The 123,588-nt window shown below is 40.6% G+C and overlaps 5 protein-coding genes across 7 annotated transcripts; all 5 read right to left on the bottom strand.

The window, feature by feature from the left end:
• Positions 1-16,194: 16,194 nt before the first annotated feature.
• LOC115739415 (uncharacterized hydrolase YugF-like) lies at positions 16,195-65,302 on the bottom strand. 3 transcript variants are annotated; one of them, XR_007196827.1, is made up of 7 exons: positions 64,641-65,301; positions 64,378-64,547; positions 64,114-64,245; positions 63,128-63,220; positions 62,926-62,993; positions 62,418-62,657; positions 61,914-62,088 (listed from the first exon to the last, which is right to left on the bottom strand). XR_007196827.1 is itself a non-coding variant. In XM_030672491.2 (6 exons), exons 1-6 carry the CDS (start codon positions 64,960-64,962, stop codon positions 62,495-62,497), a joined length of 948 nt encoding a protein of 315 aa, XP_030528351.1. In that variant the 5' UTR covers positions 64,963-65,301; the 3' UTR covers positions 62,292-62,494. The 3 variants fall into 3 exon arrangements, 2 of the variants coding, with proteins under 2 accessions (XP_030528355.1, XP_030528351.1); XM_030672491.2 differs by lacking the exon at positions 61,914-62,088 and having other exon boundaries at positions 62,292-62,657; XM_030672495.2 differs by lacking the exons at positions 61,914-62,088; positions 62,418-62,657; positions 62,926-62,993 and adding an exon at positions 16,195-16,404 and having other exon boundaries at positions 64,641-65,302.
• A 14,941-nt stretch (positions 65,303-80,243) lies between these two features.
• Positions 80,244-83,197, bottom strand: LOC115739414 (uncharacterized hydrolase YugF-like). Its single transcript, XM_030672489.2, has 6 exons — positions 82,552-83,197; positions 82,293-82,462; positions 82,012-82,143; positions 80,966-81,058; positions 80,765-80,832; positions 80,244-80,498 (listed from the first exon to the last, which is right to left on the bottom strand). The coding sequence occupies exons 1-6, from the start codon at positions 82,871-82,873 to the stop codon at positions 80,336-80,338; spliced, it is 948 nt and encodes a 315-aa protein (XP_030528349.1). The 5' UTR covers positions 82,874-83,197; the 3' UTR covers positions 80,244-80,335.
• Positions 83,198-93,386: 10,189 nt separating this feature from the next.
• LOC115733275 (scopoletin glucosyltransferase-like) lies at positions 93,387-95,241 on the bottom strand. The gene has a single exon (XM_030663937.2). It carries the CDS (start codon positions 95,084-95,086, stop codon positions 93,629-93,631), a length of 1,458 nt encoding a protein of 485 aa, XP_030519797.2. The 5' UTR covers positions 95,087-95,241; the 3' UTR covers positions 93,387-93,628.
• A 6,144-nt stretch (positions 95,242-101,385) lies between these two features.
• LOC125312802 (scopoletin glucosyltransferase-like) lies at positions 101,386-103,076 on the bottom strand. Its single transcript, XM_048272356.1, has one exon. It carries the CDS (start codon positions 102,920-102,922, stop codon positions 101,468-101,470), a length of 1,455 nt encoding a protein of 484 aa, XP_048128313.1. The 5' UTR covers positions 102,923-103,076; the 3' UTR covers positions 101,386-101,467.
• Positions 103,077-118,227: 15,151 nt separating this feature from the next.
• LOC115732243 (scopoletin glucosyltransferase-like) lies at positions 118,228-119,998 on the bottom strand. Its single transcript, XM_030662897.2, has one exon. The coding sequence runs from the start codon at positions 119,937-119,939 to the stop codon at positions 118,401-118,403; it is 1,539 nt and encodes a 512-aa protein (XP_030518757.2). The 5' UTR covers positions 119,940-119,998; the 3' UTR covers positions 118,228-118,400.
• Positions 119,999-123,588: the final 3,590 nt, after the last annotated feature.

Here is a 123,588-nt window from a genome sequence, read left to right as displayed (position 1 = left end):
GTCACCAAAATCAAAGTGACACGAATGGTCCATGAACTTTGATCTAATGTGCAAGATCATCCTTAAATATTTAATTTGTTCAATGTGGTCCCTGAACTTTGGGGAAATATTCAATTTAGTCTCCGAACTATATAAAAATATTCAGTGTTATCAATGCAACCTAAATGGGTGAATATGTTATTTCGAAACTTTTTCAATTTATGTAAAGAACCAAAAGTGATATGAAAAAGATCGGGTGAGCAAATGTTTCAAGAAAAGATATCCGAGGGTGTGCAAAGCTAAGTAAGATTGAGTGAAAAATAAGCACACCAGATATATAGTGGTTCGACTTATATACCAAGCCTACGTTCACGCTACATAATTAATAGCCACAACTTGGGCTGAAATATACTAGTAAACTGGGCACAAGTTACAAATGGTAAGTGCTGATGATCTTTACAAAAGATAGATCACGCTATCTTGATCCAGCCACACTACTCGGGGTTGTACACTTGACTATTACTTGATTGCAAAGCTACAAATAATCACGAGATATTTCGTCAGTGTAAACTTTTCAACAAGAACACATCTTGACCGATTGTTTGATTGCGTAGGCCTTCATCGCCTTACTTCAGCAACATTGCCGTTGGAGTCTGTTTAGAGAAGCAAAAGAGGCGTTGGAGGTTGATTAAATTTGCTGATTCAGACTGGAGCTGCCCATACAACTGCTTTCTCTGCCCATAAAATTTGTCATTAAAGTGCAATTGAATCATAAAACTTACAAAAAGTGCAATCAAGTCCTAAATCTTGTCAAATGGATTTCATCGAGTCATCCCGTTAACTCCGTTCAACTTGGCTAATGAAAAATGAAGACATGGACTTTTCTAATATTTTCTTTCTCCTACGTGGCGATGACGTGGCTAAAAACGACGTCGTTTGGGTCATAATATGATTTTTAATATATTTTTATTTAAATTAATAAAAATTAAGTAAAAAAAAAAAAAAGAGAGAGAGAATGGATAACTATCGGTGCAAGGGCTTTGCAGCCCTCACCGCCGCTGCCCCACCACCGCCCGGAAGGGCCGGCGATGGTGGGGAACTTGTCGGCGAGTGGTCGTCGGCCCTTGCTGATGATTTTGTAAGCTTTAGCATTCGCGACTTGCCCTGAACAGAAATTTGTTGCTACTTGCATCGGATTTTGAGGACAAAATGGCTGAGCAAGTAAAACATCAATCGTCCTTCAGTATTCCTTTCTTTCCCAACTCCCTTACTTTTCAACAAGAAGGTTGGTTTCAGTTAATAACAAGGGAACAGCAACTTGAAACTGTCATTTAGTGGCCGCAAGATAACTCTGCAACTATTGTCATGGAAATGGAAACAAATTCACACACAACACAAGCAGACTCGGCTATTCACCTTTCCGCAGACCAGTCGATTTATGTCTACCTCCACCACGGCACCAGATTTTGCAAGTCCTATCATTTATTCGAGAATCTACATACCGTAATGCAGCTTGTGTGCTCCATGATAGACTTGCAGAAAAGCATGGGATCTCGGCGCATCTTCCAGACGAGTTGAAGAGCAAGTTTTACTTTCAGAATGGCACTCTCATCAACTACAAGAAGAACAGAAAAAATGGGGAAGAAGAAATGATAGTTATCTAGTTTGGTCTGGTCCTTCTTTGTCTGGATTCAGTAATGTTCTCCATGTAGCCACAACGCTTACATTCAGGATGGGGAAGATGAATCTGGAAAGAACAAAGGGAAGAAGAGAACCGAGAGGGAGAAATTTGGAGCTTCACAGATGGAGGAGAGAAGTGAGAAAAGGTAAATTTTGAGTACTGATGATTTACTTTTTGCTGATCATTTAGTATCATATTTCCCTCAACGTTCTATCTGAGTTTGCAGAAGACGAGACTAAAACAGTTAGAAGCCATCAAGTATCCCTTTGAAGACCTCTTAGTACAGCCTTGTCCAGACGATCCAGTATTTACTGAGGGACCTTCTCCATTAAGAGACTTTAAAGTTCCAATGGACTGTGTCGGGGAACTTCTGATGATTTGGGACTTTGTTCATCTTTTAGCTGGCTGTTGCATTTGTCGCCATTTTTTCTTGAAGATTTTGAAAATGCTGTATGTCATAAAGGGAGCAATTTGATTCTTATTGTCGAGTGTCATTCAGCTCTTCTTCGGGTTGCTTATAAAAGACAATGGTGAATATGCTTCAATGGTAGAAAAAAGAAAGCGCGAGTCTAAGGTCAGTTCTGTTTGTCACGACTATTCCTTGTTTTAAACAGAAAAATTTTAATTTGGTTGTATAGGAATTTTTCTGTTGCTTCCACGTTATCATTTTATTGATATAGATGCCCTTGTGCTTTTCTACTGCAGATAACATTAATCACTTGGGCAGAGTACTTGTGCAATTTCTTATACAGGAATAACAGTCCCAAAAATTTCACCCTTACATGCGATTTCTTACGCATGCTACATTGGAAATCTTAGGGGAATTGCTTCATTGTGCCCTTGAGACTGATTTGGTCAGAAAGCAGCTTGATGAGTATAATGAACAGTGGCAGAAAGTTGGATCAACGCAGACCGCTGTAATTGAAGTTCTCAAGTCTTGATCTTCAATATTTTGGTGTATTGTTTAGAGAAGGGTTAACTACTGTTCAAGACTGCATTATACTTGGCTATATGAGTTACTGTGATTAGTGACTGTTCCTTGATGTAGGATGCTCCTACCATTACTGAAGAAGTTTCCTAATGCCATTCTAGAAAAAGAGGAAAATCCTCCTTTTTCCTGCGAGTTTTCTCACATTCAAGGGCGGCTGTAGAGGTTAGGTTATTCTAAATTTCTAATATGACCTCTCTTTCAAAAGCAGCATCTGTTCTGCATCCAAGACTATAGAAGAGAGTATAGAATTGAAGTCATTCCCCGAACCTTTAGGGAAGAAAAGAAATGATAATTTTTTTGTTCAATCAATTCATCTCTAATTTTCTGAGTCTTGTACTTTAACTTTGCTCTTGTTTTTGGTCTAACTGACTGGAAAGCCATTACAGCATTACTTGGAACATGATGTGAATGGTTCACCGATTTCACTGCCTGACCGTTAAAGTTTAAATTTTCTTTTTTGTGGAATTTATTATCTTTAAGTGATCATTGTCGACTCATTTTTAGAGTTTTGTACTGTTGTTATATCACAGTCTGGAAATGGCAATGTCATTTTGTGGGAATTGTTTGTACCTGTGTCTGAAGTATAATGCAGACACATTTTGAAATGATGTCATGCGCCGAACCTATAGTGACAGCAACGCCCCCCCCTCCGCCCTCCCTTCTTTTAAATTCCAGTGCATCTTGGTTTTACATGGGAGTAGTGGTCAATATTTGGTAATTCTGCCAAAGAGGGATTAAAGAATGGTAGCACTATTCACTTAGCTGTGTATGTGGCATGTTCTCAGTATGTTAGTTGTCCTCTGTCTCTTGGTTGCAATGCAACATTAGAGTAGATTCTTTTTTGATTTAATCATGTTTGGTAAAGTAACTGTTTTCATTATGGATGTTTGTTTGTAATCTTCTCTACTGGAATTTATGACATTAGGATGCATATTTGTTGTATGTGTGAAGTGAGAAGATTGGAGGATGTTGCTCTAAAGAATCGCTTGAAGCTGTCCAAACAGAGATCCGACAACAAAAGAAAAAGGCGTCCTCTCTTTTCCGTAGCGAAGAAACAGCTAGATGAGCACTTCAGTTCTATATCTGGACGGGCTAAATCATTCTCATGCATGAGGATTTTGGTGTCAAACATGTAAGATTTCTTTCATCAAGCTCTGAAGATGAGGTTAGTGATGATTGTAAGGATGAAGACAAGAAAAATGAAGGCAAGTTGAGCAGCTATACGTATTGGTCATCACAGGCTACTAAAAGTGACCAAGTCAGTAGCTTTTATTATCCTTCGGCAATTGAAGAGATGGCGAGGCTTGGTTTAAAAGCTGAAACAGACACTGACCTTTCTGGTGGCGGAAGCTCAGACTGTAATGAGATTGTCGCTTTGAAAAAGAAAGGAAGTCTAAAGATGCTTTGCGTAGCATCTCCATTCCCAACAATTTGGAAAGAAGAGACGAGACAGACAAGGATGCCGGACAATGGTAGTGGGCAAAGGGATGATGCCAGCTTGAATGAAAATATTCTATGTCTTGCTTATAGTTCAATGAGAATGTTCATGACAACATGGATGGAGATTTGTCAAGAGCAAAATGTGGCTCAAGTATGTTTTTTCTTGGTTATTTAGAGAAAAATTGTCGTCTACTTAATGTTATATGTAATCTGTACCTTCATGTGATAATCTTTTCTTACTGTTAGATCACTTGTTCATAGGTAGTAGTCCTTGCAACTATTCATAGCACAACAAAGTGTGATTCTCAGCAAGTTGATAAGAGATACTACTAACATTTTTATGCTCCTTACTTCATGTTGGAACTCTGACATACCCTGGTCTTAGATTGAGTGCTTTTGTACTTGGGAGAAGAAATGTGCTTGGTGTTCACGATTGGCATGCTTGTCTGAGTCTCTAAGGACTTAGTTTTTGTGAGAAACTGGACTTAGTTTTTGTGAGAAACAACCGATGACAAGAGAAGAGACTCTATACCTTGGATGGAAAACCTTAGGTCCATGCCACACGCCTAGAGCATTGAGTCATGGTTATTGTTGTTCTTTGCCTTGTGTTGCTTGTCTCAAAACCAATTTTAACGACAAGCATTGTTGTCTGTTACTTATATGCTTTATCTTAACAGTTTCAGCTGCAGGAAAAACGGAACTACACTACGCGTTGAGGAATTTTTGGATCGTTGGGGATGTAGTATATGATAGAAATGAAATCTAAGACATATTGAACTGATCTAATTTTGTACTAAGTTGAATGAGAAATGCCACCAAAGAAATTTTCTTGACTTTTACTTCGATTGGAAAGAGGCTACAATTGGCACATTCTGGTAGGTCAAAGGAGGCTTAGCAACCTAGACCATTTTCAACTAGCTAATCTCTTGATCAATACCAACAAATAAGAGCAAGAGACAACGAATTAAGCAGTTAAAGATGGAAAGCATTTTGCAACTTATGTTAGTAAGATCTAAAAGAAGTTTCTAGCAGTAGAGTTTGCATTTGCCATCACCTTTTGTTCTAAGCAGGTTCTAAAAGGGATGCTTCAGTCATATAATATTACAGCTCAACAAAGGAGGAGGATAATATCTATGTTTTCAACATATCCTTGTCTTGGATTGCTCATTGTTGCTGTAAGCGGTTTAGACATTTTGTTGTCTTTCCTGTCAAATTTGATGACATCAGCATGAATTTCTTGGCGATCGTATACAAACTGGCTACTCATTGGAAATGGCATAGATATTCTCTGTGAAATCATCTTCTTTCGCTTATGTACTATGATTGTGATATCCCGTTGGCCATGATGACAATTTGCACTGGGGACTTCTTTTTCTGTTGCCCTTAAATCTTGATTTTCTATCCTAGTTCTATTCAAATGCTATGGAGAGGTTCAGATGCGAACTGGGATTGGGACGACTATGATCTAGGCATATCTCTGTTAAGAAATCATAGGACTTGGTACCATGCTTTCACTGGTGAAATAGCCATGCAGGAAGAATTAAAAGAGCATCTTACTAGCACCTACTGTCATACAAAATTGAATTGAAATACAAGTAGCCTATGATGTAGGGGGAATGTACGGTCAGTTAAGTCATGACATTCTGTACACAATTAATCAAGCAAGAGTTTTGCATGTGCAGCCAGGGAAACTATGACAATGGCGTTCTCCACTGCTAAGGGAGTTACTTGCTGGGACTGCAGTTACAAGCTAAGAAGTGAAATGAGAACTTTAAGCAACTTTGGCTGTAGAATGTAGCTTAAGCTTCGGTCTTTTCGTTTTTGTTGGATCATTAGATAACTAAGGTGTGAATCTTTGCTAAGCGAGATGAGATTGTTTGGCAGATTAGGGGACATAAAACTAAGGATTGAAATTATCAATCCCATTAATGTGTCTTTGAAATGAGGCTGCGAATCTTCCATCTTGCTTGCATTTTCTCTCCTTCTACCTACCTACAAAGATTTGCAAAGTTGAACCTAGGCCGTTTATTGGTGTTTCTACTGAATCCTAAAGTTCCTATAATTGATCCTGTGGCATACTTTCTTATGTAAACATATCAAAAGCCAAAATCTGACTTCAAGTTCTGGTCTATCTATCTTTCTATTTGGAGGAGTTGGAAAAATCTCCTTAAACAATTGATCCCAAACGAGATGGTCGTCGCAACAAAGCGGTTACCTTCAATCTTGACAATTCTGATCCATCTCCGATCTCAAATATGATAGTAACTTGGCAGCTAGGTTTTATATCTATGATCGTAGTTATGATGTTCCCGTTTTGGATCGCAAATTATCAAAATCGGATAAATTGACATGCTATGGTGGAATCTACTCAACGAAAGAAAAGGGAAGAAGATAATCGTCTGATAGAAAGTGTAATATGATCATGCTTTCAAACCTCGAGGATGATGCTGGATCGAATTAAATCAATTAGCACCAGTGAATTGATGACTATTATTTCAACGAAGAAATTGATTAGTGAGCATTATCCATTGTAGAAGTTTTTAATGTCGTGCAATCTCTGCCGCCGCACTTGGGGGTTGGATTGACATTGAAAAGATGAAGAGATTTGCAATACTGTTCTCTGTGAGAGTTAAATTTTACTTCCTCTGAACAGAAACTTGGTCCAAACTTTTGTAGTTTCACAGCAACTTCTCCATAATTAGATTCCAATGTGCTTCCTTCTGAATTTGGCTCCTCAGGGTAGCCCAAGATGCTAAGAAGCGAACAGTAAGCGATTTCGGTATTAATAACATTATGTCTACGCCATTTGCAGTAACCATTGAAGTGTATGCTAAGAAGTGAACAGTCCAGTTGTCCATGCGCATCCTGTACTCATTTTCTACATAGTTCAGCTTTCTTAGAAGGGACAGCTGATTTCTTGTGGAGTGAAAATTTTAAATGATAGGTCAATCCCACGATGTTCTGCTTAAAGTAACCAGAGCCAAATTTGATCTGCACTTTTCCTCACCCAAGCAGTTAGCAGGAGGCGACCAAGGATGCCATAAATACAAAGGATAACTGTAAGCTCAGGTTCCTGGGTTGTTTTTCTACTTTGGGTGTTCCATCTCTTGAAAATTAGCATCCAAAATCTCGGCCGATTCCATTGTTTTTTGTGCCATCCGGTAAAATATATCTAAAAACCGAGTCGTCGTCCTAAATAACATTACTTTGGCCCAATATACAGTGTTAGGATGTCCTCACGCAACAGATAATCGGCAAAAGATACTCTCCTAGAAGTCATCACAAGATCCATTACTCGTTGTTTTTGGAAAGGACACTGCTCCACGAGATCAAGTCTGAATTCATTTTTTGCAATCTATCAGGCCAATGATAAAATCCAGAGTTCAACTTCACCTTATCTCAGGATGTCGAGCATCAACAGCACCGAGTACGTCCTTCAGAACCTCTAATGCATTATGGGCCTTCTGAATAATACTGCACAATATTGATCGAGTGCTAAATACCCTTAGCTGCTAAATACCCTTATCAGCGAGCTAGAAAATCAAGATAAATCAAACTCGACAAGTATTGATCCTTAAATATCCAGGTAGCATCGATCTTAAGTAAAACTATCTTGATGACTGCGCTAGTTTCAAGTTTGGTGTACTACTGAAATGTGAAACTTCTTCAAAAAGTCCTAAACTTAATGTGCTTTTGTCACTTCAGTCCTAAATCTTTTCGCATTTTCTCAATTAAGTTCATCCAACCAATTTTGACCGAAAATCGCTAACATAAACACCAACCGTCCTACATGACATGTTCGACGCTGATGTGAACAATTTTAACTAATACTTTGGTATTTATCTATAGTTTTTATAGTCTTTTTCTTCTTTTTTTTCCATTGTTTTTCCTTTAGCCGGTGGCCGGCCACCGGCCACGGGCGAAGGCCAAGCGGACTAGACTCACCCGGGTGAGGGCCGCCCTCTGTTAGGCTAGGGCTAGCGCACCCCCGGCGGGGACGATGAGGCCGCCTTGGCTTAGGCGAGGGTCCGCCTAGCTTAAGCAAGATTTGGTTCAGGCGAGGCCGCCCTAGCCTGGGGCGATCAACTAGCAATGACCATGCTTCATCTCCATATGTGACTGAAGCTCCACCATAGCAGCAAGCAGCAACTAAGCTATATCAAGCTGTGAACCAAGCATGCAATCAAGCAAGAACCTAAACAGTTCTTTGGGCTTGGCCGACCCTCGTCGGGCCTTACTGTGAATATCAAGGATACACCCAAAAGCTGCAAATAGCAGGATTAAGCCTGAAGCTGAACTGAATATAACTCTTTGGTAGCCTCCAATTGCAAACTAAGACCAACTAATCGTCTTTCCCTTTGTTAACATATCGAAGGAAAGCATCAGCAGGATCATCCCTAGGAGGTTCCCGAACACGTGTTGATCTCCGAAGCACTACCCCCTCCAGTGCAATCTTGTTCGCTGATTGCTTCGATCTTTTTTTGCAGCCCCAAGCTGGTAAATCAAATACATGCAGAGTAGTTAAGCTGATTAGGCCTAGGCCTTCCTAGAAAGAGTCCATTCATGCGAGAAACCTGTCTGTATGCCATGTATGAATTAAGTATCCTATAGTCAACCTGATATTGACTCGACACTTATTTCCAATTCACCACGTTGAAAAGGAAATGCTTCTGATTGTCCTTCCAACAGGGAACTACAGCAAAGGAAAATGGCAAGGACATGTTGATTTTGTTATCCATTTTGAAACAGATCAACCATGCTGGCACAGAAGGCACACTGTGAAATTGTATGAGCCAGTCAAATCTTGATAAAAAAAACGAGTACCAGAGCATTCCAAAAATTAAGACAAGTCATGCCCATCAGTTGTCACACCTACATAGACAATGCAAATTTCCTGAACGCTATCAAGGGATGTACCACCTTAAGGCTTAAGGGTTCCCAGAGTCATTCATTCCTTAATACGGAAATAAGTTACCAGGTTTTACCATAAAATTTTTCTAGCTGCGTTTAAAGAGCCCTCTCCCTCTCATCCTTGCAATTCAGTGAACTCATCAATGCATCAAGCTGCTCAAGAAATTAACTGGGATCACAACCATGCCCACTTATGATTGTTACAAGAAGCATGATGACTCAAATACTATAGTAGGCCCACAGTTTGTGGTCCAAGCTCTGGATAAATATCCTCCCATCATGCCGAAACCACCAATATCTAGTATGATGCCTATAATTCCCCAAAGGATTTGTGCGTATAAATAAAGCTTTTCTCCATTTCAGTCTCATAATGTTGTTTCTGCAGGTGTCAAAAGGATCCTTTTATTGAGTCTCGTTATGAAACAACAGTATGAAACTGATGAACTGGTAGAAAGTTGTAGGATAAATCAAACCCTTCATTCTTTGCTGCTCTTTTCAATTTCTTCCCTTTCGACAGTTTCCGCATATTGTACATCCTCAAGCTCGAGTTCATCTTCCCCCTCATGCTACTTGGTTCTCTTTCTGAAAGCTCATCCATTTGGCTACTCTCTCTAATGGAAAGAACATAATAAGACCACATGTAACTGGGAAGAAATAAGATCTAAGCTTCTAGTGTCCTCAATCAAACCTTTTCTTTGAGACATGGTCTGTTTTCTCGGATTCTGCTTCACCATTCTGCTTATTGTTAGCACTATTCACCAGCCCACCTAGTTTGTTTCCTGAGCTGTTCAAGCCATTGCCATTTATGAATCCATTTACCTCGAACTCAGCTTCAACCGTTCCTTTTCTTCTCTCCTTCTCTTGGCTTCTTCCAGGTGCTTAAGGGCACAATTCAGCAATTTCCCTAAGATTTCCAATTTAGCATGCGCATCTAAAAGGCCATAGTGTCCTCGCTTAATCATAGTCATATAAGGGAGAAATTGGGGACTGTTAGTCCTGTCTAAGAAATCACACAAGTACTCTATCCATGTGATTAATGCTATCTGCAGTAGAAAAGCACAAGGACATCTATATCAATAAAAAGATAATATGTAAGCACACAGAAAAAAATCCCATACAACCAAATGAAAATATTTTCTGGTTAAAACAAAGAGTAAATGTGACAAATAGAACTGACCTTAGACTTGCGCTTTCCTTTCTCTATGGATAAAGCATATTCACCATTGCTCTTCAATTCGTCTGGATGATGGGTTGAGATCCCATGCTTTTCTGCCCAATCGACAGTTTGTAATAAGTAAAAACCAGATAAATATAAAGATATAGTTTCCTTCTGTGCAGTAGTGCTGAAGACACACAAGGCAACTCTTTTCAATTGTCTATATCCAAGTGAACATGCCAGGACAGTACAATACAGCGGACCCACCAAGCAGCAACATTATGCATGCCTATAGGAAAGTCATGTGAAAATTTCGAGGAATCAAACATTAACATTTCCATGCCCAGCACTCTAATTTTACAAATCTCAATGGTTTGCGATTCACAGTCATACTGCAGTTTCTTTTCTAGTTAATATCAGTAATTAGAAAACAATGACAATGGAGTGCAGCAGTTTGCCCGGTGCAAACACTTATCCCATCGCATGAAGGGCTAAAAAGTAAGTATAGCCTTATATCATCTTGAATTCGCTTCTAATGAGACCTGAAACTCGTATTAGATAGCAAGCAGAACAGGCTGAAACAAATGTCAAATTTGCAATGTCATCTAACAGATAATGTTATACTTTGATCCAGGTATGGGCACAAAACATGGTACATTCTTTTTGTTGAGCCCTGCCGTGTTCTCTTGTTTACTAGTGCATTGTCACTTAAATTTTAACCATTGACTGGCAGTTTCATTGTTTAATCATTGTGTGAGTTCCTTCATTATCAATGATCTTATGGAGTTCTTCAGGTGCAAGATGATGTGTCATAGCGACAACCAATAGAAATGTAATATTTAATGGGGCCACTATCCATTGTTACCAAAGTTTAAGCTACTAAACAAATGCATCTTTTGATATGCATCGGTTGGAATATCACTTACAACCGTCTTTTGATAGCTTCTACACCCTTTCCCTCCGGCCCGCAACATCCATCCATCCAATTTAGTAAATGTTCACCAAGAAAGAAGGAGGAAGAGGAGTCCGTCCAATTAGAAGATTAAAAGCTGTTCTGACGTTTAACCTTAATACGTTGACAAGATAGCATGCATCTTAGAGTAAAAAATCAAAGAGCAACCCATCGATATAACAGCAATGTATCAGTAAGTTGCAACTCCAAAATTTTGTTCATGGAGAAAATACACAGCTCCACTCTACTATCATCTTTGTTTCCCGGTGGGTAAAAATAAAACACAGAAGTTTACCAGGTCTCCAACATGAATAGTCGGATGCCAGTCCAAACTGGAAGACAGTTAGCCTAAAAACTGGATGCTGATCTAATACTTACTGTAGTGAACGATCCTCAGCATAGGCGCCATTAGCTCTTGCGGGAAGTGTTGAACCTTGTCAATTGCACGTTTCTCGGATACTGGAGCCGTCAAGTTAGATTTTCCACTGATATTACAGGTCCACAGTCTTTGGTGATGCAGAATGATGCGATTCAAATACTCTCCTACTCAGGTTAAGGAAAGAAGAAGATGACATTTTGATAACCTCGTCGATGGAATTTATAAACAATTTTCCCTATGTGCATGAAAAGCAAAGAGCAGGCACACAAACAGGTTCCTTTCATTGGCCACGTCAGAAACTAAAATCTCTGCCATGAGATATTAAGAAGACTGAGGACTCCTAACAATTTCCCAAGAAGAATACTGATGATCACAACATATCTCCTTTGTAAAACGGATTTGGAATACAAGTACCTGAGAATCCAGATCAGTTGGCATTAGGAAAGCTTGCTTTCGGCTCTTCCTTTATTTTGCCTGACATTTTTGGTCCACATAGTTTGGCCAGCCTATTTTGGTTCACATGTCCAAGGTCGATGGAACATTCAACTTCAGCCCTATCAGGGTTAACTTTTTTATGGAAGCTGCAAAACTCCTCTTTGCAGTTATTTTGACTTCAGTCTGTTCTGCATAGAATGTTATTGCTTTGAACTCTCCACTAGTAAAATTGGGTGTTGTCCGCCGAACAGAGATTATTCCACAATTGCCCTTGCAAATTGGGCACACTTGTGCTCTCATGGGTGTTTCTTTGGCAAGAGCTTGCTTGTAACCATAAAAGAAATAGCTAATAAACCCTAGAAACAGCTCTCTAATGTTTATGTCATTTCCCCTCTTCTCACGTAACTAAACGGTATTGAATATTGCAACAAATAGACGTGAGAAGAAAAACTAGCAGCCAATGTTGACAGAATTGGACAGATTTGATATTTAAGATGTTGAAAAAGGTGACAATACATTGTTGCAAAAAGAATTGCTTGTGGGGGATTTTTTTCTTTTTTACATTTCCACCGCAATTTGAATCAATAAAAATATATGCCCATACACCTAGAGTAGCGGGGAGTAGCTCTGACCAATTTGTTGCATGTGTCGTGAGAACAAAGAAATTCATGATGATTCCCCCTCGCGTTTCGGCAATTGCACCTTCAACATTACTTCCCTTTACATTTGATAGCTGCGTAAATCACCGGTATTATCATCACCGGTATTATCATCACCATGGTGCTTGCTCTCGAAAAATGCCCAACCTAATCCATCAAGACCCTAGAATTTTTTAAACCGCCTAACATTGCTAATGCCACTGCAGCTCCCAAGATAATCATGTACAAAAGACTAATCCAATCCAGACCTTCATCATTTTCCCCCTTAAAATAAGCCACTGCCGTAGCCCCCAAAGAAGTGGTGTTATATGTCGGTATGCCCAACTCCTCTTCCTCCTCCTCCAATGTTCTTCTTGAGCCTTTCTTGAAGAGGCCTATCTTAGCGGGGCGTTTCTTCAAGAGCCGTCTAAGGGCTACATCGCCGCCGCCACCTCCACTTATATTGCTGTCTAGTATATCGGTGTTTTCACCGCTTATCTCCCTATCCACGGTGTTAGTTTGCACCCAAGATTTGTTCATATGATTTCCTCCTCCTACACTCTTCTCGATCTCTACTTTGTTACACTCATTTGGCTTCAACTCTCCTATCTCGGTCCGGAGGATCCCAGTGCTGTCTACGGGATTCCCCCCGCAGCACTGCTTCTGTCGCTTTACACTATCCCCGAGTGGTTAGTGTTCAAGATGCCTCCTCCTTATTCTCCCTTGGACTTTGGAGACAAAAAAAAGGCATCTTCCTACCACACGCATCCGAGTTGCCACTATCTCAAGCCTGTTTGGAGTTTTCTTTTCCACCACCACAGGAATTTCTATAATGTGATGGCGCGACTCCAGCATAATTGGAGAGAATTGTGCACTGGAGTTTGGAGAAAGAGAAAAGCTCCTCCTCCGTTTCTGTTGCTATCGACACTCTCGGTGTTTTCGGCCTTGAAGCCATCCTTTACTATGTCGGGATTGTTGGACATCTTGTATCTTCACGGATGTAGCAAAACAATCAGCACCTAGGCTAGTACAGGGGAAAGAATGGTACCAAACTAAGCCCTCGAAATCCTATCGTCATATGGTCATTGAGCAAGCAAACCAAAGATAAACAAGTTCTTTGAAGCCGATGGTATGCCAATTAGTTCTTCTAGTGTTGGCAAGCCAACAAGAACAAACAACGGTAAGAATACAAACAAAAGTGGAATGTCAAGTTGAAGCAATGGCGGCCATAGTGTATAACGATAGAAGCGGAGGAGAAAAATCTTGTAGACAAGACTGGGATCCTCCAAACCGAGATAGAAGGAAGGTTGAAGCCAAACGAGTCCGACAAAGTAGAGATGGAGAAGAGTGCGGAAGGAGGGAATCCTGTGAACAAATCCCGAATGCGGACTAACAAGCAGTGAAAACAATGAGATACTAGATAGCAACACACGTGGAGGCGGCGGCGGCCCCTAGACGGCTCTCCAAGAAACACCCCGCCAAGATAGGCCTCCCAAGAAAGGCCCGAGAAGAACACTTGAGAAGGAGAAGGAGTTGGGCATGCTTACATATAACACCACTTCCTTAGGGGCTACGGCGGTGGCTTATTTTGAGGCAGAAAATGATGAAGGCTTGGATTGGATTAGTCTTTTGTACATGGTTTATCTTGAGAGCAAGAGTGGCATTAGCAATGTTAGGCAGCTTAAAAAATTCTAGGGCTCTAATGGATTGGGCTGGGCATTTTTCAAGAGCAAGTACTGTGGTGATGATGATATCGGTGATTTACGCAACTATCAAATGCAAAGGGAAGTGATATTCGAGGTGCAATTGCCGGAAGCACAAGGGGAATCATCATGAATTTCTTTATTCCCACGACACATGCAACAAATTGATCAAAGCTATTCCCTGGTACTCTAAGTGTATGAGCATACATTTTTGTTCATCCAAATTGTGGTGAAAATGTAAAAAAATCCCCACAAGCAATTCTTTTCACTACAATGTATGGATATTCACATTGTCACCTTTGTCAATGACATCTTAGACATCAAATATGTCCAATTTCGTCAACATTGGTTGCTAGTTTTCCTTCACACAGCTATTTGTTGCAATATCCAAGATTGTTTAGTTATGTGAGAAAAGGGGCGATGACATAAATGTCAGAAAGCAAAGGCTTACAAATGTCAAAGCTGGTCTTTAAATGCTAGCAACATATACCCGACTCGCCTAGGAAATTCCCGTGTGAGCATTTTCCCTCCTTTGCAAATTGTGGTAAAAAGCGGATAACGCAAATCACATAGGAGGCTCAAGCTGGCATATTCTCCCACAAGCAAGTCAATCAAAAAGCATAACCACTATGGTAATCCAAGCCAATCCCGTAGAACGGCAATGACTTAAATTGATAATACAATACGATGTTCCTCTGCAATCCAACTGCCCCTTCCTAAAAATGCATTACCTACACAAATGCAGAGACTGAGAATAATGGCTTCTCACCAATTTTTTGAAGTCTAGCCTGCAAAAAAACAGGAATCAAAGTTAATGGAGACCAAGTAGCCACAATCGAATTTGCCATCAAATCGACTTTCCTGTGTAAAAAAGGCAGCAGAGCTAATGATGGTTAGCAACTGGATGAGCTAATAAGTCATATTAAAGGCTATGCTGAATAGCGTTTATACAAGTAACTGCACACCAAGTAAATAGATTGCCCAGTTGCATTTTTAGCGTGCAAACAGGTTCAAAGAAATAAGTTGTATGAAAGCCAACTTCCCCATGTTATTGCATATAACCCTCTAGCCACATAGTTAGCTTTTCGCATGTCCAGATGGTCCCCTCCTCACATATTTAGATGAACCCATTGAAATGCATTTTCAGAGGCAAATTAGCTAGCTATTGGACTTGCCTAGAGTGGTTTTGACCAAAAAAAAAAAAAAAAGAACTTGCTTGTGTTAGTGTCTGTAAGTGTAAAATACCAACACAACAGATGCAATTCAATTTCTTCCATCATGCAATTGTTCGCCATACATTTAAGAGCAAAATAGGTAGAAGAACTAGCTTCAAGACTTCAGCGACGTTATGTAAAGAGATTCTAGACAGAAGTGAGGAGTTTGAGAATCGTCATTCAAGATTTCAACTACTAATTTAACAAACCATCGACTAATTTAAAAGTATTTAAATTTCATTAAGGAAGGTCAACACATGGTACTCCTTCGATGGCCAGAATTACACAACTGCACATCTTTCAGATCAAATCTAGCAGATCATGAGACTATAGCTGTATATGTTAGAAGAAAACCGAGTAGACACCACTCCGTGATGTCCTACTGTCTACCGTAGAGATGATATGGCCAATACTTAATTGTCTATGATGCCCACTGTCAATTGTGATGCTGGTTTGCACGAGTTTTTCACCTTTTCCCACTTTGTCGATATACTTTAATAAGGCGGACGAATACAGAGAAAGCAACAGACCTCCAACCATAAGATCAGGACAATTAGATTTTGCTGCAGAGGAACATTCCCTGATTGCTGATTTATGTTTGCCTGAAGACCCAGGAGAAGAAAACACATCTGCAACAAGAAAACTTCAAATTATTCAACTTACTCATACTACTAAACAGGCCAAAACAGAGAGCTTCTGAACAGTGAGTTTTTAACTGTATTGGTCAGATGATTAAGAACATATTGGCTCTGAAGATTTGTTTTCATCCCATGATGATGTTCATACAAGTTTTCTTGTTAGAGAATCAAGCTTCTGAAGATAGTAGAAAAACCAAAGCAAAGCGTAGAAGGGGGAACTTCTTTAATCTGTGATCCAATTCCAATGGAAAGACTTTATCATATTCCCCCCAGATTATCAGTGTCGGCTGCATCAGAAAATATCAGTGCTTGAGAGGATGCCAAGGAAGAGAGAAGATATCGCCAAAATCGATGTAAATATGTAATGAGTCAATTGTGCGAGTCCAATTGAGACGACAGAGATTTCGAGAGAAAAGAAACCTGGTTTATTTTGGGAAGATCAGACATCTTCCTATCTTTGTACAAGGCATAAACCAGCCCTGTCCTTTTTTGAAGGTGCTCCTTCCACATAACCTGCAGAAAAATCATGCGACCTTTCTTGAAATCCCACAGAAGAGTGATCGAGGTAAACTTTTCCTAGATTGTTGCCCGTGAGAAACATAATCCGGTAAAATCTAAATGTTTGGCATTCCATAAGTTAGTTGAAACAGCACAGCTAATGCAAGATCGATGACGGTGAGAGTTAGCACTTTGTATGACAAGCGGCAGTTAAATCTCTACGGTCTTCATAGCTAGATATCTTGTGTTAGTCTCAGTTCACAAGAAACAAGCTACTTATTCATTTTGTCTAGTGTCCGGAATGTTCCATACAGCCATGACTCATGGACTAAACGCACCAATGCCAGATTCCTCAGCGTCAAATATGGGTAAGAGGGAACAGAGCCACGACAGTCCGGGGCAGAATGCTGAATGGTGATGACCATATTCTCTAAAAGCAGAGGCATTTCTATTTACTGACATTCGTTTTGCTAAACATCCACATAAACATAACAAACACTGCAGAGCTGCTAAGACAAGGAAAGAAGCATTCTTCAGTTACAGAATGTAATCCGACCCATAAATTGGTAATCTTGAGCAATAAAAATGTCAGACAAGACTACTCTGAGTATGGACAAGAAGTGGCTTAGTCAATAGCATTGAAACACAGTAGAGCCATGTGGAGAATCAACTTCCCCATTCAATGTAGCTATTACAAAACTTCCAGCAAGAATCGGGACAAGGAAGTGCGCGAATTACGTCGGTAAAGTAAACGAAGACTGAACACTTCGGCATCAACTAAACTCTGATTCAGAGGCAATGTGCAGAGACACAGACGTGCAGCTGAGAGAATTGCAACTTTTCGTCTACTTACATCGATAAATTCCTGCACAATGCAAGTGGGCATTCTCCTCACCGGCTTGTGAAAGGCGACCTCAAACATCTCCTTCATCTTCTCTGGCGTCTGCGGTAACAGAAAACTAAGGGCCTCGTCCACGGTCTTCACCTGCCGACCTGCCGAGACGACATTGCGCCAAGACTCACTTAGTTCCACTTATCGCTAGTATGAAGAAACAGCAAGACAGGCACTGAATTCCAAAAGCAAATGCATATAAGTTCCAAAGCAGCTTTTGCAATGTGATTGTCATCCCAAACCGACGTTCCCGGTTGGGTCGCGAGCGATCTCGCGGAGACCAGGAGACTTGGATCTGTGGAGTTGGATGTTCAGTTCCTCGCTAAAGACGACGCGGACCGTGATACTTTTCCATGCAAGGGTTTGAGGCTAGGGTTTTCGAGGGCAGAAGAAGCTAAGCTGATTGGCGAGAAAGAAAGAAGTTTCTCTCGACGGCTAGATTTCATTCTATTTTCTTTATTCTTCTAGCTTTCAATGGGCTGGGTTGGGGGATGAAGTTCATTAATTTTTCTCTGATTAGTCAGAACTGTTCTTGATTCGTAGATTAGTTGAATATGAGCTACGTGATTTTTGCTTATGTTTTCAATTTTTTCCAGTAGTATCACGTGAAGATCCATGCAATCAAGCCGATTATTTCTACAAATATGCCTATAAGGGAAGATAATAAAAAATGTTCATAATGCTCAGGCTTGCTCAATATCGAACTAGATGGACAATGGCATGTTACTCTAAAAACACCTCGAAACTCTTTCATGACCTTATGATAAATGGTACATAAGGCTGCCACTGTAAAATATGGTTTTGACAAAGTCAAAAAAAAAAAAAAGAGAAAAGGAAAGGGTTGAAAAGTCAAAGAAGAAAAGGGGCTCATATTATAAAAGAAAAGAGGGGTAGCAACGGGGAGAGAGAAAACACTCGGCAGAGAAGAAGAAGAAGAAGAAAAAGAAGAAGAAGAAGAAAGAGATAGCGTACGAGAATCGGATGCCCTTCAAGACGATTCAACTTCGATTCACAAGGCTCGGTAAGTGCTTGCGCTCCTCGTTCGTATAATCGGGATGGTTTTCGTTTTTAGGGCTCAAATTCGGATTTATGGGAAAGTTGAGCCGCGAAGTCAGATTTTGGAGTCGTTAAGTTGAGATTCTTTAGGGTAACGATAGTTTAGGGTGTTGTGGTGCTGTGGGACTTTACGGAACTCGATTTGGACTTGTGGTTTGTCCGAAACAAAAATTGGAAGTTTGACACGTGCAATGAACAGTGTGCGACCAGAACATGTTGCGCCCGTTCTTGCCGATTTTTGGATAGATTCTGGATGAGCTGTGTTGGGGGTTTTGTTGTACATTAAAAGAGCTTTCTTTGGACTATAAGTTCGTTTAAATCGAAGCTCGGAGGAGGGAGTTATGGTTCGTTTAAGTTTAACGCGCAAGCTGCGTGTAGCGGACAACATGCGTGTTCCTCATGAGCAAGCGTTTTGTTGGTGCGTAGGTGTCGTCTTAGTGACAAATAGACATTTTTCAGTCAATTCATGTTGTAGAGTAGCTTGTTATTCAGTTTTTGATAATGGTTTTCATTATATCCGATAGGAACACGAGTGTGTCGGCTCGAGTAATAATCCTAAGTTAGTTTTTGGCTTTTCCAGGTGAGTGGTGCTATCTCTTCTTTGAATTAGTAAAAGCATATTTTGAAAAATAAAAAGTATGAGATGTATTATGTGAAAAGTGTGATTTCGCTAAAAGGGAAAAGTGATGTTTATAGCATATTTAATGCATAACTTCGGATCGGGCATTTGCTACCCCATTTGCTATTTGAAATGGTTTAAAAAGTCCGTATGACAGCCATTACGAAAGGTTATTTGTACTAATTTGTGAATAGTTTTATAAATGTGTTATGAAAGGTATGGTGAAAGTCATTTTCATTATATACTTGTTTATATATATGTGCATTAAGTTGCAAATTAGCTTGTGGAATGAGTTTCGAAAATGATTTGGGAAGTACTTTACAAAAGTATTTCTAGCGGTGAGTTTTTGCGAAAAGGCTATCGGTTTTAGTTGAGAAACCAACTTGTGATATTGATTCCGAATTGTTTTGTGAATTGTAAAAATACTACTATGAGTTGTGTTGATGCTCAATATCGCTATGAGCCCATTGAGGGACTTGTGGGTATGCGCATACTAATGTTAGGATATCCTTGTGGGCCGAGCCACCGGCATTATTGGTGGAGACCTTGCCAAGGAGGGAATCTTGGTCGCCTTGTCACGAGGCGTTATACGTGACCATAGTTAGATATTTGAGCATGAGTTTGGTCAATAGAATGGACTATTGACATGTGATTTGAGATTAGTCGATGGAATGGACCATCGTCATTGATTATGTATGAGATTAATCAATGGAATAGACCATTGATATTTGATTTGAAGTTTGTTGATTTAAATGAAGATTTTTTATATTTATAAAGTTATTGTAGAAAGATATAACTCACTTTTGGTTTTGTATATATATGAACTGTGATAGCTAAAAGTAACATGTATTTAAAGACTTTGTTATTCACGTGACCGCGTACTTTAGTGTGTATTATGACCGATGAAAGTAAATAATTTATATTTGTAGTTGTGCTCATATTATCAAGCGAGTTTGGGATTATTGAGTTCGGTTATGATTTTGTAAATATGCATAGTGGGTGCTCGATCCGCTTAGAAGAGGTACGCACTACTCACTGAGCCGTGGTTGCTCATCCCTTTCTTTCCCAATCTTTCAGGGTTGCCAATAGAGCCGAGCATTATCAATGGTGATTTTTGGAAGTTCGGTTTTGGGTGGCTTAAGGCTGCGTCCTTCGGAAGGGAGGACAGTTTGTGTCATTCCCTTTTTTGCTAGGAATTGGGGTGTTACTGCCACCCCAGCACCTATGCCTAAATCTGCCTCGAAAATCTCGTCATCTCGACGATGACCACCGTCCATTGGGTTTCCTGCAGACCTAGCGACATGAAAGTTGTCACTTGCAATCTCCGCTATGTTCAAGTTTTAATAGCATTGCTTTCGAATCGAGAGTATCGCTCGAATCTCTTTATACCGAAGCCATTAAATCTTGATTTTCTATCCCAATTCTGTTCAAATGCTATGGAGAGGTTTAGATGCCAACCGTGCCGAGTATGATCTAGGCGTATCTCCGTTGGACTAGGTATCGTGCTTTCCCAGGTGAAATAGCCATGCATGAGGAATTAAAAGTGCATGTTACTAGCACTTGCTATCGTACAAAATTGAACAGGAATACAAGTAGCCCGTGATGTAGGAGGAACGTACGGTCGGTTAAGTCATGCCATTGCGTACATAATTAATCAAGCAAGAGTTTTGCATGTGCAATCATGGAAACTGTGACAATAGTGTTCTCCTTTGCTAAGGTAGTTACTTGCTGGGATTCTAGTTACAAGCGAAGAAGTGAAATGACAACTTTAAGCATCTTTGGCTGCAGAATGTAGCTTAAGCTTTTGTTTTATTGTTTTTGTTGGAGCATTAGATTATTAAGGTGTGAATCTTTGCTCGGAGAGCTGAGATTGTTTGGCGGATTAGTGAACATGGAAGTAAGTATTGAAATTAGCAATCCCATTAATGTGTCTTTGAAATGAGGCTGCGATTCTTCTATCTTGCTTCCTAAAGTTCCCGTGATTGATCCTATGGCATACTTTCTCATGTAAACGCCAAAATCTGACTTCCAAGTTCCGGGCAATGAAGTAAAAAGGTGGTCTTGACATTTTGGATTGCAGATTATCCAAATCTGATAAATTGACATGCTATGGTGGAATCTACTCAAGGAAAGAAAAGGGAAGAAGATAATCATCTAATAGAAAGTGTAATTTGATCATGCTGTCAATCACTCTAGGAATTAGCATCGGTGAACCGATGACAAATGCATGGATCGTCGCCTAAAATCCCAAAAGGGTTTTTTTTAAAAAGAACAAAAAATTATAATAGCTTTTGCTAATAATTCTTTTAAAATACGCCTCACTTTGAGGAATTATGATCATGTTAGTCTTTAAAAGTTTCAATTAGTTTTCCATTTGCCAATGGCCGAGAGGCCGGCCTCGCCTAGGATATGGTCGGCTTCACCAAGACTAGCCCTCGCCCAGGTGAGGCCCCACGAGGGTCGGCCAAGCCCAAAGACCTAACTAGACAAATACCCATTGGCCGAGAGGCCGGCCTCGCCTAGGATATGGTCGGCCTCACCGGCACTAGCCCTCGCCCGTGCGAGGCCCCACGAGGGTCGGCTAAGCCCAAAGAACTAATTTTTCATGGACGTATGGTTGTGTCACGAGCCAGGAGATTGTGATCGACCCGTGCACGCGATTTAGATCTTGTCTCAATTTTTTGTGGACGTATGATTGTGTCACGGCCCGAGAGATTGTGATCGACCCGTGCGTTTTTGTGGACGTATGCTTGTGTCACGGGCCGATAGATTATGATCGACCCGTGCGGCGACTCAGGCTTCCTTTGGATCGTTGGAGCGCCCGAGCTAAGCCTTTTCTCTATATTTCTTCTTCTTTCTAACTCGGATTGCATAGAGAGAGAGGCTCTGGGGAAGAATGCTTTGTATTACTCCAGTGGATGATCAAATGAGAAAGAGGACTTCCCTTTATATAGGAGGGGGCCTTAGATTACAACCATAGATCAAACTCTCATCTAACGGCTAAAATCTCATCTACCAACTCTCCAACCACCGACATTAAATAGGAAGGTTCCAGAATTTTGCCTAATTACCGACTCGCCCGTTCTTGGAAACCTTCTAGAATATTACGGAAGATAGTAGAAAACTCTAGACAAACCTAAGGGACCTAGACGCAACAAGTCTTGGGTATCATCTCGGTCATCGACACGACCGGTCGGGACACGAAAACCTTGGCCCGTGTCACTTGCATGTTTGGTATCTCTCTAGAGGAGGCTTGCTGCGCCAAGGTTCTTGCTCAATTTGATGCCCGGTTCACAGCTTGATCTAGCTTAGTTGTCTTTTTTTCCTATGGTGGAGCCTCGATCACATATGGAGAGGAAGCATGGTCATTGCTGGTTTTCACATATATTTTATTGGATGCTGCAAAAAAAAAAAAAAAATAGTAATGCAAATCTCTTCATCTTTTAAATGTCAATCTGACCACAAGTGCGGTGGCAAAGATTGCACGGCATTAAAAACTTTTACAAGGAAGGAAAACGCTCACTAATCAATTTCTTCGTTGAAGTGTGGCACCATGTTTCTTTAAAAAAACATTTTTTACAAGAGAGAAAAAAAAAAAAAAAACCACCACCATCGCTCAAATTGGAGTAGCTCGGAGTTACTCGATTATACGAATTGAAATTTTTTTTAACTCGTGGACGTATTGAATCTTAATTGCATTTGCGTGGTAGGCTTTAGGAACTTGATTGTGTCTATCCCAACAAAATAGACATTCAGAAACTCAATCAGCAAAAACCATGACGGCCAAAACATTGCATAGATTTTTGTATCTAAATGTATTTCGATTGTGGAACAAGGCTTGTTCATTAAGAAGTTGGTGGGTGTTACTTCTTTTTGTGGCCTAAGGTTAGCAAATTGGACACCTTGCTGTAGACAAATTCAAAGTTGTGTGAGAGCCTTACTAAGTCCTGCAGAAAATCTAGACCAATAACTACTCCATCCATTAACTCGTGACACACTCCTCCGAGAAAGAATCCTAACACGAGGCATTGGGAAATCACCAATGAAAAGCCAACCATCCCTTAGTATTATGAATTTCTAGACCAATAACTACTCTATCCATTAACTCGTGACACGGTCCTCCGAGAAAGAATCCTAACGTGAGGCATTGGGAAATCCTAACACGAGGCATTGGGAAATCACCAATGAAAAGCCAACCACCCCTTAATCAAATTCATAATACGAGAGTTTCACATGAGAAAATTGGATTCGGCCAACTTTATGGAGACATTTGCTAGTATTCAAAAGGTTAGAAATAAACTTTCGGGAGTAGATTTATGGACCAATCTTGAACATAATTTCTTTGATTCATGAGCTTCCATCACCAAAAAGAAGAAGATATATAGCAATTTTTCTTTTGTCACTAACATAGGAAAGAATAAACGAAAACGATAAACCGGTAAGTAAAAGTGAGCCATGAGAGTGTTAAAAAATTGTCATCCCGGCCTGTGCCTTGTATAGGGCACACAGCTCAAACAAGTAATGAGAAATTCAATGGTTTCAGGAAACAAAGAAGAAGGAAAGGGTTGGGGGGATGTGCTATGCCCGTACAATTCCATCTATGAGTGATCTTCGCTGAATCGGAAGTAGAGCAAGAAGAAACAGATCAATGCATACACAATGACATGGACGACACCGCATGAGCCGTAGGGATCGATTCTCTTGTTCGGTGTCCCGACATTGTTCTTCACCCCCGCTCAAGCCTTGATCGTAGTTGAATGCTGTCAGGACATCAAATAATTTCAGTGAGGAAACTACGGGCCTGTTTAAAATCTCCTACCAAGTAACTATCAATCATTTATGCATGTATGCATTCTCACAAGATAACGTAATAAGGACGGCTACTCTATGTGATCACATCAATCATTGATAACAGATGGTAATGGCATAATAGCGAGGCCACTGCTGGTATGCTATCTGCAAGAAACCCTTTCCTTCCTCTAGCTTCTTCATTTGCTCACTTTCCGGGTAGTCAAGCCCAAGCGTGATGGGGATTTTAGGTGTTAGTGTGTATTACGGGGCACATGGTAACTGCACACAAGTGCGACTACGGGGTAATTACACAATGGTAACCTAGAGTGTCCTCCACCTATTTCTTTCTTGCCCACTATAAAAGAAGATAAGCACACAAAGAGACCGGCATGATACATCAATTTAAGGAATAAGTGTGATTTCTCGGGAAGAAGACAAAGAATAGCCCGACATAAAGATCTCAAGAAAGGAAACAACAACCAATGGGTATGGGTTCAAAGTAAAGTACAGACCAGGTGATTAGCCATAAAATTGTGGAACGTGGCCTCTTTGTCTATCTCTTGGGCTACCCGCACAAAAGCAATGGTACTTCTGAAAAACAGCACTCTCGGTTTTTAGGAGAAGTGATCAATATTAGTGATCTCATAAGAGGGAAAGACAGGGCCGGGTAACATGAGGAACTAGCATAAGAAGTGTTAACGAGACAGAAAAGTGAGGAATGTTAATAGACGGTTCTTTGGTGCTCGAACGGAAGCAAAGTTCTCGTCAACCCGAAGCCCTTGCTTATATGCTTTTCAGTGCTGCGAACCATGTTTTTCCCAAACAACCGTGAACGCCATAGCCAAGAATCGCAAACTCAATCATAGTAAGACAGCAATCCAATAGTTACCGATGAAAGAGGCACATTCCTTGATTTTAAGAGGGTAAGAAAACGAGATGATTGATCAAAATTTACGTTTCTTGAAAGGTGGACTTGCCTGCAGAGGAGACCACCGACATCATGATCCAAGTAACCATCCACTGGATCAATCTGCAAGCGGATTTCATCGCAGGCACCAAGCGCTCCCAGCATAAGCCCCTGGCTATCAAACCGCAATACAAAACTAGAATCGAAATCCAATCCATGTTTCAATCCGAGAAAACACTAAGCGTGGATAAACTAAGATGGTCATTCGAATGATATTTGCAGACACTACTCGGAGTAGGGACGGAGAGAGAATCGAGAGCAACACTCACTATGATTGATAGGGAACAGGCGCCCCGTCGAGCGAACCGCTTTCGTTGACAAGTCCCGCCATTGAAGTCGAAAACCGGAGCTAACTCCGAATTACAAGTAGAAAAACCGTAGAATGAAGTTCGCGGATTCGCAAAGGAATTGAGATACCACTTTCGGACACCCAGATTTTTTTTGGAAGGTTTTAAGGTTTTACCTTGACGCGGTGTCCGCGCAAGACATACGAGCTAGCGGACGGAGAAGTATTTCTTGCGGACGTGGCGGTTGTATTTTTATTTTTCTTTTCATCTCATTCTATTTTCTCGGTTGACCATCGTTCAAAGTCAAACCGTAGTCATCCTTTCAGGTACGCCGTTGGATTTGTGTGTTGTATTTCTTGCGTATCATATTACTTAGTACAGTTTTTTTTTTCGAAATTACTTAGTACATTTTATATACTATGATTACATTCCTACGAAACTGTTTTCATCGAAAACAAAAGAGAGAGAAAGAAAATGAAAAAGACAAAAATTCCAGTCACCACCACCACAACAATAAGAAGCTTTGTGGGACCGGTTCATAGCTTGCTGCAAAACAAATCACTAATTGCGTAAAGCTTGGTGGGATATGTTCCATAGACCCACCCAAGAATCGAGTTGGCGGTCCAATCCAATTCGCGGGTGGGTCCACGAAACCAACTCGCTATTCCCAGTTCCAATTTTTTAGAATCGATCTTAGGTAGGCGGTTCTCGATTTTATTATGGGTACTTCTCACCTTGTAATCTATTACCTCTAATTACCATCCCCGAATTCACTGAATACCCACTTGATTATTTCCTAATTTTTTAAAGAAGGAGAGGGCAAAATCGTAAAAAAAACAGGATTAAACAACTGAATGGACATATTCCCTAATTTTTTAGACTTTTCAAGATTTTCTTCAATTTTTTTAGACTTTTTCTATATTTTTTTATTTTTTGAATTTTTTAATCATTTTCTGATTTTTTTCTATTATTTTTCGGATTGTTTATTCGAAAATGTTATCCTGGCCGATCAACCCAACCCGTCGCCCTATGGGCGCCCGACCCGGATCGTATGGGTCTGGGTCGACCGAAGGCAAAACGACATAGCGTTAGCAATTTTGGGGGTTTTCTTTATTTTTCTATTTTTTATTCTATTTTCTGAATTTTTTAATTCGAATGATACTAGAGCTTGACACCTGTGCAGTCAACACTCCACTTAGTCAACGCACGGTGAGAAACCCATTTTTTATTTTCATTTTCTCATATTGTCATTTTTTAATTCTTTTTTCATTATTTAGCCTAACTAAGCTAACTAATCGGAATTAACACTAACTAAACTACTATTAACCAACTAACAAATCCTAGTAACCGTCTAACCTCCCCAAAATCGTCGAAGACGATCCTGCCACACTGTTCCGGCAAATATTCTAGCTTTTTTTGCAGGAAAATGCTAAAATAAAAAAGCCTAAACCACTTGATTTTCAACCGCACCCATCCTATCCCGCCTAAGCGTCAACCTAAAGCTAGATCGGACTCGAGCGGATCTATTTGAAACTTTCGGACTATAAGTGTCAATGGGCCGGATCGGGTCGAGTCTCATATAGGCCCGACCTGGCCCGAAATCAAACAATGCCAAGCTCAGCTCGGCCTGGGCCGACTCAATATCCAAATCTTATACGTCTAAGATATCCGGGTCGGATATTATTATTCTTCTTCTTCTTCTTGTTCTAGTTCTTGTTCTTGTTCTTATTCTTGTTCTTCGCCTTTTTTGGAATGAAGCTCCAAAATTCCATAGATTTTTTTACGAAGGATAGAATCAAAGTTACTTGAGACTTAAATTTAAAAAAGCACTTTCATGATAAGCTCACCTGCTTTTGTAAACCGTGACCAGCTGTGCCATCCAAAGCAATCAAGTCATGCTGGCAATCAATTCAAGCCAGCACGACGCAGAAAGAATGTCAGGAAGGGATCTTACCAATGATCAATTAGATTCCAACAAAGTCTTGGCATCTTACCGAAGCTCATTACTAAGAAATGCGACACAAGAAAAGCACGAAACCGAGCTCTTATGTAACCATTTCAGAGACGATTTGCGCTAGCCGCTGACAGAGACATGCCTGCAGTAATTCCACAATCATGGCTTGCCAAAGGTTTACTTCATGTGTTCAATCAAAAACCCTGTACTCACGTGCAATGCAAGTTCAGTACCAGTCGACCCCATCAACCTGGAGAGAAAATAGATTGTTTGGTCGACCAATCCAACTGAGAAAACATCAAGACCACTTGCTAAAGTGACTGTGCTAGTGAAAGAAAAAGGTTTGGCAAGGATTTGCATCATAAGAAGCAAATGCGGAAGTCGTAATTACAAGATTCACGATATATCCCACAAGTGAAGCACCGGAAAAAACAATAGACTAGACCTGAGGCGATCGGGCAAGCTACGTCTCGACAACTCTTCGATTCACCTCCATACGTCTCACATGGAAGGGCGCCGGTCAGGATACTGAGTCGCACAATCCATGGCCAGTTGCAGGAGCTCCACCATCTCCTCCTCCACGTTCTGGTACCTTAGGAGCTCGAGATCGAAAACTTCCAAGCTCCATTACTTCTCTATTTAATAGATGAATAGAATATTATAAAACCTGGTAATAAGTAAGAAGAGAAAATCTCAAATCGGCAATTTGCGTAAACTTACTGCTATTTTTTTTTATTCAATCGCTACAAGATCAACAATTCCATGAGCTTGGGCTTATGTTGCTGACATAAAAACATCTCTTTCCATATCATCGCATACAACCCATAAGGGTTTGCCTGTTCTTTGTACATAAACTCTTGTGATGGTTTCGCGCAATTTCAATAGTTCTTCTACTTCCAGGATAAATTCTCCCGTTTGTGCCTCATAAAAAGAACTTGCAAATTGATGTATCATTACCCTGATAATATAACAAATGGTTCCTCTATCTTGCATGATGAGGTGAGGAGAAGAGATAAAGAATAATAAAAAAAGAAAGATAGAATTGAGCAACCGTATAGGCATCCTTTGCGCATTGCATACGGCTATATAATGGAATTCACTTTACCTTCCATTTCGATCGAAGAAAGAGAAAAATAAATGCGGAGCCCATCCCGGAGGTCGATGCCTTCTTCGTTTAAGACAGAATTGGCCGGGGCTTTCCCATTTAAAAGCTCCAAGAGCAACACGCCGAAGCCACAGAAATCAGCCTTCTGGGGTACTGTGCGAGGGTTCCCTCTTGCTAACTACTTAGGTGAGGAAAAGTACAGATCAAATTTGGCTCCGGTTAAATTAAGCAGAACATCAAGGGATCGATGCATCTCGGACAGAAGCTTAAATTCGAAGTCACGTATCCCAAAAGGCTAAAACTCGTGCCTATTTAAGATCCGAAAAGGAGGATGGATCACAAGTTATGAATATCATTCACATGAAAACTTAATTTAAAAAAAAAAAAATTTCTGGGTGATGCCTATGTTTATAAATCGTCCACCGGACAGCTTTTCCTTCAAAATTTTTCCGTCAGATTGTGAAAAACAATTCAATCTTCGGTTGTATGACAATCAACAATAAATTTGACTATTAATAAGGTCCATACGTTTTCTTAGTTTACATCTTATATTATTTGGTGCGATTATCCAATTTAAAAATATGGATATCGTATTCTAATCCTCCCCCAAAAAAAAAAAAAAAAGCTGATGGTTCCATGTTCATCTTCAAATCGGTTTTTTTTTTCCACGTGTTGTCATTGTTTTGTTGCATCTATATTGTCGCGTTTGAGCATAAGATTTGATTTACACGCTAATACGAGAATCTTTATGGTGATATTTAGGTAATATATTATTTCCTTTTCAGAAATAAGTAAATCGTATCAAAACAATTCGAATTCCTTGCTCCCTATTACTTAAACTCTATCGGCCCACTCACCCGTACTCAAGCAAACGTCCTTTTCAATGTTTCCATCCAACCCTCACCCTGCCGGCTTGGCCTACGGCTTCCCGGTTCCCCCGCCACAGCCTGCCCCAGAAGCACCACCCGTGCTCAAGGACCGCTCCCCGACGGGCGGCAACAACCACTGCTGTCCGGTTTGGAAACGCCTGACGATGCCCAGGCCAGGATCATCATCCGAGCAGGCGAAGCGTACGGTTGACGCATGCTTAGCCGCGTTGGTAGTGGTTGTAGCCTTGGGATTAATTCTCTTCTTGGTGATCGCCGCTTTTACTGAGGACGGGTACCCGCGACTTCTTGTGTCCGGAATGTCCGTCTCTTCCTTCGACGTCTCGCCGCCGCAGTCTCATCAACTGAATGGGACTTGGCACATCGATTTCTCGCTGCGATACAAGAACCTAATCCGTGGCTCTATCTCATGGGACGGCACCACAGTCTCGGTGTACTACAAAGGCGTGTACCTGGCGGGGACTGATCTTCACGCCCTGAGCACAACTCGGAAGCCGATTCCGCTGGAGGCGAACTTTGACACATCCCAAACAGACGTTCCCGGTTGGGTCGCGAGCGATCTCACGGAAGCCAGGAGACTTGGATCTGTGGAGTTGGATGTTCAATTCCTCTTTAAAGACGACGCGTACCGTGATACTTTTCTGTGCAAGGGTTTGAGGCTAGGGTTTTCGAGGGCAGAAGAAGCTAAGCTGATTGGGGACAGTAAAGTAAAATGCCCGTTAATTGCTTAGAAGAAATCGATGAGAAAGAAGTTTCTCTCGACGGCTAGATTTCAATCTATTTTCTTTGTTTTTCTAGCTTTCAATAGGCTGGGCTGGGGGATGAAGTTCATTAATTTTCCTCTGATTAGTCAGAACTGTTCTTGATTCGTAGATTAGTTGAATATGAGCTATGTGATTTTTGCTTATGTTGTCAATTTTTTCCAGTTGGATCACGTGAAGATCCATGCAATCAAGGCGATTATTTCTACAAATATGTCTATGAGGGAAGATAATAAAAAATGTTCATAATGCTCGGACTTGCTCAATATCGAACTGGATGGACAATGGCATGTTACTCTAAAAACACCTCGTAACTCTTTCATGACCTTATGATAAGCGGTACAAAAGGTCGCAACCCCAACGCCCATGCCTAAATCTGCTTTGGAAGTATCGCCATCTCGACGATGACGACCATCCATTGGGTTTCCTGTAGACCTAGCGACATGAAAGTTGTTAGCCGCAATCTCCGCTATATTTGGGTTTTAATAACATTGCTTTCGATTCGAGAGCACCGGTCGAATCTCTTTATACCGAAGCCATTAAATCTTGATTTTTTCTATCCCAGCTTTGTTCAAATGCTATGGAGAGGGTCGGATGCCAACCGTGCCGACTATGATCTAGGCGTATCTCTGTTGAGGAATCATAGGACTAGGTATCGTGCTTTCCCAGGTGAAATAGCCATGCATGAGGAATTAAAAGTGCATGTTACTAGCACCTGCTATCGTACAAAATTGAACAGGAATACAAGCAGCCTATGATGTAGGAGGAACGTACGGTTAGTTAAGTTATGACATTGCATACATAATTAATCAAGCGGGAGTTTTGCATGTGCAATCATGGAAACCGTGGCAATGGTGTTCTCCTCTACTAATGTGACGCCTGGGAAATTCGAAGTTTGTAAATTTGCCCAAATTCAATAAGAATGAAGAAAATTGAATTTTAGTCGGTGCAAATTTTGGATCGAAAGGACGAAAGTGACGAATTTGGACTAATCCCGAAATGTCGTTCGATTTCGATTGGGTCTCGAAATTGTGGTCGCCGCGACTTAGGATTTTTAATCCTCGCGCCCAAAATTTTCTGGACCGAACCTAGCCTGTGAAATTTCAAATTTTTATTCCAAATCGGTTGAGCCAAAAATCCAATCAGTCCCGATTTGTCAAATTACGGAACCGCCCTTGGATATTATACGTATATGACGAAAACATTTATTTTTGAAGTGACCGTGGGCCCCACTTTCAGTCCAATCTTCTACCCACCTCGCCCAAAGCCCGGTCAAAGTTTTCTCTCTCTCTTCTCCTCTCCCTCCCCGTCCGCTCACTCTCCCTCACTGTTCTTCGCGCGATCACCCCCCCCCACCGAACGCCTTCCATCCTCCTTCCTCCAGCCTTTTGAGCGACACCACCACCCTCGACCACCACCTCACTCCCCCCTTGTTGCTCGGCCAGCTCGTCGCCACCTCCCCAACCACCGTGCGCCGCCTCGGAAGTTGTGAACAGCCGCCCGACGCTCCTACCCTGTTTCGGGTCTAGTGAGCTTGTGAGCTGCTCCGCCCGCCTCGCACCCATTTCGACCACCACCAGCCACCGCAAGATCTTCCCCACAACCCCCAGAAGCCGCCCTACCGCTGTGTGCCGCCATGGAGCCACCGATCAGCCCCGAAACATAACCGAAGCTCCTCTTCCCTTGTTTTCACGTCGCCGGTTCGCGCCGCTGTTTTGGCCTCCTTCGCTGTGACCCACTACCCGCCGACCACCCTAAATGGTCACCCTCGACATCTCACGGCTCCATGAAGTCGTTGGGAGCCGATCGCCGCCCGTAGAGCTCGGATTGAGCCCGATTTTGCCCTCCCCCGTTCTACCCGAAAATTGCCCCGTTTTACGCACGATTCCGGTCGCCGTTGTTCAGCCCGCCTTCGGCCGTCCGCCGTCGCTTCCGACGCCACCCACAGCTTCCCCGGAGACCCCCGACCAAGGTCCAACCTTTTCCCCGGCCTCACACCGCCCGAAACCCCGCGAAATTGCCCCCGACGCCCACTGTTCTGTTGTGATTTCCTCTGTCCGCGTCGCTTGCAGCTTCTGTTCATCGCTGCTCCACCCCTCTCCGACCACCACGAACCACCGGCGACATCCCTCGACACCCCCTCGGACCCCATCCAGCCTTCCCGGTCGACGCCTCCACCATTCACGCCCTAAGGAGCCAAGCACGGCCCCGGCCAGCCACCAATTTCCCCTGTTTTTGGGCCCGGGAAGCTTCAGTTGGGCCTAATCCGTGGGCCCGCAAGTTGGGCTGTGGCCCAAACCGATTTGGGGCGAAAAATATTGGGTTGGGCCAAGTGAATTAGGAGATTGGGCCGATTATTGGACTAATTTGGACTCGTGAACCGATCGGAACCACCGTTCACGCCGAAGATTTTCGAGGATCGTCGTCGTCGAGCCGGGCCGAGTTCTCGTCATCGCCACTCGAGCTGAGACCACCCAAGCAATTAAAATTTGTGAGTTAGCCCCTAACTCTTGGTTAGGACGCTAATTGCGTTCGGATTAGATTAATTAGATTATTAGGTATTTAGGTAGCTCGATTAGGGCCGGTTTAGGTTAGAAACTAGGTTTAGGTTCAATGGCCCTAATTGGTTAAGTTAGTCTAATTAGTTAGGATTTTATGCCTAATTAGAATTGATTCATTTGACTAATTGAATTGATTGTTCGCAAGTGAACAATAGGTTAGAGACGAGTGCGCAATTGGAATTGAAATTGGGATTAATGATTGACTGGGTGCAATTGATTAATTGAATTATTGAATTGTTGGCTGTGGATGCCGGATTTGAGTGCCGATTGCGTGGGGGTCCGATTAGAGCCGAATCGCCCCAAATTGCTTGATGTGTCGGTCAAAATAAATTGTGCATTCATGTGACCACGTATGAGATAAAATTATATGTTTTTGCACGAAAACGGCCTTGGGCCAAGTATTTGAACATGCGAGTATGAGCATTCGACCTAAATCCAAGAAATGAACTGGCTGGTTGTCGAAGTGCCCGAGTGGTCACATAATGCGATAATTCCGACGATCATTGTCTTCCGGTCGTTCGGTCCCGGCAATCATTATCTTCCGGTTGCTGGATGCACGTCGATCATTGTCTTCTAGCCGTACGTTTGCCGGTCGCAGATTGTGATGGGCCGAAGCCTTTTTAGGATTCCCGTTAGCTCCGTCTTGTGTCGACAATCATTGTCTTACGGTTGGTCGAGCGGAGTCACATGGATTATCAGACGCCGTCGTCGAAAGTAAGGGACGATGTCCGGGTCTGCCAGGAGAGCACCAACCGACTAGTGTGCTGGGCCTATGAGTCGAATATGATAATAAATGGACTACGTGCGATGTCCTGTGCATGCAAGTGCTGTGATGCTTTGCAGTGGGCTGAATTGATTTGGTTGATTGATTGTGGAGTTGAGTCCGCATTTCATTACGTGTGGCCCGGAGGGTAAGTTTGCTCGTGATTGAAATATCCGTTCCGTCTTGATGTGATTGCTTTTTAGGGTGTCCGAGCGAATCAACGTCCTAATCGGGCTTAGGCATTGGCTCACCGAGATTAATTTCTCACCCCATCGTGGTTAACAATTTTCAGGTAGTCTTGAAGGCCGTGGACGATGAACCGAGAGGATTGTGGTAGGATTTTTGAGAGTAGACGAGGGTTTAACCTTACCCGACCTTATGTCTTTTTGAGGTCCTAGTGAGCCGCCCCGAAGAATGGGGTTGTATATATTTTCCGTAGCTCAGTAGGGTTAAGATTTGTCTGCTTTGGTTGTTTAATGAAATTGTCTTTTGTCGAATTGACGAAGTTGAGTTTCTTACTATGCTTTCCCATTGTTATTGATTGTCCGGGAGAATTGCACGTTCTGCATGCGCCGTAATTTCGTAGGTCGATAGCTACCCGGGACTCTATCATTCATGACTTGAGGCGAGTAAGGTAGGGATGTTGCGAGCTCGAGAGTCGGGGCGTGACAACTAAGGTAGTTACTTGCTGGGATTCTAGTTACAAGCTAAAAAGTGAAATGAAAACTTTAGGCATCTTTGGCTGCAGAATGTAGCTAGCTTCTGTTTCATCGTTTTTGTTGGAGCATTAGATTATTAAGGTGTGAATCTTTGCTCGGCGAGATGAGATTGTTTGGTAGATTAGTGGACATGGAAGTAAGGATTGAAATTAGCAGTCCCATTAATGTGCCTTTGAAATGAGGCTGCGATTCTTCCATCTTGCTTCCTAAAGTTCCCGTGATTGATCCTGTGGCATACTTTCCCAAGTAAACATATCACAAGCCAAAATCTGACTTCCAAGTTCTGGGCAATGAAGTAAAAAGATGGTCTTGACATTTTGGATCGCAGATTATCAAAATTTGATAAATTGACATGATATGGTGGAATTTTCTCAAGGAAAGAAAAGGGAAGAAGATGTTCATCCGATAGAAAGTGTAATTTGATCATGCTTTCTGACACTCTAGGAATTAGCATCGGTGAACCGATGACAAATGCATGGATCGTCGGCTAAAATCCCAAAAAATTATGATAGCTTTTGCTAATAATTCTTTTAAAATTCGCCCCACTTTGAGGAATTATGATCATGTTAGTCTTTAAAAGTTTCAATCAGTTTTCCATTTGCCGGTGGCCGAGAGGCTAGCCTCGCCTAGGATATGGTCGGCCTCATCGGCACTAGCCCTCCCCCGGGCGAGGCCCCACGAGGGTCGGCCAAGCCCAAAGAACTAACTAGAAAAATACCCATTGCGGTTGGGAAGAGTGCCTTAGTAGCGATTTGGATCTTGTCTCGGTTTTTCGTGGACGTATGCTTGTGTCGCGGACCGGGAGATTGTGATCGACCCGTGCACGTGACTTAGATCTTGTCTCAATTTTTTGTGGACGTATGCTTGTGTCACGGGGCGAGAGATTATGATCGACCCGTGCGTTTTTGTGGACGTATGCTTGCGTCACGGGCTGAGAGATTGCGATTGACTCGTGCGGCGACTCGGGCTTCCTTTGGATCGCTGGAGCCCCCGAGCTAAGCCTTTTCTCTATATTTCTTCTTCTTTCTAACCCGGATTGCATAAAGAGAGAGAGGAGATGATCGAGAAAGGGAGAGGCTCTGGGGAGGAATGCTTCGTATTACTCCAGTGGATGATCAAATGAGTAAGAGGACTTCCCTTTATATAGGAGGGGGCTTTAGATTACAACCGTAGATCTAACTCTCATCTGACGGCTAAGATATCATCTACGAACTCCCCAACCACCAACATTAAATAGGAAGGTTCCAGAAGCTTGCCTAATTACCGACTCGCTCGTCCTTGGAAACCTTCTAGAATATTAGGGAAGATAGTAGAAAACTCTAGATAAACCCTAAGGGACCTAGACACAACAAGTCTTGGGTATCATCTCGGTCATCGATACGATCGGTTAGGGACGAAAACCTCGGCCCGTGTCACTTGCATGTTTGGTGTCTCAGTAGAGGAGGCTTGCTGCGCCAAGGTTCTTACTTGATTGCGCGCCCGGTTCACGACTTGATCTAACTTAGTTGTCGCTTGTTCCTATGGTGGAGCCTCAATCACATATGGAGAGGAAGCATGGTCATTGTTGGTTTTCACATATATTTTACTGGACACCGCATAAAAAAAAAAACAGTAATGCAAATCTCTTCATCTTTTGAATGTCAATCCGACCCCAAGTGCGGTAGCAAAGATTGCACGACATTAAAAACTTTTACAAGGAAGGAAAACGCTCACTAATCAATTTCTTCGTTGAAGTGTGGCACCAAGTTTCTTTAAAAAAAACATTTTCTATAAGAGAGAAAAAAAAAAAACCACCACCATCGCTCAAATTGGAGTAGCTCGAAGTTGCTCGATTATACGAATTGAAATTTTTTTTAACTCGTAGACGTATCGAATCTTAATTGCATTTGCGTGGTAGGCTTTAGGAACTTGATTTTGTCTATCCCAACAAAATATACGACATTCAGAACCTCAATCGGGAAAAACTATGACGGCCAAAACATGGCATAGATTTTTGTATCTAAATGTATTTTGATTGTGGAACAAGGCTCGTTCATTAAGAAGTTGGTGGGTGTTACTTCTTTTTGTGGCCTAAGGTTGGCAAATTGGACACCTTGCTGTAGACAAATTCAAAGTTGTGTGAGAGCCTTACTAAGTCCTGCAGAAAATCTAGACCAATAACTACTCCATCCATTAACTGGTGACACAATCCTCCAAGAAAGAATCCTAACACAAAGCATTGGAAAATCATCAATGAAAAGCCAACCATCCCTTAGTATTATGAATTTCAAGACCAATAACTACATCATCCATTAACTCGTGACACGGTCCTCCGAGAAAGAATCCTAACGTGAGGCATTGGGAAATCCTAACGCGAGGCATTGGGAAATCACCAATGAAAAGCCAACCACCCCTTAATCAAATTCATAATATGAGAGTTTCGCAAGAGAAAATTGGATTCGGCCAACTTTATGGGGACATTTGCTAGTATTCAAAAGGTTAGAAATAAACTTTCGGGAGTAGATTTAAGGACCAATCTTGAACATAATTTCTTCAATTCATGAGCTTCCATCACCAAAAAGAAGATATGCAGCAAGTTTTCTTTTGTCACTAACATAGGAAAGAATAAACGAAAACGATAAACCGGTAAGTAAAAGTGAGCCGTGAGAGTGTTAAAAAATTGTCATCCGGGCCTGTGCCCTGTACAGGGCGCACAACTCAAACTAATAATGAGAAATTCAATGGTTTCAGCAAGAAACAAAGAAGAAGGAAAGGGTTGGGGGGATGTGCTATGCCTGTACAATTCCATCTATGAGTGATCTTCGCTGAATCGGAGGTAGAGCAAGAAGAAACAGATCAATGTATACACAATGACATGGACGACACTGCATGAGCCGTAGGGATCGATTCTCTTGTTCGGTGTCCTGACATTGTTCTTCACCCCCGCTCAAGCCTTGATCAGAGTTGAATGCTATCGGGACATCAAATAGTTTCAGTGAGGAAACTACGGGCTGCTTAAAATCTCCTACCAAGTAACTATCAATCATTTATGCCTATATGCATTCTGACAAGAAAACGTAATAATGACGGCTACTCTATGTGAGCACATCAATCATTGATAACAGATGGCGATGGCATAATAGTGAGGCCACCGCTGGTATTCTATCCGCAAGAAACCCTTTCCTTCCTCTAGCTTATTCTGTTGCTCACTCTCTAAGGGGAGTCGGGTAGTCAAGCCCAAGTGTGATGGGGATTTTAGGCATTAGCATGTATTACGGGGCACATAGTGATCGCACACAAGTGTGACTACGGGGTAGTTACACAATGGTAACCTAGAGTGTCCTCCACATGTTTCTTTCTTGCCCACTATAAAAGAAGATAAGCACGCAAAGAGATTGGCATGATACAGCAATTTAAGGAATAAGTGTGATTTCTCGGGAAGAAGACAAAGAATAGCCCAACAAAAAGATCTCAAGAAAGGAAACAGCAACCGATGGGTATGGGTTCAAAGTAAAGTACGGACCCAGTGATTAGCCATAAAGCTGTGAAACTTGGCCTCTTTGTCTATCTCCTGGGCTACTTGCACAAAAGCAATGGTACTTCTGAAAAACAACACTCTCGAGTTTTAGGATAAGTGATCTCATAAGAGGGAAAGACAGGGCCACGTAACATGAGGAACTAGCATAAGAAGTGTTAACGAGATAGAAAAGTGAGGAATGTTAAAAGACAGTTCTTTGGTACTCCAACGGAAGCAAAGTTCTAGTCAACTTGAAGCCCTTGCTTACATGCTTTTCGGGCGGCGAAACCATGTTTTTCCCAAACAATCATCAACGCTGGAGCCAAGAATCGCAAATTCGATCATAGTAAGATCGCAGTCCAATAGGTACCGATGAAAGAGGCACATTCCTTGATTTTAAGAGGGTAAGAAAACAAGATGATTGATCAAAACTTACGTTTCTTGAAAGGTGGACTTGCCCGCAGAGGAGACCACCGACCTCATGATCCAAGTAACCATCCACCGAATCGATTTGCAAACGGATTTCATCACGGGGACCAAGCGCTCCCAGCATAAGCCCCTGGCTATCAAACCGCAAAACGAAAACCGAAATCAGAATCCAATCCATGTTTCAATTTGAGAAAACACTAAGCGTGGATAAACTAAGAGGGCTGTTTGAATGATATTTACAGAGACTACTAGGAGTAGGGACGAAGAGAGAATTGAGAGCAACACTCACTGTGATTGATAGGGAACAGCGTCCCCCGTCGAGCGGACCCCTTCCGTTGACAAGTCCCCCCATTGAAGTCAAAAACCGGAGCTAACTTCGAATGACAAATAGAAAAACCCTAGAATGAAGTCCGCGGATTCGACGAGGAATTGAGATACCGGTTTCGGACACCCAGATTTTTTTTTGGAAGGTTTTACCTTGACGCGGTGTCCGCGCAAGACGGATGAGCTGGCGGACAGAGAAGTATTTCTTGCGGACGTGGCGGTTGTATTTTTTTTTTTTATTTTCATCTCATTTTATTTGCTCGGTTGACCATCATTGAAAGTCAAACCGTAGTCATCCTTTCAGGTACGCTTTTGGATTTGTGTGTTGTAGTTCTTGCGTATCATATTACTCGGTGCATTTTTTTTTATCGAAATTACTTAGTACAATTTATATACTAGGATTACATTCCTACGAAACTATTTTCCTCGAAAACAAAAGAGAGAGAAAGAAAATAAAAAAGACAAAAATCCCAATCACCACCACCAGAACAACAACAAGAAGTTTCGTAAGACCGATTCACAGCTTGTTGCAAAACAAATCGCTAATTGCATAAAGCTTGGTGGGACTTGTTCCATAGACCCACCTAAGAATCGAGCCGGCGGTCCGGTCCGATTCGCGGGTGAGTCCATGAAACTAACTCATTGTTTCCAATTCCAATTTTTTAGAATCGATCTTCAATAGGTGGTTCCTGATGGTATGATGGGTACTTCTCACCTCGTAATCGATTACCCCTAATTACCATCCCCAAATTCCCTGAATACCCACTTGATTATTTCCTAATTTTTGGAAGAACGAGAGGACAAAATCGTAAAAAAAAAACAGGATTAAATAGTTGAATGGACATATTCCCTAATTTTTTAGATTTTTCAAGATTTTCTTCAATTTTTTTAGACTTTTTCTATGGTTTTTTTTATTTTTTTAATATTTTCTGATTTTTTTCTATTATTTTTCGGATTATTTATTCGAAAATGTTATCCTCGCCGGTCAACCCTACCAGTGCCCTATGGACGCCCGACCTAGACCGTATGGGTCTAGGTCAACCGAAGGCAAAACGACATAGCATTAACAATTTTAGGGGTTTTCTTTATTTTTCTATTTTTTATTCTATTTGCTGAATTTTTTAATTCGAATTAAACTAGAGCTTGACACCTGTCCAGTCAACACTCCACTTAGTCAACACACGGTGAGAAACCCATTTTTTATTTTCATTTTCTCATATTGTCATTTTTTAATTCTTTTTTCATTATTTAGCCTAACTAAGATAACTAATCGGAATTAACACTAACTAAACTACTATTAACCGACTAACAAATCCTAGTAACCGTCTAACCTCCACAAAATCGTCGGAAACGATCCTACGACACTGTTCCGGATAATATTCTACGTTTTTTTACAAGAAAATGCCAAAAAGAAAAGCCTAAACCACTCGATTTTCAACCGCACCCATCTTATCCCGCCTAAGCATCAACCTAAAGCTAGATCGGACTCGAACGGGGCCTATTTGAAACGTTCAATCTAGAAGTGTCAATGGGCCAAGTCGGGTCGGATCTCATATAGGCCTCGAGCTAGCCCGAAACCAAACAAGTGCCAAGCTCGGCTCGCACTGGTCGACCCAATATCCAAATCTTATATGTCCAAGATATTCGGGTCGGATATTCTTCTAGTTTTTGTTCCTTTTCTTTTTCTTCTTCATTTTTTAAATCAAGCTCTAAAATCCCATAGATTTTTTTACGAAGGATAGAATCGAAGTTACTTGAGACTTAAATTTAAAAAAACACTTTCATGATAAGCTCACTTGCTTTTGTAAACCGTGATCAGCTGTGCCATCCAAAGCAATCAATTCAAGCCAGACGCAGAAAGAATGTCACGAAGGGATCTTACCGATGATCAATCAGATTCCAACAAAGTCTTGGCATCTTTCTGAAGCTCATTACTAAGAAATGCGACAAATGAAATGCACGAAACCGAGCTCTCGTGTAACCATTTCAGAGACGATTTACGCTAGCCGCTGACAGTAACTCCACAATCATGGCTTGCCAAAGGTTTACTTCATGTGTTCAATCAAAAACCCTGTACTCACGTGCAATGCAAGTTCAGTACCAGTCGAGCCCACCAACTTGGAAAGAAAATAGATTATTTGGTTGACCAATCCATCTGAGAAAACACCAAGACCACTTGCTAAAGTGACTGTGCTAGTGAAAGAAAAAGGTTTGGCAAGGATTTGCATCATCAGAAGCAAATGCGGAAGTCGTAATTACAAGATTCACGATATATCCCACAAGTGAAGCACCGGAAAAAACAATAGACTAGACCTGAGGCGATCGGTCAAGCTCCGCCTCGACAACTCTTCGGTTCACCTCCTCACATCTCACATGGAAGGGCGCCGGTCAGGATACTGAGTCGCACAATCCATGGCCAGTTGCAGGAGCTCCACCATCTCCTCCTCAGGAGCTTGAGATCGAAAACCTCCGAGCTCCATCCCTTGCGATCCACCGACCGAACCCATCCCGGAGGTCGATGCCTTCTTTGTTTAAGACAGAATTGGCCGGGGCTTTCCCAGTTAAAAGCTCCAAGAGCAACACGCCGAAGCCATAGAAATCAGCCTTCTGGGATACTGTGCGAGCGTCTCCTCTTGCTAACTACTTAGGTGAGAAAAGGTACAGATCAAATTTTGCTCTGGCTACTTTAAGCAGAACATCAAGGGATCGATGCATCCCGGACAGAAGCTTAAATTCGAAGTCCCGTATCCCAAAAGGCTAAAACTCGTGCCTATTTAAGATCCGAAAAGGAGGATGGATCACAAGTTATGAATATCATTCACATGAAAACTTAATTTAAAAAAAAAAAATTCTGGATGATGCCAATGTTTATAAATCGTCCACCGGACAGTTTTTCCTTCAAAAATTTTCAGTCAGATTGTGAAAAACAATTCAATCTTCGGTTTTATGACAATCAAAAATAAATTTGACTATTAATAAGGTCCATACGTTTTCTTAGTTTACATCTTATATTATTTGGTGCGATTATCCAATTTAAAAATACGGATATCGTATTCTAATCCTCCCCCAAAAAAAAAAAAAAAAAGCTGATGGTTCCATGTTTATCTTCAAATCGGTTTTTTTTTTCCACGTGTTGTCATTGTTTTGTTGCATCTATATTGTCGCGTTTGAGCATAAGATTTGATTTACACGCTAATACGAGAATCTTTACGGTGATATTTAGGTAATATATTATTTCCTTTTTAGAAATAAGTAAATCGTATCAAAACAATTCGAATTCCTTGCTCCCTATTACTTAAACTCTATCGGCCCACTCACCCGTACTCAAGCAAACATCCTTTCCAATGTCTCCATCCAAGTCCAACCCTGACCCTGCCGGCTTGGCCTACGGCTTCCCGGTTCCCCCGCCACAGCCTGCCCCAGAAGCACCACCCGTGCTCAAGGACCGCTCCCCAACGGGCGGCAACAACCACTGCTGTCCGGTTTGGAAACGCCTGACGATGCCCAGGCCAGGATCATCATCCGAGCAGGCGAAGCGTACGGTTGACGCTTGCTTAGCTGCGTTGGTAGTGGTTGTAGTCTTGGGATTAATTCTCTTCTTGGTGATTGCCGCTTTTACTGAGGACGGGTACCCGCGACTTCTTGTGTCCGGCATGTCCGTCTCTTCCTTGGACGTCTCGCCACCGCAGTCTCATCAACTGAATGGGACTTGGCACATCGATTTCTCGCTGCGATACAAGAACCTAATCCGTGGCTCTATCTCATGGGACGGCACCACAGTCTCGGTGTACTACAAAGGTGTGTACCTGGCGGGGACTGATCTTCACGCCCTGAGCACAACTCGGAAGCCGATTCCGCTGGAGGCGAACTTTGACACACCCCAAACAGACGTTCGTGGTTGGGTGGCGAGCGATCTCACGGAAGCCAGGAGACTTGGATCTGTGGAGTTGGATGTTCAATTCCTCTTTAAAGACGACGCGCACCGTGATACTTTTCTGTGCAAGGGTTTGAGGCTAGGGTTTTCGAGAGCAGAAGAAGCTAAGCTGATTGGGGACAGTAAAGTAAAATGCCCGTTAATTGCTTAGAAGAAATCGATGAGAAAGAAGTTCCTCTCGACGGCTAGATTTCATTCTATTTTCTTTGTTTTTCTAGCTTTCAATAGGCTGGGCTGGGGGATGAAGTTCATTAATTTTTCTCTGATTAGTCAGAACTGTTCTTGATTCGTAGATTAGTTGAATATGAGCTATGTGATTTTTGCTTATGTTTTCAATTTTTCCCAGCTGTATCACGTGAAGATCCATGCAATCAAGCCGATTATTTCTACAAATATGTCTATAAGGGAAGATAAAAAAATGTTCATAATGCTCAGACTTGCTCAATATCGAACTGGATGGACAATGGTACATAAGGTCGCAATCCCAACGTCTATGCCTAAATCCGCCCCGGAAGTATTGCCATCTCGACGATGACGACCGTCCATCGGGTTCCCGCCAACCTAGCGACATTAAATTTGTTAGCCGCAATCTCCACTATTTTAATAACATTGCTTTCGAATCAAGAGTACCGGTCGAATCTCTTTATACCGAAGCCATTAAATCTTGATTTTTTCTATCCCATTTTTGTTCAAATGCTATGGAGAGGGTCAGATGCCAACCGTGCCGACTATGATCTAGGCGTATCTCCGTTGAGGAATCATAGGACTAGGTATCGTGCTTTCCCAGGTGAAATAGCCATGCATGAGGAATTAAAAGTGCATGTTACTAGCACCTGCTATCGTACAAAATTGAACAGGAATACAAGCAGCCTATGATGTAGGAGGAACGTACGGTTAGTTAAGTTATGACATTGCATACATAATTAATCAAGCAAGAGTTTTGCATGTGCAGTCATGGAAACTGTGACAATGGTGTTCTCCTCTACTAATGTGACGCCTGGAAAATTCGAAATTTGTAAATTTGCCCGAATTCATTAAGAAGGAAGAAAATTGAATTTTAGTAGGTGCAAATTTTGGATCGAAAGTGACGAATTTAGACTAATCCCGAAATGTCGTTCGATTTCGATTGGGTCTCGAAATCGTGGTCGCCGCGACTTAGGATTTTTAATCTTCGCACCCAAAATTTTCCGGACCGAACCTAGCCCGTGATATTCCAAATTTTTATTCCCAATCGGTTGAGCCAAAAATCCAATCAATCTCAATTTGTCAAATTACGGAACCGCCCTTGGATATTATACGTATACGACGAAAACATTTATTTTTGAAGTGACCGTGGGCTCCACTTTCAGTCCAATCTTCTGCCCACCTCAGTCAAAGCCCGGTCAAAGTTTTCTCTCTCTCTTCTCCTCTCCCTCCCCGTCTGCTCCCTCTCCCTCACTGTTCTTTGCGCGATCACCCCCCCCCCACCGAACAGCTTCCATCCTCCTTCCTCCAGCCTTTTGAGCGACACCACCACCCCCGACCACCACCTCACTCCCCCGCTGTCGCTCAGCCACCTCGTCACCACCTCCCCGACCATCGCGTGCCGCCCCGGAAGCCGTGAACAGCCGCCCGACGCCCTTACCCTATTTCGGGTCTAGTGAGCTTGTGAGCTGCTCCGCCCGCCTCGCACCCATTTCGACCACCACCAGCCACCGCAGCATCTTCCCCACAACCCCAGAAGCCGCCCTACCGCCGTGTGCCGCCGTGGAGCCACCGATCAGCCCCGAAACATAACCGAAGCTCCTCTTCCCCTATTTTCGCGTCGCCGGTTCGTGCCGCTGTTTCGGCCTCCTTCGCCGTGACCCACTGCCCGCCGACCACCCTAAATGGTCACCCTCGACCTCTCACAGCTCCACGAAGTCGTTGGGAGCCGATCGCCGCCCGTAGAGCTCGGATTGAGCCCGATTTCGCCATCCTCTGTTCTGCCCGAAAATTGCCCTGTTTTCTGCATGATTCTGGTCGCCGCTGTTCAGCCCGCCTCCGACCGTCCGTCGCCACTTCCGACGCCACCCACAGCTTCCCCGGAGACCCCCGACCAAGGCCCAACCTTTTCCCCGGCCTCACACCGCCCGAAACCCCGCGAAATAGCCCCCGACGCCCACTGTTCTGCTGTGATTTCCTCTGTCAGTGTCAGCTGCAGCTTCTGTTCATCGCTGCTCCGCCCCTCTCCGACCACCACGAACCACCGGCGACGTCCCCCGACACCCCATCAGACCCCCTCCAGCCTTCCCGGTCGACGCCTCCACCATTCACGCCCTAAGGAGCCAAGCACAGCCCCGGCCAGCCACCAATTTCCCCTGTTTTTGGGCTTGGGAAGCTTCTGATGGGCCTAATCCGTGGGCCTGCAAGTTGGGCTGTGGCCCAAACTGATTTGGGGCGAAAAATATTGGGTTGGGCCAAGTGAATTAGGAGATTGGGTTGGTTATTGGACTAATTTGGACTCGTGAACCAAGCGGAACCACCGTTCGCGCCGAAGATTTTCGAGGATCGTCGTCGTCGGGTGGGGCCGAGTTCGCGTCGCCGCCGCTCGAGCTAAGACCGCCCGAGCAATTAAAATTTGTGAGTTAGCCCCTAACTATTGGTTAGGACGCTAATTGCGTTCGAATTAGATTAATTAGATTATTAGGTATTTAGGTAGCTCGATTATGGCCGGTTTAGGTTAGAAACTTGGTTTAGGTTCAATGGCCCTAATTGGTTAAGTTAGTCTAATTAGTTAGGATTTTATGCCTAATTAGAATTGATGGATTTGACTGATTGAATTGATTGTTCGCGAGTGAGCAATAGGTCGGAGACAAGTGCGCAATTAGAATTGAAATTGGGATTGAAATTGGGATTAATGATTGACTGGGTGCAATTGATTAATTGAATTATTGAATTGTTGGTCATGAATGCCGGATTTGAGTGCCGATTGCGTGGGGGTCCGATTAGAGCTAAATCGCCCCAAATTGCTTGATGTGTCGGTCAATATAAATTGCGCATTCATGTGATCACGTATGAGATAAAATTGCATGTTTTTGCATGTAAATGGCCTTGGGCCAAGTATTTGAACATGCGAGTATGATCATTCGACCAAAATCGAAGAAATGAACTGGCCGGTTGTCGAAGTGCCCGAGTGGTTACATAATGGGATAATTCCGACGATCATTGTCTTCCGGTCGTTCGGTCCCGGTAATCATTGTCTTCCGGTTGCTGGATGCGTGTCATTCATTGTCTTCTGGCTATACGTTTGCCGGTTACTGCTTGTGATGGGCCGAAGCCTTTTTAGGATTCCTGTTAGCTCCATGCTGTATCGACAATCATTGTCTTCCGGTTGGTCGAGCGGGGTCACATGGACTATCAAATGCCGTTGCCGGAAGTAAGAGACGATGCCTGGTCCCGCCAGGAGAGCACCAACCGACTAGTGTGCGGGGCCTACGAGTCGAATCTGATAATAAATTGACTACGTGTGGTGTCCCGTACATGCAAGTGCTGTGATACTTTGCGGTTGGCCGAATTGATTTGGTTGATTGACTGTGGAGTCGAGTCCGCATTGCATTACGTGTGGCCCGGAGAGTAAGTTTGCATGTGATTGAAATATCTATTCCGTGCTGATGTGATTGCTTTTTAGGGTGTCCGAGCGAATCAACGTCCTAACCAGGCTTAGGTATTGGCTCACTGAGATTAATTTCTCACCCCATCGTGGTTAACAATTTTCGAGCAGTCTTGAAGGCCGTGGACGATGAACCGAGAGGATTGTGGTAGGATTTTTGGGAGTAGACGAGGGTTTAATCTTACCCGACCTTATGTCTTTTTGAGGTCCTAGTGAGCCGCCCTGAAGAATGGGGTTGTATATATTTTCTATAGCTCAGTAGGGTTAAGATTTGTCTGCTCTTGTTGTTTAATGAAATTGTCTTTTGTCGAATTGACGATGTTGAGTTTCCTACTATGCTTTCCCATTGTTATTGATTGTCCGGGAGAATTGCACGTTCCGCATGCGCCGTAATTTCGTAGGTCGATAGCTACCCGGGACGCTATCATTCATGACCTAAGGCGAGTAAGGTAGGGATGTCGCGAGCTCGAGAGTCGGGGCGTGACAACTAAGGTAGTTACTTGCTGGGATTCTAGTTACAAGCTAAGAAGTGAAATGACAACTTTAGGCATCTTTGGCTGCAGAATGTAGCTAGCTTCTGTTTCATCGTTTTTGTTGGAGCATTAGATTATTAAGGAGTGAATCTTTGCTCAGCGAGATGAGATTGTTTGGTAGATTAGTGGACATGTAAGTAAGGATTGAAATTAGCAATCCCATTAATGTGCCTTTGAAATGAGGCTGCGATTCTTTCATCTTGCTTCCTAAAGTTCCCGTGATTGATCCTGTGGCATACTTTCTCATGTAAACATATCACAAGCCAAAATTTGACTTCCAAGTTCGGGGCAATGAAGTAAAAAGGTGGTCTTGACATTTTGGATCACAGATTATCAAAATTTGATAAATTGACATGATATGGTGGAATTTTCTCAAGGAAAGAAAAGGGAAGAAGATATTCATCTGATAGAAAGTGTAATTTGATGATGCTTTCTAACACTTTTGGAATTAGCATTAGTGAACTGATGACAAATGCATGGATCGTCGCCTAAAATCCCAAAAAATTATGATAGCTTTTGCTAATAATTCTTTTAAAATTCGCCCCACTTTGAGGAATTATGATCATGTTAGTCTTTAAAAGTTTCAATCAATTTTCCATTTGCTAGTGGTCGAGAGGCTAGCCTCGCCTAGGATATGGCCGGCCTCACCGGCACTAGCCCTCCCCCAGGCAAGGCCCCACGACGGTCGGCCAAGCCCAAAGAACTAACTAGACAAATACCCATTGCGGTTGGGAAGAGTGCCTTAGTAGCGATTTGGATCTTGTCTCAGTTTTTCGTGGACGTATGCTTGTGTCGCGGGCTGGGAGATTGTGATCGACCCGTGCACGCGACTTAGATCTTGTCTCAATTTTTGTGGGACGTATGCTTGTGTCACGGGCCGAGAGATTGTGATCGACCCTCGCATTTTTGTGGACGTATGCTTGCGTCACGGGCCGAGAGATTGCGATTGACCCGTTCGGTGACTCGAGCTTCCTTTGGATCGTTGGAGCGCCCGAGCTAAGCCTTTTCTCTATATTTCTTCTTCTTTCTAACCCGGATTGCATAGAGAGAGAGAGAGAGAGGAGATGATCGAGAAAGAGAGAGGCTCCGGGGAGGAATGCTTTGTATTACTCAAGTGGATGATCAAATGAGAAAGAGGACTTCCCTTTATATAGGAGGTGGCCTTAGATTACAACCGTAGATCTAACTCTCATCCGACGGCTAAGATATCATCTACGAACTCCCCAACCACCAACATTAAATAGGAAGGTTCCAGAAGCTTGCCTAATTACCGACTCGCTCATCCTTGGAAACCTTCTAGAATATTAGGGAAGATAGTAGAAAACTCTAGATAAACCCTAAGGGACCTAGACACAACAAGTCTTGGGTATCATCTCGGTCATCAAGACGATCGGTTAGGGCACGAAAACCTCGGCCCGTGTCACTTGCATGTTTGGTGTCTCTATAGAGGAGGCTTGCTGCGCCAAGGTTCTTACTTGATTGTGCGCCCGGTTCATAGCTTGATCTAGCTTAGTTGTCGCTTGTTCCTATGGTGGAGCCTCGGTCACATATGGAGAGGAAGCATGGTCATTGTTGGTTTTCACATATATTTTACCGGACACTGCATAAAAAAAAAAAACAATAATGCAAATCTCTTCATCTTTTCAATGTCAATCCGACCCCAAGTGCGGTAGCAAAGATTGCACGGCATTAAAAACTTTTACAAGGAAGGAAAACGCTCACTAATCAATTTCTTCGTTGAAGTGTGGCACCAAGTTTCTTTAAAAAAAACATTTTCTATAAGAGAGAAAAAAAAACCACCACCATCGCTCAAATTGGAGTAGCTCGAAGTTGCTCGATTATACGAATTGAAATTTTTTTTAACTCGTAGACGTATTGAATCTTAATTGCATTTGCGTGGTAGGCTTTTGGAACTTGATTGTGTCTATCCCAACAAAATATACGACATTCAGAACCTCAATCGGGAAAAACGATGACGGCCAAAACATGGCATAGATTTTTGTATCTAAATGTATTTTGATTGTGGAACAAGGCTCGTTCATTAAGAAGTTGGTGGGTGTTACTTCTTTTTGTGGCCTAAGGTTGGCAAATTGGACACCTTGCTATAGACAAATTCAAAGTTGTGTGAGAGCCTTACTAAGTCCTGCAGAAAATCTAGACCAATAACTACTCCATCCATTAACTGGTGACACAATCCTCCAAGAAAGAATCCTAACACAAAGCATTGGGAAATCACCAATGAAAAGCCAACCATCCCTTAGTATTATGAATTTCAAGACCAATAACTACATCATCCATTAACTCGTGACACGGTCCTCCGAGAAAGAATCCTAATGTGAGGCATTGGGAAATCCTAACACGAGGCATTGGGAAATCACCAATGAAAAGCCAACCACCCCTTAATCAAATTCATAATATGAGAGTTTCGCAAGAGAAAATTGGATTCGGCCAACTTTATGGGGACATCTACTAGTATTCAAAAGGTTAGAAATAAACTTTCGGGAGTAGATTTAAGGACCAATCTTGAACATAATTTCTTCGATTCATGAGCTTCCATCACCAAAAAGAAGATATACAGCAATTTTTCTTTTGTCACTAACATTGGAAAGAATAAACGAAAACGATAAACCGGTAAGTAAAAGTGAGCCGTGAGAGTGTTAAAAAATTGTCATTCGGGCTCGTGCCTGTACAGGGCACACAGCTCAAACAAGTAATGAGAAATTCAATGGTTTCAGCAAGAAACAAAGAAGAAGGAAAGGGTTGGGGGGATGTGCTACGCCTGTACAATTCCATCTATGAGTGGTCTTCGCTGAATCGGAGGTAGAGCAAGAAGAAACAAATCAATGTATACACAATGACATGGACGACACTGCATGAGCCGTAGGGATCGATTCTCTTGTTCGGTGTCCCGACATTGTTCTTCACCCCCGCTCAAGCCTTGATCAGAGTTGAATGCTATCGGGACATCAAATAATTTCGGTGAGGAAACTACGGGCTATTTAAAATCTCCTACCAAGTAACTATCAATCATTTATGCCTATATGCATTCCGACAAGAAAACGTAATAAGGACGGCTACTCTATGTGAGCACATCAATCATTGATAACGGATGGCGATGGCATAATAGCGAGGCCATTGCTGGTATTCTATCTGCAAGAAACCCTTTCCTTCCTCTAGCTTATTCTGTTGCTCACTCTCTAAGGGGAGTCGGGTAGTCAAGCCCAAGCGTGATGGGGATTTTAGGCATTAGCATGTATTACGGGGCACATAGTGATTGCACACAAGTGTTACTACGGGTAATTACACAATGGTAACCTAGAGTGTCCTCCACATGTTTCTTTCTTGCCCACTATAAAAGAAGATAAGCACGCAAAGAGATTGGCATGATACAGCAATTTAAGGAATAAGTGTGATTTCTCGGGAAGAAGACAAAGAATAGCCCAACAAAAAGATCTCAAGAAAGGAAACAGAAACCGATGGGTATGGGTTCAAAGTAAAGTACTGACCAGCTGATTAACCATAAAACCGTGAAACTTGGCCTCTTTGTCTATCTCCTGGGCTACCCGCACAAAAGCAATGGTACTTCTGAAAAACAGCACTCTCGGTTTTTAGGAGAAGTGATCTCATAAGAGGGAAAGACAGGGCCACGTAACATGAGGAACTAGCATAAGAAGTGTTAACGAGACAGAAAAGTGAGGAATGTTAAAAGGCGGTTCTTTGGTACTCCAACGGAAGCAAAGTTCTAGTCAACCTGAAGCCCTTGCTTACATGCTTTTCGGGCGGCAGAACCATGTTTTTCCCAAACAACTGTTAACGCTGGAGCCAAGAATCGCAAATTCGATCATAGTAAGATCGCAATCCAATAGGTACCGATGAAAGAGGCACATTCCTTGATTTTAAGAGGGTAAGAAAACGAGATGATTGATCAAAACTTACGTTTCTTGAAAGGTGGACTTGCCCGCAGAGGAGACCACCGACCTCATGATCCAAGTAACCATCCACCGGATCGATCTGCAAACGAATTTCATCACGGGGACCAAGCGCTCCCAGCATAAGCCCCTGGCTATCAAACCGCAAAACAAAACCAGAATCAGAATCCAATCCATGTTTCAATTTGAGAAAACAAGAAGCGTGGATAAACTAAGAGAGCTGTTTGAATGATATTTACAGAGACTACTAGGAGTAGGGACGAAGAGAGAATCGAGAGCAACACTCACTGTGATTGATAGGGAACAGCGTCCCCCATCGAGCGGACCGCTTCCGTTGACAAGTCCCGCCATTGAAGTAAAAAACCGGAGCTCACTTCGAATGACAAATAGAAAAACCCTAGAATGAAGTCCGCGGATTCGCCGAGGAATTGACATACCGGTTTCGGACACCCATATATTTTTTTGGAAGGTTTTACCTTGACGCGGTGTCCGCGCAAGACGGATGAGCTGGCGGACAGAGAAGTATTTCTTGCGAACGTGGCGTTTGTATTTTTTTTTTTCATCTCATTCTATTTGCTCGATTGACCATCATTCAAAGTCAAACCGTAGTCATCCTTTCAGGTACGCTTTTGGATTTGTGTGTTGTAGTTCTTGCGTATCATATTACTCGGTACATTTTTTTTTATCGAAATTACTTAGTACAATTTATATACTAGGATTACATTCCTACGAAACTATTTTCCTCGAAAACAAAAGAGAGAGAAAGAAAATAAAAAAGACAAAAATCCCAATCACCACCACCAGAACAACAACAAGAAGTTTCGTAAGACCGATTCACAGCTTGTTGCAAAACAAATCACTAATTGCATAAAGCTTGGTGGGACTTGTTCCATAGACCCACCTAAGAATCGAGCCAGCGGTCCGGTCCGATTCGCGGGTGGGTCCATGAAACTAACTCATTGTTTCCAATTCCAATTTTTTAGAATCGATCTTCAATAGGCGGTTCCTGATTTTATGATGGGTACTTCTCACCTTGTAATCGATTACCCCTAATTACCATCCCCAAATTCGCTGAATACCCACTTGATTATTTCCTAATTTTTGGGAGAACGAGAGGACAAAATCGTAAAAAAAAAAAAAAAAAAACAGGATTAAACGGCTGAATGGACATATTCCCTAATTTTTTAGATTTTTCAAGATTTTCTTCAATTTTTTTAGACTTTTTCTATGATTTTTTTTTTTAAACATTTTCTGATTTTTTTCTATTATTTTTCGGATTATTTATTCGAAAATGTTATCCTTGCCGGTCAACCCTACCGGTGCCCTATGGACGCCCGACCTAGACCGTATGGGTCTGGGTCAACCGAAGGCAAAACGACATAGCATTAACAATTTTAGGGGTTTTCTTTATTTTTCTATTTTTTATTCTATTTGCTGAATTTTTTAATTCGAATTAAACTAGAGCTTGACACCTGTCCAGTCAACACTCCACTTAGTCAACACACGGTGAGAAACCCATTTTTTATTTTCATTTTCTCATATTGTCATTTTTTAATTCTTTTTTCATTATTTAGCCTAACTAAGATAACTAATCGGAATTAACACTAACTAAACTACTATTAACCGACTAACAAATCCTAGTAACCGTCTAACCTCCACAAAATCGTCGGAAACGATCCTACGACACTGTTCCGGATAATATTCTACGTTTTTTTACAAGAAAATGCCAAAAAGAAAAGCCTAAACCACTCGATTTTCAACCGCACCCATCTTATCCCGCCTAAGCATCAACCTAAAGCTAGATCGGACTCGAACGGGGCCTATTTGAAACGTTCAATCTAGAAGTGTCAATGGGCCAAGTCGGGTCGGATCTCATATAGGCCTGAGCTAGCCCGAAACCAAACAGTGCCAAGCTCATTTCTGCCTGGGTCGACCCAATATCCAAATCTTATATGTCCAAGATATTCGGGTCGGATATTCTTCTAGTTTTTGTTCCTTTTCTTTTTCTTCTTCATTTTTTAAATCAAGCTCTAAAATCCCATAGATTTTTTTACGAAGGATAGAATCGAAGTTACTTGAGACTTAAATTTAAAAAAACACTTTCATGATAAGCTCACTTGCTTTTGTAAACCGTGATCAGCTGTGCCATCCAAAGCAATCAATTCAAGCCAGACGCAGAAAGAATGTCACGAAGGGATCTTACCGATGATCAATCAGATTCCAACAAAGTCTTGGCATCTTTCTGAAGCTCATTACTAACAAATGCGACAAATGAAATGCACGAAACCGAGCTCTTGTGTAACCATTTCAGAGACGATTTGCGCTAGCCGCTGACAGTAACTCCACAATCATGGCTTGCCAAAGGTTTACTTCATGTGTTCAATCAAAAACCCTGTACTCACGTGCAATGCAAGTTCAGTACCAGTCGAGCCCCCCAACTTGGAAAGAAAATAGATTGTTTGGTTGACCAATCCATCTGAGAAAACATCAAGACCACTTGCTAAAGTGACTGTGCTAGTGAAAGAAAAAGGTTTGGCAAGGATTTGCATCATCAGAAGCAAATGCGGAAGTCGTAATTAATAGATTCACGATATATCCCACAAGTGAAGCACCGGAAAAAACAATAGACTAGACCTGAGGCGATTGGTCAAGCTACGCCTTGACAACTCTTCGGTTCACCTCCTCACATCTCACATGGAAGGGCGCCGGTCAGGATACTGAGTCGCACAATCCATGGCCAGTTGCAGGAGCTCCACCATCTCCTCCTCAGGAGCTTGAGATCGAAAACCTCCGAGCTCCATCCCTTGCGATCCACCGACTGAACCCATCCCGGAGGTCGATGCCTTCTTCGTTTAAGACAGAATTGGCCGGGGCTTTCCCAGTGAAAAGCTCCAAGAGCAGCACGCCGAAGCCATAGAAATCAGCCTTCTGGGATACTGTGCGAGGGTCTCCTCTTGCTAACTACTTAGGTGAGAAAAGGTACAGATCAAATTTGGCTCTGGCTGCTTTAAGCAGAACATCAAGGGATCGATGCATCCCGGACAGAAGCTTAAATTCGAAATCACGTATCCCAAAAGGCTAAAACTCGTGCCTATTTAAGATCTGAAAAGGAGGATGGGTCACAAGTTATGAATATCATTCACATGAAAACTTAATTTAAAAAAAAAAAATTCTGGATGATGCCAATGTTTATAAATCGTCCACCGGACTGCTTTTCCTTCAAAAATTTTCAGTCAGATTGTGAAAAACAATTCAATCTTCGGTTTTATGACAATCAAAAATAAATTTGACTATTAATAAGGTCCATACGTTTTCTTAGTTTACATCTTATATTATTTGGTGCGATTATCCAATTTAAAAATACGGATATCGTATTCTAATCCTCCCCCCAAAAAAAAAAAAAAAAAGCTGATGGTTCCATGTTTATCTTCAAATCGGTTTTTTTTTTCCACGCGTTGTCATTGTTTTGTTGCATCTATACTGTCGCGTTTGAGCATAAGATTTGATTTACACGCTAATACGAGAATCTTTACGGTGATATTTAGGTAATATATTATTTCCTTTTTAGAAATAAGTAAATCGTATCAAAACAATTCGAATTCCTTGCTCCCTATTACTTAAACTCTATCGGCCCACTCACCCGTACTCAAGCAAACATCCTTTCCAATGTCTCCATCCAAGTCCAACCCTGACCCTGCCGGCTTGGCCTACGGCTTCCCGGTTCCCCCGCCACAGCCTGCCCCAGAAGCACCACCCGTGCTCAAGGACCGCTCCCCAACGGGCGGCAATAACCACTGCTGTCCGGTTTGGAAACGCCTGACGATGCCCAGGCCAGGATCATCATCCGAGCAGGCGAAGCGTACGGTTGACGCATGCTTAGCTGCGTTGGTAGTGGTTGTAGTCTTGGGATTAATTCTCTTCTTGGTGATTGCGGCTTTTACTGAGGACGGGTACCCGCGACTTCTTGTGTCCGGCATGTCCGTCTCTTCCTTGGACGTCTCGCCGCCACAGTCTCATCAACTGAATGGGACTTGGCACATCGATTTCTCGCTGCGATACAAGAACCTAATCCGTGGCTCTATCTCATGGGACGGCACCACAGTCTCGGTGTACTACAAAGGCGTGTACCTGGCGGGGACTGATCTTCACGCCCTGAGCACAACTCGGAAGCCGATTCCGCTGGAGGCGAACTTTGACACATCCCAAACAGACGTTCCTGGTTGGGTGGCGAGCGATCTCACGGAAGCCAGGAGACTTGGATCTGTGGAGTTGGATGTTCAATTCCTCTTTAAAGACGACGCGCACCGTGATACTTTTCTGTGCAAGGGTTTGAGGCTAGGGTTTTCGAGAGCAGAAGAAGCTAAGCTGATTGGGGACAGTAAAGTAAAATGCCCGTTAATTGCTTAGAAGAAATCGATGAGAAAGAAGTTCCTCTCGACGGCTAGATTTCATTCTATTTTCTTTGTTTTTCTAGCTTTCAATAGGCTGGGCTGGGGGATGAAGTTCATTAATTTTTCTCTGATTAGTCAGAACTGTTCTTGATTCGTAGATTAGTTGAATATGAGCTATGTGATTTTTGCTTATGTTTTCAATTTTTTCCAGCTGTATCACGTGAAGATCCATGCAATCAAGCCGATTATTTCTACAAATATGTCTATAAGGGAAGATAAAAAAATGTTCATAATGCTCAGACTTGCTCAATATCGAACTGGATGGACAATGGTACATAAGGTCGCAATCCCAACGTCTATGCCTAAATCTGCCCCGGAAGTATTGCCATCTCGACGATGACGACCGTCCATCGGGTTCCCGCCAACCTAGCGACATTAAATTTGTTAGCCGCAATCTCCACTATTTTAATAACATTGCTTTCGAATCAAGAGTACCGGTCGAATCTCTTTATACCGAAGCCAGTAAATCTTGATTTTCTATCCCAGTTCTATTCAAATGCTATGGAGAGGTTTAGATGCCAACCGTGCCGGCTATGATGAGATTGTTTGGCGATTAGTGCGAGATAGAACTAAGGATTGAACCTAGACCGTTTATTGGTGTTTCTACTGCTTCCTAAAGTTTTTGTGATTGATCCTGTGGCACACTTTCTCATGTAAATATATCACAAGCTAAAATCTGACTTCCAAATTCTGGGCAATGAAGTAAAAAGGTGATTTTGACATTTTGGATCGCAGATTATCAAAATCTGATAAGTTGACATGCTATGGTGGAATCTACTCAAGGAAAGAAAAGGGAAGAAGATAATCATCCGATAGAAAGTGTAATTTGATCACTCTCGGATGATGCTGGTAATCAATTAGCATCGGTGAACCGAGGACTATTACTTCAACGAAGAAATTGATTAGTGAGCATTTTCCTTGTAAAAGTTTTTAAAGCCGTGCAATCTTTGCCACCGCACTTGGGGTTGGATTGACATTGAAAAGATGAAGAGATTTCAATTACTGGTTTTTTTTTTTTTTCAGCGTCCGGTAAAATATATCTGAAAACCAGCAATGACCATGCTTCATCTCCATAAGTGACCGAGGCTCCACCAAAGGAACAAGCGACAACTAAGCTAGATCAAGCCGTGAACCGGGCGCGCAATCGAGCAAGAACCTTGGCGCAGCAAGCCTCCTCTACAGAGACACCGGACATGCAAGTGACACGGGCCGTGGTTTTCGTGCCACGACCGATCGTGCTGATGACCGAGATGATACCCAAGACTTGTTGTGTCTAGGTCCCCTAGGGTTTGTCTAGAGTTTTCTACTATCTTCCGTAATATTTTAGAAGGTTTCTAGGGACGGGCGAGTCGGTAATTTGGCAAGATTCTGGAACCTTCATATTTAATGCCGATGGTTGGAGAGTCGGTAGATGAGATCTTAGCCGTTAGGTGAGAGTTAGATCTACGGTTGTAATCCGAGGCCCCCTCCTATATAAAGGGGAGTCCTCTTTCTTATTTGATCATCCACTAGAGTAATACAAAACATTCCTCCCCAGAGCCTCTCTCTCAACAACATAAAAAAGGTAGTGAATTTTTGGATAAAAGAAAACATTTTGATAAAAAGAAACTAATTAAATTAAAGTTCTTTCTTTGTCCTAATTATCGATTAGAAGATTTATCTTGTATGAATTGATATTGGTTTGATACCAATAATGGGAGTCGCTTCACTATGATAAGGATATATGTATCCACGATTTCAAATTTGTTAATTATGCGTCTTTCATATATATTCTGTACCATATATGTATGGTATATGAAACAAAAACTTGCACCCCGTGTATTGTCTTCCCTACGCGATCCGGGTTAGAAAGAAGAAGAAATATAGAGAAAAGGCTTAGCTCGGGGCGCTCATATACATAAAAGGCTTAGCTCGGGCGCTCAAAGTCATGTGAGAGCCTTACTAAGTCCTACGGAAAATCTAGACCAATAACTACTCCATCCATTAACTCGTGACACAGTACTCTGAGAAAGAATCCTAACACGAGGCATTGGGAAATCACTAACGAAAGGCCAACCACCCCTTAATCAAATTCATAATACGAGAGTTTCACATGAGAAAATTGGTTCAGCCAACTTTATGGAGACAATTGCTAGTATTCAAAAGGTTAGAAATAAAATTTCGAGAGTAGATTTATGGACCAATCTTGAACATAAATTCTTTGATTCATGAGCTTCCATCACAAAAAGGAAGAAGATATACAACAATTTTTCTTTTGTCACTAACATAGGCAAGCATAAACGAAAACGATAAATCGGTAAGTAAGAGTGAGGCGTGAGATTGTTAAAAAATTGTCATCCGGGCCCGTGCCTTGTACAGGGCACACTGCTCAAACAAGTAATGAGAAATTCAATGGTTTCAACAGGAAACAAAGAAGAAGGAAAGGGATGGGGGATGTGCTATGCCTGTACAATTCCATCTATGAGTGATCTTCGCTGAACCGGAGGTAGAGCAAGAAGAAACAGATCAATGCATATACAATGACATGGACGACATTGCATGAGCCGTAGGATCGATTCTCTTGTTCGGTGTCCGGACATTATTCTTCACCCCCTGCTCAAGCCTTGATCGTAGTCGAATGCTGTCGGGATATCAAATAACTTCAGCGAGGAACCCACCATTCTTGGACAGGCCCGGTGAAGAAGATAAGCACACAAAGAGACCGGCATGATACATCAATTTAAGGAATAAGTGTGATTTCTTGGGAAGAAGACAAATAATAGCCCGACGTAAAGATCTCAAGAAAGGAAATAGCAACCGATGGGTATGGGTTCAAAGTAAAGTACATATCAGCTGATTAGCCATAAAACTGTGGAATTTGGCCTCTTTGTCTATCTCTTGGACGACCTGCACAAAAGTAACGGTGGTTCCGACTTAATTGTGGTACTTCGAAAAAACAGCACTCTCGGTTTTTAGGAGAAGTGATCAATATTAGTGATCTCATATGAGGGAAAGACAAGGCCAGGTAACATGAGGAACTAGCATAAAAAGTGTTAACAAGACAGAAAAGTGAGGAATGTTAAAAGACAGTTCTACGGTGCTCCAACGGAAGCAAAGTTCTCATCAACCTGAAACCCTTGCTTACATGCTTTTCGGGCGGCGGAACCATGTTTTTCCCAAACAACCCCATTAAGCGGGGAAATCCTATTTTCAAAGCCGAAATCTTATGTTTATACTTTTTCAAAAACGGACTAAGAGGGTCAGCTACCCAGCCAATCTTCATAATTAAATACCGTTCTTGTATAGGTAGATCTCGTTGTGAAAGACCTATTACTAGATAATTCATGGGTAGAGCCAAAGAATGTGAACTGTACAAGTTGCTAATAGGATTGATAAAATGGTGAATGCTGTAGCCAAGAATCGCAAATTTGATCGTAGTAACACAACAGTCCAATAGTTACCGATGAAAGAGGCACATTCTTGGATTTTAAGAGGGTAAGAAAACGAGATGATTGATCAAAACTTACGTTTCTTGAAAGGTGGACTCGCCCGCAGAGGAGACCACCAACCTCATGATCCAAGTAACCATCCAGATTCTGTTAATGATTCAAATGTGATTTACTCAAAATTTGCTGAGCCCCAAGCTATAAATCTCTCGGGTAAGAAGGGTTTTTTTCTTTCTGTATTATATGTATCTATTTATTACTTTAAAAAAAAAACCTTTTTTTTTAGTTCTTGCATCGTAGCTACTTTTTAATAGAGTCTCTTTACTTTTGGTTTTTCTAATTGGGTCATTCTATTTACACAAAATTATCTAACCAAAACCCTCCGACGCCAATTCTGACCAATCCCGTCTGACATGATCGTTAGAGATGCTGAGCGTGACGCTTGTTGAATTTTCACAAGAGCTAGTTGTGCTTTTCAACTGCAGAAATGGGTAATGGGGTTCTAAATATCGATCATAGCCAACGGTTTGTATGGGAATATCTAATAGGATGGATGCGATGGCTCCGCAATGTTGGGTTTCAAGACTTCCGTTTTGACTTTGCAAGAGGGTAAATTGCAGCTTGTGCTCATTTATCTTTCCGATTTTACCATAACCCTTGTTGGAGTACATTCATTTTGTCTGGTGGTTGCGTTCAGATATTCACAAAAATAGGCCAAAGAGTACATTGAAGGTGCAAAGCCACTATTTTCTGTTGTTGAATGTTGGGACTCTCGCAACTACAGTGGTAGTGCCTTGGACTACAATCAAGTAAAAAACACGCAGCATTGTTTATGTCATCCATCTGATCCTTTTTAAAAATAGAAAAAAAAAAAAGAAGCATTTGTGCCCAAAAAAAATCGGGAAAAATATTTAATAACTTCATGTTAATTTAATTGCATTTGAGCCACTTTAATTCTCAAAATTTTGATTTGGGTCTTAGTTTTTCTAAATCATGGGTTCTCATGCTTTGATCGAGAAAAAAATTGAACTTTTTTTCAATTGTTTTTTCGTACTTCAAGTCGATTGCAACATTTGATCAAGAGACCTTGATTTCACTTTGGTTGAATTAATTCCACGCTTTGGGCACATTTCAAATTTTTGACCTAATTTTTTAGATGAGTTAGAAATACTAACATAACCAAACCCAACGTACTGACCTCCTTCCGAGATTTGGGTTGCGACAATCTTTTACTCATTCTTGCACACGTTCAAGTATTATTACGTGAAACATTTGCTCACCCAATCTTTTTATATCAACCATTGTTTCTCTCGTGTTCTTTATATATTTCAGCTCATAATCTTCTCACGTTATTTCAAACGTCTACTGACCTGAATTCTAATAGATATCCTATCTATATTTGAAGTTGAGCTTGTTTTATTCCATAATTGATTTTCATAGTTCTTCAAACAACTTATTCACTCTTTTTATGTTGTATTGTTAGCCCCAATAAAATTCACATGGAGGTCCCCACAATTAGCGGCCTGCTTTTGATTAAAGAGTCAGTAGTTGTCGTTTGGTGTCACCATAGTGTTTCCGATTAAACAATTCGTGGTTCCCACAGCATCAACTTCCCTATTTCGTAGCAAATAACAGCACTTAGAATCTGCAGAGGCATCCAAAGTGCTTTGCCACTTGGCCTATCTTTTGCATTGGAACGGACCTTTCTTTATAGGGCGCATTATCTTCTTTTATGAAGGAACCGAAGCTAGAGGTTGTGATTAAATAACTGGACGTCCCCACCGCATCAACTCCGAGGCCTAATTTTTCCATATCACCCCTAATTTTGCCATCGGAACCCTAATTTTTCCCTCGGAACCTTAACTTTAAAATGTAGGGAGAGAAGACGCATACCTCCTCACAGATAGTTATAGAGACGACGAGGCTGATTGGAGACCAATGACGGTGAGTGAGCGATGATGGCGACTAACCACAAGCAAGCGAGCGAGTGACGAGAGAGGAACGACTGATGAAGGATGATGACAATTGAGCGACGTTGTTTGTAAATGCATATAACCCCCAGCGATGTCATTTTTTTTGTCTTCCAACGCACGAGCCACATCGAATTTCTACCGTGGCAGCCGCTCTTTATAATTTTGCCACATCAGATAATAAACTTAAATGTGAAAGCCACGTAATTCATTTGGTCGGAATTTGGCCGGTTTGACACTTAAGTGATTGTTATATATATATATATATATATATATATATATATATATATATATATATATATTTTGGCACTTAAATGATCGTTTTCTCCGATTTTGGGACTGAAGTGATCGTTTTGAAAGTTTTGACACTAAAGTGAGTGCCGTACACCTGTTTTGGCACTTGTGGTGTACTTAAGCCATAATATGTCATCTTGAAACTAAACAGCTAACGTACAGCCATTTCATACTTACAAATAGCACGAACTGTACAGTAAATCCAGGAGGAAAAAGAAAAGAAAAAACTTGTGGCGGATCAACATGATGTGGGAAGGAAAAAGAAAGGGGAATTGGAAAATCCAATTTTAATGGGTTATAGAGGCATCATGCATTTCTTCTGTGAATGCCCCCAACAAATGGCAGTGGCCCCACATTATTTTTAGTCAAGTTCTCCGACCGCATAACCTTATTTTTAGGCCTACCAAGGGGCCGACGTGTATTGGGTGGGCCGAGGGAGTATATAGTGATGTCGGCCGTGGCGCCTCCACCATCAGTTCCCTCACAAATTCCTATCTCGAATGGAATTTATCACCTGTGAGTATGTTTCTCGGTAGCTAGCCGCGGTGAAACATGGCTCGGCATGTAAAAGGACGTTCTAACCCCAGGAGATAACTGCGGCAGCATCATGGGCACGAGGCGGTCCATAGAGTTGCCAATGTCGACATGAACAGACACGAGTTGTTATGTCCCCAATGTTTGTACGTTCCGTCGAGACGTTCTCAAACTCAACTCCATTAGCACGAAGTACCCGATAGCAGTGAGTATCTACAGTTGCCTCCATAATGTGCTTCTCTACAGATGGAACAAGAATTGATGTCCTTCTCATGCCCATCTCGCCAGGGTCAGATAGGACCATCATCGGTAGCCTCGCCGCCGCCGGAGAAGCTGCCCACCGCAGCCGCCGGAGAGGCGGCCCGCCACTGGAGAAGCTGCCTGCCGCCACCGGAGAGGCGGTTGGGCATGGCGAAGTGGTGTTGGCTATAGTGTGCTATTCATGGTGTTATAAATTGGACATTGCCAAACACCGAATATGAATCTTGGGTTTTATTATTATTATTATTATTATTATTATAGAAAGAGGTTTTCGAAACGTTATAATAGGCTCAAAAATCATAAAATCTCCTAAATTACATTGAACAAGTACTTTGTAAACAACTCTAAGGCTCTTTTCATGAAAAATGAATAATTTAAATAACATATTTAGGAATAATTTGTTGTTGATAATCAAACATTTTTCATTGACTAATTATTTTAGGCGAGGCAAGCGATCATTTTTTAGATAGTGTTTTCCAAACCATCAATTTTTAGCGAAACAAACGGAGCCTAGGACTCTTGTCTTGACTCTACCTATTTGCTTCCCCTCCTTCTCTTCCCCTGTATGTGATTCTTATAATCAAAGAGAGTTGTATGAGTTCACAATACTTTTACTAAAACAAAATAGCTTCATTTACATGCGTTTGATGCATAGGATACGAGCTCGCTTGGATATCAGGGGATACGAACCTCCGAATATTTAGAGCAACGATCCAACTTTTAGAATGGAAATTCTAACGGCTACTTCTCATGCAACTTGATAACACCTGTTGAGAACAAATACTCTGCCTTCACTACCTCAGCCTCCTTCTGCAGGAGCTAATGTCTTGATTGACTCTGCACCATGATCTGATGCTGCAGTTTATCAGCCCGGGCAACTTCAATTGAAGCAAAACTCATCTGTATCAGTAATGAGATAAAGGGCGAGAAAAGTCATCAAGAACTCCTTCTGCAAAGCGGCGATGCCAATTACCTTCATGTTTCAGCTCCATCATCGAGCGGTTCTCAGAATATCAACATTCTGATAACCAATATGCCTTAGAATTAATGCCGAACTGGAAAGAAGGACAACGTTCGTTGCATAAATTTGACTTGTGAACTGTGAAAGCAACATTACAAGCAAACATTGCAACACTAATATAGGAAAATTCACAATGAACAAACGCGTCTGTAATGTTATATCTCAAGTAAAAAAAAAGAGGAAACATTCCCCATAGTATGGCCCTCCCTCTTCATAGGTTCAATATGCCGAACTATGTTTCTTCTAATTACATAGCTTAAATTGATATGAAGTCATTGCTGGCTCTTAGTCCACCTTCTGGCCATTGCTTTGATTTGCCTTCTTAGGTGAAAGTTGTGGACCCACGAGGAACGACTTGATGTGTTTGTACATCTCTTTCGGCTTCTCTACATTCATCGCATGACCACAATCCTTTATAACCACTAGTTGTGCGCTTTCATCCAGATGCCTGGCCAAAGTCATTCGAACGATGAGAAAGAAAAGAAGCAGATTATTCAGTAAGAACATCTACCAAAAGCCGTTCTCAAAAATAGATTCTCCTGGAAATTAATGCTCATGAGCATTGAATGTTCGAATTGAAACGGTCTTAGGTGATTAAGAACATTTTGGTTCTGAAGATTGGATTTCATCCCATGATGTAGTTTATACAAATTCCAGTGGAGAATCAAGCTTGTTAAGAAAGTGGAAAAACCAAAGCAAAAGCATAGAAGGGAAACCTCTTTAATCTGTGACCCAATGCCAATGGAAAGACTTTATCATATTCCCCCCAGATTATCAGTGTCGGCTGCATCAGAAAATATCAATGGCTTGAGAGGATGCCAAGGAAGAGAGAAGCTACCGACAAAATCAATGTGAATATATAATGAGTCACTTGCGTGAGTCCGGTTGAGAGGACAGAGATTTCGAGAGAAAAGAAACCTGGTTAATTTTGGGAAGATTAGACATCTTCCTATCTTTGTGTAAGGCATCGACCAGCTCTGTCCTTTCTTGAAGGTACTCCGTGCACATAACCTGCAGAATCATGGTGACCGTTCTTGAAATGCCACAGAACTTGAGTGATCGAGACAAACTTATCCTAGATAGCCCAACTAGAAACATCATCAAATGACACCTAAATATTTAGCTTTTCCTAAGTAAGTTGAAACAGCACAGCTAATGCAGGATCGGGGAGAGTGATAGTTAGCACTTTGTCTCACAAGCTGCTGTTTAGTCTGTACCGGTCTTCACAACTAGACATATTGTGTTGTCTCAGTTCGCAAAGAACAAGCTACTTATTCATTTCGTGGCCTAAATGACACTACGCAATGGTCCTCGGCTTCAAGTATGGGTTAGAGAGAACAAAGCTGCGATAGTCGAGGACAGAATGCCAAGTAGTGATTTTTCTTCTACCAAAAAAGTTCAGTCATTGCACGTGGCACCAATTCTCATAGAATGGAAAACTATCATGGTGTTGACCACAGTTCTCTAAAAGCAGAGGTCTTTCAATTCATGCACATTCGTTTTCTTGTACTCATTAAACATCCACATGAACATAACAAACAACCAGAGCTGCTAAAGCAAGGAAAGAAGCTTTGTTCAACCACAGAAGCTAATCCGCCCGACACCGCGTAATCGTGAGCAATAAAAATGTGAAACAAGACTACTATGGGTATGGTCAAGAAGTGGCTTAGTCAATAACATGAAAACACGCGAGAGCCATCTAAAGATTCTACTTTCGCTGTTGAATTGCAGCTATTAGCTTATAACTAAACTAACTGCACAAACTTACATTACGAGTCAGGAAAAGGAAGTGCGCCAATTTCGCTAGCAAAGGAAACAAACACTGAACACTTGGCATCAACTAAACTCAGATTCTTAGAACACAAACGTTCAGCTGAGATATTTGTAACTTTCTGCCAACTTACATCAATGAAATCCTGCATAAAGCAAGAGGGCATATTCACCGCCGGCTTGTAGAACACAACCTTGAGCATCTCCTTCACCTTCTCCGGCGTCTGCGGGAACAGGAAACTCACGGCCTCGTCCACGCTCTTCACCTGCCAAGATGACATTGCGCCAAGACTCACTTAGATAGAATTGCGCTGAACTCCACGAGAAACACACAAAAGCAGTTTCTGCAACGTGATTTATAATTCCCAGAACGATTCTATTGAACGTTTCAAGCTCACCGGGAACATCCCATCCTCCATGTCCTTATCCTCCATACACACCCCTGCACAGCAAAGAACCAGCTTCTCCACCATCTCTGGGAACTGCGCCGCCAAGCTGTACGCCACGAACCCGCCGTAACTTATCCCCACCACATTCGTCTTCCTCACTCCGTGAGCCTTCAAGACTCCTGCAAAAACAAAACGGGTCAAATGCTGATTCGAGTCAGCCTTGCTCGAGTCCTTTTGCTATCCTGTCGTCTCGTAAAACCGACAGTCCCTACCTGCGACGCACTGAGCCTGAAACTGCTCGGTCCGCTCGGGCCGGGTCGTGTAGGAATCGCCGAAGAACAAGAGATCAGGCACGTACACGTTGAACCTGGCGATGAAGGGCGAGATGAACTCGTTCCACTGCCACATTGCGTTGGCTCCGACGCCGTGCAAGAGGAGCAAGTTGGGCTTGCTGGGCTTGTACGTCTTGGGGACCCAACAGTGCATGACGGTGCCGTCGCCGAGGTCGGTGGTGGCCGACTTCAGGCCCGCCCGGGAGAAGGAGAAGCGGAAGCATCGGTTCCTTGTCTCTGCAAAGCTGAAGCACTTTGCCATCAAGATTTGGTTCCCTTGTTTGCTCCTCTGTGGCTATGTTCTTGAGCTCTTTTTGAGGATTGGGTTGCTTCTGGAGGACGGATTAGATCGAAAAAAATGGTGGGTCTGATCCAGACACCAAGAGGGTGTTCTTCTTCCCTGTCAAGATTGAGATATTATTGGATTGACCAGAGATGGGGACGAAGGTCATCTGCTAATCAGACATCTTCTTTAGTCTGTAACTTTGGCGTTTACTGGGATGAAGATTCAAAGGAGCTGTCCTCGATTACCACTTCAAAAGTTCAAAAAAAAAAAAAAAAGGAGACAAGAGTGGCCCTCGGAGAGACGAGGGTCGAGGTCCGAGGAAGACAGGAGGACTTTTGAATCTTTTTTTTTTAGAACAGAGAGGTCATCAAAGGTAGGCGAGGCAAAAGCATTTTCTATATTCCGACCAAAAAAATAAAAAATTAAAATATTCCGACCCCCCCCAAAAAAAAAAAAGCACTTTCTCTATTGGTAATGCAAAAAAAAAAAAAAATTGAATGTATTGTAAAAAATATACAGTGAACCTGTCTCAATCATTGATAATTCGAACGGTCAAAATAATAACGATCATATAATTTATAGGCCATACAACAACATCTCATTAATGGAGAGCCTTTTTATTTTCTCTTTTAAAAAGAAAAAAAAACTTTTTATTTTCCCATTAACACTTGGAATTTTACGAAACAAATTCCACATGCAAAAATTATATGGGAACTTATATGTCGATGTTTATATACTTTAATAATTATAAGTAACATTCTATCTAGATATCCACTTTAGTAATAGTTTATATATATATATATTGGTTCAAGCACCGTCGATATTTGTTATCAAGCATAGTGGGCAAGAAATTTTTCAATTTCCTAGATATTAATTGCTCATATGGCCAAAAAAATGTCAGTATGTTATAGAAGTCAAAGCATTTCCTTTTATTACTTAGATTTGAATACCATTTAAATTTCAAACCGGTATTCCACAATACATTGACCACAAACTAATTTCCGTCTCATCAAAAATCCAAAACTTATACCTCATGTTATATTCACTTCAAACTAATTTCCATCTCATCAGTAATCCCAAACAGGTACTCTCAACCCAAATTTACCATCATTTAAAATGGACGGTGTTAACAAACGTGGATTTTCCATGTCGAATCGGTCTTGTAGTTGCCTGTCACGTGTGCTCACAACTTGGGGCATTGGGTTACTAGTTCAGGATATTTTGTGCAAGGAAAATCAGTTTGGAACTAATGTGTCATGAGGTACCAGTTTGAAATTTTTTGTAATATGAAAATTACCTTTGGGTAAGTTAATTATAGAGCAGGGGTGAGCACGGTTCCAATGTAGGATCGAGAATCAAAGATCTAAACTGGTGAAAATAAGTTAGGTTATACATTCTAAAATTGGGGAACCGGTTCCAATGGATAAGAATTTGGAACAAGTGTTTGTGTTTTTCTTGTTCTATATCTTCGCACGATCCTATGGTATTTCATAGTATCCAATGATGAGTGTTTAATTTGAAATCATTAGTCCAAACTTTCATTTTTGGTGATTTTCCATAATCGAGAGTTTTACTTCGTTAATGTTTTATATTCTTTGTGTATCTAAATATGAGTTATGGTCAGTAGATTGTAACAACAAATTGCGATCATTAGAAGTACTAATTCACCGCAATCGGTCAATTAAGAATACAGGTGGAATCTGAGTAAACCTTGGAACCGACCGTGGAACCCGTGACAAGGTATATTCCAGGTTCCAGGATATGCAATATAGGTTTAGTTTCTCAAAAAAGAGGATCCAATTTTGACAGTTAACCTAGAACCGCTCACCCCTGTCATAAAGTACAGATTTCGGATATGTGAAGGTATGAACTCATTATTTGACGTAACATAACTCGGATTGACGATGGAAGACAGGATAGAAAGGCACAAGTTTAAAAATTGGCTTTTTTTTTTTTTTGTCGAAAAATTCGCTAAGTTGAATTGGAGAATATCTAGAGAGTTTTTGTGTCGTTGTCGGAGGAATCAAATGTTGTTGTGAAGCAAGCCCGGGAGTAATGATGCAGCTGAGGTTGGGAGAACCTAGCAATTCCCATTCTTTTATAATTTTTAGGGACACATCCTAGACATGTTGAAGTTAATATATTGGTAATATGCGAAGCTTACCTATATCTTGACTTGCCCTTTTTGCCCTTAAGCCCGTGAGCTAGTCTCGCCGATTCTCAAGAAGAGAGAGGCCTTTGGGCATCGACGAACTTCCACATAGCTTGTATCGCAGCTCAACTCTACAAGTACAAAAGAAATGACATTGATCGTCCTCATACCTAATGGACGCAGCTTCAAAACAAAACATATCATAATAATATGCATAGTTCTAAAGTTCACATAGAAGAATATATTCATCTCCAATTCTAAACAACCTCAACCCAATAAATATCATTCTAAACGCACACAACTATTTCTACTTTAACCAAAATCCAAACGCCCAAAAAAGCCCCCTTACGACCACTCTTGGCGTATTCGCTTGTAGCCGTGGAACCCGAAAAAGAATTGAGATGAAAGGCATGAGCAAATCACCGCTTAGTGAGGAGTATAACTATTTTCTAAGCAAATCGAGCATCCATTGTGCACATTAATAAACGGTACCATAAACATATTTATCTAAATCCAGTATATAATATAAGTAAAACATAAAAGACGAGTTATATCACTTCATTAAAGATTTGTACATATCATAAACGCCCATTCAGTCAACAATATCAAAGTAACTATCTAAGGTCCCGTCCCTTGATAAACCTAGTGCTCAATAAGACCTATCAAGATTCTCGCTTGTTGTAGGTCTCCATCTATATCAATGCGTGGCTCAACCCAAACATGACGTCTTAAGATAGTACGTAGAGGTGAGCATGGTCTAGGTGGGCGGTTCCCACCCTAGAATTGGGAACCGCCCACTAAGTATCGATTTTGAAAAATTGTAACCGGGAACCACTTGTTGATTCCATGGACCCATCCGAGAACCGAACCGCCGATCCGGTTTGGTTCTCGTGTGGGTCCATGGAACCGATCCCACAAACCTTCACCGACCAAATAGAAATTGAAAATTAGGGATTTGGTAAGTAGATTGAAGATTAGGGATTCGAACTTTAGAAAATGGAGGTGGCCGAGAGCGAGAGAGGGACGTGATGAACTGCCGAAGGTGTGACTATGAGTTGATGGAAATTGAGGACTTGAGTCGATGGGAGTCGAGAGACTAAGACGGAGATGGAGACGAAGAGACAGAGGTGAGAGTAAGACACCGAAAGTGTGAGACGAAAGAGAGAAGAGATCGAGATGAGAGTGAGAGTTTGAGACGAGATGACCGAATTTCAAATTAAGGATTCAAGATTTTTCATTTAAAAAAAAGTAAATTCTATATATTATATATATTACCGATATAGCGGGTGGATGGTTCCACACTTGGAATCGGGATCGGTTCTCTTAGGAACCGCTTATTCTAGGTTGATTTGGTCCGCTCCCTGGTGATTTTTGGTTCTTTTGCACACCCCTAAAAGTATGCATGCATAGCCCCTCAATGAATTCAAAATATTGTGACATTGATTATAAAACTAATAACTCATCCTCAAACAACCCACAAACCCAATCCAAAATCTATTTCATAAATCGAATTCACAAACCAAAACACATGATCTTTCACAATTCAAAATCATCAAATAGGATACATTCAACATAATATTTCTCAAACATTTCCCAAAATAACTATTGACACCTAAATTTTGATTTTTTTGTTTAAGGATTAATTCCATAAAAATTAGTGATCGACCTCAGCCCTTGGCAAAAAATATTAAATCATTTTCATATAGGTTGTATTTAATTTAGTTTTAATTTTCAAAATACATTTCATGCATCTACATTTTAATCGGATTGTGATGGAATTGGACATGAAACAAACGTGTGAACCAGGATAGCACCACTTGAAAAATTCGGCCAAGCCTAGGGGAGTGAGTACTGAAAGTTCCAAGGCCTTTAGGCCTAAATTGAGCATAATTCAGCCCATTAATGTTTAAATATTTTAATTATAAATGCCCATTTATATAGGGCAAGCATAGTTCGAGTTGGTTTGGTTCCCAATTTCAGGTGCTGAGGTTCGGATTGGTGGTCCGGTTCCCAATTTCAAGGACTGAGGATTGGAACAAAGGTGCTTAGAATTGGTCCGATCTTGGTCTAGGTGGTCTAATAGAACCGGTCGAAGACTAAAATAAGTGAGTTACACGTGCCATCTTTGTAGCAAGTGAGTTACACATGTCATCTCTCTCATTGTGTCTCCTAGTCGATATGGAGACACAATGAGAGAGAATGACTTGCTCTAAGTACTTGCCCACCCATCCTTTTTATCAAGTTGAGCCATAGTGATCATTCTTCTCATCTACATAGATATGACAAGCGGAAGGAAAAATGAAGGAGGCTAAATTAAGTTTACACTTAAGTTTGAAAAATAAAGATATTTATATGGTTCGAGTGGTCCGGTTGCCTACTAGAATCGAGAATTGGAACTTGTTGATTTCAATTTTATGGAATCAAGAATCGAATCAAAGCGAACCGGACCCACGCGGCTGGTCCAATCCGATTTGGGCGATTACCGGTTTGAGCAGTCCATTATGCTCAGCCTACATTTATTAGGAGAGTTTTTGCTACGGGAATGGATTCAGGAATGGTGTTGGTAAAGCACAAGAAAGGTTGGGTGGTGTTGCTGCTGACCTACGAAAGAGAGAGGTTTGTTTTTTAACTTCAAACCTAGGACAAAATATACAAGGAGGGGTTTGGGAATAAAGGGGTGATAGCAAAAAAAAAGCAACGGCTAGAAACGAGGTCGGTGATTTAGGGTCTATATAGTAACGTTCCAGCAAAAGTATTTCTGTTATCAAAGTGTTCCCGGAACACTTTGGGAACAGAAATGCATATGGTAAAAAAATGTTCCCAAAGTGTTCCGGAAACACTTTTAAGAAACAGAAACACTTTTGGAGCAGAAATAAGAAACAAAAAAAAACTTGTTTATGTGTTCCTGGAACACTTTTTAGAAACACATTTGGAACATTTTTTAGAAATAATTGGGAACAAATTTTTTTTTTAACACACTTTTTTCTCTTTTGTTTTTGCATGATGTTGACACTTGATTTTTTATCATTTTATTTTAAAAAATTAATTAAAATATGAAAAAATTCATAAAATTATAAAATCAACCTTGGAAGCTTTGGCCTAGCCTTAGCAACCAATTTTGAACAAAAAATATTTTTTGTGATATTTGACATTTTGCAGATTTATTTTAATTATAAAAATAGCCTAAAATAAGGAAAAATAGTATTTGTGGTCAGAAAAATGTGCAAAAATAGTCCATATTCTTATTTTAATTCCCTTTTCATTTTGGTCTCTTAAATTTAAAAAATTCAGTTTGGGACCACATGCCTCTTCATTGAACATAATCCTAAATTGACTAAAAATTTTCATTTTAAATCATTTTAGCCAAACTTTTTACTTTTAGAGTCATGACATGAGATTTTGATACCTTGCATCTCACTTCAGTTCTCATGTTTGGAAAAAATTGCGCAATTGGACTAAAAGGACTTAAATGCACAAATATTTTTCATTTTAGTCCCCGATTTCACTCAAAGTGCAATTAATATTTTTCTAGGGTCCCCATTTAAAGGTAATCATATTTTTAACTACTTGGGAACATTTACGTGTAACTCATAATTGTAATTTTTCCTATCTATAGAAAACATATTTGTTGTTCTCGTTGTCTAATTCCAATTCACATTCTCTTTCAGTTTTTATTTTTTTATAGTTGATCTCATCCATATCATCATTTGATAAATCGTACATAAATTGCTTATACATATATTGGTCCAATTTGATTTAGTAAATTGAACAAATGCGATTTAATTTGATTTAGTAAGTTAAAAAGATAAAGACATTTTAATTTTAATATATATAGTCCCCTTAATTAAATGAAAAAAATTAGGAACAATTTTTTTGCAGTTATCAAACGCATTTCTTTCCTTCTTCTTTTTTGTTCCAAAACAAAAATTTTATACGATTACAAAACGTGTTTCTGTTCTTTTTTTATTCCGGGAATAGATTTTTTTTGCGATTACCAAACGCGTTTTTGTTCCCAAAAATCGTTTCTGGGAACAAAAACAGAAAAAAATATTTCTGTTCTAAAAGTTGTTCCGGGAATAGAAATATTACCATACGTAGCCTTAGGGTTTGTATGGTAATACTCTCTGGAAAGTGTTTCTGCTCCGAAAGTGTTCCCGGAACACTTTCGGAACAGAAATGCATGTGGTTGAAAAATGTTCCAAAAGTGTTCCAGGGAACACTTTTGAAGCCAAAAAAAGAAACAAAAAAAAAAAACTTCATTCTGGATTTTGGAACACATTTTAGAAACTACTTGACGGTGAGCTCGTGCAAGCCACCACCGCCCACCATCGTCGGCGAGGAGCTGAAGCCGCGGCCGGCCATTCTTGCCGCTCGCCGGCCGCCGGTTGCCGATTGCAAATCCTTCCTTTTGGAGCAAAAAATATTTTTCTTTTGTACTTACCAAACATGTTTTTATTCTCAAAAATCGTAGCTGGGAACAGAAACACAAAAAAATATTTCTATTTCAAATATGTTCCCAGAAACAGAAACGTTACCATATGCAGCCTTAATTACTTGTCGGCAGATACATCAAAATTGGCTACTGGACGTTCAATTTGGAGAAGGTTCATTACTTTCTGTGCAAGGAAAGGACATTACTTGTAGGACATTGATGTCCTTACCTATTCAAACGTCGTGCTTTAATTAATTGTCCTTTTGTAAATGTTGATGTAGTTTTACATGGATTTCATTGGATAACCAATACGTGGTCAGTTGAAGCTTGAAACATACTCGAGTCTCCTTCCAACTGCAGCAATTATTATAGGACCATCATTTTGGTGAGGAAATTAAAACTTTTCAAACGGTTATTTAAGTGCAACGATATTTGAAAAGCGGTCACTTAAATGGCTTTGGTGATTTTAATCTCCTGGAAAATCTGACGTGACTCGCTAAAGCCACTCAAATGGGCGTTCTTTAAGAAGTTTTTGTCCTAAAGAGGTTGTTTATAAAGTTTTGGGTTTAAATTGATTATTATAAAATTTTTGCTCTAGAATTTATAAAATTAGAAATGGACAAAAGGGCAACGTTAGCCAAAAGCGAAAATCACAAACAAAATATTCCAGCTATGCCATAAAAAGTAAAATCGCGGAACAAATATTCTCTCCAAATAATTTCATTTAAAACCTTGAAAATCTATTCGTTTTCCTAAAAAAAATGAGAAGAAAGTAAAAAAAATTTCACTTCCTTAAATTTTGCATTTGTGTCTTCTCTTACCTTACTTGTTTGAATAACATAAAATTGATTATTGGATTTGAGCAATTTAATTGCTGTTTAGGATTTGGCTATTGGTGGTCTTCGAAGAAAGCATTGATTCATGGTGGGCTTTTGAAGAAGACCGAAAATAAAAGGAACTATTCATGAATACGAACGAAGACAAGAAGCGCTATTTACCATAAATAAAGGATGGCTATCGAAGAAGAACGAAGAAAAAGAGGCCACGCTTGTTTTTCTTCAACAATTTATTGTATTGTCTTTTATTTGATTTTGTTTACATGTTTTCATTGTCGTGGACATTCTTACTTTCTCTCATTCCATGTTGTCTACGGCCGGCCACTACAAAAGGCTGTAAGTTCATAGTAGAACACACACCGAAGCAAAAGCATTTGCATTCCAATAAAAGTTTTCCCTCCAATTTTTATTTGTGCCTTATTCTAAATTTCCAAAGTCATCATCGTTATTTCTCGGCCAAATCCAAAGCATACAAACATTAAATCCTGACAGGATGAATCCAATTTCATTCAAATGTTTCTTGGCCAAATTTGGCAATATTCAAGATCAAGCTCGTCTCGTATAAATACGGAAAATATGTAATGCCGAGACCTTCGGTAATAAACTTCGGAGCGAGCAATTACCGGATTCGCTATCGATGAGGGCAAACAAAAATCAACTCCAGCTTAGGTGATAGAAATAGACAAAGGAAGCCAGCGAAGACATTAAACCCAATCCAATCTAGACTCGGACATTCATTGATGACGACTCGGAAATTTTATCGAACAAGTTGTAGACATTGAACTCTTTCTCAGTTTAAACATGAATGTGAACTGGAGTTGGGGGTAATCGTGGCAAATCCAGAGTATAGATCAAAGCAAGTTCAGAGAATCACACATGCGAACGACATCACATGGCGAACTACTAGCTAAATCAAACGTGGAAGCCGCAGAGAGTAGACTTAGCTTTCATGCTCGCTGTCGCGGTCAAGTGATATAGAGCTTGAATCGATGAATCCGAGCTCTAGCGAACACCATTTATGGCTGCCGCAGATTCCTTTCATGGAGCAGTGGGAGCTTGAATGACCTCGTGGAGCTCGCTGGTTCGGAAACAGGCCACAACGGAGGATCTGTCCCGCGGCCGCGAGAAGCGGCTTGCGGCGGCAGTTGGCAATATCGGGCCTGTGATGTTTAGGCCTTTGGACCCGTCTGGCCACTTCTTTTGAATTGGATGGGCTGCGGGTTGGGCTGTGCTCAAAATGGGCCTGACGGGTCTAGATTTTGTTTTTATTTTATTTTATTGTTTGGTTGGAGTCTAGATTTTGTTTACTGCCCTTTTTTTAAGAGACGAGTGCAGTAAAAATCCTAAAACTTGTCACGAAAATATACTTGAATTTTAAAATTTTTAAAAAGTTCAATCACGTTCTAAAACATGTCACAAAAGTGCAATTGAGTTTTAAAATTTCAAAAATGCATTGAAATCCTAAAACTTGTCAAGTTGGTGCTATCAAGTTATTACATTAACTCCGTCCACCTTGACAATCCATATGGGGCAAGCCTTCCCAGAAGTAATTCAAGAATGGTCTTTATGGGATGTTTCTCTTATTTTCCAACCACCAATGTCCCTCGACCCCTCGATCTCATTTGAATAGCCGTTAACCTTCCAGCTTTGTCGCGTCAATCTCATAGGGGGATCGCTCTTGATCATGGGCGTAACATTTTAAATTTCCACAGACATTATTAGTCCCACAACCTAAGTGATGCTCTGATTGGATATTTCTTAAGCGGGTCTACTAAATTGGAAGCTAAGAAGACATGAGTCAACTAAAACCCATTTTAATGATGAGGTTAACCTATAATAGGTGAATCGGAGATATGTGACCGTGAGAAATCTTACTAATCTCATGAATTAGGTAAGAAGTAAGTTGAAACATAATCTCATATTTGTTGCGAAAGAGAACATGCTTGCACTAGTTATGACATAAGGAATCGAACCAACGCTACACGTGCAATCCTCTCTCTCCCCCTTAATTTTAAAAATACACTACGACGTGTGGACCCGTGGACTAGGACTTTTTTTAGTAATTTTCTCAAGAAAAATGTGATGTGAAGATAGAAAGGACAAAAAGTTCAGAATATCAGTTTTCTCAAAAAAAGACTATGCTAACTAATTAGCAATTCGAAATCGTAATTAATCTGATAAGCAACCAAACCTGGCAATAACGCTAATATTAGGATGTAGACAAGCACCCAAACTTAAGTAAGCCATATCTGGATCTATAGAAAGTAGAAGTATTATAATTAAGATGCCTTAATTAAGAATTTAAGCAAATGAAAGTTAACTACTGCATCAATATATGATGAACCATATTAACAGTTGAACACCTAACAAATTGCATTAAGATGACATTGGTTGTCAACAAATTTTAAATATAGAAAGCTTTATTGACAAAGAAATTAATTCATTCAACCATTTTATTGAAGCTCTATGAGGTGATAAGGCAGCCATGAAAAAATCCCAATCAGTCATAAACCTATTGTACGAATGCTAATTTAGCCCCAAAATTTTCAATTTTGTTCTCCATCTACAAGGTAAAAAAAAAAAAAAACAAACGTGTTCCAAGATTAGCTGTTAGAAATTGAATGATTTATCATCAACATGTAACGAAATAGAAAGCATCAACCGGCCCATGATAGGCCGGAGAGACCTAATCCATTCACCAACAAGTCTCTATGGGGTTCGGTCACGGGCAATGGATTTAACCCCAGCCCGTTGTCGTCCCCAACCAAAATTATTAGGGTTTTTTTTTTTTTTTCGGTTTTTGCACTTTTCAACCGTATCACGAGAATGTCGAGATCCGTGAAGGGAAAAAGTGATCATTGTGCTGTCGATTCATTTGAAGATATTTTCTTCGTGACATACGCATCCACGACGTAATCTCTCTTTTGTCAACCATTTATACTATAGTTAAGACTTTTCAGTTCAAATCCTCGTACAGTCGGGTCTCTTGCCAAGCACTTTTATTGCACGTCTTATCGTTAGGATCATGGTCAACGTCAAAGTTTTGATTCTAAAGCAACCAGACTTTTCTCAATTTCCCTTCAGTCAATTTTTCCGTTCGTTTTTGTTCTCAATATATGGATCGACCCGAATGAAGAAAATTATCCAAAAGTCATGACCATATTGTATTTTTATCAATTTAGTTTTAAACCTTTAATTTTATCAATTCAGTTCTAAACTTTTTCATATTTTGCCCATTGAATATATCCGGTCAATTTTGATTAGAAATTACTGATTTGAAAGTAAACCTTCCTAAGTGGCGGGACCGACACCGATGTTGACCTTTTTAATAATATTCTCATATGTTTTTTGAAATTTTTATTGATTTTTTTTTCTTTTTTCTACTTTGCTTTTAACTTTTAATTTTTTTCAATTTTCTTTTATTTCCTTTCCTTTTTTTTCCCTGTTTCCCTCCTTCGGCCATCGTCAAGCCTTGTCAATGCTCGGTAGAGGTTATTGGCCTCGGATGAGGGACGCCCGGCTCTAGGCCGGTGAGGGCACCCTCGCCCGTTCTAGCAACCGCCACCCTTGCCTCGAGGCCGGCAACCTCCTCCGGCCATCGACGAGCCTAGTGATTGCCGGCAAAGGGAAACAAGAAAAACAAAAGAAAAGGAAAAAAAAGAAAAATGGAAAAAAGAAAACAAGGAAAAATATTTAAAAAGTTTTAAAATATTTTTAAAAATTATTCACGTTAGCGTTGGTTATACCACGTAGGATCCGGCGAGTTTTGGTCAAAATTAGTCCGATGGACTCAATTGGCAAAACGTGAAAATGTTTCTAACTCAATTAACAAAATTAAAAAATTTATGATTGAATTGGCAAAAGTGTAATAAGTTTAGGACTTTTTGGACAATTTCCCCTCTCGGACGTCTCTAAACTATTTATGAAGTTTGCAATTGGATGTTAACTAGAAAAGAAACGAAAAAAAAAAAAAAAAGGGAAATACTACTGTTTCTTGAAAACACTACGATGCCATCTTCTCGTGTTGCCGGAAAGCCAGGAATAGTTAGATTGTAAGAGACATTATTAATATAGATTATTACTATATGTTAAAAAATTGCAACCGGTGTTTATCTTATATCCTTCGTTCAATTGAATACTTAAAACATGCTTTTGTTCAATGAAATATCTTAACTTTTCAAATGCCCATCAATGCGAGAGCTCTCTCAAAATCAAGCACGGAAAACGCATATGTTAACACCAGCTACGCCACGTAGAAAAGTCAGCGTTCATGTTAACGATTTTCGTTCAAAATTAGATGGATAGATTGAATTGACACAACTATAAAAAGTTTAGGACTCAATTGACCATAAAAAAAGTTTAAAACTGATTTGACACAGTTGTACTAGGTTAGACTTCTTTGGTTTGGTTGAGTGGTACATTATTTTTCCTTCATTGGGTAGAAGGTTGAATGAAACTTGCCTTATGTTTCTTCTTTTTCGCTTAATGCACTTTTCAACTGGATCACGAGAATGCCGAGATCCGTGAAGGAAAGTAGCTCTCGACGTATCGTCTATTCATTTTATGATCCGCATCCACATGGTAATCTCTCTTTTGTTCTCCATGCACGAGACGGGAAAAGCACAAATTTTTTTTTTTTCTTACCTTATTGCACTGATATAATCTTTAAATTGTATCAATTTAGTCCTAAACTGTTTTTTATTTGTGCCCATTGATTCCATCAAGTCAATTTAGCCGAAAATCGTTGACGTGAATGCTAGTCGTCTTAAGTGGCACAATCGGCCCCGACGTAGATAATTTTTTTTTATAATTTTTTAATACTTTTGTGAAGGAAATATTACAAAAATACATGACTCTACCATCATCTCCTGTTTACTGATTGTCAAGAACATTTGGATGAATATAAGAGAGGTTACTGATAGCCACAGATTATTAACTTTGATTCCCCTGTTGACAATCCAGCGTTCTCTAAAAGTAGAGCTCAAGTGATGACAATCTATAAATCACATCATATGTTCTCTCTTGTTCAATGTGTAACTTAGACTCCAAAAAACAATCACTTATATTATTTGAAAAATGGATGAACGAAAAAAAATTTCATCCTACACAAAAATATTTTGACATAAATTGTTGTTGAAAATGAAAGTAATTTTTATTGGCTAATTATTTCAAGTGACATAAGCAATCATTTTTAGAAAAATATATTTCAAATCATTTATTTTTCACGTAATAAATAAAGCCTTATAGTAATACAACGTTCTTAATGATAAAATTTGCGCAACTTCTCATTTGTTCCGTGGGGTTAGCAAAATATTTCAAAACCCAATCTGTATACCGACTAAGGTGGTTTCCTCATCATTATCGCAAGAAAGAAAGAAAAGGAAAGAATGATCCCACACGTGACTATAGTTGAAACTTATCCATTAAATCATGATACCGAAATAGGGTTACCCTTGTCTCTAACCATGCTTCTTATTGATGGAATACGAGAGGCATATTTAACTAAACCTAGATAGGGATAATGTCCATGTTTATAACCAATCAACCGGAAGATTGGTTGGAGGAAAAGTTTCCCCAAACATTGATGGACATGGGATGATGTCCATGCTTATAACCAATCAACCAGAAGATTGGTTGGAGATAGAGATGGCAAAATGCGTCTAGAACACATATTTGACCTATGATGGTAGATCATAAATGGGTTGCTTAAGTTCTAAAAGTGGGTCAGGTCATAAATAGGTTATTTAAAAATCAGTGAGTCCTAAATGGATCATAAATGAGCTAGTTATGATAACTATTTTAAGTGAGACATAAATAAGTTTTCCAAATTTTTTAATAATTTATTATTTTATTTTATTATTTATATTTTTTTCTTTTCTATATTTTTCTCTTCTTTTTTTTATTTTTTTTATTTTTTTCCTCCTACCTTCGCCGTGATGGCCACAAGCGAGCTCGGGGCTCATCGGGATTTGGCCCCGAGCTCGCTGGATTTGGCCTCAAGCGGGTAAGCTCAAGGTTGTAGGGACCTAGCGAGCCGTAAGCTCGCCGGCCTCGGGTAAGCTCGGGGCTCATCGGATTTGGCCTCAAGCTAGGGAGCTCGAGGTCGCAGGGACCTAGCGAGCTACGAGCTCGCCAACCTTGCCCTCGGCCGACGAGCCGGCTGTCACCGAAGCTTTGCAACCGACGGAGGGAGGAGAAAAAAATAAAGAAATAAAAAATAACAGGGAAAAGAAAAGAAAAATAAAAAATACCTTTTAAAAAATTTAAAAAATTCATTAAATTTATATTGCATTAAAGTACTTCAGCAGTATCAGTTTTTTTATTAAATTATAAGAAACAAGTATTGTATTTTTTGGTTAAATATAGCAATGTCTAATAAATATGGGTCGAATATTAGTCGTTAAATTTATAATGTATGAAAATGAGTCAAAATGTGTCAAATGGATCAATATGAGTCGGACCATCTTTGACCCGACCTACCCGTTTGACACTTCTAATTGAAGGAAAAGTTTCCCCAAACATTGATGGACATGGCTATGGAACATTGGCTTGGGAACATTTACCGTGAATACTAAGATTTTCACTAGAATTATTTCTGCTAGGGGAACTAACTATAACTGCACATTTGATTGTAGTTATTGCTATAAAATTATAGTTCTCTTACAGGTTGATTGCTTGTAAATTATAATAGTGTTTGCTTGCAGTAATAGCTATTACGGTAGCCATCCCTAAAATATCATTCTGTTTTTTAACCCCATACTCTACCGATGTTTTATTGTTACTTATATAATAGCAACATCATTTGTAATTATTCTGACTTATACACATTTATGATTATTCTATAGTTTATTGAATAATATGTAAAATTTTTCTGAACTAAAAATTATGTTGTCTTGATAATACATAATTACTTATCATAGTAAAATCATTAATGACTTAATAATCACCATAATAATATTTGCTCAGTATTAGGTATAATTACATAATTTTCAACAAACTCAATATAATTCACAATATAGTCAGCATCTCAATTACTAGTTATATTAATATGCATAAAATTGTTACACAATTATTATTTCTATCATAGTATTAGTTAAGCTTAACTCGTAATCATTTTTAAAAAAGTGCAAGAAAAGAAAAATAAGAAAAAAGAAAAAATATTAAAAATATTAAAATAATATTAAAAATGTCCACGTCAAGACTAGCCATACCACGTAGCATGTCAGCGATTCTCGATCAAAATTGGTGAAATTACTCAATTGGCACAAGTACAAAATGTTTAGGACTAAATTGACATAAATAAAAAGTTTTAGAACTAAATTGGCACCAATGCAAAAGATTTAAGACTGAATTAATATCAATAAAAAATTTAAGACTGAATTGGCACTAATGCAAAAGATTTAGGACTGAATTGACATAAATGAAATAGATTTAGAACTTTTTTGACACTTTTCCGCTAGCCAAGGATGAATCTTTGTGGCGCCTGATGCGCCTGATGAGTCGAAACACTTGGCCAACCTTCTTTCCCTAGATTGTTTCCAACAATTGTATGGTCAATAACGTCATAACTAAACTTACCACGCCAAATTTGTCATAACTAAACGTACCACGCCAAATTTTGCTGGGAACATCTAGCTCCTTGAACAAGACATAAAATTCACTTTAGCACAACAATTGATTTTGGCCTGACGTGGCCATCATCAGGAGAGCAGCATCGGCTCTAAATCAGTTTGCACAAAGGACTCCGACGCCACTCCTAAAAACAAGTTGTATCAACCCTTCCGCACCTTCAAAGATCCTCTTAAGATGATAATCATCACAATATGTTGAACTGTGCTTCTTCGAATTATATCAATATGCATGTACGGTATACAATTTGGACAAGCATGCTGCAGAAGGCTGATTCGACTATAAATTTATTGCCGACTCTCAGTCCACCTTCTGGCCACTGCTTTGATTTGCCTTCTTAGGATAAAGGAGTGGATCAATAAGGAACTCCTCGATGTGCTTGTACATCTCTTTTGGCTTCTCTTTATTTATCGCATGACCACAATCCTTTATAACCACCAATTGCCCGTTTTCATCCAAATGCCTAGCCAAAGTCATTCGAACCATAGAAAAGGATGCAGGTTATTCCATAAGAAAATCTTCCAAGAGCCATAGAGCAAAAGTAGATCCTCCAGATATTTTGATGCACGTGAACATCGAATTTTCAAACTGAAGTGGTTTTAGATGATTATGAACATTGCTGGTCTGAAGATTTGTTTTCCTCCCATGATGTTGTTTACACAAGCTCTTGTTAGAGAATCAAGCTTTTGAAGAAAGTAGAAAAACCAAAGCAGAGCGTAGAAGGGGAACCTCTTCAATCTGTGACCCAATTCCATTGGAAAGACTTTGTCATGTTCCGCCCAGATTATCAGTGTTGGCTGCATCAGAAAAGATCGAGGGCTTGAGAGGATGCCAAGGAAGAGAGAAGAAATTGACAAAATCATTGTGAATATGTAATGAGTAAATTGCATGAGTCCGATAGAGAGGACAGAGATTTCAAGAGAAAGACACCTGAGTTATTTTGGGAAGATTAGATGTCTTCCTATCTTTGTACAAAGCATTGACCAGCCCTATCCTTTCTTGAAGGTGCTCCTTCCACATAACCTGCAGACAATCATTCTGACCTATGTTGAAATGCCACAGAACTTGAGTGATCGAGATAAACTTTTCCTATATTGCCTGTGAGAAGCATCATCAAATAAAAATATTTCGCTTTTCATAAGTCAGTTGAAACAGCACAGCTAAGATTGATGACAATGAGAGTTATCATTTTACATCACAAGGCGCTGTTTAATCTCTAGCGGCCTTCATGACTAGACATCATGTGGTCTCAGCTCATAAGGAACAAGCTACTTATTCGTTCTGTCTAGTGTCCAAAATGCTCCAGATAGTCGAGAGCATGGACTAGACAATGCCAATGCAATATTCCTCAGCCTCCAATATGGGTTAGAGGGAAGAAAGCTCCAATAGTCGAGGGCACAATGCTGAAACATAATCCTCGTTCAACCAAATGTTCAGAAGTCCTTGCATGTGTATCGATCCCCATAGAATGGAAAAGTAACATTGTATTGACTCTGTTCGCTAAAAGGAGGACTTCATGTATTAAACATCCACATAAACATGACAAACACTCCAGAGCTGCTAAAACTAGGAAAGAGGCTTTGTTCAATTATAGAATCTAATTCACTCTAAACCTCGTAAACAAGAAACAATAACAATTGTGACACTAGACCACTATGAGCATGGTCAAGAAACGGCTTAGTCATAACATGAAAACAGAGTATAGCCTCATAAGATTTTACTTCCTCATTCGACGTAGCTACTAGCTGATAACCAACTGTAGAAACGTCCATTACAAATCAGGAAAAGGAAGTGTGCTGATTTTGCTAGCAAAGCACACAAACTCTGAACGCTAGGCATCAACTAATCTCTGATTTCTTAGGCAATTGCAAAAACACAAACTCTGAACGCTAGGCATCAACTAATCTCTGATTTCTTAGGCAATTGCAAAAACACAAACTTTAAGCTGAGAGATTTGTAACTTTTCATCAACTTACATCAATATAATCCTGAATTAAGAAAGCGGGCGCTTTCGCCACGGGCTTGTGAAATACGAACTCGAACATCTCATTCACTTTCTCTGGTGTCTGCGGGAACAGCAAAGTCACGGCCTCGTCCACGGTCTTCACCTGCCAAGACCAAATTGCGCCAAGACTCAATTAGTTCCACTATCACAACTCACAAGTATCGAGAAACGGTATGACACGCACTGAATTCCGCAGGAAATACACACAAGGATCATCAATGGACCTAGTCCGTCTACTGTTTATAGGCTCACCTGAAACATCCCCTCGTCCAGGTCCTTCTCCTCCATACACACCCCTGCACAGCACAGAACCAAGTTCTCCACCATCTCCGGGAACTGCGCCGCCAAGCTATACGCGACGAACCCGCCGTAACTTAATCCTACCACGCTCAGTTTCCTCACTCCCTGCGCTTCCAAGACTCCTGCAAAAGCGGGTCAATACGCTAGATTCGAGTCAGTCTTGCTCGAGTCATGTGCTACCGCGTCGTGTCAGAAAATCGACAGTCCCTACCTGCGACGCACTGAGCCTGAAACTGCTCTGTCCGCTCGGGCCGGGTCGTGTGGGAATCGCCGAAGAACAAGAGATCAGGCACGTACACGTTGAATCGGGCGATGAAGGCCGAGATGAACTCGTTCCACTGCCACATTGCGTTGGCTCCGATGCCGTGCAAGAGGAGCAAGTTGGGCTTGCTGGGCTCGCACGTCTTGGGGACCCAACAGTGCATGACCGTGCCGCCGCCGAGGTCAGTGGTGGTCGATTTCAGGCCCGCCAGGAAGAAGGAGAGGCGAAACCATCTGTCCCTCATCGCCGTAAGGCTGAAGCACTTCGCCATCAAGATTTGGGTTCTCTTGTTTCGTCCTCTGCGGGTATCCTCTTGAGTTTTCTTGGGGATTGGCTCGCTTTGGAGGACGAATTGGATGGAAAAATACGGTGGGTTTGATCAAGAAACGAAGAGGGTCTTCATTTTTTCTCAAGAACGTGACAATTGGATTGAGCGGAGATGGAGATTAAGGCAATCTGCTAATTGGGTATCTTCTTCAGTAATGTAGATTTGGTGTTTACTGGGATGAAGATTCGGAGGAGCTCCACGTTTAAGACTTCAAGGGTCGAAAAGAGACAAAAAGTGGGCTCAAGAGACGGAGGTTGAGGAAGAGCCGATGACAGAGGTCCACAAAAGTAGGTGAGACTGGCAATGTTCTCCATATCTTTAGTTGTGCATATCCATAAGGCCCTTAAAAAAACCCAAACTTTAATTCAAATTCCAATTCTGGCTCAAATATTTTTATTTATCTCATAAAAAATGAAATTTAGCACCGACCTTAATCTAACCTAAATTTTTTTTTCGTCTCATGAAAAAACATCAGTTTTTTATTGGTACTTAATTCAAGCCTACGTCAAAGTTTGTCCAATGGTGCTGTTAAATTTTTAACGACACCATTGGATGAAATTTGACGGGGTGTAAATTTAGGTACCAAATGAAGTTGGTGGTTTTTTTTTAGGGGGAAAAAAAGGTTGGACCAAAATCGGGACCCGAGCTAAAGGTAGTGTATTTTTTTAATGAGATGCAAAAAGTGTTTGGTCCAAAATTGGAACTTGAGCCAAAGTTGATGCTTTTTTATGAGACATAAAATGTTAAGGCTAAAATTAAAATCCGAGCTAAAGCTGGTGCTTTTTGAGGAATGAGCCATATCCTTGATTGATCGTATTTGATAATAATTGAAATCGTAATATCTTGTCACATTAGATAGATATTTTATGAAGTATAGATATCTAATGAACTCTTCATTATACACTATGTTCTGCATAATCTCACCTTGGTTTTTTAGCCAAGTTCTATCCTAATTTATTTCGCGTGTGCGACTTCTCGTTTGTCAAATTTCATGAGTAGTTTCTAATTTCATTTTCACGTGAGAAGGGTTGTTAAAAATATCACACATCACTTGTCTTAGGGGTTTATATGCTCTTTATATGTGCGCGGTCTTTCTTCAATTATTAGCTTAAACTTTCAAGATGGACACAAATTTATAACTTCATGCTTTTATTTAGTAGAAGATGACCAAAACAAGCATTGGCTTAAAGACTCGAAAAAGACTATAATTAGAAGCACCATCCCACATGCACTCGAAAGGAGAGATATACCCATAATTTTTCACCAATCCTTTAGCGGTTTCTAAACCTTCATCTTCGAATTTTTCTCCTAATCTTGATGATGGTACTTCTGCTGATACCACTTCAGCAGCTCCTGACATGTTTGCAGCGTTCGAGAATTCTCCACCCTTGGTCATTACATTTTCTTCTGTTCGTCGTTCAGCCATTATAAGTTGAACTTACGTTTATTTTTTTGGCAAGCCTCACTCTTATAGAGAATTTAGCACTAATTCTCTTTGATAGTAAGCAATGACAAATGAATTATAGGCTTTATACAAAATTCATACTCGGGATTTGGTTGATTAGCCCCTTGGAAAGTTTGTTGTAGGTTGTAGATGAGAGTTTAAGATTAAAACAAAGATAGATGGTCTTGTGGAACCCTACAAAACCCGACTAGTAGTAAAAGGTTTTACTCGGGAGCATGGAACTGACTATAATAAGACTTTTGCTCCATTTGCACGTCTTACTTCTGTTCAATTTTTCTTGTCGTCGCATCTACTTAGCGATAGTTTCTACTCCAAATGAATGTTAAAAATGCATTCCTCAATGGTGCCCTTACTGAGGAAGTCTATGTCGAGTCTCCTAGATATAGCTATACTCCCTAAAAAGCTTGTTGATTACGTCGAGCATTATTTGGACTGAATGGGCTCATCATGCATGTTATTCCAAACTTAGCTTGGTCACAAGAGGTTTGGCTTTACATCTAGTCCCATAACCATGTTCTCTATGTTTGGCGAACATCATGGATATATTCTATTGCATTTATATGTACACGACATGGTTATTATTAGTTGTCATCTTGTGGGCATTACAAAGCTCAGTACGATTGACTCGGATTCTTCCATGTATTATCTTTCTCAAGCGAAATGTTCCACTAATCTTATTTCTCAAGAAGGACTTACTGATAAAAAGACTGTTTAACTCCTCTTTGGACTAATGCCATGACAAAGAAGGGGCTCCTCTTTCAAATTGTATACTTTATCGACAAGTTGGCAGGCTTATATATCCCAATGTTACTCATCCGTGTATCACCTATGATGTTCACATTGTCAATCAATTCATTACCGCACCATGTACGACTCACTTTATATGCTAATGTTTGTATATTTTAAACGTTGACATTGCTTTGGGCTTTAAAATTTTAACGTGTGTCCATCTCAAAATTTAAATTAAATTAAAAGTAAAAAATGCACCCAAACATTCGTTTGGAAGTGTCACCTTCACGTGTGATCCACAGATAATCCTTGTCAAGCATAGTTAATAAGGAATTTTTTGTTTTCCTAAATGCTAATTGCTCATATGACAAAAGAAACTGTCAAAATGTTGAAAATGTCACGGCATCTTCTTTCATTACTTAGACTCTATTTATTTCGTGAAAAATAAACAACTTGAAATTATTTTCTTTAAAATGATTATTTTATATCACTTGAAATAACTAACCAATAAAAAATATTTTCATTATCAACAACAATTTATGTCTAAATAATTTCGTAGAAGATGATTTTTTTTTTTTTTCGTTCGTTCGTTTTTGTAAGTGGTATAAACAATTATTTTTTGAAAAATATTTTTTTAATTATGTATTTTTACGAAATAAATGAAGCCTTGATACTCAATTTGGTAAGATGACGACTGCAAGATACAAGTGAAATAGCTTGACGACTTTTGTTTTTTGTTTTTGTTTCTTTTTTAATCCCCATTTTCTAAAATAATTTTGGAGAATCTCTTGAAAGCATTCGTGTCGTTGTCAAAGGACTCCAATGTTGGTGGGAAGTGGGTGACGATGCAGTCGAGGTTAGGCATGTTGTATTTAATATATGAACGGATTCCGTAGATTTCTGCCCAAATATGTCGGGAGCACCGACGAATAAACTCTGGGCAAGGATAAAATCAACCGGCGGTGATAACTCTATTTCACGGTACAGCGACCCTTTTAAGTTCGGGAACAATTCAACTGTCCTCCTCTCATTTGACTATTTAAATTCATAAACAGCGGTCGTGGGCGTTAACCGTCCTATGTGGCGTGATCAATGCTGAAGTAAAAATTTTTATTTTTAAAAAATAAATTTTAATTATTGTAATTATTTTTCATTTTTATTTCTTTCTTTCTTTAATTTTGGCTGGCCCTCACCAGCTGCTATCAAGGGTCGCAGCCCTGGGTGAGGGCCTTCACAGCGTCATTTGTGTCTGGCGAGGCCTTGATGGCCATGGGCAAGGCTATTGCAGCCTCGTCAACCAAAAAAAAAAGGAAAGAAAGAATAATTAAAATAATTAAAATTTTAATTTAAAAAATATCCACGTCGGCGCCGATCATGCCACGTAGGACAGACAATGTCCATGTCATCTATTTTCGGTCAAAATTTATCGGATTGACTTAATTGACATAAACGCAAAAGGTTTAGGATAAAATCAGCACGGTTGAAAGGTTGATGGCTTAATTGTCACCAATGTAATATGTTTAAAACTTTTTCTTATACTTTTGCTCTCAAGCTTGTAAGCTACTTTCGTTGGTTGTTTAAGGTTTTATCGTAGTCTATCACTTCTACATAAAACAAAAAAAAAAGAGAACAAAAAGAGAGGCCAATCCCACAAGTTTGGGTCTGCAGAAGTGAGCCTGCATATATGCTTTGGTTCAAAAGGAGGGTGAGTCCATCTAGACCAATCATTTGGGCGTGCCCTGAGCTTCTGTATGCACTTCACATGTGTCCTTCAAATCAAGTCTGTGAACTAGTCTTGAGTGACCACCTATCGTAACCTTAAAAAAAAAAAAAAAGAGGGAAGACCAAGTGACTCTTTGCTTCAAAGAAGACCCATCAGCTGTGAATTTGAGATTTGATCTTATGTTGCATGTACATGTCCATTAGTCTTCCTTCCATTTAAATCAATTTTCTCCATAGATGAATTTGTATGGGATGAGGCTACTCATTTGCAGTTTAAAAATTAGCTGACATTGATGAAAAATGAAGAGGCACTCTCCACTTCAAGTGGAAGTGAGAAGTTACACAATTACAGTTAAAAATATAATTTCTTTTTTCTATTTATTTATTTATTTATGAAATTACAGCAATATAGGCAGCTTGGTAAAAGCTTTTGCACAAATATATCATATCAAGAGCCACTGTTCCAATAGCCTAGTCAGTATTGACCTTCCATAGCTACTAGAGTATCATTCATTAGATTCTATCAACAGATCGTCCATGGTACTTTTAGTGGCTATTCACGGAACTTGAGAAGGAGGAGAAGATTCATCTACTTTCGAAAGAGATAATTTAACCCATCCGAACTGAAACCTCTTAGTAACTTGAGGAGAAGAGAGCGAAACTGACTCCAAACCGAGTATGTTTTACATGAAGAAGATTTGTTTCTCTTGCCCATCCAACTTCACGCTATAAATTTTCATGGGTTGCGATTTTCCAACCGATAGTGTCCCTCGATCTCATTTGAATCGCCACCAAACTTTGAGCTCATTGTTGGGAAATATCGTCGAATGGGATGAACAACGGAATAAGACTTTGAGACGTGATAACACTCTTTTTAAGTATTTATTTTCCCTACAATGTTGCTAATGGTTTTCGGCAAATATCCTCTAGGATACAATGAAGTCTCGATAAGAATAGCAGATAGCACCTATGATATTTCTCCAAGATCTCACTAGGGAAACAATTGAAAAAACAATGGTTGTATTTCTCATTTGGAAAGAAACAAAAAAAACAAATTGAAAGAAGAAGATTTAATAATTGAATAGAAACAATTAGTAATTTATAGAAAAAATATTTGAAGAGACACAATCTTTCAAATGTTAAGAAGTTATGTCCGAACAGACGCAATATTTTGAAGGTTAAGAAGTTATGTCCGAATAGACATAACCTTTCGAAAGGTTATGCAGTTATATCCGAACAAACATAATTCGGATGCACCTCTTCAAATGTTGTAAGAGCCTTTTGTAATTAGTCGCACTATTTCAATAGGACATAATAGTTATTGTTGTTAGTGCCAAATTTAGTTCACGTGCGCACTCACATCTTTTTGATGCGGGACAAGGCACCTCTTAATTTGTTTTACAAACAAACTACCAACAATCCTTAGCCGCAATCTCGTAGGGAATCGCTCTTGATCATGGGTGTAACCAATTTAAAACTAAGTGGCATTTATTATTTCGCAACCTAAGCGACGCTTTGATTCGATAATTCTTATGCAGAACTATTGAATTGGGAGTTTAGAATTAACAAACTAAAATCCTTTTCTATTATGAGGCTCAACCTAAAATCGGTGAATCGTAGACCCTTGAGAAATCTTATTAATTTCGCTCACCAAGTATTTATGTAAGTTAAAACCTAGTTACACATGTATCGCGAAAAAGAAATTGCTAGCACTCGATGTGATATAGAGAATTAAACCGATGCTATGCGTACAATCCTCTTTCTTCCACCGATAATCCTAAAAACACGCTACGATTAGTCGGACTCGTGGACCGGTCGGCCAGCCATAATAGGCTGAAGAAACCTAATCCGGGCCATGGTCATCCCCAACTCGAGTCAAAGGTTTTTTTTTTTTTTTCCAATTTTTTTCGTTTTTCTTTTGTCAACTTTTTCGCTTTCTTTTTTGTGGGGGTCAAAAAACCCCAATGCTTTTTCTTTTGTCCTTTGCACTTTTCAACCGTACCACGAGAGTATCGAGATCCGTAAAGGATTTCATTTCGAATCTTCGTGCCGTCGGGGTCTCCTGTCAACCACTTCTGTTGCACGTTTATAACATGGGCTCAAGGTCAACTCCAAAGTTATGTACTTCAACATTTGGACTTTTTTTTTTTTTTTTGGTTATTCGTTCAATCAAGTGCATTGACTTTGTAAATGCGAAGGCTTTCTTACAATCGACAGTCGAAAATGCCGATATGGGATGATGCCACGTCGATAGAGAAATATTAGACAATGAAAAATCGTCCATGTTGCCTCCCTTCTCCTCTCTCTCTAATATATCGCCCAACAAAAAAGACCTCTTACTTATTTTAAAAGAAAGGTCCACTAATAGTAACTCGACTAGCTATTGTCACCAATCCCAACCTCATCAACCATCGGCGCCAACTCAGTACAACCACCACTCCGAACCTCATCAGCCGTTGGCCCCAACTTGCCGCTGCCTGCATTCTTTGCTCACCACCCCCTAGACTATTTTGTGATCTCGGTCTCATGCCTACCTCCTACAGAAATCGCTACCATGAGTCGAGGCGTGCAAAGGCCACATGAACAAAGATTTGGATATCACTTTTCACATCCATGGTTACGACCTCTGGTTTCGAGGTTGCGGGGGCCGCTTGACCTTGAGTTAGAGTCGCAATAATCCATCAAAGGAGGCTGGCTAGAGAGAGAGAGAGAGAGAGAGAGAGAGAGAGAGAGAGAGAGAGGGAATGGCCTTTTCGGGTGGTTTAATCATATTAATTACTTGATGAACGACTCTACGGCTCCTTCAAAATGGAATAGATGCTTTGCAAATTCTCCCACTTACAAAAATTAACGTCCTCATCGAAGTCTCCGGAAAGCCTTATGCCAGGGAAGCAATCAACCACACGCCCACTAGAGGGGGTCGAACTTTGATTCCCTTGTTGACAATCCAGCGCTCCCTTAAAGAAGAACTCAAAAGGGGGTCGAGCTTTATTCAATTTCCGGTCGATGTCAACTTCTAAATTACTTCGCATCTCCTCTCTTGCTCAATGTGGAGCTTGTTAAAATGCACATGTGAGCTGTGTTGGACAGGTTTCACATTGAAGAATTGATGTGGTCTTGAATAGTTAATATATCATAGTTAGCATATAGCTTATCGGTTTAAACTTTTAAGTAAAGTTGTACTGACGGGCTTGAACTTGAACTCCATCTTCATGATCTCCCTAGGAGTCTAACCTGGTGGGTGTTACTTGATTATTTTGTGTTAGAGAAGTCCAACAGCGAAGAATTGATAACAAAATCAAAAGTACAAGTGTCAAGTATGTTATATTAGTGAACTCATGATTGGCAATTAATCTGACCGTTACAACAACATAATAACTATATTAGTATAATCACATCCTGCCTGCTTAAATCTTATTTAACATCATAAATAAATTAGTAAAATACAAATGAATAGCTTATGTAAGTAAAAATTTTACACCTAATAATTGTAACGGGTTCTATACCCATGAAACATGATTGACCAATAAAGTAACAGTTTGTACATTCTATCTAATTTGGGGTTTTGGACTTTTTTAGAAAAAACTCTGATGAAAATTGGACTTGATTTTTCTGCCTTTCGGTATGAAAAATCGGATCTACATATTTCCGATTTTTTTTTAAAAAAATCGAAATAGATTTTTTTTTTCCTCTTTCCTCTTTTCTTTTTTATTTCGTTTTCCCTTCTTTCTCGTGATGGTCCCTCCTCTTGGTCTCTGCACTTTTGAGATGTACCGTAGGGGAGGTGACGTTCATAGTGACGTAAATTGAACACATGCAAATGCAACACCCGTGAGGCCTTGACCCTCCCCCACTTCCTCACGAACTCAAACACCCAAAAGTTGATGATCCATTTCGCATATAAAGAGCTCATTCCCCCACCAAATATCTCTCCCTACACGAAACATAAAGACTCTTTTAACACATTGGTAATTCTGTCTCTTGCTCAACGTCCCCAAACGTAAAGAAACGTCACGCAGGCCGAGCGATAGCGAAGAAACCATATGTCGATCGAAGCACTGGCGATGGCGGGCGTTGACCACACGGAATGCGGCATCAAGTGGCAGAATTCCGGTGTGGACGCTGAGCCGCCACCTCCGCATCTGCTGGAGGAAGACGACGATGCATTGAGCTCCGTCGTCAATGCACGAGATTCTCGCCGAAGGAGGAGTTTGGGGATTGATGAAGATCGGCGGATGAAGTTGAAGATGCTCGGATGGGCCAAATATGTCGCTTCCACGCTTGGAATTCCCCTCGAACTCAAAAGGAAAGATGGTCCACTTGGATAAAAAGCATAGTCTCTCTTTTAGATTATTTTGGAGGGTTTCTTATGGGGCTTGTACCGCCATGTAATACCTCTGTGTTTGACTTTTAATCCTCTACATTTGAAGGCTTATATTGGAATGGCCGTAGGAACGCCTTTTTTTTTATGTGCTCATGAAGGGAGAATGAGTCTAGGATGAGCATGTTGCAGATGAAAAACTAAGAACCTACCATATTAAAGCCGGTTCCCAATTGTAAGAACCAGGACTATACTGATTCCAGGGTCGACCCGAGACCGGCCAACATTTTTTTTCCGGTTTCTTTATTTTATTTAATTGCTCTATCATATACAAAATTTTGCATAAGTTCTCAATTAGGACACCATAATGGCATGCTTGTGTTAGAATGCTTGGCCTCATTATTTTTTTGCAAAATTTCTCAATTAAGAAACTTGGAGGTTTGGTTTTCAACCGGGTAAAAACCGGTTCTACTGTAGATCTGGCCTTGAAACTGGTTCAAGGCCAAGAATCGAGAACCCAAACAATCAAGGCTGGTTCCCAAATTTTTTACGTGCGAGCCAAATCAGTCCCCATGTAAACCGCCTCGGAACCAACTGGGCAAGGCTGATGCGGTTCGGTTTCTGAGTTGAGTCGACCGATTGCTCACTCCTAGTGCTTATATAACTGAAACTTCTTGATTGTATCAAAGCTTTGTATATTTGTTATTTTCTTAATTTAGGAAGACAATATATCATCTAATTACACTGATTCACAAAACTCGATGTAGGTAATATGATTGCGAGTTGAGTGACCTGTTATGCTAATAACCGGATCAATCAGTCAAAATTTTCGAGAAGTCAATTTCCAATAAAATGACTATCTTCCGGAGCTTGGATGAAATATGAAAAAGACTCGAAAAATATTTTTTGTTTTTTAATGTGGAAGATGAATGAAATGTTACTTTGTCAATTTCCAATAAAATGAATGAAAAGTATTCAAACACATATCGTTATCTGGAATTAGTTTTATTTCAAAATTGTTAGGCATTTATTTTGGTTTGCGGTTGAACTACCTTGTTTCTCTCTTGCATTTTTGTCACAATGAATGATATGTTGCTTTGAAAAAAAGAAAAAGGGTAAATATCGTGAAAAGGCCCAAATTGATACACTTGTGACAAATTTATCTAAAACTATTTTTTTAACACAAAAATTTCAAATTGGTTCACCTGTGATAAATTTATTTCAAACTGTTTTTTTGATCACCAAAAATCCTAAACTTGTATACCTGTGATAAATTTAACAAAAACTAAATTTTTTTACCACAAAAAACTCTAAACCGGTACACAAGTGACAAATTTACCCCAAAATATTTTCTTTTACCACTAACATATCAAACTGGTACACCTACGACAAATTTTTCCCGAGATGGTACGTTTGTGATAAATAAACCCTCCATTAATTTTTCGTTATATTTTACTATAAAATTATTGAGTTGAATGATACGTGATAGTTGACGGGTGTACCGGTTTGAAATTTTGACTATCTGTTTGTCACAAATGCATCGGTTTGAGGCTCTTCATGGTATTAACTTGATTTAACGAGAACTAAATTTGTCATATTGTGTATCGGTTTGGGATAAATTTACTACGGTCATATCAATTTTGGATTTTTGCTGGTCAAAAAAATAGTTTGGGGTAAATTTACCACAAGCGTTCCAGTTTGAGATTTTTTGTGATAAAAAAAATAGTTTGGGATAAATTTGTCATAAGTGTACCGGTTTATGTACAAGTCCTTGGACGGATAAAGCTAAATTGTTCCGACTTTTATCGCGACAAAGGACGGTAAGAAATTTGGAATCACATATCCTCACCTCAGGTGCGCATCTGCGAGGAAGCACCACAAAATTCTGCGACTCCTTCGCATTGAAGGTACCTCATTCTATGAATATAACATGTTGAACTTCTCATCGTGTCGAAGTTCGACGTAGAAAATTGTTAAGAGTTTAGCCGACTAGAAATCGGAGTTGTCGATTTGATTTGGGCGGAAATACCTTCAAACCCAACTACCTATGAGGAAGATTGTCACAACTTCAGTCGTGCAGCAGCCAAATATGTCAATAACATGTGACGATGGATGAGGTTTAGTTTGTCGTCCTCTTCTTGTCTTTCTACTTTTGCTCGTCTTTCTTTCCTTTTTGTCTCGAGGACAGATGATTCGGAAAAAGGAAAGTACACAGGGCGTTTTGCTGTTGAATTGCAACTACTAGACTAGCTTTAATTTCTTCGGCAGAAATAGAATTCAAGTATCACGTATACTTTTCCTATTACCTCAAAAAAAGAAATGAACTCAGCATCCTACACAGTGAATAATCACAACTCCTAGAACAAATTCCATGAAAAGACACAGCAAATCCAGCATTTTTGTTTCTTCAGTTTCATTCTCCAGGGCCAAGAATTCGAGATTGGTTGCTTCAGGTCTTGAATCAGATCTTCTTGTCGTGAGCCAATCTCTGCAGCCTGAGCTCCTGAAGCAGAGCTCCCAAATCGGACCAGGAAGACCCACCTTCTTCTGCAGCCCCTCTTGCCATCTCTGCAAGTGCTTTCGCCCTCCTCCTCATTTCCTCTGCTTCGTCACCCACCAGGACTCTCTTCACTGCCTCCTCCACTCTCTCGCTCTTCACGCTGTCCCCGATCAACCTCACCCACTGCTTCACCCCGATGTCGACCCCGATCTTGAGCACCCGGGTCACAAACTTCTCGTTGAAGAATTGCTCCGCCGCGACTGGCCAAGTCACCATTGGCACGCCAGCTGTGACCGCCTCTAGCGTCGAGTTCCACCCGCAATGTGTCACGAATCCCCCGATTGCCTCGTGATTGAGAATCAGCACCTGAGAAGCCCAGCCCCTAATGATGAGGCCCTTGTTTTGGATTCTTGATTCGTACCCATCGGGCAACCACTCTTCTTTGCCTTCTTCCACATTCGGGTCCTTCTTCACCACCCAGATGAATTGTTGCCCTGATGCTTCTAGTCCAACTGCAATCTCGTGGAGCTGAGCAGCATTGAAGTTCGCCATGCTTCCGAAGCAAATGTAGATCACTGAGTTGGGTTGCTTCGAGTTGAGCCACTTGAGGCACTCGTGCTGGTCAATGGATGCTTGGTTGCCCCTGTGTGCTTGGTCCTCATTCTCCTTATTGCACAATGAGAGCGGGCCGACGAACCAGGATCGCCTCCCTAGGAATGTCCTGTAATGGTCAGCGTAAGCCGGCTCGAGCTCATAGAAGCTGTTCAGGACGACTCCAAAGCTCCTCTTCTCCGATTCCTTCGCCTCGTTGTAGAACTTGGTGAACTCGGTCTCTTCCCTGAAAAAGTCCGGCAACTGCATCCTGGACATTGTGATTTCTCCGGGGAAGTTGGGGACGACGAAGGGCTCTGACTCGCACGACACCTTCTTCTGAGGCTCATAGAGCCTCACACATTCCATGCCCGCAAGGGAGAAGGCACTTGTCCCGTGGAAAACGAGCCTAGGGATGCCGCACTTGGCTGCGATCTCGGTTGTCCAGGGAAGGAAAATGTCCGAGATTAGACAATCGGGGGCAAGTTTCTCCATCAGCTGCTCGAGCTGTTGGTCCAGCATCATGACGGCTCTCATGAACTGCTTCCGCATTTCCGGCGCAGTGACCTTGTTCAGATTGTCACAGTCTTCTGGCAAGCCGACCTCTTTCAGGGGCAGCATCACCGTGACGACATCGATGTCGAAGCCCGAATCCTTGGGTCTCGCGATGGATTTCAAGAAGGTGGGCTCGTCGTGGGGGGTGGCGACGAGGGTGGACTTGCAGCCTCTGATGGCGAAGAGCTTGGCCATGTCGATCATCGGGATCATGTGGCCCGGAGCCAAGAAAGGGAAGAATAAAATGTGAAGCTGGTGGCTTTCACTACCCATTTGGCCTCTCAGGAGAGTTTCTGCTACAGGAGCGGATTCAGGAATGATGCTGCTGAAGCACAAGAAAGGTTGGGTTGTGATGCTGCTGACTTTTGAAAGCCGAGGTATGTTTTTACACTTCAAACCTAGGACGAATATATAAGGAGCAGGGGTTTGGGACTCAAGAAAGGCAAGTTCGATTTCTCCTATGCTTTAGATGTGTTATACAATTCCTGATTTGGTCACTGGTTTCCGTGTTTGCCTAGAACTTTGGGAGTGCAAAAGAGAACACAAAAAAAGGCTTAGTCTAGAAAAGAAGGTGATTGCTTTTACTTGCTTGTCGGTGTTCTGCAGAGACGTCATGCATGACCAATTCCATCAGAATATGGCTACAGGACATCCCAATTTGGGGAAGGTTCGTCACTTTTTGTGCAAGGTAAAGACACTTTGGGTAAACCAATACGTGGATCAATGAACCTTGGAAGATAGTCATATCTCTTTCCAACTGCAGCAGCGGAGAAAACGCGGGTATCCTGCCCCGATTATGATGCTCGTTTTGGCGATAAAACTTTGTAAACGATTATTTAAGTGCTTCGATTTTTGAAAAACGACCACTTAAATCACTTTAATAATTTTAATTTGCCGAAAAATCTGACGTGGCTCGCCGGAGCCACTTAAATGGGCGTTTTTTAAGAAATTTCTGTTCTAAACTACTTATTTATGAAAAAAAATTTGCTCTAAAATTTATAAAAGTAGAAATTGACAAATGGGTGACGTGAGCCGAAAGAAAAAAAATTACAAAACAAATATTCTGAGCTATGCTATTCATTAACTTTGTTTCGCTGGTTTCAAAAGCAAAATCGTGGAGCTAACATTCTCTCCAAATAGTTTCATTTAACATCACGAAAATCTATTCTTTTTTTCCTGAAAAAAATGAGAAGAAATTGAAATTTTCTCACCTCCCTTAACTTTTGCATTTGTCTTCATCGACACCTAAATTTTGACTACCCATTTTCAGTCATTAATTTTTGCATACAAAACTGGGATTAATCTTAGTCCCTACCAAAAATATTTAATTTACATTCATATAGTTTGCATTAATTTTAGCATACATTTGCACTTGTATTGTATTGGACCGGCAGTGGAAACGGATCTGAAATGGACGGCCGGACTGGGCCGGTATTTAAATGGAAATCGACGAGCCCATAGAGAGTAAAGTGGTCGAATTCCCACAAGACGAAAGGGCCTTTATTTGGTCAAATTTGAACTTAACGAAGTCCATTATACCAATGAGTCCACAAAGATCAAGCCCGTAGACTTGCCAGAATATTGAGCTCATGTCGGGGATCCAAAAGAGACACGCATAAGCCGAAGAGGGAAAAATGACGTTCTTTGAAGAAGCCCTAGCCATCTCCTATATAATAAAGTACATATCACGACAGAATTGGAGGAGGCTGCTCAGAATTGTAATACACCGTAAAAAGAGAGAGATTTCACGGCCACAAAGATTAGCAAAAGGGAAGAGGAATTCATATCTAACACCATTCTTATCATGAATGTATCTCAATCCATCCTTAAGACTCTTACCATGTACTTGATAATATAATTTCTCTATTTTGCATCGTAGCTGTTGTACTGTATTATTCTCAAAGTCTCTAAATGACAGCCACTCATACTGATAAGGACAACATCGATATCTCCATTAATATATTCACACTATTTATCCCAAAAACAAATTCCCCACCAAGAAAACTTTCACGGTTGCAATGGTATCACCCATGTTGACATTGCGCCAAAGAAAAAATAATTATATCTAAAATAGGGATCACAATGTAAAGACACGACAACTTGAGCAATCGGTCCCCACAGCCGCACCACTTTCACTAAACAATAATTTTGCTATCGTGATCGATGAGAGAACAGAGATCGATTTAAGAGAGGGAAGGGAGAGGGAGTTGCAAGCCCTAATTTGCGCTTTAGAAACGAACTTCATTTTTCTCTCTGAAGCAAATTGATTGAACACAAGCCCTAATTGACACCATTGCTAAAATGACTTGTTAAAGATTGAAACAACGTCATTTCCCTTAAAGAGAAACGACTTCGTTTAGCTTAAGAAGGAGACATGGTGGACCATAATTTCCATGTTGGACTTCTATTTATTTTTTTAGTTTCATGTCGTGAAGAAAAATTAATTAGAAAATCCACGTAGGACGTTTTTGCGGAAACGGCACTCAAGTGAATGATTTTGCCCCTATTTGACACTCAAATGATCGAAAAAAAAGTTATGACACTCAAATAAACACTGTACACAAGTTATGACACTCTAGGTGTTCTTATTACGACGTAAAAGTGAACAAATTTCCTAATTGAACGTAGCACATTGTTGACACCTAAATTTTGATTTTTTATTAAATTATTCATTTCAAGCATAAAATGAGAATTAGTTATAGTTCTCACCAAAAATTAATTCCCCATGCATTGCATATTTATCAGTCATGTAGAACTTAATTGAACATAGCAACTGGACCAAACTTAGTCTGAAATTTTCGACTAAGGCTAAAGAGTGTGCCGAAAATTCTAAGAGGGCTTGAGCCTATTTTCAAGTTTAATTCAGCTCACTTTGCTCGCCTAATTGTTAAAGGCTTTTAATTAATTATTCATTTAATTAATTAAAGCCCAATTTGAGTCCGAGAATGCATAATCAAGCCCACAAGAGCATGAAATTGGGCTAGCCCATGACAACCCCTCTTGTGGCCAAAATTATTGAGGAGTTTTAATGAGATCGGACTCTCGAAAATCATAATTTTTAATCTGACGGTCGATGATGAGTCCTACTTCAACTAGGACTAGAAAACCCTTAGTCTATAAATAGAGTGCTAAGCCTAGGGTTTAAGGGGAGGCCACACAATTGTCATCACACGGCACAAGAGTAAAAGACCAGAGAGAAGAGCGGAGCCGCAAAGAGAGAAGAGGAAGAGAGAAGAGGAAAAGAGGGTTGACACTGAAGGAAGCCATCCACGTCCTTGGTGGAGGAAAAGACAAAAAGGAGGAATTCATGTTATGCAATGGAGGTTCTTTGTCTTTACTTTATTTTTATTAATACTTATTCCATGCGAAGAACTCTGCAGATTATCTCTCCAGACGCTGCTGCCCATTCCTTGAAGAGCCAACCACTGCACAATAATCAAGCAAAACGAAGTCCGCAAAACACTAAGAAAGGGAAAAGTCTACCGAAGCAAGCACCAAAAGGAGAATTCTTTTGTTGCTTTATTTTTATCTTCACCTCTTTTTGCAGTGGATCAAAGCCACACAGGAAGACTCTTCCTGCTAATTTCGATCTTTCACCCGAGTCTCCTGGTCAAGAGCTCGCCATTGTTCTTCGGTCCGTGCTACTTCCCTGACGAGCCCTTGATGATCTTTTGTCCTTATTGTTGATCCCGTCCCCCATCGACATGAGGAGGCCTGGCGCTGTCTCACAACATCATCGCCAAGGCCAACCATCGTTACTGTTTTTTCTGACACGAGATGACAACGCAGCTGATGCATCTCTCTCAACTGAGTTGCGAATCAACCTTGCTAGGATTTCCTTACGACGAAGTTTTGGCCATGTTTGTAGCCAGACTTGTTAGTTCAATCGTTACGGAACATTCCTTCTAGCGGCGATCAGTCCCTATGGAGTCTCGCTTCGCTAACGTCCAGAGAGTTTTGCATCTCTTTTTGGAAAAGCAAAGAAGTCAACAATTGGGACATCACACGTGAGTTCGTCAGGAGGAATTTTCTTAGAAAAAGGTGTATTCACGCTCAAAGTTGCTGTCACGAAACAAGCCTTTACCGCCCTTAACGAAGTTCCTAGGCGTGCGAGAACTCCAGTCGATCGGTCCCCTTTTCGATTTTGGTGCGCAATCTTTGAACAAAGTTCAAATTAGGAAATCACAATCGCAAGATAAGGTAAAATTCTATCCCTTGAATGTTAAGATTATCTTGTTTTCCTAATTTGATTTGTTCGAGCATATCTACAAGAACATTTGTTGCCTAATCACGCATGTTTGAAGTTTTTGAATAAATCTTGAGATATCATGCTTATCTTTTTCGGATTCGTGGCATATCTCGTGGTGGTTTGTTTTTGAGGAATCTTAATCTTGATTGTATCCGATAAGATATCGGCATATTCTCTAATTTTAAGTAGATCTTCAATCAAACTTAAGGTTTTTTCAGAAATATTGAACATATCTTTTTGAATTGGGATAATTATAAAAAATATTTCATTTCAAATCCCAAGGGATAATTTTCCTAATTTAAAAGATGTAAATCCTTTGTGGATAGGGGCTTATCCCCTTTAGAATTTCGGCACCTATCTTTAGTTGGCCGACCATTTTTCTTTTTTATTTTTTTTTAAATTTGAATATTTTTAAACAAACATGCTTATAATATATGCTCCCCTCGTGCCTCGTCCCGTCGGAAAATTAAATCACACGCCACATCCATGATCTTATGGAATGAGATGGTGATTTAAATATAGAAATCCGTATTCCGCCCTTTGACGAGAAGGGACGTTGTCTTTCTATATAATTATCCGCATACCGGCTCGAATCCCCGAGTATGTAGCGGATAAAATCTCGCTCCGACCCCGATCTTCGGGAATGAGAAGATTTATCGAAAAATCGGATTCAAAGGTATATTATGGGCATTTTTGTTTAATTTTGTTCAAGTTTGCATTTTCTTTTCATTTCTTTGTTTAATTCGAAAAATACAAAAAAAAAAAAAAAAAAAGAAATCCACATCAATCAATCACAAATGCATTTTCATGAAATCTGGTACCGAAAGGGTGTTAATTAAAAATTAACATAATCAAGTCCCCGAGCCCTAAACCTCCGGTTAGTAGAAAATAAAGTATTCTCTCGTACTTTATTTAGGTATCTAATCTACCTACCAAAAAGATTAGTGGCGGCTCCTACAAAAAAAAATCAAACCTAAGTTGCGAATTGGTAGAGCTTGGGAGAGTCCGTATTAGGTTAGTTAATTCATCTAATTAACCTAATAATCCATGAACCTAAATTAATTTTAAGGTCGCGACACACATATAATTTTCGGCCACCATAATCTTTAAATGGGTTTGGCCAAATTTTTAAGTTATACGGGCTCAATCTAATCAAGCTAAAAAGCCCCCGCCCGACTCCATTAACCTTAGTCCAATCCAATTTATGTGGGCTTAATAAAAAGTGCTCCTAATATGCAGAAGCAAACTAAGAATATTTTTTGTTAGGGAATGAGATGAATTCCTAATTTTTTTTATGTAACAAATGACTACATGAGTCATCAAAGTTTAGAGCCGATAGCAGAAATTGGTGGTGACTTTTGCTCGTCGAGTCGCAAAGGTCTTGGCTATGTCCATCATGGGATTGTGTGGCCTTGAATCATTAATGGCAGAAAGAAAACATGCAGTTGGCTTCTTTCATTCTCAAAAGGAAAAGCATTTTCGATGGGCCTTTTTCTATCTCCTCCTTAGGGTTTTCTCCTCTTCCTCTCCTATTCACCCATCCATCTTCTTCAATCTCCACTGAGGGGAGGGTTTGAGTTAATCTCTCCATCCCTTCTCCGTTTTTTTTTTTTCCTTTGGCTGATTTGGTTATCTATTTTCTTTTTCTTGCTTTCCTCCCCTTCTAGAGAGTTTTTCTCTTTTGATCCACTCTAGATCTAGTCTATATTTGGGATTTTTGCGTGTATGGTTTCTGGGTTTCGCTTCCCTCAAGTTTCGTTGGTGTACAAGTCTTACTCCGAAGGAGATGAGACAAGTTTCGTGAGATTTTCGCTCTCATAGATGTCGGATCTGTGCTCGTTCAACCTTTTTTGCTCTGTATGGCAATGAAATTCTCTAGCCCCTTCATATTGAAAGTACCTCATTCTATGAATATGACATGTTAAACTTCCCACTGTGTCGAAGTTTGGCGTACAAAATTGTCGACTTGAAATCCAAATTGTCGATTTGGTTTGGCCGGAAATACCTTCAAACCCAACTATGTATAAGGGAAGTTACCGCAAGGACCTAACGAATTACTACCTCTCCATCTTTTCTCTAAAATTGTTGCCAAGTGCCTTGTTGCGTACATATCACAACATCAGTTGTGCAACAGCCAAATATATTATCGACATTTGACGATCCTTGAGGTACATCAGAGTTCATGATCATGCATACTTTTTCTATTGCCTCAAAAGAAATGAACTCACATCCTACACATTGAATATTCACAACTCCTAGAATAAATTCCATGAGAAAGAAACAGCAAGTCAAGCATTTTTCGCTACTTATAAACCACAAACACAAACTGAGAATGGAAGATTTCCGTTTCTTCAGTTCTATTCTCTAGGACCAAGAATTCAAGATTGGTTGCTTCAAGTCATGAATCAGATCTTGTCGTGAGCCAATCTCTGCAGTCTGAGTTCCTGAAGCAGAGCTCCCAAATCAGACCAAGAAGACCCACCTTCATGCACAGCCCCTCTTCCCATCTCTGCTAGTGCTTTCGCCCTCCTTCTCATTTCCTCTGCTTCTTCGCCCACCAGGACTCTCTTCACTGCCTCCTCCACTCTCTCGCTCTTCACGCTGTCCCCGATCAACCTCACCCACTGCTTCACCCCGACGTCGACCCCAATCTTGAGCACCCGGGTCACAAACTTCTCATTGAAGAATTGCTCTGCTGCGACCGGCCAAGTCACCATTGGCACCCCGGCCGTGACCGCCTCCAGGGTCGAGTTCCACCCACAATGTGTCACGAAACCCCCGATTGCATAGTGATCAAGAATCAGCACCTGGGGCGCCCAGCCCCTGATGATGAGGCCCTTGTTTCGGATTCTTGATTCATAACCATCAGGCAACCACTCTTCTTTGCCTTCTTCCACATTCGGGTCCTTCTTCACCACCCAGATAAATTGTTGCCCTGATGCTTCTAGTCCGACTGCGATCTCATGAAGCTGAGCAGCATTGAAATTCACCATGCTTCCGAAGCAAATGTAGACCACTGAGTTGGGTTGCTTCGAGTCGAGCCATTTGAGGCACTCGTGCTGGTCAATGGATGCTTGGTTGCCCCTGTGTGCTTTGTCCTCAGGCTCCTTATTGCACAATGAGAGCGGGCCGATGAACCAGGATCGTCTCCCTAGGAATGTCCTGTAATGGTCAGCGTAAGCCGGCTCGAGCTCGTAGAAGCTGTTCAAGACGACTCCAAAGCTCCTCTTCTCCGATTCGATCACCTCCTTGACGAACTTGGTGAACTCAGTCTCGTCCCTGAGAAAGTCCGGCAACTGCATCCTGGACATTGTGATTTCTCCGGGGAAGTTGGGGATGACGAAGGGCTCTGAATCGCACGACACCTTCTTGTGAGGCTCATAGAGCCTCACGCATTTCATGCCTGCAAGGGAGAAGGCACTTGTCCCATGGAAAACGAGCCTAGGGATGCCCCACTTGGCCGCGATCTCGGTTGTCCAGGGAAGGAGAATGTCCGAGATTAGACAATCGGGGGTAAGTTTCTCTATCAGCAGCTCGAGCTGTTGGTCCAGCATCATGACAGCTCTCATGAATTGCTTGCGCATTTCCGGAGCAGTGATCTTGTTCAGATCGTCACAGTCTTCTGGCAAGCCGACCTCTTTCAAGGGCAGCGTCACTGTGACGACATCGATGTCAAATCCTAAATCCTTGGGCCTCGCGATGGATTTCAAGAAGGTGGGCTCGTCATGGGGCGTGGCGACGAGGGTGGACTTGCAGCCTCTGGTGGCGAAGAGCTTGGCCATGTCGAGCATCGGGATCATGTGGCCCGGAGTCATGAAAGGGAAGAAGAAAATGTGAAGCTGGTGGCCTTTGCTACCCATTTGGCCTCTCGGGAGAGTTTCTGCTGCAGGAACGGATTCGGGAATGGTGCTGGTGAAGCACAAGAAAGGTTGGGTGGTGATGCCGCTGACTTTTGAAAGCTGAGGTTTGTTTTCACACTTCAAACCTAGGACAAATTTATAAGGATGGTTTGGGAATAAAGAATTCCTGATTTGTTGACCAGTTTCCGTGTTTGTCAAGGACTTTAGGAGTGCAAAAGTGAAACAAAAAAAAAGCTACGTCTAGAAAGGAGGCTTATTGATTTTACTTACTTGTCCAGTTCTGCAGATACGTCATGCATGACCAATTACGAAAGGTCGGAGAAGGTTCATTACTTTCTGTGCAAGGAAAAGTGACATTGGACCAACCAATACGTGGTCAGTTGAAGCTTCAAACATTCTCAAGTCTCCTTCGGACTGCAGCGGTAAAAGCCCGGCGTCTTTGCCCCAATTGTTATATGAGGCTCGTTTCGGTGACGAGATTTCCCAAATCATTATTTATTTTTTCTGGTGAAAAAACCATTATTTAAGTGCTACGGCTTTTGAAAAATCCATCACACAAATGACTCCGAGGACTTTAATTTGCCCAAAAATCTGACCTGGCTCGCCAGAGTCGCTTAAATGGGCGTTTTTGAGAAGTTTTCTTGTGTTTTTAACTAATGAGGCCGTTTACAAAGTTTTGTGATTGAATTGATTATTTGTAAAGTTTTTTGCTCTAAAATTTATAGAACTGCAATTCGCAAAAGTACGACATGAGCCAAAAGCAAAAATCATAAAGCAAATAATCCAACAAAGCAAAATCATGAAGCAAACATTCTCTCCAAATAATTTTGTTTAAAATCACGAAAATCCATTTGTTTTCCTAAAAAAAAAATGATAAGTAAGTAAAATTTTCTCACCTCCCTTATCCTTTGCATTTGTGTCTTCTCTGACCTTGCTCTCAAAGAGCAACAGAGCTAGGAGGCTTGTGGAAATCAACTACCGTTCTTTCGATCAAGTGTGAGGATTAATGCAAGGGAACATTTGGGAACCAATTTAAATCCAAGTTCTCCCGTGAAAAATTGATGGATTCGGTGACATTGTTCGGTACATCAATTGATTTTGAAATATTTTGTGCGAAAAATTTAAAAATGATCAATTAAGTGCCAACATTTTTTTAGATCAATTTAGTGCCAAAACTATTTAGTAAGACACATTGGCAGCCGAAATCAATTAAGTGATTGCTATGGCACTTAAATAATTACTTTAAAAGTTTTGGCACCAAATAAAGTATCTTATAATAGATATAACACTAATACTATCAAACGGTTGGGTTTGGTTGAGTTTGGATCGTGTCATAAATGATCCGAGCCAAATTGACCCATTAACCCATTTATGATCCATTTATGCACAATACAAATTTCTCGACCCATACTTGACAGGACCCATATAACTAAAATATTCATATTTAATCAAATCTAAGAAAAGTTACTTCCTATACATTTTTGATAAAATTATATTGCTAAATCATTGTGGACAATTTAATGATTTATAAAAAAAATATTTTTTTTAACTTTTTTATGATCTAAAAATCTGAAATTTTTGCTTTTATTTCTTTCAAAAAACTAATTTTTTTCCTTTTTTTTCTAAGACCAACAAGGATCACCGGTGACCTCACCGAGGACAAGCAAGGGTAGCCCTAGCCGGTTGCTAGCGGTGAGAGTCGGTAGGCGCCCTCGCCATCTTCGTAGGGAGAAAAAAATAAGAGAAGGAAGAAAAAGAATAATAAAAACTGTTAAAGAGTTGTAAATGGGTTTAAAGACATCTCATTAACTCAAGTAATAACCTTGATAAGCTAAATAGGCACACGTCGCCCTCGCTAATTGTTGGTGACTGTTGTGGCCCTCCCTAGGTTTGGACGAAGGCTTCGCGACTCTCACCTGGTTTGGGTAAGGACTTTGCAACCCTTGCCTAGTGTCGGTGAGGGTCGGCCAGCCCTCGCCCGTGACCGGCATTATAGGAAAAACAAGTAAGAGAAAGAAAAAAAGAAAAGAGAAATAAATTATAGAAACTATTAAAAAGTTGTAAATGGGTTTAAAGACATGTAATTGACTCGGATAATAACCTTGATAAGCTAAATGGGCACATGCACTTAGGTTTATAATTCCAACCCGTTGGCAATCCATTTATTAAAACTTAATTAATCCATATGTAATCCATCTAGTTGAATTTGGGTTAGAAATGAATTTTCAACTAATTTTTACATCTCCACTTGCAAGGTAAGCTATTACACGACTTCTCTCGTCCAAATAGCATATACTCTTTGTCGGTAATCGTAATGCCTCACAAGCACTAATGCATGAATTTCAGGAAAATGACTAAAAAAGTCTTGAACCTATTGAATTGGTGTAATTTAGTCATAAACATTTTGCATTTGTGTTAATTGATTCCATTTGGCCAATCTTCGAAGGAAAACGTAGATGCCATCCATCCCACGCGATGTGATCAATGCTGATGTAGACATTTTTAAATTTTTTTAAAAAATCAAATTTATAAATATTTATTTATTTCTTTTTTTCCTAGCCGGCCACTAAGTGAGGGCAGCCTCGTCCAGCGTCGTCCTTGGAGACGAGGCGGTGATGGCATTAGGCAAAGCCATCACGGCCTCGCTAGTCGCGACCGCCTCGCCGATGCTGGGTGAGGTGGCCCTTGCCCGCCAAAATGAAAAGGAAACAAAGAAAGAAAAGAATCATTTTTTTAAAAAAATATTAAAAATTGTCTACATTACATAGGACGGTTAGCGTCCACGTCGCCTATTTTCGATCACAATTAGCCAAATGGACTCGGTTGGCACAAATGCAAAAGTTTAGGAACTAAGGTTGCACAATTGAAAGGTTTAGTGCTGAATTGCTACTAATACAATAGATTGAAGACTTTTTTGGTACTTTTCTCCATAAATTTCACATTATAGCTGCACTCCTGAAAATAAAGGGATGGTATGAGATGGTCTTAGATAGATCATTGATGCATCAAAAAATCCGAGAAAACATTATGAACTAGATGTTTCTCTTTCGAAGATGCAGAAATATTCATCAACTCGTGAATCAAACAATTATGTTCGTAGATCTCGGTGATGTTTCGTTTGTTTCATAAAAAATGAATGATTTGAAAAATAGCTTCCTAAAAATAATCTCTCGAAATGATTAATCAATTGAAAAATATTTGGATTGACAATAGCTATTTACAACTGAATAATTTCATGGACGATGAAAATATTTTTTGTTTATTTATTTTATAAATTAATATTTTCAAATCATTCATTTTCCATAAAACAAACGGAACATTTTACGTACAAATGTCAGCATGAACATATGAAGTACAAATGCTTCTCGGCCAAATCCAAAGCATACAAGCATTAGGGCAAGCAGAAATCAACTCCAGCTTATGTGATAGACATAGACAAATAAAGCCAGCGAAGACATTAAACTCAATCCAATCTAGACTCGGACGTTCATTTATGCGACTCGGGAATTTCATCGAACAAGTCGTAGGCATGGAACTCTCTCTCTCTCTCTCTCTCTCTCTCTCTCTCGGTTAAACATGAATCTGAACTGGAATTGGGGTAATCGAGGCAAATCCAGAGTATCGACCAAAGCAAGTTCAGAGAATCACAAATGCGAACGACATCACGAGGTGAACTAAATGCTGAAGCAGGAAATCTACACATCAAACGAGATTGAGAATGAACATGCTCGATAGATGCATCGAGAGCATTGATCATGATTAAGTGGCAATTGCAAACAAATTGAGCACAAACACGACGAGGATCCGAGCGGGCGAATTAGGAAAGAACAAGTACAGAGCAATCCGAACAGAGGAGGCCTACGAGAAGAAGCCTCTGGAAATCCGGCGGACTGAAGGCGATCGAGAGACAGGAGGAAGCCTTTGGAAATCCAGGGAAAAGACCGGGAACCAAACATGGAAACCGAGAAGAGAGAAGACTTAGCTTTCATTCTCGCCGTCACATTCAAGCGATGTAGAGGTTGAAGCGATACATCCAAGCCCGATCGAACACCATTTTATTGCTTTTGTACCCTGCGGGAGGTTCCATTGGCTCCGGGTATTGGTTTATATGGTTGCAAGGAACCGACATATTTACAGACAAAAGTATTCGGTTATTGGGGACGGAGCCACAGAAGCTTTGAGAATTCAAGAGAAGGTCAGAGCAAGATAGTACATTCTAAAATAACCATTACTCGGATATCTTTGCCTTGGGCCTATATGACATGACCAATCAATAGAAATATTCCAACACCTTGTTCATACTTAAGCTTTTTTGGTACAAAATGAGCCTCCAAAAACTCCCACATGATGAAAAAAAGTAAAAGGTCCCGAGAAGAAAATGATCTCTTGGCGGATGGGTAATCATTGAAGTAGCTATTTATGATACTATCCAACTTGCCATAAGGTAATTTTAATGTGACTGATTGCCCCCATCCGTCAGTGGAAACACCACTTCCCATGCTTTCATGGAGTGGTGGAGCTTGAATAACAGCTCCGGGCTCTCTAGTTCGGAAACAGGCTAGAACAGAGGGCTTGTGTTGCGGCCGCAAGACGAGGCTTACAACGGCAATTAGCAATATTTTTTTTTGGTCGAAGATTAGCGATATTAATTCAGAGGTCAAGACCAATAAGCTGACATGAACTGGATTAATGAGCTGCGAGCTGGGTTGCGCGAAATGGGCCCAAGGGAACTAAATGTTGTTTATTGCTTCCTTTTTCAAGAGATAAGTGCTTTACAAATCCTAAAACTTTTTCACTTAAGTGTAATTGAGTCTTAAAATATTCAAAACGTGCAATCAAATCCTAAAACTTATTATAAAAGTGCAATTAAATCCTAAAACTTTCAAAAAATGCAATTAAGTCTTAAAACTTGTCAAATTGATAGAATTTAAGTCATGAAACTTCTTAGCATTTTCCTTTTGTGTAGTTGGACGAAGTTAATGGAAAGACTTTATTGCATCAACTTAACAAGTTCTAGGACTTCAGTCTTAAAATTCTCAAAAGGTACAATCGAATTCTAAAACTTGTCACAAAGGTGCAACCGAATCCTAAAGCTTTTAAGTGCAATTAAGTCCTAAAACTTGTCAAATTGGTGCAATTATTTCTTGAAAACTTGTTAGCATTTTTTGTTTGTTAAGTTGGACGGAGTTAATAGAAAGATTTGATTGTACCAACTTGACAAGTTTTAGGACATAATTGCACTTTTTGAAAGTTTTAGGACTCAATTTTAATTTCGTGAAAAATTATTGGACTTCCAATATAGTTATCCCTTTTCTAATTACATACTAACAATTTATTAACTACTTCAGTACAAAAAGCTGTACTCGGCTTATCGGCAAAAAATTCAGGAGTGGAAGTTCCTAATTGCCTTCTCAACAGCGTCTCCTCTCATCAAACTAGCTCTAACCACTATAACCCGTTATTTGACCCCTATGCCAATCCCAATCTTGTGCACATCGGTCACCAACTTGTTATAGAACTGCTCAGAAGATGCCGGCCAGGTAATTATAGGCGCCCCGGCACTTATTCCTTCCGGCGTCGAGCTCTGCCTGTAATGGGTCCAAACCGTCCGACCGATATGTGCTTGACGATCTGGAATTGGGGTACCCATCCTCTTATGATCAAGCCCTTGAAACCTTCCGGTAGCTGATCATCGTTTCCGTTTCGCTCTTCCTTCTTGCCCTTCCTCACAACCCTTATGAAGGTCTGTTCAGAAGCTTCAAGTCCTGATGCAATCTCCATAAGCTGATGAAAAATGTAGCTAGCCTCGCTGTCGAAACACTTGTGAATGACATAATTGGGGTGCCTTGGAGTCTAACCAGGTCGAGCATTCGTGCTCGGCTATAGATACCAACATGCCATGCCTTCCTGCCTGAGACATTCCTATAACAAGCTGTTAACAAAGCTCTTTTAGCTCCGATTCACATGCTTGCCCGAACGACTTGGTGAAATCTGTTTCACCTTCTTTGTTTAGGACAATCTGCGAGTTGATGCCTAGTCATCTTTTTCTCCCCAGGGAGGTCAGGCACAAGAAGATAAAACTGTCTTGTGGCGTTCATATAGGCCGTGGCTTCATAAGGGCAAATGGAGAATATACTTAGACCTTCAAAAACTATCCGAAGATGACTTGGATGCTGATATTTAGACCAGAGCACTTGATTCTCTCAAATTGTTTCGAGCAAAGAGTAAGGCTGCTGTTATGGTTAGTGATATAACCTAGAGGGATGAATAGGTTATCTAATCAAATCTAATAAAAAATTTCACGGAATAAATAGAGTCAATTAATATATGCAGGAACGGGGTTGAAATAAGCAAGAATAAATTGCTAATTTCGAGTCCGGTGCTTCAATCAAATAATTAAAATAACACGTAGATGGATAAAGATAGATGCACGCAGATATATATAGTGATTCGGCTTATACCAAGCCTAAGTCCACCTTCTCAGACTAGTAGCCACTAACAATGTTGGATTGCACTAGTAATTTTTTGAGTTGCTTCTACCCAAAATTGGTAGATCACACTAAAATGTTACTCGCACTAGTACGACACTTGTACGATTCTTAAAAGATTTACAATCACTGTATAACTCTTAGGAAGTGACTAAATTGATCACGTTAGATTTCACTAATTACTCTTCTCTTTGAGTCGTTACAGTTGTAACTTGGGTTGCTTCTACCCAAAATGGTCTTCATAAAAGGTTTCTCTTATTTTTCAACCAACAATGTCCCGCGATCTCATTTGAATCACCATTCACCTTGGAGCTACGTTGCCAAAATCTCATAGGGGGTTCGCTCTTGATCATTTTAAATTTCCACAAACATTACTATTTCCACAACCTAAGAGATACTCTGATTTGATAGTTCATGTATTCAGATCTACTGAATTGGAAGTAAATAAGACATGAGTAAACTAGAATCCATTTTTATGATGAGGTTAACCAACAACAGGTTAATCGGAGACTGGTGAGAAATCTTAATAATCTCGCGAATCGGGTAAGATGTAAGTGGAAACATAGTCACCTATATATAGCGAGAATGAAATTGCTTGCACATGATGGAATATATGGAATCAAGCAAATGCTATGCATGTAATCCTCTCTTTTCCACGTTATTCTAAAAATACGCTATGACGCGTGGACTCGTGGACCACATCCACCGGCCCATAATAGGCTGGAGAGACCTAATCCATTCACCAACAAGTCCTACGGAGTTCGGGCACTGGAAATCAATTTAACCCGACCCGTTGTCGTCCCCAACCCGAGTCGTTAGGGCTTTTTTGCTTTTTGGTGAAGCGGTGCACTTTTTAATCTTTTTTTTTCCTTTTGGCCTGTGCGCTTTTCAACTGTATCACGAGAATGTCGAGATCCGGTCGATCCATTGGGATATGTTCTTCATGACGTACGCATCCCCGTCGAAATCTCTCTTTTGTTCTCCATGCACAGTCTCTTGCACGTTTATTATATGACTCAAGTTCAACTGAAAAAGTTCTACTTGTACATTAGCATTGAATTCTTACCTAGAAAAGGAAAACATAATGAAGGAAATACTATTAAAGTGGACGACACTGCCATCATCTCCTGTTTACTGAAAGCCAAGAATTTTTAGATGAATACAAGAGAGGTTAGTAATAGCCACAGATTAGTACCATATATTGAAAAATCGCAGCCGGTGTTTATCTTTTATCTTTTGCTCAATTGAGTACCTACTCTGTTGTTTTTTTTTTCCCCCAATCAAATAGCTTAAATTTTAGAATGCGGACCAATGCAAGGGTACCCTTAAAGTTGCGGACAGAAGATTCTATCGTGGGCGCGAGCGCCTTTTGTTAGTTATGTTAATTGTTCATATAGATTCCCCAAACACTGATGAATATTGCTATAGAAAATATTGGCCTGTGAAAATGAACCACAAATACTGAGATTTTCACTAGAGTGGTTTCTGCTAGTTCTTAAATTAGCTATCCCTTAAATATCATTGTTTTTTTTTCCCGCATACTCTACCAATTTTCGATTGTTACCAATATAATAGCAACATTAATACAATTATTCTGACTTAAACGCATCTATGTGATAATTATATAAAACATGGAATAATAGGTAAAAATCTGCTGTGATAATAACTATGTTGACTTGATAATGCATAATTACCTTGTTAAATTTGTTGACGATTTAATAGTTACCATTTGGTCACTATTTGGTATTTTTAACTAATTTTTCCCAAATTCAATATAATTTGCAATGTACTCAGTATCTCAATTACTAGTTATTTTAATATGCACAAAATTGGTGCACAATTATTATTTCAATCATAATGTCGGTTAAGCTTAAATGAAAATCATAAATTAGTTATTAAATAATAGAAAAAACCTATGTATTTGTAATATCTTGATAATGTATTTATGCGATATTACACTCAGGATTGGCCACTAAGTGATAATTACTATAGCGAAAATATATTTATTTTAACATAACCACAGGTCATGTGCTTATATTTTATTGACAATCATAAATAAATAATTAATGAAAAGTAAATGTTTGTTTTGTAGTAAAAATTACATAAACTCGTCATAATCATGGTTGTCTACTCAAGTACTAACCGTTGTATTCCATCTAATTCGAATTTTAGGAGTATTTTGAGAATTCTTATACTTTCCCCGCTCATTTCGTATGTCATTCATGAAACCAAATAACGTAACCGTTATCAAAATTACAACCTCATTTCATTGTTGCAAACCAAATCGGCTGAAATAGTTTTCCGAGAATCAATTTGGTAAGAAGCCTCATTTTTTTGGGGGGGCGCGGGGAGGGGGGGTCAAAAGAAACCTCATTTCATTGATGCAAATTTGGAGATGTACCGTAGGGGAGGTGACGTTCATAGTGTCGCTAATTGAACGCCTGAAAATGCAACACCCGTGAGGCCGTGACCTTCCCTCACTTCCTCACGAACTCAAACACCCAAAAGTCGATGAGCCATTTCGCATATAAAGAGCTCATTCCCCAATCAAATATCCCTCACTACACGACACAGGACTCTTCATTTGTAATTCAGTCGCTTGCTTAACAACACCGACGGAAAAGAATGGTTGGCTATGTCGATCGAAGCACTGGTGATGGCGGGCGTTGACCACGGGAAATCTGGCATCAAATCGCAGGATTTCAATACGGAACACGAGCCGCCGCCTCTGCATCTCCTGGAAGAAGACGACGCATCGAACTCTGTCGGCGATGCATGGGATTATCGCCAGAGGAGGAATTCAGGGATCGATGAAGATTGGCGGATGAAGTTGAAGATGCTCGGATGGGCCAAACATGTTGCTTCCATGCATGAAATCGCACTTGAGCTCAAAAGGAAAGAGGGTCGATTTAGATAAAGATTTGTGTCTCTCTTTAGATAATTTTGGAGGGTGTCTTCACGGGCTTCTGTCGCCATGTAAAAACCTCTGTGTTTGACTTTTCAATCTATGCTTTTGAAGGCTTATGTTGGAATCGCCATCGTTATGCTCTTTGATTTGCTTGGTGTTAGATTGCGCTCATATAACTGAAATTTGTAATGGGATCGATCACTGTATTCTGGGCATGGTCTGCTAAAAAGAATTACTTGTATGAGACAAATTTAAACTGTAGATATAGATTAAGTTCGAAATCTTACTGTTAAATCTGTTAATCTTTCATTTAACTAGCAAAAAAGGGGAGGTCCGTCCGGGGCATAGTCTGACCTCCACAGGTGCCGATTGGCTTCCAGCGACTTTGGGGAATGACTAGGGTTGAAGGACAACGACTAGCGGTGGTCGGCGGGCTGCGGAGGGACGTCAAAGCCGCTGCAATAGCTGCGGGGCTTGGCCGACCAAAAACAGGGGACGACGGTTTGTGAGGGCTGTTCGCGGCGGTTTGACGGGGAACGGGTGGCGAGATGAGGTCGAGAGGGTTGTGGGGAGGGCGTTGGATGGTGATGCGGCGGCTGGTGGTGGTTCGGGGCGATGACAAGAGCTGTCGAAGCTCGAACAGCTCAGTGACGCCAAAACAAAGTAGGAGGGCGCCAGGGCTGTTTCGGGTCTGGCGGCGGTTCCCAGTGGCCGGCGACTACGAGGTGGCGGCGAGCAGTGGCGGATGGACGTGGTGGTGGTGCAAAATGAAGAAGAAAGGAGGAGAAGAGGCTTCGGTTCAGCTGGGGGGGGTGTTCGTGCAAGTAACAGGGGAGGGGGAGGGATTTGCCGAGAGAGAGAGAGAGAGAGAGAGAGAGAGTTGACTGGTTTGACTGGTATGTGGGGGAATTTCTGGCAAGTGGGGCCCTCAAGATATTTTAAATATCTTGTCTTCTAGTGTATTATTGGAGGGCAAATTGTTAATTCAATAATTCGGGACTGAACGGATTTTTGGCTCGATTGACGGAGAATAAAATTTGGATTTTTACGGGCTAGGCTCGGTTCGGAAAAAGGCTTAGGCGCGAGGATTAAAAATCCTAAGTCGCGGTGACTATGATTTCGAGACCCAATCGAAATCGAACGACATTTCGGGAATCGTCCAAAATTCATCCCTTAATTCCTTACGATCCAAAATTTTACTAACTGGAATTCAATAATAATTATTCCTTTTATTGAATTCGGACAAATTACTGATTTCGAATTTCCAAGACGTCACAACTCTCCCCACCTTAGGAAATTTCGTCCCCGAAATTGCAGTACAGTCACGACTATTCAAAAAGATACGAATAGCTACTCTTCATAACTTCCTCGTTCTCCCAAGTAGCACCTTCAGTTCTATGGTATTGCCAAACCACCTTAACTAGCGGAATCGTCTTGCTCCGGAGCACTTGCTCTTTCCTATCCATAATCCCGACCGGACGCTTCACGTACGCAGCTCGCTCATCTAGCTCTATTTCTTCATAACTTGGCATATGAGCAAGGTCCGATTCATACTTTCTTAGCATCGATACGTGGAATACATTATGCACTTCAGCCGGTATTGGCGGCAATGCTAGGCGATAAGCCAAATTTTCTATTCGCTCCAAGATTTCGAAAGGCCAAACATACCTAGGGTTCAACTTTTCTTTCTTGCCAAAACGAGATGTCCCTCTCATAGGCGACACCTTCAGAAAAACATGATCATCTACTTGGAATTCTAGAGGTCTACGCCTCCTATTGGCGTAACTCTTCTGACGGTTTTGAGCTGTCCTTAGTCCGTCTCCGATGACTTTGACAGCTTTCATAGACTGTTCCACCAACTCGGGACCAGTGATTTTCCTTTCATCTACTTGTCCCAACAGATTGGCTTTCGACACGCTCTACCATACAATGCTTCAAATGGCGCCATCTTAATACTCTGCTGAAAACAATTGTTGTAGGCGAATTCAACTAAATGCAATTGCTCCTCCCAACTACCTTTGAAATCCAAGACACATGCTCTCAACATATCCTCTAGTGTTTGAATAGTCCTTTCAGATTGGCCATCTATTTGCGAGTGATAAGCCATACTAAACTGCAGCTTCGTTCCTAAAGCAATCTACAAACTCTTCCAAAATGTGGCAAGAAACTTGGGATCACGATCCCAAGTGATCATAACCGGTACTCCATGCAGCCTCACGATATGCCTCACATACGAATTTGCATATTTGTCTAAGGCGAAGTTTTTTCTTACAAGAATGAAGTGCACCGACTTCGAAAATCTGTCTACCACAACACATATTGAATCGTGTCCTCTCTGACTTCTTGGCAATCCCATCGCGAAGTCTATCATGATATGCTCCCATTTCCACTCCGGGATCTCCAAAGGCTGCAGCAGTCCTCCGGGTTTACAGAGCTGCACCTTAACCCGCTAACAAGTCAAACACTTAGCCACATACTTGGCTATATCTACCTTCATACCATTCCACCACTAATGTCGCTTTAAATTCCGATACATCTTTGTACTTTCGGGGTGGATACCAAACTGCTACGATGTTCCTCCGATAAGATACCCTCCCTTAGACTTTCATTGACCGGTACAACTAGACGTCCTTTAAACTTCAGTATCCCATCCTCGGCCACTTGAAAATCAACCCTTCGTTTAGCCGAGTCCTCTTGAAGGATCTTCCGAATAGTGGGGTCCGTCAACTGCAAGGTCTTAATTCTAGTCCGCACTTCCGGCTCAATTCTCAACATAGCCACAAGACTTGATAGACAACTTATCTCCAACTTAAAGTCCGAGTCTCTCACTTGCTCAAGCAAACACCATTCATTCACATGTAATAGAGCAATCGCTGATTTTCTACTCGGGACATCCGCAACCTTATTTGCCTTACCCGGATGATACGTAATCTCACAATCATAATCCTTGAGTAGCTCCATCCATCGATGCTGCCTTATGTTCAACTCTTTCTGAGAGAACGGGTACTTCAGACTCTGATGATCGGTATACACCTGAAAACTTTCTCCGATCAGATAATGCCTCCAGATTTTTAGGGCAAACATGACCGCAGCCAACTCCAGGTCGTGCGTCGGATAATTCAACTCATGGGGTTTCAACTAGTGAGATGCATACGCTACTACCCTTTCATGTTGCATCAGAACACAACCTAGGCCTCTGCGAGAAGCGTCATTATAGATCTCGAATCCTCCAGGACCGGATAGAATTGTCAACACGGGAGTCGTAGTCGCCTTATGCTTAAGCTTTTGAAAACTATGCTCGCACTTGTCTGTCCATTCATACTTCACATCCTTCTTCAACAGCTTAGTCATAGGCGAGGCTATAGCGAAGAACTTCTCCACGAATTGTCTATAATAGCCTACCAAACCCAAAAAGCTTCGATCTCGGGCCACTGTCGTTGGTCTTGGCTAGTCCATGACTACCTCAATCTTAGACGGATCCACCGCAATTCCCTCGCCCAAAACTACGTGGCCTAAAAACGCCACACGAGCCAACCAAAACTCATATTTACTGAGCTCGGGCTATCTTTTGTACAATGGGTTTTTGCATTGTTTTACGGTGTTCACTTGTTGGCTGACCAACTAAAATCTCTTGTTTCCAAAACATACAAGATGTTTGAAGAAAGAATAATGTTGAGGATGATCACACATTTTCAATATGTAATGTGTATGGAGAGGGCTCAAGTTATCTTTTGTACAATAGGTTTTTGCACTGTTTTTCGGTGTTGAGTTGTTGGCTAACCAACTGAAATCTCTAGTTTCCAACACTTTTTTCCTTTTCATTTTCATAGGAAGGTCACATTGAACACGAGATTATGAATGTAATCTGAACTAATTGACAAGTGATTATCATCAATTGAACGATTTTGCTTCGATTTGACACTCAAATGATCGAAAAAAAAAAGTTATGGCACTCAAGTGAGCATTGTACACAAGTAATGTTATTCCATGTGTCCTTACGACGACGTAAAAGTGGACAACTTTTCTAATCATACGTAGCACGCATAATTTTTGGCCACCACAATCTTTAATAGGTTTGGCCAAATTTTTAAGTTATACGGGCTCAATCTAATCAAAGCTAAACCCCCCCTCCCCGCACCCCAACCCCAACCCCAACCCCAACCCCCCCCTAGGGGCCGCGCGCCCCTGACTCCATTAACTTTAGTCCAATCTAATTTATGTGGGCTTAACAAAAAGTGCTCCTAATATGTAGAAGCAAACTAAGAATATTTTTTTTGTTAGGGAATGAGATGAATTCCTAAATTTTTTTATGTAACAGATGACTACATGAGTCGTCAAAGTTTAGTGCCGATAACAGAAATTGGTCGTGACTTCGGCTCGTCGAGTCGCAAAGGTCTTGGCCATGTCCATCATGGGATTATGTGGCGTTGAATCATTAATGGCAGAAAGAAAACGTGCAGTTGGCTTCTTTCATTCTCAAAAGGAAAAGCATTTTTGATGGCCCTTTTTCTATCTCCTCCTTAGGGTTTTCTCCTCTTCCTCTCCTATTCACCCATCCATCTTCTTCGATCTCCACTGAGGGGCGGGTTTGAGTTAATCTCTCCATCCCTTCTCCTTTATTTTTCTTTGGCTCATTTTGGTTATCTATTTTCTTTTTCTTGCTTTCCTCCCATTTTGGAGAGCTTTTTTCTTATGATCCACTCTAGATCTAGAAGCTTCTCTCTCCCGTTTCTGAGAGATTTTTACTCCGATCTAGTCTATATTTGAGATTTTTGCGTGTATGGTTTCTGGATTTCGCTCCCCTCAAATTTCGTTGGTGTACAAGTCATACTCCAAAAGAGATGAGACGAGTTTCGTGAGGTTTTTGCTCTCAAATGTGTCAGATCTGTGGGGAGAAGTGTCAAAAAACTCATAAACCTTTTGCATTGGTGTCAATTTAGTCATAAACCTTTTATTGGTGCTAATTTAGTCATAAACATTCTGTATTGTTGCCAATTTAGTCCTAAATCTTTTATATTTATACCAATTGAGTTAATCCGGCCAATTTTGACCTAAAATCACCGACATAAACATCGGTTGTCTTACATGTCATGACTAGCACTAATTTGGATATTTTTTAAATATTTTTTTAACATTTTAAATAGTTTTTAAAGCATTTTTTTTTTGTTTTTTTTCAAAATTATTTTAAAAAATTATTTAAAATATAAAAAAAATATTTAAAAAATATCCACGTTAGTGCCAACAGTGCCATATAGGATAATTGACGTCTATGCCAGTAATTTCCAATCAAAATTGGCCGAATTAACTCAATTGACATAAATACAAAATTTTTAGGACTAAATTGGCATTATTGTAAATGGTTTATGACTAAATTAGCACCAATAACAGGTTTAGGACTGAATTGGCACCAATGCAAAAGGTTTAGGACTGAATTGGTACAAAAAAAAGTTTAAGACTGAACCGGCACTAATGCAATATGTTTAGGACTTTTTTGACACTTTTCCTCATATCCGTGTTCGTTCAATCTTTGTTGCTCTGAATGGCAATGAAATTCTCCGACCCCTTCATATTGAAAGTACCTCATTCTATGAACATCACATGTTAAACTTCCCATTGTGTCGAATTTTGACGTACAAAATTGTTGACTTGAAATCCAAATTGTTGATTTGTTTTGGGTAGAAATACCTTTAAACCCAACTATGTATAAGGGAAATTACCACGAGGACCTAACGAATTACTACATCTCCATCTTTTCTCTAAAATTGTTGCCAAGTGCCTTGTTGCATACATAGCACAACATCAGTTGTGCAACAGCCAAATATATTATCGACATTTGACGATCCATGAGGTACATTAGAGTTCATGATCATGTATACTTTTCCTATGACCTCAAAAGAAATGTCACATCCTACACATTGAATATTCACAACTCCTAGAATAAATTCCATGAGAAAGAAACAGCAAATTCAGCATTTTTCTCTACGGACAAACCACAAACACAAACTGAGAATGGAAGATTTCTGTTTCTTCAGTTCTATTCTCCAAGACCAAGAATTCAAGATTGGTTGCTTCAGGTCATGAATCAGATCTTCTTGTCGTGAGCCAATCTCTGCAGTCTGAGCTCCTGAAGCAGAGCTCCCAAATCAGACCAAGAGGACCCACCTTCTTCCACAGCCCCTCTTCCCATCTCTGCAAGTGCTTTCGCCCTCCTCCTCAGTTCCTCTGCTTCCCCGCCCACCAGGACTCTCTTCACTGCCTCCTCCACTCTCTCGCTCTTCACGCTGTCCCCAATCAACCTCACCCACTGCTTCACCCCGATGTCAACCCCGATCTTGAGCACCCGGGTCACAAACTTCTCGTTGAAGAATTGCTCTGCTGCGACCGGCCAAGTCACCATTGGCACGCCGGCTGTCACCGCCTCCAGGGTCGAGTTCCACCCACAATGTGTCACGAAACCCCCGATCGCATCGTGATCAAGAATCAGCACCTGAGGAGCCCAGCCCCTGATGATGAGGCCCTTGTTTCGGATTCTTGATTCGTAACCATCAGGCAACCACTCTTCTTTGCCTTCTTCCACATTCGGGTCCTTCTTCACCACCCAGATAAATTGTTGCCCTGATGCTTCTAGTCCGACTGCGATCTCATGAAGCTGAGCAGCATTGAAGTTCGCCATGCTTCCAAAGCAAATGTAGATCACTGAGTTGGGTTGCTTCGAGTCGAGCCATTTGAGGCACTCGTGCTGGTCAATGGATGCTTGGCTGCCCCTGTGTGCTTTGTCCTCAGTCTCGTTATTGCACAATGAGAGCGGGCCGACGGACCAGGTTCGTCTCCCTAGGAATGTCCTGTAATGGTCAGCGTAAGCCGGCTCGAGCTCGTAGAAGCTATTCATGACGACTCCAAAGCTCCTCTTCTCCGATTCCTTCACCTCCTTGATGAACTTGGTGAACTCAGTCTCTTCCCTGAGAAAGTCCGGCAACTGCATCCTGGACATTGTGATTTCTCCGGGGAAGTTGGGGATGACGAAGTGCTCTGAATCGCATGACACCTTCTTTTGAGGCTCATAGAGCCTGACACATTCCATGCCTGCAACGGAGAAGGCACTTGTCCCGTGGAAAACGAGCCTAGGGATGCCGCACTTGGCCGCGATCTCAGTTGTCCAGGGAAAGAAAGTGTCCGAGATTAGACAATCGGGGGCAAGTTTCTGTATCAGCAGCTCGAGCTGTTGGTCCAGCATCATGACGGCTCTCATGAATTGCTTGCGCATTTCCGGAGCAGTGATCTTGTTCAGATCGTCACTGTCTTCTGGCAAGCCGACCTCTTTCAAGGGCAGCGTCACCGTGACGACATCGATGTCGAATCCTAAATCCTTGGGCCTCGCGATGGATTTCAAGAAGGTGGGCTCGTCATGGGGGGTGGCGATGAGGGTGGACTTGCAGCCTCTGATGGCGAAGAGCTTGGCCATGTCGAGCATCGGGATCATGTGGCCCGGAGTCATGAAAGGGAAGAAGAAAATGTGAAGCTGGTGGCCTTTGCTACCCATTTGGCCTCTCGGGAGAGTTTCTGCTGCAGGAACGGATTCAGGAATGGTGCTGGTGAAGCACAAGAAAGGTTGGGTGGTCATGCCGCTGATTTTTGAAAGCTGAGGTTTGTTTTTAGGATTCCAAACCTAGGACAAATATATAAGGAGGGCTTGGGAATAAAGAATTCCTGATTTGTTGACCAGTTTCCGTGTTTGTCAAGGACTTTGGGAGTGCAAAAGAGAACAAACAAAAAAAAAGGCTACGTCTAGAAATGAGGCTATTGATTTTACTTACTTGTGGAGTTCTGCAGATACGTCATGCATGACCAATTGCGAAAGGTTGGAGGAGGTTCATTACTTTCTGTGCAAGGAAAGGTGACCTTGGAGGCTTGGACAAACCAATACGGGGTCAGTCAAAGCTTCAAACATTCTCGAGTCTCCTTCGGACTGCAGTGGGAAAAGCCCGGCGTCTTTGCCCCAATTGTTACATGAGGCTCGTTTCGGTGACGAGATTTCCCAAATCATTATTTATTTTTTCTGGTCAAAAAACCATTATTTAAGTGCTACGGCTTTTGAAAAATCTATCACACAAATGACTGCGAGGACTTTAAGGGTGCGTATGGTAACGCTCCAGAAAAAGTATTTATGTTCCCAAAGTGTTCCTGAAACACTTTGGGAACAGAAACGCGTATGGTAAAAAAGTGTTCCCAAAGTGTTCCGGGAACACTTTTCAGAAACGGGAACACTTTTGGAGTAGAAACGAGAAACAAAAAATACTTGTTTCTTTGTTCCCGGAACACTTTTTATCAAAGCTTTTGAACACATTTTATAACGCAAGAGGAACATTTTTTGCAACCCTCTATTCCCGGACTACTCCTTCACACTCTCAAAGACAACGACTTCTTATCAAAGCTTTTGAACATATTTTTTTTTTATAGTTACCAAACGCGTTTCTGTTCCCAAAAATCGTAGCCGGGAACAGAAACAGAAAAAAGTGTTTTTGTTCCAAAAGTTGTTCCGGGAACAGAAACGTTACCATACGCACCCTAATTTGCCCAAAAATCTGACCTGGCTCGCCAGAGTCGCTTAAATGGGCGTTTTTGAGAAGTTTTCTTTTTTTTTTCAACTAATGAGGCCGTTTACAAAGTTTTGTGATTGAATTGATTATATGTAAAGTTTTTTGCTCTAAAATTTATAGAACTGCAATTCGCAAAAGTACGACGTGAGTCAAAAGCAAAAATCATAAAGCAAATAATCCAACAAGGCAAAATCATGAAGCAAACATTCTCTCCAAATAATTTTGTTTAAAATCACGAAAATCCATTTGTTTTCCTAAAAAAAAAATGATAAGTAAGTAAAATTTTCTCACCTCCCTTATCCCTTGCATTTGTGTCTTCTCTGACCTTGCTCTCAAAGAGCAACAGAGCTAGGAGGCTTGTGGAAATCAACTATCGTTCTTTTGATCAGTTGTGAGGCTTAATGCAAGGGAACATTTGGGAACCAATTTAACTCCAAGTTCTCCCGTGAAAAATTGATGGATTCGGTGACATTGTTCGGTACATCAATTGATTTTGAAATATTTTGTGCGAAAACTTTAAAAATGATTAGTTGAGTGCCAAAAATTTATGAGATCAATTTAGTGCCAAAACTATTTAGTAAGATATATTGGCAGCCGGAATCAATTAAGTGACTGCTATGGCACTTAAATAATTACTTTGAAAGTTTTGGCACCAAATTAAGTATCTTATAATAGATATAACATTGATACTATCAAACGGTTGGGTCCGGTCAAGTTTGGATTGTGTCATAAATGATCCGAGCCAAATTGACCCATTAACCCATTTATGATCCATTTATGCGCGGTGCAAATTTCTCGACTCATACTTGACCCGACCCATATTACTGAAACATTCATATTTAATCCAATATAAGAAAACTTACTTTCTATACATTTTTGATAAAATTATATTGCTAAATCATTGTGGACAATTTAATGATTTATAAAAAAAATCTCTGTTTTTTTTAAACTTTTTTATAATTTAAAAAAAATCTGAAATATTTCCTTTTATTTCTTTCAAAAAACTAATTTTTTTTCTTTTTTTCTTCTAAGACTAGCGAGGATCACCGGTGACCTCACCGGAGACAAGCAAGGGCAGCCCTAGCTGGTTGTTGGCGGTGAGGGTCGACATGCCCCCTCGCCGTCTTCGTAGGGAGAACAAATAAGAGAAAGAAGAAAAAGAAAATAATAAAAAATGTTAAAGAGTTATAAATGGGTTTAAAGACATCTCATTGACTCAAATAATAACCTTGATAAGCTAAATGGGCAAATGTCGCCCTACCAGTTGTTGGTGACTGTCGCTGCCCTCGCTAGGTTTGGGCAAAGGCTTCATTACTCTCACCTGGTTTGGGTAAGGACTTCGCAACCCTTGCCTGGTGTTAGTGAGGGTCGGCTAGCCCTCGCCTGCGACCGGCATTATAGGAAAAAAAAGTAAGAGAAAGAAAAAAAGAAAAGAGAAATAAATAATAGAAACTGTTAAAGAGTTGTAAATGGGTTTAAAGACATCTCAAATAATAACCTTGATAACCTAAATGAGCACATGCACTTAGGTTTATAATTCCAACCCGTTAGCAATCCATTTATTAAAACTTAATTAATCCATATGTAATCCATCTCGTTGAATTTGGGTTAGAAATGAATTTTCCACTCATTTTTACATCTCCACTTGCAAGGTAAGCTATTACGCGACTTCTCTCGTCCAAATAGCATCTACTCTTCGACGGTAATCGTAATGCCTCACAGGCACTAACGCATGAATTTCAGGAAAAGTACTAAAAAAGTCTTGAACCTATTGAATTGTTGTAATTTAGTCATAAACCTTTTGTATTTGTGCTAATTGATTCCATTTGGCCAATCTTCGAAGGAAAACGTAGATGTCATCCATCCCACGTGCTATGATCAAAGCTGATGTAGACATTGTTAATTTTTTTTAAAAAATCAAATTTATAAATGTTTCTTTTTTCCTTTTTTTTTCCTAGCCTGCCACTAAGCGAGGGCCGCCTCGTCCATCATTGCCCTTGGAGACGAGGCCGTGATGGCATTAGGCAAGGCCATCGCAACCTCGCCGGTCGCGACCGCCTCGCCGATCTTGGGCAAGGTGGCCCTCTCCCGCCAAAATGAAAAGGAAAAAAAGAAAGAAAATAATCATTTTTTTAAAAAAATATTAAAAATTGTTCACGTTACATAGGACGGTTGGTGTCCACGTTAACAATTTTTGGTCAAAATTGGCCAAATGAACTTAATTTGCACAAATGCAAAAGTTTAGGAACTAAGGTCGCACAATTGAAAGGTTTAGTGCTGAATTGCCACTAATGCAATAGATTGAAGAATTTTTTGGTACTTTTCTCCATAAATTTCACATTACAGCTGTACTCTCGAAATAAAGGGATGGTATGAGATGGTCTTAGATAGATCATCGACGCATCGAAAAAACTGAGAAAACATTTTGAACTGGATGTTTCTCTTTCGAAGATGCAAAAATATTCATCAACTAGTGAATCAAACAATTATGTTCGTAAATCTCGGTGATGTTCCGTTTGTTTCATAAAAAATGAACGATTTGAAAAATAATGTTCTAAAAATAATCTCTCGAAATGATTAGTCCATTGAAAAATATTTGGATTGACAATAGCTATTTATGACTGAATAATTTCATGGACGATGGAAATATTTTTTTGTTTATTTATTTTATAA

Source organism: Rhodamnia argentea, chromosome 11, assembly GCF_020921035.1.
Source record: "Rhodamnia argentea isolate NSW1041297 chromosome 11, ASM2092103v1, whole genome shotgun sequence".
NCBI lineage: Eukaryota > Viridiplantae > Streptophyta > Magnoliopsida > Myrtales > Myrtaceae > Rhodamnia > Rhodamnia argentea.
Note: the sequence above shows the minus strand (reverse complement) of the source record. Positions and strands in the feature narration are given on the sequence as shown.

Bases quoted from the DNA above. Each gene is read 5' to 3' on its own strand.
- LOC115733275 (XM_030663937.2), bottom strand. From the start codon at position 95,086: ATGGGTAGTGAAAGCCACCAGCTTCACATTTTATTCTTCCCTTTCTTG.
- LOC125312802 (XM_048272356.1), bottom strand. From the start codon at position 102,922: ATGGGTAGCAAAGGCCACCAGCTTCACATTTTCTTCTTCCCTTTCATG.
- LOC115732243 (XM_030662897.2), bottom strand. From the start codon at position 119,939: ATGACCACCCAACCTTTCTTGTGCTTCACCAGCACCATTCCTGAATCC.
- LOC115739415 (XM_030672491.2), bottom strand. From the start codon at position 64,962: ATGGCAAAGTGCTTCAGCTTTGCAGAGACAAGGAACCGATGCTTCCGC. The intron at 64,246-64,377 runs GTGAGCTTGAAA...TCATCTTGGCAG, and splicing joins TGGAGGATGGGATGTTCCCG to GTGAAGAGCGTGGACGAGGC. The intron at 63,221-64,113 runs GTAAGTTGGCAG...ATGATTCTGCAG, and splicing joins TTATGCAGGATTTCATTGAT to GTTATGTGCACGGAGTACCT.
- LOC115739414 (XM_030672489.2), bottom strand. From the start codon at position 82,873: ATGGCGAAGTGCTTCAGCCTTACGGCGATGAGGGACAGATGGTTTCGC. The intron at 82,144-82,292 runs GTGAGCCTATAA...TGGTCTTGGCAG, and splicing joins TGGACGAGGGGATGTTTCAG to GTGAAGACCGTGGACGAGGC. The intron at 81,059-82,011 runs GTAAGTTGATGA...GATTGTCTGCAG, and splicing joins TAATTCAGGATTATATTGAT to GTTATGTGGAAGGAGCACCT.